At 34.7% G+C, this 107,815-nt stretch overlaps 6 protein-coding genes and 4 long non-coding RNA genes across 27 annotated transcripts; 4 read left to right on the forward strand and 6 right to left on the reverse strand.

The window, feature by feature from the left end:
• Positions 1-927: 927 nt before the first annotated feature.
• On the reverse strand, positions 928-17,006 carry LOC141446197 (uncharacterized). Of its 13 annotated transcripts, none has more exons than XR_012453570.1 (6): positions 6,484-8,036; positions 5,737-5,796; positions 5,382-5,478; positions 3,556-3,615; positions 3,397-3,456; positions 928-3,297 (listed from the first exon to the last, which is right to left on the reverse strand). XR_012453570.1 is itself a non-coding variant. In XM_074112694.1 (5 exons), exons 2-5 carry the CDS (start codon positions 5,785-5,787, stop codon positions 3,229-3,231), a joined length of 240 nt encoding a protein of 79 aa, XP_073968795.1. In that variant the 5' UTR covers positions 5,788-5,796; positions 9,263-9,398; the 3' UTR covers positions 928-3,228. The 13 variants fall into 13 exon arrangements, 8 of the variants coding, with proteins under 8 accessions (XP_073968795.1, XP_073968794.1, XP_073968790.1 ...); XR_012453568.1 differs by adding an exon at positions 5,578-5,637 and having other exon boundaries at positions 5,737-8,036; XR_012453572.1 differs by having other exon boundaries at positions 5,382-7,378; positions 7,469-8,036.
• On the forward strand, positions 9,540-10,164 carry LOC141446214 (uncharacterized). Its single transcript, XR_012453582.1, has 2 exons — positions 9,540-9,670; positions 9,856-10,164. It is a non-coding gene; the product is annotated as an uncharacterized lncRNA (long non-coding RNA).
• A 1,269-nt stretch (positions 17,007-18,275) lies between the features above and the next one.
• On the forward strand, positions 18,276-24,830 carry LOC141446211 (uncharacterized). 2 transcript variants are annotated; one of them, XR_012453580.1, is made up of 7 exons: positions 18,276-18,626; positions 18,695-18,770; positions 18,865-20,057; positions 20,129-20,316; positions 20,421-20,570; positions 21,780-21,963; positions 23,056-24,830. It is a non-coding gene; the product is annotated as an uncharacterized lncRNA (long non-coding RNA). The 2 variants fall into 2 exon arrangements; XR_012453579.1 differs by having other exon boundaries at positions 18,695-20,057.
• Positions 24,831-42,007: 17,177 nt separating this feature from the next.
• On the reverse strand, positions 42,008-44,292 carry LOC141446210 (uncharacterized). Its single transcript, XR_012453578.1, has 2 exons — positions 42,839-44,292; positions 42,008-42,654 (listed from the first exon to the last, which is right to left on the reverse strand). It is a non-coding gene; the product is annotated as an uncharacterized lncRNA (long non-coding RNA).
• Positions 44,293-47,074: 2,782 nt separating this feature from the next.
• LOC141446206 (uncharacterized) lies at positions 47,075-52,352 on the forward strand. Of its 2 annotated transcripts, none has more exons than XR_012453574.1 (5): positions 47,075-48,237; positions 48,325-48,540; positions 49,235-50,581; positions 51,762-51,980; positions 52,058-52,352. It is a non-coding gene; the product is annotated as an uncharacterized lncRNA (long non-coding RNA). The 2 variants fall into 2 exon arrangements; XR_012453573.1 differs by having other exon boundaries at positions 47,078-48,237; positions 48,325-48,528.
• A 2,522-nt stretch (positions 52,353-54,874) lies between these two features.
• LOC141446216 (histone H3) lies at positions 54,875-55,401 on the reverse strand. The gene has a single exon (XM_074112705.1). The coding sequence runs from the start codon at positions 55,334-55,336 to the stop codon at positions 54,926-54,928; it is 411 nt and encodes a 136-aa protein (XP_073968806.1). The 5' UTR covers positions 55,337-55,401; the 3' UTR covers positions 54,875-54,925.
• A 3,246-nt stretch (positions 55,402-58,647) lies between these two features.
• Positions 58,648-59,126, reverse strand: LOC141446217 (histone H2B). Its single transcript, XM_074112707.1, has one exon. The coding sequence runs from the start codon at positions 59,071-59,073 to the stop codon at positions 58,702-58,704; it is 372 nt and encodes a 123-aa protein (XP_073968808.1). The 5' UTR covers positions 59,074-59,126; the 3' UTR covers positions 58,648-58,701.
• A 4,576-nt stretch (positions 59,127-63,702) lies between these two features.
• Setx (probable helicase senataxin) lies at positions 63,703-80,873 on the reverse strand. The gene is made up of 16 exons (XM_074112708.1): positions 80,653-80,873; positions 80,451-80,564; positions 78,920-79,069; positions 78,251-78,709; positions 74,989-76,674; positions 74,117-74,396; positions 73,320-73,568; positions 71,990-72,319; positions 70,780-70,956; positions 70,560-70,693; positions 69,131-69,408; positions 68,895-69,045; positions 68,486-68,736; positions 67,335-67,478; positions 65,671-65,860; positions 63,703-63,882 (listed from the first exon to the last, which is right to left on the reverse strand). The coding sequence occupies exons 1-16, from the start codon at positions 80,731-80,733 to the stop codon at positions 63,760-63,762; spliced, it is 4,797 nt and encodes a 1,598-aa protein (XP_073968809.1). The 5' UTR covers positions 80,734-80,873; the 3' UTR covers positions 63,703-63,759.
• A 293-nt stretch (positions 80,874-81,166) lies between these two features.
• Positions 81,167-82,648, forward strand: Rpt2 (26S proteasome regulatory subunit Rpt2). Its single transcript, XM_074112710.1, has one exon. The coding sequence runs from the start codon at positions 81,258-81,260 to the stop codon at positions 82,578-82,580; it is 1,323 nt and encodes a 440-aa protein (XP_073968811.1). The 5' UTR covers positions 81,167-81,257; the 3' UTR covers positions 82,581-82,648.
• Positions 82,649-88,003: 5,355 nt separating this feature from the next.
• Ntan1 (N-terminal amidohydrolase 1) lies at positions 88,004-104,559 on the reverse strand. 4 transcript variants are annotated; one of them, XM_074112713.1, is made up of 8 exons: positions 104,415-104,530; positions 100,511-100,589; positions 94,782-94,998; positions 94,637-94,702; positions 93,096-93,278; positions 91,198-91,415; positions 90,779-90,940; positions 88,004-89,331 (listed from the first exon to the last, which is right to left on the reverse strand). In XM_074112713.1, the coding sequence occupies exons 3-8, from the start codon at positions 94,966-94,968 to the stop codon at positions 89,206-89,208; spliced, it is 942 nt and encodes a 313-aa protein (XP_073968814.1). In that variant the 5' UTR covers positions 94,969-94,998; positions 100,511-100,589; positions 104,415-104,530; the 3' UTR covers positions 88,004-89,205. The 4 variants fall into 4 exon arrangements, with proteins under 4 accessions (XP_073968814.1, XP_073968812.1, XP_073968813.1 ...); XM_074112711.1 differs by lacking the exon at positions 100,511-100,589 and having other exon boundaries at positions 104,415-104,556; XM_074112712.1 differs by lacking the exons at positions 100,511-100,589; positions 104,415-104,530 and adding an exon at positions 97,484-97,624.
• Between the last annotated feature and the right edge of the window lie 3,256 nt (positions 104,560-107,815).

Below are 107,815 nucleotides of genomic sequence, written 5' to 3' on the forward strand. Positions count from 1 at the left end.
AATGTATCAACGTCCAGGTTGTTTTTTATTCTTTAATTACATATATATATTTATTAGTATATTTAATTAAATGCAAAACCATTAAAAATGCATTTGAATGAAATTTGTCAAAACTGGCATCTTCCCCCATCATGTGGGGAAGATGCCAGTTGATGCAACAATATCTTATATATATTTTTCTTTTTTTTTTTAATGATTTAAGGCACATCAACATCTAAGGTTATTGGCGCCCGGAGCTTTTTTCAGTGCACTGCCGGCCTCCGGACAGTGTTCTCTCGTTACAGACAACACTGTCCATCACCGGACAGTGAGCTGTAAGAAGCTCCTAGGAAGAGAAAATCGTAAGGGTCAGCAGGTGGATTCGAACCCGGGACCTCCGCGTGGGAGTCCAGTATGCTAACCTCATAGCTAATCCCTTCCCTCTTAAGATATAAATTGAGAAATTGATATCATTGTGATGTGCATATATGTTATATCCTCTTTCTTACTCTCTGCCGCGCAATAATCTCCTCCTCTACCCCCAGTGTTGCTCTCTTCAACAAGAAAATTCCCTCACCATTCCCAACATTGCCCGTGGGAATGGAAGAACATTTCAATTTTCGAATTTTCCGCTCCAAATAAGGTCATAAATTTTCAATAGGGTTTGTATCCGGAGACTGTGTAGGGGTAACAAGTTGTTTCCGGGCATTATAAGGCAGCCATTCCATCGTTGTTTGGGCTGTATTTTTGGGATCGTTATCCTGTTGAAAGAAGTATGCGTTTCTGATCCTCAATTAACGAGCACTTTTGCTTAAATATGGCGGAGCATGTCCACGTACCTTTCAGCGTTAAAAGTACCATCGATGACGACAAGTTCTCCTACCCCCGCAGCACTCAAGCAATCCCATACCATCACACGGCCTCCTCCGTGCTGTGCAGTTTTTATTATGTTTTTTGTTTCAAGTTCCCTATTACGCCTTCTCCGAACAAACTTTCGTCAATCGGATCCAAAAATACTGAATTTGCTCTCATCAGAGTAGATGATATTTTCCCAAAATTCCAGCAGCTTATTGGCAAACTTCCGAGCGAAATCCAGTCTCTCCAACCTATTGATTTCACTAATCAATGGTTTCTTCTTCGTAGTTCTACCTTAGTAGCCCGCTGCATATAGGCGATTTCGGATGCCTGTGGCATAACAAGGATCCCTGAATTTGACGCGAGGCTTTCCAAGAGTAGGCGTGCACTTATCATGGGATTATTGGAAACTTTTCGCACCAGATTTTGCGCGTTCCTCTCAAAGAAACTTTTCTTGGCCTTCCAGAATAATATATAATTATTTATTTGGCTTCAAAATAACAATTTATAGCCAGAGTACAGCTGTTTTACAATGGTTCAGTTAAGCACACGAGAAAAAAGTAACAAAATTACAGATAGTTGATTAAAAATGTTTATATGAATACAATCTCCCCCAAACGAAACAAGTCAAATAGCTGTAAATTTATATATTTATTTATTCACTTTTATTTATTAATTATATCGTATTATTAAGATGCTTAAGGCAGACACAACTTCTATTCGACAACTACGGCTCAATTTCCCTTCTCAAGACTAAACAAACTTTCAAAAATAAACAAATAAGCCTAATCTTATCCAAACTGGTACAACTTAGTAGAATATTGATAAATTGATAAAAATTAAACAAATTTAGTTATAAAACTTTCATGGGAAAAAAGAAAGAATCAAGTATTTTATTAGAAGAGTGGATAAACTTACCGTTCTGATGTTTAATGCGCACAGCCGTCTTTTTGGTTTTTTACCACTTTCTGACAAATTTTGGTTGTCGTTGTTGTTGTTGTTGGTGGTGGTGGTGTTGCTATTATAAAGGTAGGGAATGAACTAAAACAAGATGTTAAACATAAAACACAATTTATTGGATCAGAGTAAAGAATAATTACAACTGAAAGCGATTTCCTTGTTAAAATAATGAAAGATAATATCCCAGTTGTCAGTCTGTGTCTTAGAGACATCTCTCTCAGCTAGCCACGCACCGCAGAAGTCTCTCTCCACACACGAAGTTCAGAAGTCACAGAACAGGCCAAAACTGGATGTCCGTCTCGCTGTAGGTCGTGCTCCCCACTCCACTATGCTAGGGGCCTTGTGTACAACCCTTAGCCACGGCCCCCTCCTCCTCGCGTTCTCTATTCCATTTCTTTTACACTGTTGATGTTGTTGCTCTTGATGTTTGCTGCTGTTTATTGATGTTGTTGGTGTTGTAGTGGCTGTTGTTATGTTATTGCTGCTGTCGATGTTGCTTTTGGCGCCTTTTTTTTTATTATGTTTAGTGGTTTGAGTAAACATCCAATGTATCTTGAATAAACGTTTTTATTTTTATTACTCATTTTCCAAACTGTTTTATATAGTTGCTAAGCATAGACAAGTTTTTTTATAAATTTACATAGAAATTAATAATTAATATTACACATGCCATATTGATCGCTGCGGTTTTTTTTTTTTTATTTGTTTTTAATCTGGTCACTTGTAAATGAAAAAATATACACATATAAATAGTGAAGAAGGGTGAATTTTACTGTCTAATATTAAAAATGTAATATTGTTAGGGGGGCGAAATGTGAATGACGTATTATTTTGTTTATAATATTGATGAAAAGCGGGTTGTGTAGTAAAGTAGAACTTGTCTTAAACTTTTTAATTATATCCTGGACGGTCGTATGAGATAATGTAAGTTCCCTCCCTTTGTGGCGATAACTAAACCCTTGCTGAAATAGCGCCATAATTTTTGATTCTCTTCCCATCTCAATCAACTGATAATAAGAACTAATATTTATCCTAATACGAGCTTCCTGAAATCAATTTGGACGCTAGCCTCCCTGTACCTAAAATATGTACATAATAAATAAAGCTTAAATTCATAACCATCAGCTGTATGAATACTTATTTTGCATACAATAAATTATTTTTCTACTTTTTAATCAATTCTTTATGTTTAAGAAAATGAGAGCATAAAATCCATTGTTACTATCTTCGATTTCAGTGCTGAACAAGTAGTCATCCCAAAAAACAAAACTTCAGTAGATAGAGGAAGAGCGCATGTTTGCAAGCAAGTTGTCAGGTTTTTGTGAAAACGTTTCTTCCATGGAAGCTTGGCCGGTTGGTTTGTGCGTTTAGCTTAACTTTTCCACAGTCTCTAACGTGTTCCTTATATAGTCCTCCATGGACTGATTACTTAATTTAGTTTGGTTTGCGTCTGTTTCTTTTACAATTATTGAATGGAAGTGCGCATCTTGTCATGTTTGCCAACTGAAAAAGTAAAGATTGTTGAAAAATCGTTTTAGTATATTCAGTTATATTATATTGCAGAATGAGTGAATGAAGTAATTAGTAAAGAAAATTCGATACCTTTGGTTTCTTCCTGGCACATTTGCATTTAGGTGTGGCGCATCTTGTCATGTTTGCCAACTGAAAAAGTAAAGATTGTTGAAAAATCGTTTTAGTATATTCAGTTATATTATATTGCAGAATGAGTGAATGAAGTAATCAGTAAAGAAAATTCGATACCTTTGGTTTCTTCCTGGCACATTTACAGAACGGTAGGGCGCATCTTGTCATGTTTGCCAACTGAAAAAGTAAAGATTGTTGAAAAAACGTTTTAGTATATTCAGTTATATTATATTGACGAATGAGTGAATGAAGTAATTAGAAAAGAAAATTCGATACCTTTGGTTTTGTTACGGTGCGGGTATACCCACATGGGATTTTGGGTTGAATTTGGAAAAAAATGGGAAAAGAGAGAAAATGAATGTATGAAGAAGATGAATTTCCGTTTCGAGGTAGAGAGTGTAGCAGAGCGACAAAAATAAAATATAAAAATTGTGGGGAACATTATGAACAGAAATACATATAAACAGTATAAGCACAGAATAATAGATGGATGAACAATAGAGTGTGGTGCAGGGCGTGTGGGGAAGTTAACAGGCCCGAGAGTGGAGTAGCAAGCCGGCTGCGAAGCAGAGAGGTACGAGACAACTCTTACGGTGTTCACCGGATTTTCTTTCCTGTCTGGAAAATTCTTTACTGCATTTTTGCCAGCCCAGTGTGCGTGGCGAATCACCTGAAAAGGGATCAAAACAGTAAAGACGGAAGTGGAGTTGTGATCGAGAAAACTACCAGAGAATCGCAGGGAAAACAGCACAACGAGTCTACCCATCACCAGATAAGTGAAAACTACAGCATTTACTTCTTATCGTCATACTTATATAGCTATATAAAACCTACGGTAAATAAAGGCCTTTTTAAACAGTTAATAGTTGCGGGTTGAACTGCGGGGACAGTTTTGAATTTTCTAATAATTTTTTTATAATTTTTTTTGTAAGTGTTAGGTTCATGTCGGTTATCTTTGGAAAAGAAAAAGAGGAAAAATAAGAGAGGGGACAAAAGTTTAGCGGGTATTTTAATAGCGGAATTTGGGTTCTTTTTTTTTTGGTTTAGAGGTTTATTTAATACGAGAGTATTTTATTTTTCCTTTTTTTTTTTTGTAAAATATATTGTATAATTTTCATTTATTATTTTATGATTAGGTTATTAGTTTATTTTCTTTTTATGTTACGAAGAGAAGTTCGTAGGAGTTTGGTTTTTGTTATTTTCCTGTATTAAAATAAAGGTGTGTAATTTGTCAGGAGAACGAGAGGCGTTTTTGTGCCAGTGCTCCCTCTCTTCCTTACAGGGGTGAAATCAAGGAAGACTGTATTTAGAGGAAAAGGTGGAGGCGAAAAGAGGAAAATAGAAAGGAAGTACCTGTTTGTAATTTGTCGTTCTGATATACTCTCGGAAGCCTCAAGGTAAGAGGAGTGCATTCCTTTCTTATTATTATTTTTCCACTTGTGAAGATTTGGTGGAAAGCAGGAGACATTCATTTTCTCTCAACCATTATTGCTGGACGGCGGGAGGAGGAGATTAGATAGTCGAGTAGAGTAATCTATGTTTCAAGGTGACGCAGTAGCCGAGCGGGCTAGAGGGTTAGTTCGCCACTAGGCGGTAGTGAATCACCGGTTCAATCCCCGCTGTGATAGAAATAATTTTTCACGGGGAATTAATTCTTTTTTATTTTTTTTTCCTTTTTTTTTAATTTACACATAGCCCTTTACTTACTATTTATTCATTTATTTATTTATGTATTGATTTAGTTATTGTTTTAGAGATATTTATTTCGTTTTTCATTTTCTGGTTTCTGGGGGCTTCCGTCACTTTCCCCCTTTAGCCTACTTCCTTAAGTGACGTGGCGCCCAACTGTTTAGCATCATTAATTATTATTATTTATTCAATTAATTATTATTAATCCCGATTTCCTTTTTTCCTACATTTACTTAGTATTGCTAGCGACCCACCCCCTTCTCCTTCTGAGCGTGGGCACAAATATATAGGTAACAGTTTGTTCCTGGCACATTTACAGAACGGTGGGGCGCATCTTGTCATGTTTGCCAACTGAAAAAGTAAAGATTGTTGAAAAATCGTTTTAGTATATTCAGTTATATTATATTGACGAATGAGTGAATGAAGTAATTAGTAAAGAAAATTCGATACCTTTGGTTTGTTCCTGGCACATTTACAGAACGGTAGGGCACATCTTGTCATGTTTGCCAACTGAAAAAGTAAAGATTGTTGAAAAATCGTTTTAGTATATTCAGTTATATTATATTGACGAATGAGTGAATGAAGTAATTAGTAAAGAAAATTCGATACCTTTGGTTTGTTCCTGGCACATTTACATTTAGGTAGGGCGCATCTTTTCATGTTTGCAAACTGAAAAAGTAAAGATTGTTGAAAAATCGTTTTAGAAAGGAATTTAGCCATTGAATGAATAAGAAGCAGCTGGTCAAACGATACCGTCGACGCAGAAACTTACAATAATTTGTGTGTATGTTTGTTATCTAGTGTTGAGAGATTGTGTGTACGTAGAAGTTGTACATTCAGCTAAGGAAGCCCTAGTCATTAACATGATCAAATAAAATTAATAATTAAAACTAAATAAATAACTCAAGTATAATATGTTGAAGTGATGAAAAGAAAAACATGAGCGTTTTGGACTAAAACGAGTAGTTTTTGAATGATATGTGTACGACATTTTGAAAATAATATTTCCATGTTTAAAATTGGAAATTAAATGTTTGTTGAATTGTTGCCATGGTGATTAATTTTGTTTTTTCTTTCTTGGCCTTATGCTTTGAATTATGAATTTTGTTTGGAAATCACTTACATATTTAATTAATTTTTTGACATATTTTCTCAATTAAACTTTTTTCTTTTATTTGGTGCCATAAAGAAATTTTACTTGAAAAAGTTATTGGTTATGGGTATTTATGAAGTTAGTGTATATTATATAATTGATATATTGATAAAAAATTAAACAAATTTAGTTGTAAAACTTTCATGGGATAAAAGAAAAAAAGAAAGAATCAAGTATTTTATTAAAAGAGTGGATAAACTTACCGTTCTGGTGATTAATGCGCCCAGCCTTCTTTTTGGTTTTTACCACTTTCTGACAAATTTTGGTTGTCGTCGTTGTTGTTGCTGCTACTGCTGTTTGATGTTGTTGCTGTTGTAGTGGCTGTTGTTATGTTATTGTTGATGTTGTTGAAATGTGAATGACGTATTATTTTGTTTATAATATTGATGAAAAGCGGGTTGTGTAGTAAAGTAGAACTTATCTTAAACTTTTTAATTATATCCTGGACGGTCGTATGAGATAATGTAAGTTCCCTCCCTTTGTGGCGATAACTAAACCCTTGCTGAAATAGCACCACAATTTTGTCTTTAATCATGGAAGTTGATTAGGCTGATTTTCGCCCCATCTCAATCAATTGATAATAAGAACTAGTATTTATCCTAATACGAGCTTCCTAATATCAATTTGGACGCTAGCCTCCCTGTACCTAAAATATGTACATAATAAATAAAGCTTAAATTCATAACCATCAGCTGTATGAATACTGATTTTGCATACAATAAATTATTTTTCTGCTTTTTAATCAATTCTTTATGTTTAAGAAAATGAGAGCATAAAATTCATTGTTACTATCTTCGATTTCAGTGCTGAAGAAATAGTCATCCTAGAAAACAAAAGTTCAGTAGATCAAGTAAGAAAAACTATACTTTTTTGACCCACTGTACATTTCATACATGTGTGCATTACCGAGAAATCCCCTCCTGTAATGTCTGTATGTGCCACATAAGTATTATCTAAAGATACTGTGATAGATGCGTTAAATGGTAAAGACTGGGACAGCCTATGTAAATATAGGATGAAAAAATAATTGCCAGTTTCAGTCGAGTAAAATTTATTTTGCCGAGCTTTCGACCTAGGGGGACTTGGTCATCTTCAGGGCTGTGGAACATATTTACAGTGTTTTAACAATGGTTCTATTGAAATGAATATGTATAATAAAACGAAATTTACAAAAAATTATTTACCTACTTTAGAAAGTAATACTATTACATTTCAGGGTTGGTGTATCTTCGGTCTTGGTCTGCTCATGGACTGAGTGTGGTCGGTCTGTGTGTAATATGTGTTAGGTTGTGTGGAAGTCAGTGTTGCCAATTGTCACAAGTATTTTTGTAGTAAGTTTGGCGTATATGTTGTTTCAAATTGTTCGTATCTGTTTTGAAATTTAAACTGTTTTCTGTCTTAGATACGTATATCATCCTTGTCCCTAGGTCGACAGCTCGGCAAAATAAATTTTACTCGACTGAAACTGCCAGTTATTTTTTCAATCCCATTGAAACTATGAATCAGTCACCAAAAAGAATGAACAACTGTTGTATACTAATGCGGCCGAGGGATGAAGTCCAGTATACAAGCTTTTCTTCTCACCGCTCGCAGGTACACGTGACTGGATGGCCCTGAAAAGGACCGTTCACAAAAAATATGTCGGGATTTGACTCGCCTATGGCGGGGGAGCCGTACAGTTGGGTGGCCCTGAAAAGAGCCGTTCACACTGTTGGTTTAAGTGACTGTGCCGCTCCGAGAATGGCTTGATCCCAGCGCGAGGCCACAGCAAAAGTGATGTGAGAGGCCCTGAAAAGGGCCGCTCGCTAATACCAGTCAACCGGCTTTGGGAGCCCCGGCAGTGTGGCCAGCACCCCGATAAACCCCGGTACCAATTGGCCTGGTCATCGCTCGTGTCTCACCCTGTGGCAGCGCTGCTGATTCGGCTTGCCTTCGTAGCTGGTGAACTAAGGCGGCTCGTGTGCTGGGCTTGGTCCTCGCTCGTGTCTCACTCTGTGGCAGCGCTGGCGATTCTGCTTGCCTTCGTAGCTGGTGAACTGGTATTAGCAAGCGGCCCTTTTCAGGGCCACTCACATCACTTTTGCTGTGGCCTCGCGCTGGGATCAAGCCATTCCCGGAGCGGCGCAGTCACTTCAACCAACAGTGTGAACGGCCCTTTTCAGGGCCACCCAACTGTACGGCTTCCCCGCTGGGGAGCGCCATAGGCGAGTCGAATCTCGACATATTTTTTGTGAACGGTCTTTTTCAGGGCCATCCAGTCACGTGTACCTGCGAACGGTGAGAAGATAAGCTTATACTGGACTTCATCTCTCGGCCGCATTAGTATACAACAACAACAACAACTATGTAAATATGTTAATGTAGCCAGTAGGTATAGAAATTTTTTAGTTTCTGTGTTCAATTATTAAGAAGTTAATGTAATTTTGTTCAATTAGGGTGTTACTATTATTTTTATTTTGAATAATGTTCTAATTTCTCTTTATTTATTGTATCATTCTCTCTTGATTAATTATTGTTTAAGTTTCATATTTGTGCAGCTTATCCTTTTCTTTATAGTTTTTATTTGTGTTATTGAGTTTAGTTCAATATAACAACTCCTGGCAGACGGTTTTTTATACCATGCCTAGAGCAAGCTTTCTTTTTCTTTCTTTTGTAAGTTTATTTTTTTATGTTTATATTTTGTTTGTAAATAAAGCTTTCTACTACTACTATTATCTAAAGATCATAATTATAATTTAATACTTATTCTTACCTTCATAGTGTGAGGACAATAGAATTCCCTAATTGTTATAAGTTAGGTGAATATTAACTTTATCAATTTTTGTATTTTTCTCTGTTAAATTACAATAGCTACGTCTATTTTGAAAATAAAGTATTTTTAAAAACACAGCTGATTAATTTAAAAATATAACTTATATATAAGCACACATGTTTACCTAAATTTATACAAATTCTCACATTTACATGTACAGTTTTACTTACCTACAAATTCAAAGTAACACATATTCCAATCTACACATTCTATCAGCATTCTATCTGAAAGTGTAGGAAATGGAATCGTCGAGCGATGGAGAGCCCAAAAAAAATCAAATTTTATATTAGAAGATTAGGACGTTTTTTCAAAATTTTATAACTGCTTATTGAGCAAGTAATTTGGCGATGACTGGAACTATTAGTTTAGGCGAGCGAAGGCAGCTACACCTCAGAAGCGGAAGACACGAGAGTTTTAGAGATGGTTAGTCTCTAGTGCCCTTAGTGCGTAAGCCCCACCACCTCGTCAAGGTTGGACACCAAGTGGGGGTCAAGGCCTGAAGGGCCAGGGCCATAAAGAGGGCAAAAAAAAGACATTACAACTACTGCAGCTGTCTGATTGGTTGGTTAATTTAGAAGGTATGTTAATCGATCAGTTTATAGTTTCATGAAGTGAAGTGTTTGGTTTATTTCAAATAAATGAAGAGAAAAAATACATTTAGTGAAAATTTGTTGGCGATATTGATCATTTAATAATGAATAAATAAAAGAGGCAGAAGAAAGTAACGCTTTGCTTGAAGTGTAATAATTGGATTAAATTTTAGTTAACAGCTGTGAAGGCGGCAATGAAGTAGATGACGCACAGAGAAGGGGTTATGCAGGCACAGTGCGTAGCGCAGTGGGGAGAACGACCTTCAGAAGGACACTGACAGTGAGTAAGGCCTGTGGCGCTAGACGTATGGTCAGAGCTATGGCGAACGCTGAACTTCCACTGTGCTTAGCCAGTTTCTGAACTCACAGACTGACGAATTGGAGGCAATGCGAGATTAAATTTTACTTTTGTAACCAGTAATTTCATTTCTGGTTGTTATTTTTCATTTATTTGTGTTTCAATAAATTATTTTGTTTGCTTATCACTTTGTTTTAATTCACCCTAACTCACTTAGCCTTACAATGACTATGCATTTTATGGTTAATAAATAAATGATGAGTTTACTTACCTCTGTTAGTGTCTTAGTTGTTTTTTATTGTTATTGGATGGAAGTGATTGGCTGGGAGTGGCTATCTGACAGAAAGTATTTGTTTACGTATTCAAGTGTGTTGCAGTGGTGTATAGGTATTAATTGATGTGAAATTATGAAAAATGAGTTGTGTGTGTGCTCTGTGGAATGTGTGTATGAGGAATACACTGATAATATTGTAATTTCCATGTAAACTGTCTGTAACAGGTAGAATGCAGGCAGGGTAGATTGAAATGTGTAAGTGTATCTGTAAATTTTCAAATGAGTATATGTGTATGAGTATGGATGTGAATTTGTAGAAATGTCGGTATACACTTGTGTGTATATGTATGTTTCCGTATATATCTGTGTGTACTGGTGGCTAGTGTTTGATGATAATGATAATGATGATGATGATGATGATGTTGATGATGTTCTTCTTGATGTTGATGATGATCTTGTTGTTGTTCTTGTTGTGTTGATGGGTGGTTGAATAGTTGTTTGTGTCGCATTGTCTGTTTGAGTCAGTGTAAGTGACTGTGCGTTAGTGACTGTTGTGATGTGCTGGAAAAAAAAGTCGAAAAGAGGAGATTGTTAATAATAATGAAATTTGAATAAGTAAAATTATTATTTTTAAGTATTTCAGTATAGTTTGTGCGCAACCTTTTTTTTTTTTTTTTTTTTTTTTTTTTTCATAAAATATGTAGAATTTGTAGATTGAAGATAGGATTATAGCAGCGCATAGCCAGCTGAGATTGATGGTTAACCATTGCACCAGGAATAGCATCATTCATTGATATGGGTGTGCCCATAATATAGATGACGGTTGGTTGGTTGCATCCCAGAGATAGAGAAGTGCAGCTGGAGCACTTGAAATATTTTTACTAACGAAAAAAATCTGAGCCAGCTGCCACACATTTTCTGTACAATAAAGTGATTGGTTATAAATAAAAATGATGATGATTAATTTTATTATTTTTTAATACTACAGATTACACTCTAAAGTAACAAATACGGGTTCAGTTTATGAGAAGAAATTGGAGCATAGATAGCCCAAGGTGGTAGATAAATGAAGTAAAGATTGGAAAATAGAAATTGGCTAGATAGCCTTTTTTTTTGGACTAGTAGATGTTATGGAAGGCGGCGTGTGCCTAACTGTATGACTATAGATTAATATAACTAAAGTAAGAAATAATGTTACATATACAGGGTGATCCATTTAAAACGCACCAATCGCTAATAACTTTTTGGGAAAGCGGAATTTCGAAAAAACCCACAAAGTAAACTATATGTATTTTTTGGTGTAGTTTTCAAATTTTCTATCCCCGATGCTATATCTTTATTTTTGGCGGAGTTACGGTTTCATAAGGACCACTGGTTTTGACAATGACTGTGAAAACTACATAAAAAAATTATGAAAAATTACGTTGACCCCGTTTTGATACCCCTAATATTTGTTGAGATATTTAAGATTAAAGTTACTATTTTATCAACTCGTGAACGGTTTTCAGTATTAATTTTCCACCAGAAATACACGTTTTGGGGAGGTCCTCTGACTACAAAAATGTTATTTGTGACTCAAAGAACAAAAATAATAATAATTAAAGATTTTAAAAATGTAGTGCAATGTAATGGTTATGGGTGAATCAGGATAAATTTGTTTTATCATCAAATAAAAGCAACCAACACATCATTTTAAAATTTATCTTGTATGCAAGACTTCATGACCTATGTTTGCGGTAAGAATATCTTGCCAGGGAAAGGTGGGAGTTGGTGTAGTGGTCAAGAGCGTGGTTTTGTTAGTGGGAGATCCCCAATTCGAATCCCTCGTATGACTACATTTTATTAAAAAAAGTATTATGAATAACTGCACACGCGGGATTCGAACTGGTGATCTCTCACTTACAAAGCCACGCTCTTCATCATTAGACCAACAATCTGGCAAGATATTCTTACCGTAATCACAGTTCAAGAAGTCTGGCATACAGAGTACATTAAAATGATGTGTTGGTTGCTTTTATTTGATGATAAAACAAATTTATCCCTGATTCACCCAAAACCATTACATTGCACTACATTTTTAAAATCTTTAATTATTATTATTTTTGTTCTTTGCGTCACAAATAACATTTTTTGCAGTCAGAGGACCTCCCAAAACGTGTATTTCTGGTGGAAAATTAATATTGAAAACCGTTCACGAGTTGATAAAATAGTAACTTTGATCTTAAATATCTCGACAAATATTAGGGGTATCAAAACGGGGTCAACGTCATATTTCACAATTTTTTATGTAGTTTTTACAATCATTGTCAAAACCAGTGGTCCTTATAAAACCTCAAATGTGTTTTAAGCCCTAACTCCGCCAAAAATGAAGATACAGCATAGGGGATGAAAAATTTGAAAACTAGACCCAAGAAAACATATAGTCTACTTCGTGGGTTTTTTCGAAATTCCGCTTTCCTAAAAAGTTATTAGCGATTGGTGCGTTTTAAATGGATCACCCTGTATATGATGTAGGAGTATTGAAGTGGGATGGACGGCTATGAAAATGTGTGGGAGTTCCTAGGTAGGAAGGTAGGTGGTAGGTAGGTACATAGTAAGGTAGGTATGTACATAGTAAGGTAGGTATGTACATAGTAAGGTAGGTATGTACGTACGTGGGAAGGTAGGTATGTACGTACGTGGGATGGTAGGCAGGTAGGTTCGTACGTAAGTAGGAAAGTATGAAGGTAGGTAGGAAGGTAGGTGGTAGGTAGGTACATAGGTAGGTAGGTATGTACGTACGTGGAAAGGTAGGTACGTACGCACACACGATCGAACGTAGGTAGGTAGGTTCGTACGTAAGTAGGAAAGTATGTAGGTAGGTAGGTTCGTACGTAAGTAGGAAAGTATGTAGGTAGGTAGGTTCGTACGTAAGTAGGAAAGTATGTAGGTAGGTAGGTTCGTACGGAAGTAGGAAAGTATGTAGGTAGGTAGGAAGGTAGGTAGGAAGGTAGGATGGTAGGTAGGTACGTAGGTAGGTAGGTAAGTACGTACGTGGGATGGTAGGTAGGTAGGTTCGTACGTAAGTAGGAAAGTATGTAGGTAGGTAGGAAGGTAGGTACGTAGGTAGGTATGTACGTACGTGGGAAGGTAGGTACGTACGTACGCACGTACGAACGTAGGTAGGTAGGTTCGTACGTAAGTAGGAAAGTATGTAGGTAGGTAGGTAGGAGAGAAAAATAAGAAGGAAAAGTTAGAAAATACGAGTGTAATATTTGGTTGCAGGGCGAGTTAACGAAATGATTGAATGAATTTGGCGGGTATGAATGTTGTTCGTGATGAATGAATGATGATTTTGAAAAGGAATGGTAGAGAAAAAGGTATTGTAGTAGTTGTGCTGTGAGAGACAAGTGTCTGAATTAGTATATTTAGTTATATTATTGTGCAGAATGAGTGAATGAAGTAATTAGTAAAGAAAATTCGATACCTTTGGTTTCTTCCTGCCACATTTACAGAATGGTAGGGCGCATCTCGTCATGTTTGCAAACTGAAAAAGTAAAGATTGTTGAAAAATCGTTTTAGAAAGGAATTTAGTCATTGAATGAATAAGAAGCAGCTGGTCAAACGATACCGTCGATGCAGAAACTTACAATAATTTGTGTGTATGTTTGTTATCTAGTGTTGAGAGATTGTGTGTACGTAGAAGTTGGTATAACTGGACATTCAGCTGAGGAAGCCCTAGTCATTAACATGATCAAATAAAATTAATAATTAAAACTAAATAAATAACTCAAGTACGAGTATAATATGTTGAAGTGATGAAAACAAAAACATGAGCGTTTTGGACTAAAACGAGTAGTTTTTGAATGATATGTGTATGTACATTTTGAAAATAATATTTCCATGTTTAAAATTGGAAATTAAATGTTTGTTGAATTGTTGCCATGGTAATTAATTATTTTTCCCTTTCTTGGCCTTATGCTTTGAATTATGAATTTTGTTTGGAAATCACTTACATATTTAATTAATTTTTTGACATATTTTCTCAATTAAACTTTTTTCTTTTATGTGGTGCCAATGTTGTGAAAAGAAATTTTACTAGAAAAAGTTATTGGTTATTTTTAAAAATTTAGTTGTAAAACTTTCATGGGATAAAAGAAAAAGAGAAAGAATAAAGTATTTTATTAATAGAGTGCATAAACTTACCATTCTGATGATAGATGCGCCCACCGTTCTTTTTTTTTTGTTGTTGTTGTTGCTGTTGTTGCTGTTTGATGTTGTTGCTGTTGTTATGTTGTTGATGTTGTTGTTGTTGTTGTTGTTGTTGTTGTTGCTGTTTGATGTTGTTGCTGTTGTTATGTTGTTGATGTTGTTGTTGTTTTTTTTCCTAATTAAGTTTGTTATTGGTCTGAAAATGTTGCTTAAATAGCGTGTAATTGTTTTTTTGTTATGGTTTTTCATTTTCTCGTTATTGATATAACTAAATTCTGATGAAAAGGTTGCTAAGCATAGACAAGTTTTTTATAAATTTATATTAATATTACACATGCCATATAGATATTGTCACTGCGTTTTTTTTTTTTATTTGTTTTTAATAAATATCTGGTCACTTCTAAATGCAAAAATATACACATATAAATAGTGAAGAAGGGTGAATTTTACTATCTAAAATGTAATATTGTTTGGGGGCCGAAATGTGAATGACGTTTTATTTTGTATATAATATTGAAGATAAGCTGGTTGTGTTGTAAATGAAGGAAGATGACAGCTGGCAGTTTTGTACATATTATCCTAGCTCATGTCCACAAGATGGCTATTGATTTAGTGAAAGGAACAAAAAATACATAAATAAAATTGATGAAATTTATGTAATAAATATTAAGCGTATTTGATGATGATAGTTTGTTTGAATGATATGAGAATGAATTAATGAAGTAAATGTGAAATAGAATGCTAAATGAAAGTAATTGAAACGAAAGAAATGTGAGAATGGAATTTGAATGAGGTAATTAAGTTCATTTGAATTTGAATGGTAAATAAAATTGATTTAATGATGGAGTATATTTTATTTTATTGTAACGGATTAATAATCCAATTTACAAAAACAACAATAATAATAATAACAACAATATATGACATAATATATTTTTGACGATCAATCCTTATAAGAGTAAGAATAAGATTAGAATATACGAGTATTGTAAAGTTTTTTGTCCTTTTACTAAAAACTTTACCTATAACTAATGACTGCCACTAGTTAATTTAATTTATGTGGGTTTGATAAATAATAAAACTCGCTAAACTTATAAGTAATAACCTGATTTATTAACACATTAACATTACTAACATTAACATTTACTAGCAACTACCGCTATTCATTACAACTACCATTTACGAGTACAACAGTCCCAACAGTTTACTGTTACTTACTCACTACGTAACGCCATCAAAACTGTTCCACGACTGACCACTGGTCTGCACTGCACCGAATTGCACTAGTCTCAGCTGCATTAACAAAGCTCTACTCACTAACTGACTAACCTGCCCAACTGGCTAACTCCGAAGCACTCCGCAACACTGACTCTCTCAAACTGTGTCTCCCAAAACTGTCTCTCAAAGACTGACTAATTCCAGCTGTGTCTGCCCCCCCTTTAACTGCGACTGCCCCACTCCAACTCCGTCTGCCTCACTCTTAATTCCGTCTGTCTCACTCCCACCTGCCACTCACTGGCTGGGAAAAACACATACTGCCACCACCCCAACTGGGGCCGCTCCCTTAGCTGGCTTTTACACAGCGGAGGACCGTTGCAGGCTACGGTCACTAAACTACTAGAACAATCTAGCCCCTTTCTTCTCCGGCTCAGGTAGAGACCGGCCCTTTTGTTCACACAGTGGCGGCCTGTTACCGACTTTGGTCGCTCAACTCCCAGAACAATCTAGGCCATTCTTCTCTCCTCAGGTCAACTTCGTTACAATATTTTGCCTGAACATATGTTCAACATACATTGGGCTCGTCATAATAAACTTTGGACTACAATAAATATTCACCTTATACAGTTCTAATAGTAAACAATATCAGTTCATTCAACTTTTGAAGTGAGTAACATTCCATCTACTGGTCAAGAAGTCGGCTAATCTTTAGAATAGCGCCCCAGAGGCGTGGCCTGTTTATTTTTAGGGGGTGGGAAGTACAGCGCACCTACCGGGGAAAATAAAAACTACTTCCCGCCAATGTGCGGATGGTGCGAATTTCGTAGCGCTTATGTTTGGCGCGCATGCGCAGTACACATACTGCATAGCAACTGCTTCCTGATTAATGTATTAATAGTTCCCGCGAGTGTTCTGTATGTGACCGGAGGTGCCGTTTTTTTGTAACTTTATGAGTATGAGCGTTTTAAATTTGCGGGTTTTTTTAAATTAAAGCATGATTGTGAGTAAGAATGGAGTTCGACAAGTATACCCTCCTCAGGAAAAGGACTCCACAGAATAAGGTAGTTTCTTTTTTGTTGTTCTGTGTAATTATTGTAATGAATGTTGTGACAAAAATTAAAAAATTGAGGGTGATTAGGTAGGTTAGGAGGGGGTATGGGAAAAAGAAAAAATCAGGGGGTGTGGGGGGCGAAGCCCCCCATTAAGAAATAAATAAAGAATTCGAAGTTATTCTGATTCGGTGCTACCATATAACCCGCTAGATTTAAGTGTGAATATAAAATAAATAAATAGTTTTATATTTATATTTGAATATGGCGGGTTCTATAGTAACAGCGAATCAGAATCACTTCGAATTAGGCCACGCCTCTGGGGAGCTATTGTAAAGATTTACCAAGAAGTCTTCTATTTTATAAAATGTATTATTCAATAAAAAGTCTTTAATAATTTTTTGAAATGCCTTCTGTTTTGTATTTCTCATTGATTGTGGAATTTGCTGCCATCAAGCTCGGCGCCTTGCTCGGATCTAAACAATCTCCTTCTAGGCAAATGTAGCCTTAAATTGTAGGAATGTTCATCACTTCTTAAAACATTTTTCTCACTGTTTTTTATATGCATTAATATTCGCATAAATAGATAACGACGGTAAGCGTTAATATTCCATTCTCCTTAAATAATGGTTAACAGCTGTCCATTTTTCTACTATGAAACATGATTCGTAAGGCCCTTTTTTCTACATTTTAAATATGATTTTTGCATCTGAGGCTGCTCCCCATAGTAACAGTGCATAACTCAGCTTGGACTAGGAACAAACCGAAATACGCTGTTTTCAGAACCTCCAGAGATACCACACATCTCTTAGCTTTTGTAAATAGGTAAATCAATCGTGCCAGCTTACCACTCAGCATCTGTAGTAAGTAACCTTTCCAGGAGAGATTTGAATGCCTAAAAACTTGAAAGGTGGGTCATTTTGTTCTTGAATTAGATTAAAAACCTTTGTTGTGGTTTTCCCTTTATTCAAAGATAATTGTTTTAGTATTAACCACTTTTCCAGAAACATCTGGCCATTAGAGGTACTTTTTCCGAACGTTATCATAAATTTTATCTTTTGTTATGAGTGTGGTGTCGTCCGCATAAAGCAAAAAGTTTCCTGAGGAGCACTCACCAACATCAAAGGAGCGGTCCCAAAACATAGCCTTGAGGAACTCCATACTTTAATTCCGATGTTTCTCCTAAATGTGACACATATTGCATTCTACCCATCAGGATATTGCTTAAAAAATTCCAACTGTCCTCCTTCTATGCCGTAGATCTGCAATTTATTTAACAATATTTCATGTGATACCATGTCAAAAGCTTTACTCAAATCACAAAACGTAACCTCCCATATTTCTTCATTTTCAAAGGCTTGAAATATTTCCTCAACTAAGGCGCACATCCTACCGGACAGTTTTAATAATACAATAGGGAATATCCTGCTTTAAAGGTGTAATTTTTTTTTTTTTTCATCAACCAACAATTATATAGGTTTTGAGGGAATATTTTAATCGCTTTAAATCATATTAATTATTTAATAATTAAAGGAATATTGGCCTAGGATATAACATATGATATATTGCATGTAATAAGTTATTGAAGTTTTTGTTTTGATTTTTTTTTTACGTTTAACAATGAAAGAAAATAATAATTAGTTTTTTTCTTCTATCTGTTTTTTTTAAATTTATATGAAATAAATTATTTGTGGGGCTTCTAGAAGGTGGTCGTCTATGGGGAAGAATTGTTTTTTTTCAGGGACTTTTCTAGTGTTTGGTGATAGTGAACCATCAAGATCATAATGGACACTTGGAGAATGAATGTTATTTACACAGACTGGCAGTAATGTCAGAAAGAGCGGTAGGTTTGTGAATAGCGCGGGATAAATTGGTTGGCTGGCTACACACTTGTGACACACACACACATGTGGAGTGAGTTGATATTAATTTAAATAAATGAATTAAAAAAAAGTAGTGTAGTAATCGCCTATTTTTTTCAGGCAGGCTTTTACCTCGCAACTAACTACCAACCAATTAGGTGTCGAGGACAGAGGCGATTAGTAAACATACTTTACTGTAAATTTCTTTTATTTAACCATTAAAATAAAATCCAAGGCATAGGAGTCCGAGAATCGAACCCACTAAACCACAATACATAATAACTTTACAGGTCTCGCCTCTAACCGCTCGGCTATCGTGGCGCCTCAATAAATGAGTGATTATACTGTTTGTAGTGACTGGACTGAAGTAATTTTTGTTTATTTTGAAAGTGAATTGAATGTATTAAATGTTTGATTTAGATTAGAAAATGGAATATATAATTAAAATAATTGTTATTATTTTGTGGATATAATGAATGGGAATATTGTAAATTTGGATTGATGAAAGAGTTAAAAAAAATTAAGAAAGGATTATTTACTTAATTAATGATGAATAAGCTACCAAATGAAATTACCAGCATTGGAAATGCCGACCGCCTGGCTATGGTTAGCAAGCGGTTCTTACATCGGGTCAAACGGGGAGCAGTAGGTATATGATAGTTGAATTTGATGGTTATTTTAGTTTTGATTGATGAATTAGATTTATGTTGATAGAAACTTCTTTTTTTGTGCATTAATGATGGATTGGTTAAGAAAAAAGATTGAAGAATTAAAAGAAAAGTGAAAAAGAATGAAGCAGTTGCATGAGTTGTACTAGCTAATGACCATGCCATGCCTTCTAGCGGGCTTCGTAAGTACTACTGCAAATTTTAACAGCTTACTATATTTATATAATAAATAAATAATAATATAATAGTGAATAGATTTTGATGAAAATTACGGTAAATACCATATTTCTAGAACATATGTATTTATTAATAATAACATAATAAATAGTATAGTATGTTAATGAATTTATTGTTAACAATCGTACTTTAAAGATAATATTAGCACTGGAAATAGTATGACTACTTGGAATTAGTTGGCAAGTAGGAAGAAAATTGCGTACTGTTGAAGAAGTTTTGTATACTTTTTTTTGTTTATATAAATTAATCATTTGAAATAAATTTGTTTGTGATAATAAGAATAGTTGAAATATGTATAAGTGATATTCGGGTTTATGATGTGTTTTTAGTAGTTTGGATTAGAATAATTGAAAGCAGTGCAGGCAGCATTTGAGGTATAATCATAATGAGGATTGTAATGTTTTCATTTTGTTAATGTAATGCATTCGATTAGTTGTTTGAACTTTGCTTTGATTTTGAATATATTTTATTTCTCTTTAATTGAATTGTGATTGAATTATTTTTGGTGAAAAATATTTGCTACATCTGTTTACATCACTGATAGTACATCATTTGAACTATCATCTGAACCATTAAATGTAAGTAAGAAAACTATTTGATTCTTTACTTCAATTGTAAAATGAAATTTGGTAATAGTGTTTTTTAATAGTTTTGTTTAGTTATTGAAGAAGTGAAATAGAAAGGTAGGATGAAAAAGGGGAAGATAAAATATAAAAATAATGGCTGTTTTAGTAGGAAAGGAACGATGGGAATGAATTGCAGGGGATTTTTCTGTTATTGCAGTTGAGAAAACAAATATTTATGGAAAAAGTGTATAGATTTGAAGGAAAAATTAAGGTGAGTGGAGTATCTGTAATAATTAATTGTTTTTATAATGATGATAGTTGATGAATACATTTTGTTTGAAAGTCCCCTGGTCTTTTTGACACTTGATTTTGTAGATGTTGGTGAAAAGCAAGTAGCAAAGAGGATATTCTTCAAGACGTTTTTGATATATTCATAATGTATTTATGAATTTGAAAATAATTTGTTATTTGTTGAGAGAATGAAAGTTAAAAGAGAGATAAAACAGATAGATCTTATATTAGAAGGTAATTTGTATGGCTTATTATTATTTGATATTGAAGTTTTTTGAAAGCGTATTAAGATTTGAGGTGTATACCACGAGAAGGGATGCAAAATGTTGGATTTTGTTTACGCAATATAGTTTTTACACAACCCGCTTATCATCAATATTTCTTATTATTATATACAGTAAAAGCTCCTTATTCGCGCTTCCTTCATTCGCGTTTTCACTATTCGCGGATTAAAAAAATGCGACCCAATTCCTATATTCGCGGAAGTACACTATGATAATAAAAGGATTCCAATAGGTATCCAACCCAATATCCTTTGTAAATGCCGTCAAATGGACTAATAAAAAAAGTAAAATAGATCTTATTACAACTTTGCCTAAAGTATGTTGTTAAATGATATCGCCGAGGACTTTGACATAAGCCGCCTTCGCCGCGATCGGTGATTTTGAGAATGTAAACGCACAGAATGAAAGCAATTGTTCGTGATCCAGCAATAGAAAAAATGGAAGTGGCGTTGTCATTATGGATCGAAGACCGCATCCAAAGAAAGGGTGCCCCTGAGTGGTCCAATGGTCCGGGAGAAGGCAAAGTATCTTTACGCTCATTTTAAAGAACCTGATGGTAGTTGTAGTGGCAAGTTCAAACTTTGACTGCAAACAAAAGCTTTTAAAAACTGCCAAGCAAGAGAAAATTACAAAATTCTTCAAACCATTGCCTAAGCCTTAAGATAATTAATCAAAATGTTCAAAAACTTCAATTAAATTGATTTTTTTATATATTTGTTTTTTTTTTATTTTGTCACCTAGGAACGTATCCCCTATAATCCCTTATAAATTACCATTCCGTATTCACGGTTTCTGTATTTGCGGCATATTTATGGAACATATACCCCGCGAATAAAGAGCTTTTACTGTACAAAATAATACGTCATTCACATTTCGGCCCCCCTCCAATATTGCACCTTTAATATTAGACAGTAAAATACACCCTTCTTCACTATTTACATGTGTATATTTTTTCATTTACAAGTGACTAGATATTTATTAAAAACAAAAAAAAAAAAAGAACGCAGCGATTAATATCTATATGGCATGTGTAATATTAATTATTAATTTCTTTGTAAATTTATAAAAAAACTTGTTTATGTTTAGCCACCTTTTCACATATAAAGCAGTTGTTTTTATATTGTAAAATGAGTAAAAGTAATAAAAATGTTTCATCAAGCAACAAAGGAACCAAATTTACCAGATGGAAAGGCAACATAATTATACAAACGAAAACCAAAATATTTCAAGAAATGGTTGAAAAAAAAACCCAAAAAGATGGCTGGCGCAGTATTCGCCAGAATTGCAGAAAGTACAAGCGCCTATTGTCAAGTAAAGGTCCCCATAGATATCATGCCAGAATGGTAAGTTTATGCACTCTATTAATAAAATACTTGATTCTTTTTTTTTTTTTTTTTTGTCTTTTACCCATTCTTAATAGCATCTGGTAATTTGTCCAACCATAGAGTGCGGAGCACTTTCTTCCGACATATTGTGTTACGGTGCGGGTATACCCCCATGGAATTTTGGGTTAAATTTGGGGTTAGAGAATGGAAAAGGAAAAAAGGGGTAAAAGGGGAGAAGAGAGAAAATGAATGCGTTTCCGTTTCGAGGTGGAGAGTGTAGCAGAGCGACAAAAATAAAAAAATAAAAATTGTGGGGAACATGGTAACAGAGATAAATATAAACAGTATAACCATGGAATAGTAGATAGATGAACAATAGAGTGTGGTGCAGGGCGTGTGGGGAAAGTTAACAGGCCCGAGAGAGGAGGAGCAAGCCGGCTGCGAAGCAAGGTGGTGCGACACAATTCTTACGGTGTTCACCGGATTTTCTTTCCTGTCTGGAAAATTCTTTACTACCTTTTTTGCCAGCCCAGTGTGCGTGGCGAATCACCTGAAGAGGGATCAAAGTAGTAAAGACGGAAGTGGAGTTGTAGTCGAGAAAACTACCAGAGAATCGCAGGGAAAATATCACGAGTCTACCCATCAACAGATAAGAGGAAATTACAGCATTTTCTTCTTTTCATCATATTTATATAGCTATATAAAACCTACGGTAAATAAAGGCCTTGTTAAACAGTCAATAGTTGCGGGTTGAACTGTGGGGACAGTTTTGAATTTTCTAAAAATTTTTTTTTTTTATGTCTGTATATAAGTGTTACATGTCGGTCGTCTTTGGAAAAGAAAAAAAGGAAAAATGAGAGAGGGGACAAAGGTTTAGCGGGTATTTTAGTGGCGGAATTCGGGTTCTTTTTTTTGGTTTAGAGTTTTATTTAAAACGAGAGTATTTTATTTTTCCTTTTTTTTTTGTAAGAGATATTGTATAATTTTCATTTATTATTTTATGATTAGTTTATTAGTTTATTTATTTCTTTTGGTGTTACGAAGATAAGTTCGTAGGATTTTGTTTTTTGTTATTTTCCTGTATTAAAATAAAGGTGTGTAATTTGTCAGGAGAACGAGAGGCGTTTTTGTACCAGTGCTCCCTCTCTTCCTTACAGGGGTGAAGTCAAGGAAGACCGTATTTAGAGGAAAAGGTGGAGGCGAAAAGAGGAAAATAGGAAGGAAGTACCTATGTTTGTAATTTGTCTTTCTGATACACTCTCGGAAGCCTCAAGGTAAGAGGAGTATATTCCTTTTTTTGTTATTTTTCTCCGGCCACTTATTGTGTGAAGATTTGGTGGAAAGCGGGAGACATTCATTTTCTCTCAACCGTTATTGCTGGACGGCGGGAGGAGGAGATTAGATAATAGAGTGGTCTACATTTCAAGGTGACGCGGTAGCCGAGCGGGCTAAGGCTGGAAACATAGTGGAGCGGCGAGCAAAGCGGCGATGATAGCTGCTTCAGATCAAAGAGAGCGACGAGCAGCGAGCAAAGATTCGCATGCACATAGTGACGAGTTTAGTCGCGTTCTCCTTTTGACAAAACAAGACGGAGGAACTATTTTTATATGGGAATTTTTCGTCGAAACTTTGGTATTTGCAGCAGCTTAGTAGTAGGAGCTGCAGTGTACATGACATAAATAAGTTTAGAAATGAACTTGGTGAATTTCATCACTTGTACCAACAACTTCGGGAGCATCCTGGCAAGTTTCATGCGTATTTTCGAATGTCTATATCAACATTTGATTACATACTAGCCCAGTGTAACCCCATTAATCAAATTCAAATTATATTGTTTTTGAATAATAAAACTCACAACAAAGGTTAGGCACAATATAGAAAAATTAACTAAATTATTAACTAAATACAAATCTGTGTAACCCCATTAATCCTAGCAGTTACTTTAAGATAAGAAAATCAAAATAAATAAAAACAAAATAGAAATATATACAGATAAAAAGAAATTAGTCAATTAAAAAAAAACACAATAATTTTATTAAATCACTTTATTATTACTAATAATTATTAAATCAGTCGTAATTTCTTCTTTTTATTTTATTTTATCATTTATAATGTAAATTATGTATTTTTGAAAATAGTTCTTAAATAAATTAATTATTAAATTACACGTTTGCAAAACATCGTACTGGATTTGACGATTCTGATAGTTATATTCTTATGGTAGGTGAATTCCTTTCATAATGCCGACGCTGTTTTGAGGCCTACTTTTTTGCTATTAATCACAGATTTCTGCGCATCAATTTTTAACATAACCCCAATTATTGTATACCGTTCGAAAGGTGATCGTATGTAGATGTTTTTCCTGAATAGTGCACGGTTTTTTCATATAAAATGTTTTTGAGAAAAATGAAGTCCAAGTTTTTGGAAAAAATTAGAAACTTGCTATTTCTTATGTTTGGGCCACAATTTGAAATACTTAATATTATTATTTTGAAATATAAATTAGCTTATTTAAAAGGAAATTTAACCTTCTTTCTAATGAGCTAATTGAAATTGCTGCAGCTATAATAGTTTGAGAAATATAGGCAACTGTTTGCTAAAAAGTAGTAACACCTTGAAAAAACATAAAATTAAAAATATCTATAAAACGGAGCCGAATCGGGCCATAGTTTATATGGAATTTTTTGTTGCAAATGATGCCCAGAATCGCCTCCCGAAGGTACCGTAGTCTTATGCTGAACACCCTGTATACAATAATATGTTTAAAACAATCTACATATTATGTATTTAATCAGATGTAAATTTATTATAATTATTATTAAGTGACTCTTGAGGGTGGAGCCTCCTACAATCCCATGAGAGTTTTACAACTAAATTTGTTTAAATTTGTATCAAAATATCAATTTTATAATATACACTAACTTCACAAAATACCCATAACAAATAATTATTTCAAGTCAAATTTCTTTATTCACAACATTGGCACCACATAAAAGAAAGAAGTTTAATTGAGAAAATGAGAAAATATGTCCAAAATTAATTAACTAATAATAATAATAATATTTATTTACAAAACTTTACATATGTACACAAATTTGAAATGATACAGAAATTGAGGTTTCAAGCTTAGCGCCTATATACACTCATCAAATTATATTTGGTTCAGATGTTTCCTTTACATATTTACATATTAAGGAAAAATTTTAAAAACCTTATCTTGATATGCAGGTAGTTTTTTTTTAATGATTTAAGGCGCGCCAACATCAAAGGTTGTTGGCGCCCGGAGCTTTTTTTCAGTGCACTGCCTGCCACCGGACAGTGTTCTCTCGTTACAGACAGGTAGTTGTTACAAAGTATGCTTTAGGCGTATATATTTATATTTTTTTTATAACCAAGAGAGTTTATATTGTAATTAACAATGGCTACTATGTGAGGGTACGGACTATTGTAACAAGTGGAGAGACAATAAACAGTAGTGGAGATGCCTAGGAACGTCAATTACTGCGCGTGCATCTAGTCCATGTTGTTGTTGTTGGCGGCTTTTTTTCTTATAAAGTTTGTGAGAGGTGTGTATATCATGTTGCTTAACCATCGTGTAAATGTTGTCTTTTTATTACTATTTTTCATTTTTTACGTAATCACTGATTTTCACCACTGATTATATCAGAAAAGGTTGCTAAGCATAGACAAGTTTTTTTTATAAATTCACATAGAAATTAATAATTGTAAATAATAAGAAAAATAAATTAGAGAAAACACAAAACTAAAACACTGAAACAATAATAATTATATACTTAATACTTGAGGGTTTGAATAAACACCAATCTAACATAAATATAGTTTATTCACATAATTCATAAGGCATAACAAACATAAAGCATAACATAAGATAAAGAGTGTCACAAACTAAACTGAGGAATGTCTCTTACTACCTGCAACCCTCTAGCCACCCCTAACGGTCATCCCTACTCATACACCCTCAACAGGGTTGCCACTCTAATACCAAGCATTTAAATCTACCTACAACTTGGCCAAATCTGACCGTGATCGCCCCCGATCAAATGAGTTACATTAATAAAATTACAATTTAATCAAAAGTACTAATTAATCATAGGAATAAACATAACTCACTTAAGTATACAAATACGTATAAGCTAATACATAAACAGAATCAAGTTAAACAAGTGCTTATTAATGCGCAATAAGAAATTAATACAATAAATAAATGATAATTAAAACAACCTAAAACTATCATAACAATAGGATGAAAAAATAACTGCCATTTCAGTCGAGTAAAATTTATTTTGCCGAGCTTTCGACCTAGGGACTAGGTCATCTTCAGGGCTGTGGAACATATTTACAGTTTGTTAACAATGATTCTATTGAAATGAATAAGTATAATAAAACGAAATTTACAAAAATTATTTATACCTAGTTTAGAAAGTAATACTATTACATTTCAGGGTTGGTGTGTCTTCTGTCTTGGTCTGCTCATGGACTGAGTGTGATCGGTCTATATGTAAAGCAAAAAGTAGCCTGTCTTTATTTCTGTTCAGCTTATAACAGTTTGCTTTTATGTGGCCTTACTTTTTGCAATGAAAACATTTGAATCTCATTTCCACTTACATTTCCACATTTTCTTTTAAATTCGTCCACGAGTTTTCCTTTCACATACTCCAAAGTTAACTGATCATCTGGCCTCGCATCCAGTGCCGTTACAAGTGTACTATACTCTTCTAGCAAGCCACTTAATAGCAATGCTGCCACGTGAAAATCTTTTATTTCTTCTCCTATAACCCTTAACTTTTCCACAGTCTCTAACGTGTTCCTAATATAGTCCTCCATGGACTGATTACTTAATTTAGTTTGGTTTGCGTCTCTTTCTGGCACAATTGTTGAATGGAAGTGCGCATCTTGTCATGTTTGCAAACTGAAAAAGTAAAGATTGTTGAAAAATCGTTTTAGAAAGGAATTTAGCCAATGAATGAATAAGAAGCAGCTGGTCAAACGATACCGTCCGCGCAGAAACTTACAATAATTTTTGTGTAAGTGGGGGGAAGATGCCACACTTGACACTTATTTCCGTTTTTTAGGAAACTGGGTTATCGAAAAAAAACACCAAATGTATCAACGTCCAGGTTGATTTTTATTCTTTAATTACATTAAAATTAATTAATTAATTAAAATTAATTACATATTAGATTAATTGCAAAACCATTAAAAATGCATTTGAATGAAATTTGTCAAAACTGGCATCTTCCCCCCATCATTACCATTCTGGAGATTAATGCGCACAGCCGTCTTTTTGTTGTTTTTTTTTTCCACTTCCTGAAATATTTTGGTTTTCGTTGTTGTTGTTGTTGGTGGTGGTGTTGTTGCTGATGTTCCCTTCTGCTACCCTTCGGGAAGTGGAGATTCTTCGCACAGTGAATTCTTCTCACCAGTAATTATGCGGCCAAATTCCGCCTGGATGATTTCTTTCCTTCCCAATTTTTTTGGATCCAACCAAAAAACGTACAGTAACCAATTCGTCTCGTTGTTGGTTTTTTTTCTAATTAAGTTTATTAGTGGTCTGTAAATGTTGCTTAAAAAGCGTGTAATTGTTTTTTTGTTATTGCTTTTCATTTTAACAAACTGATTATATCTCACACTGTTGTTGTTGTTGGTGGTGGTGGTGTTGCTGATGTTCCCTTCTGCTACCCTTCGGGAAGTGGAGATTCTTCGCACAGTGAATTCTTCTCACCAGTAATTATGCGGCCAAATTCCGCCTGGATGATTTCTTTCCTTCCCAATTTTTTTGGATCCAACCAAAAAACGTACAGTAACCAATTCGTCTCGTTGTTGGTTTTTTTTCTTATTAAGTTTATTAGTGGTCTGTAAATGTTGCTTAAAAAGCGTGTAATTGTTTTTTTGTTATTGCTTTTCATTTTAACAAACTGATTATATCTCACACTGTTGTTGTTGTTGGTGGTGGTGTTGTTGCTGATGTTCCCTTCTGCTACCCTTCGGGAAGTGGAGATTCTTCGCACAGTGAATTCTTCTCACCCGTAATTATGCGGCCAAATTCCGCCTGGATGATTTCTTTCCTTCCCAATTTTTTTGGATCCAACCAAAAAACGTACAGTAACCAATTCGTCTCGTTGTTGGTTTTTTTTCTTATTAAGTTTATTAGTGGTCTGTAAATGTTGCTTAAAAAGCGTGTAATTGTTTTTTTGTTATTGCTTTTCATTTTAACAAACTGATTATATCTCACACTGTTGTTGTTGTTGGTGGTGGTGTTGTTGCTGATGTTCCCTTCTGCTACCCTTCGGGAAGTGGAGATTCTTCGCACAGTGAATTCTTCTCACCCGTAATTATGCGGCCAAATTCCGCCTGGATGATTTCTTTCCTTCCCAATTTTTTTGGATCCAACCAAAAAACGTACAGTAACCAATTCGTCTCGTTGTTGGTTTTTTTTCTAATTAAGTTTATTAGTGGTCTGTAAATGTTGCTTAAAAAGCGTGTAATTGTTTTTTTGTTATTGCTTTTCATTTTAACAAACTGATTATATCTCACACTGTTGTTGTTGTTGGTGGTGGTGGTGTTGCTGATGTTCCCTTCTGCTACCCTTCGGGAAGTGGAGATTCTTCGCACAGTGAATTCTTCTCACCAGTAATTATGCGGCCAAATTCCGCCTGGATGATTTCTTTCCTTCCCAATTTTTTTGGATCCAACCAAAAAACGTACAGTAACCAATTCGTCTCGTTGTTGGTTTTTTTTCTTATTAAGTTTATTAGTGGTCTGTAAATGTTGCTTAAAAATCGTGTAATTGTTTTTTTGTTATTGCTTTTCATTTTAACAAACTGATTATATCTCACACTGTTGTTGTTGTTGGTGGTGGTGTTGTTGCTGATGTTCCCTTCTGCTACCCTTCGGGAAGTGGAGATTCTTCGCACAGTGAATTCTTCTCACCCGTAATTATGCGGCCAAATTCCGCCTGGATGATTTCTTTCCTTCCCAATTTTTTTGGATCCAACCAAAAAACGTACAGTAACCAATTCGTCTCGTTGTTGGTTTTTTTTCTTATTAAGTTTATTAGTGGTCTGTAAATGTTGCTTAAAAAGCGTGTAATTGTTTTTTTGTTATTGCTTTTCATTTTAACAAACTGATTATATCTCACACTGTTGTTGTTGTTGGTGGTGGTGTTGTTGCTGATGTTCCCTTCTGCTACCCTTCGGGAAGTGGAGATTCTTCGCACAGTGAATTCTTCTCACCCGTAATTATGCGGCCAAATTCCGCCTGGATGATTTCTTTCCTTCCCAATTTTTTTGGATCCAACCAAAAAACGTACAGTAACCAATTCGTCTCGTTGTTGGTTTTTTTTCTTATTAAGTTTATTAGTGGTCTGTAAATGTTGCTTAAAAAGCGTGTAATTGTTTTTTTGTTATTGCTTTTCATTTTAACAAACTGATTATATCTCACACTGTTGTTGTTGTTGGTGGTGGTGTTGTTGCTGATGTTCCCTTCTGCTACCCTTCGGGAAGTGGAGATTCTTCGCACAGTGAATTCTTCTCACCAGTAATTATGCGGCCAAATTCCGCCTGGATGATTTCTTTCCTTCCCAATTTTTTTGGATCCAACCAAAAAACGTACAGTAACCAATTCGTCTCGTTGTTGGTTTTTTTTCTAATTAAGTTTATTAGTGGTCTGTAAATGTTGCTTAAAAAGCGTGTAATTGTTTTTTTGTTATTGCTTTTCATTTTAACAAACTGATTATATCTCACACTGTTGTTGTTGTTGGTGGTGGTGTTGTTGCTGATGTTCCCTTCTGCTACCCTTCGGGAAGTGGAGATTCTTCGCACAGTGAATTCTTCTCACCAGTAATTATGCGGCCAAATTCCGCCTGGATGATTTCTTTCCTTCCCAATTTTTTTGGATCCAACCAAAAAACGTACAGTAACCAATTCGTCTCGTTGTTGGTTTTTTTTCTAATTAAGTTTATTAGTGGTCTGTAAATGTTGCTTAAAAAGCGTGTAATTGTTTTTTTGTTATTGCTTTTCATTTTAACAAACTGATTATATCTCACACTGTTGTTGTTGTTGGTGGTGGTGTTGTTGCTGATGTTCCCTTCTGCTACCCTTCGGGAAGTGGAGATTCTTCGCACAGTGAATTCTTCTCACCAGTAATTATGCGGCCAAATTCCGCCTGGATGATTTCTTTCCTTCCCAATTTTTTTGGATCCAACCAAAAAACGTACAGTAACCAATTCGTCTCGTTGTTGGTTTTTTTCTAATTAAGTTTATTAGTGGTCTGTAAATGTTGCTTAAAAAGCGTGTAATTGTTTTTTTGTTATTGCTTTTCATTTTAACAAACTGATTATATCTCACACTGTTGTTGTTGTTGGTGGTGGTGGTGTTGCTGATGTTCCCTTCTGCTACCCTTCGGGAAGTGGAGATTCTTCGCACAGTGAATTCTTCTCACCAGTAATTATGCGGCCAAATTCCGCCTGGATGATTTCTTTCCTTCCCAATTTTTTTGGATCCAACCAAAAAACGTACAGTAACCAATTCGTCTCGTTGTTGGTTTTTTTTCTAATTAAGTTTATTAGTGGTCTGTAAATGTTGCTTAAAAAGCGTGTAATTGTTTTTTTGTTATTGCTTTTCATTTTAACAAACTGATTATATCTCACACTGTTGTTGTTGTTGGTGGTGGTGGTGTTGCTGATGTTCCCTTCTGCTACCCTTCGGGAAGTGGAGATTCTTCGCACAGTGAATTCTTCTCACCAGTAATTATGCGGCCAAATTCCGCCTGGATGATTTCTTTCCTTCCCAATTTTTTTGGATCCAACCAAAAAACGTACAGTAACCAATTCGTCTCGTTGTTGGTTTTTTTTCTTATTAAGTTTATTAGTGGTCTGTAAATGTTGCTTAAAAAGCGTGTAATTGTTTTTTTGTTATTGCTTTTCATTTTAACAAACTGATTATATCTCACACTGTTGTTGTTGTTGGTGGTGGTGTTGTTGCTGATGTTCCCTTCTGCTACCCTTCGGGAAGTGGAGATTCTTCGCACAGTGAATTCTTCTCACCCGTAATTATGCGGCCAAATTCCGCCTGGATGATTTCTTTCCTTCCCAATTTTTTTGGATCCAACCAAAAAACGTACAGTAACCAATTCGTCTCGTTGTTGGTTTTTTTTCTAATTAAGTTTATTAGTGGTCTGTAAATGTTGCTTAAAAAGCGTGTAATTGTTTTTTTGTTATTGCTTTTCATTTTAACAAACTGATTATATCTCACACTGTTGTTGTTGTTGGTGGTGGTGGTGTTGCTGATGTTCCCTTCTGCTACCCTTCGGGAAGTGGAGATTCTTCGCACAGTGAATTCTTCTCACCAGTAATTATGCGGCCAAATTCCGCCTGGATGATTTCTTTCCTTCCCAATTTTTTTGGATCCAACCAAAAAACGTACAGTAACCAATTCGTCTCGTTGTTGGTTTTTTTTCTTATTAAGTTTATTAGTGGTCTGTAAATGTTGCTTAAAAATCGTGTAATTGTTTTTTTGTTATTGCTTTTCATTTTAACAAACTGATTATATCTCACACTGTTGTTGTTGTTGGTGGTGGTGTTGTTGCTGATGTTCCCTTCTGCTACCCTTCGGGAAGTGGAGATTCTTCGCACAGTGAATTCTTCTCACCCGTAATTATGCGGCCAAATTCCGCCTGGATGATTTCTTTCCTTCCCAATTTTTTTGGATCCAACCAAAAAACGTACAGTAACCAATTCGTCTCGTTGTTGGTTTTTTTTCTTATTAAGTTTATTAGTGGTCTGTAAATGTTGCTTAAAAAGCGTGTAATTGTTTTTTTGTTATTGCTTTTCATTTTAACAAACTGATTATATCTCACACTGTTGTTGTTGTTGGTGGTGGTGTTGTTGCTGATGTTCCCTTCTGCTACCCTTCGGGAAGTGGAGATTCTTCGCACAGTGAATTCTTCTCACCCGTAATTATGCGGCCAAATTCCGCCTGGATGATTTCTTTCCTTCCCAATTTTTTTGGATCCAACCAAAAAACGTACAGTAACCAATTCGTCTCGTTGTTGGTTTTTTTTCTTATTAAGTTTATTAGTGGTCTGTAAATGTTGCTTAAAAAGCGTGTAATTGTTTTTTTGTTATTGCTTTTCATTTTAACAAACTGATTATATCTCACACTGTTGTTGTTGTTGGTGGTGGTGTTGTTGCTGATGTTCCCTTCTGCTACCCTTCGGGAAGTGGAGATTCTTCGCACAGTGAATTCTTCTCACCAGTAATTATGCGGCCAAATTCCGCCTGGATGATTTCTTTCCTTCCCAATTTTTTTGGATCCAACCAAAAAACGTACAGTAACCAATTCGTCTCGTTGTTGGTTTTTTTTCTAATTAAGTTTATTAGTGGTCTGTAAATGTTGCTTAAAAAGCGTGTAATTGTTTTTTTGTTATTGCTTTTCATTTTAACAAACTGATTATATCTCACACTGTTGTTGTTGTTGGTGGTGGTGGTGTTGCTGATGTTCCCTTCTGCTACCCTTCGGGAAGTGGAGATTCTTCGCACAGTGAATTCTTCTCACCAGTAATTATGCGGCCAAATTCCGCCTGGATGATTTCTTTCCTTCCCAATTTTTTTGGATCCAACCAAAAAACGTACAGTAACCAATTCGTCTCGTTGTTGGTTTTTTTTCTAATTAAGTTTATTAGTGGTCTGTAAATGTTGCTTAAAAAGCGTGTAATTGTTTTTTTGTTATTGCTTTTCATTTTAACAAACTGATTATATCTCACACTGTTGTTGTTGTTGGTGGTGGTGGTGTTGCTGATGTTCCCTTCTGCTACCCTTCGGGAAGTGGAGATTCTTCGCACAGTGAATTCTTCTCACCAGTAATTATGCGGCCAAATTCCGCCTGGATGATTTCTTTCCTTCCCAATTTTTTTGGATCCAACCAAAAAACGTACAGTAACCAATTCGTCTCGTTGTTGGTTTTTTTCTAATTAAGTTTATTAGTGGTCTGTAAATGTTGCTTAAAAAGCGTGTAATTGTTTTTTTGTTATTGCTTTTCATTTTAACAAACTGATTATATCTCACACTGTTGTTGTTGTTGGTGGTGGTGTTGTTGCTGATGTTCCCTTCTGCTACCCTTCGGGAAGTGGAGATTCTTCGCACAGTGAATTCTTCTCACCCGTAATTATGCGGCCAAATTCCGCCTGGATGATTTCTTTCCTTCCCAATTTTTTTGGATCCAACCAAAAAACGTACAGTAACCAATTCGTCTCGTTGTTGGTTTTTTTTCTAATTAAGTTTATTAGTGGTCTGTAAATGTTGCTTAACCAGCGTGTAATTGTTTTTTTGTTATTGCTTTTCATTTTCTCGTACTGATTATTGATATAACTAAATTCTGATGAAAAGGTTGCTAAGCGTAGACAAGTTTTTTTATAAATTTATATTAATATTACACATGCCATATAGATATTGTCACTGCGTTTTTTTTTTTTTTTATTGTCTCTGACGAAATGGAACCTAATGTCGATATGCTTGCTTCGATTATGAAAAGTCGGGTTCTGAGCTAGCTTCAACGCACTCGCATTGTCCATATGCAGGTTGACATTAGCTACATCCTCATAGCCTGATTCCGTAAATACCCATAACCAATAACTATTTCAAGTCAAATTTCTTTATTCACAACATTGGCACCACATAAAAGAAAGAAGTTTAATTGAGAAAATATGTCCAAAATTAATTAACTAATAATAATAATATTTATTTACAAAACTGTACATATGTACACAAATTTGAAATGATACAGAAATTGAGGTATCGAGCTTAGCGCCTATATACACTCATCAAATTATATTTAGTTCAGATGTTTCCTTTATTTACATATTTACATATTAAGGAAAAATTTTAAAAACCTTATCTTTATATGCAGGTAGTTTTTTTTTAATGATTTAAGGCGCGCCAACATCAAAGGTTATTGGCGCCCGGACCTTTTTTTCAGTTCATTGCCTGCCACCGGACAGTGTTCTCTCGTTACAGACAGGTAGTTGTTACAAAGTATGCTTTAGGCGTATATATTTATATTTTTTTTATAACCAAGAGAGTTTATATTGTAATTAACAATGGCTACTATGTGAGGGTACGGACTATTGTAACAAGTGGAGAGACAATAAACAGTAGTGGAGATGCCTAGGAAGGTCAATTACTGCGCGTGCATGTAGTCCATGTTGTTGTTGTTGGCGGCTTTTTCTCTTATAAAGTTTGTGAGAGGTGTGTATATCATGTTGCTTAACCATCGTGTAAATGTTGTCTTTTTGTTACTATTTTTCATTTTTTACGTAATCACTGATTTTCACCACTGATTATATCAGAAAAGGTTGCTAAGCATAGACAAGTTTTTTTTATAAATTTACATAGAAATTAATAATTGTAAATAATAAGAAAAATAAATTAGACAAAACACAAAACTAAAACACTGAAACAATAATAATTATATACTTAATACTTGAGGGTTTGAATAAACACTAATCTAACATAAATATAGTTTATTCACATAATTCATAAGGCATAACAAACATAAAGCATAACATAAGATAAAGAGTGTCACAAACTAAACTGAGGAATGTCTCTTACTACCTGCAACCCTCTAGCCACCCCTAACGGTCATCCCTACTCATACACCCTCAACAGGGTTGCCACTCTAATACCAAGCATTTAAATCTACCTACAACTTGGCCAAATCTGACCGTGATCGCCCCCGATCAAATGAGTTACATTAATAAAATTACAATTTAATAAAAAGTACTAATTAATCATAGGAATAAACATAACTCACTTAAGTATACAAATACGTACAAGCTAATACATAAACAGAATCAAGTTAAACAAGTGCTTATTAATGCGCAATAAGAAATTAATACAATAAATAAATGATAATTAAAACAACCTAAAACTATCATAACAATAGGATGAAAAAATAACTGCCATTTCAGTCGAGTAAAATTTATTTTGCCGAGCTTTCGACCTAGGTACTAGGTCATCTTCAGGGCTGTGGAACATATTTACAGTTTGTTAACAATGATTCTATTGAAATGAATAAGTATAATAAAACGAAATTTACAAAAATTATTTATACCTAGTTTAGAAAGTAATACTATTACATTTCAGGGTTGGTGTGTCTTCTGTCTTGGTCTGCTCATGGACTGAGTGTGATCGGTCTATATGTAAAGCAAAAAGTAGCCTGTCTTTATTTCTGTTCAGCTTATAACAGTTTGCTTTTATGTGGCCTTACTTTTTGCAATGAAAACATTTGAATAATACAACTTTGTATTATTTGTCTTATTAAATTTTGACTTATTACATACCTTAAATGCTGCCTCATTTCCACATTTTCTTTTAAATTCGTCCACGAGTTTTCCTTTCACATACTCCAAAGTTAACTGATCATCTGGCCTCGCATCCAGTGCCGTTACAAGTGTACTATACTCTTCTAGCAAGCCACTTAATAGCAATGCTGCCACGTGAAAATCTTTTATTTCTTCTCCTATAACCCTTAACTTTTCCACAGTCTCTAACGTGTTCCTTATATAGTCCTCCATGGACTGATTACTTAATTTAGTTTGGTTTGCGTCTCTTTCCGGCACAATTACAGAATGGAAGTGCGCATCTTGTCATGTTTGCAAACTGAAAAAGTAAAGATTGTTGAAAAATCGTTTTAGAAAGGAATTTAGCCAATGAATGAATAAGAAGCAGCTGGTCAAACGATACCGTCCGCGCAGAAACTTACAATAATTTGTGTGTAAGTGGGGGGAAGATGCCACACTTGACACTTATTTCCGTTTTTTAGGAAACTGGGTTATCGAAAAAAAACACCAACTGTATCAACGTCCAGGTTGATTTTTATTCTTTAATTACATTAAAATTAATTACATATTAGATTAATTGCAAAACCATTAAAAATGCATTTGAATGAAATTTGTCAAAACTGGCATCTTCCCCCCATCATTACCATTCTGGAGATTAATGCGCACAGCCGTCTTTTTGTTGTTTTTTTTTCCACTTCCTGAAATATTTTGGTTTTCGTTGTTGTTGTTGGTGGTGGTGGTGTTGTTGCTGATGTTCCCTTCTGCTACCCTTCGGGAAGTGGAGATTCTTCGCACAGTGAATTCTTCTCACCCGTAATTATGCGGCCAAATTCCGCCTGGATGATTTCTTTCCTTCCCAATTTTTTTGGATCCAACCAAAAAACGTACAGTAACCAATTCGTCTCGTTGTTGATGTTGTTGTTGTTTTTTTTTCTTATTAATTTTGTGATTGGTGTGAATATGAGGTTTAAACAGCGTGTAAATGTTGTTTTTTTGTTACAGTTTTTCATTTTTATAACCACTTATAATTATAATCATAACAGAAAAGGTTGCTAAGCATAGACAAGTTTTTTTATAAATTTATATTAATATTACACATGCCATATAGATATTGTCACTGCGTTTTTTTTTTTTATTTGTTTGTTTTTAATAAATATCTGGTCCCTTCTAAATGCAAAAATATACACATATAAATAGTGATGAAGGGTGAATTTTACTATCTAAAATGTAATATTGTGAGGGGGGGCCGAAATGTGAATGACGTTTTATTTTGTATATAATATTGAAGATAAGCGGGTTGTGTTGTAAATGAAGGAAGATGACAGCTGGCAGATTGTACATGTTTCCTAGCTCATGTCACAAGATGGCTAGGCGCGTCAACATCTAAGGTCCTACATTCTTAATTGGCCTCAATTTAGGTCGTAGTCTTGGAGGTAAGCGGGTGCCCTTCTCCTTTGTTTATGAACATTTAAGGGTGATGATCTGCAGCTTTCATCCAGAACGTTGTCCACTTCTCCTTTTTTCCTCATCTATGTTTATTCGACTATCCTCATCATCTCTCTAATTTATGTCCTCATCATCTTGTCCCCGTATATTACGGGCTTCCCAAATTTTCATGTCACTAGCGTGAACTGAGGTAGCAAACCGTCGTCCCTCTTTATCCTCTAGGTCAGTTACTGTGTATGTGGTTGTGTCTTCGTGGGTACCCCAGGGTGCTCCATTGCTCTCCTAGATTAGATTAGATTAGACTAGGGCGTCCTCAAGACCTACGCCACTGCGACCCCTTTGGATCTATTGTGGCTCCCCTCACTTTAAAGCTCACCCTCCAGAACTGTCCTTTTAATGAGACTCTTAATGCTCTTGGGTAAAGCTCACAGGCCTTGGCTTTTCCTCCCTGAGAAGTAACATCCTTAGCCCCAGACAAGCCCCTCACACTGACACAATACGTGCAGTGCCGTTTCCTCCTCTTCCTGACAGAACCTACAAAGGCTATCATTTGCCAGGCCCATGCGATGAATGTGTTTTCTGAGCCTGCAGTGGCCAGTTAATAGGCCTACAATGATCCTTACAGCCCCCCACGGCCTTGACGGATTAATTCTGCAGTCAGCCTCGGCGAATAGCCATTAATGAACTCTTTCGCCTGTCTCTGCCCAGTGGTGGCAAGCCACCTCTCCTGAGCCCTACTCTGCACCCATAAGTTAATGGTTGCAGTCTTCAACACACTTCGGAACCCCAACGAAGTGTCCCGCAGGGCCTTCCCGGGCCAATAGATCTGCCGCTTCGTTTCCCTTATGTCCTGAATGTCCAGGTACCCAAACCAGAAAGACCTTATTTTGGTCACTATTGCTCTCCTAACAAACACCAGATCGCCTATCTCAAAAGAAGTTTCTTCGCGTGCCCTCATGTCAAATGACTCATATATTCCTGGCCATCAACCACTTTACTTCTAATATCATCCTGTAATCGTTCGGGTGGGTTGTACTCGGTCTTCAGGAACTCTCCCAAGCCTGAATCAATACTGGGTAATCGTGGATGGAAACCGTACAAGGCTTCAAAAGGTGATTTTCCGGTAGCTTCTGATATTACGTAACGTTGAGGGCCATCCTCACATTCTTCCATTCTATTGTCCCAATCTGTACCATCTTCCTTTAATGATCTAATCACGGTTTTATTCACTCTTTCCACCATCCCGTTGGCCCTTGTGTGTCTCACAGAAATCAGGTTGTATTTTATGCCATAACCTTGGCAGTACTCCTCGAATTGTTGACTGGTGATAGCTATTCCTCTGTCTGATACGATCATGTCCTTATTCCTGTAGGTATCCCTTTTTCCATCACTAGCTGCTTCAGGTATTTCAACGTAGTCGTGGTTGAAAATTCACGAAACGAGTGAGATTATCAGTGACGACCAGAAGGTGCTGGTTGCCTTTCCCACTCTTCACGAAGGATACCAGGTGGTCCGCATGTAAGATAGCGAACGGCCTTTTCCCGGGTGCGATAGGGTGAAGTTTTCCTCTTTTCTTTCCGGATGGTATCTTATTCAAAATGCATTGGATGCAGAAGTGGAAGTGGCTCTTAATATATCTCCTCATGGCTGGAAACCAGTAGAATTGTTTGCTGTTTGCTAGCGAGCGTTCTAGCCCAAAGTGCCCCATCAGATCATGGGGTTTTCACTGCCAAAGTTTTCTTGAAGCTATTGGGGACCATTAGAAGTTTTCTACCCTTGAATGTTTTATAAAGTATTCCATTAGATCCAGGGGTCTCAAACTCAGTTTACCCGGGGGGGCCACTGGAGGTAGAGTCTGGGTGTGGTTGGGCCGCATCAGGTTTTCCACAAAGAAAAGCTCTTACTAAAACATTCCAATGTTATCAAATTTTTTCATCTTATTTTGTATTTCAAATAAAAATAATTTAACAAATTCATAAGAAAAAATAAATCAATCAGCAATTTAAAAAAAAAAATAATTATACAGCAGATATAGAAGACTGAAGAAACTACATATAGTCGCTGACTAGAGAAATGTAATTGTTATTGTTCAGATTCAAATGTCTGTATTAACAGTTCTTTAACATTTAACTCTCTGAACATGAATGGAACATTGAACACAAACAGTTTTGAACATAAACGTGGCTTCTTCTGCCTACTTCTTGCTGCTAGACATCTGGCAGCGCTTACTCTTGCATAGCCGAGCCACGTTTGGCTTAAAGGAGGAAGCAGTTGAGACCCTCAGTCTCAGTAGGGCTTGAAGATGCTCATCAGTAAGCCTGGACCTGTACTTGGACTTATTGAAGTTCAAAGAAGGTAGAGAAGAGCTTTTCGCTCAAGTATGTGCTCCCAAAAAGATAAATGGTCCGCTTAAACATTCGGGAAAGCTCAGGGAAGCTGGTGGGGGGGGGGCAATTCTTTCAAAAATTGCCAGGAGCTTGTCGGCTTTTCCTCTCACCTCCATGAACTTGGCTTTGAGTTCAGAGTTACACTGCAGGTCAATGAGCTCCATTTGAAGCACAGGAGGGGCAACTTGCACATCAAAAATTTGAAATGTGCCTCTGTTCGTCTTGAAGCCTGCAATTCTGCGTTAAAATTCCTTCTTTAGCTTCCACATACTCCTCAACACTGAATGGTGTGCCTGCATCCATGAGTGCCTTGCATGCTGGGAAATGGCAAAGGTTTGTCTGAGAAAGCTGGTCTTTCCATAACATAAGTTTTGTAGAGAATGCTCTCACGTTGTCATAGGCAGTACTGGACAAGTTGCCCCTGGCCTTGTAATCTTAAGCTCATGTGTGATATCAACAAAAAAAAGCTGTAGTCCATGAGCTATTTTGGATCACTTAGCACAGGAACAGCAACCCCCATCTTTCTCCGTGAAGGCTTTCACATCCGCTCCACGCACAACACTGAAAAGTGCCATTCGTATCAAACTCGGGCCGCACAAACATTAAACTTTGATATTGAGGTGGGAGGCCGCGAGCTTGAGACCCCTGCATTAGATAGATTCACGTTTTCCGCTTGTTGATGCACACCCGCGGGTCTGTCTTCGGGTCTCTTTTCCAAAGATATTCCTTAACCTTTGCAGTTTTTCGTCCGTCAATTGCCATAATATCACCTCTTCATTAGACTCATTTCTTATCATTGTGCAGAAAGTTTCTTCTTCTCTAATAACGGTTTCTACAAGATTGGTACTAGCTGGTGGTAGATTACCTCATTCTCATTTACCGAAACAGCTGACTTTGTTGATACGGGCGAATCAATATGAATGTTTTTGAAAGGATCCTCTTCTCGGTAACCAATTTTTACCATCCACATTGCAATAAGCCGCATTGGTCTAGCAAACTCCGACCAATTATCACTTCTGGCCTTGTCTGGAACAATTAATAACTTCACTTCCGTGCCCAACACTCCGTCTACGCTAAGTACAGCATTCGTCCATTCATCTACCTTTAAAGATTCGTGTGACTTCCTCCAAAACCAATTAATTAGCTCTGTCTTGCCTGGAATTCTTCTCAAGCCAAAACGTATTGCTACTGAGTCTCTAATAGTGCAATCTGATGCCCCAGTATCTACAAGACAATGAGTAAAGAAATCTCCATTAATTTGAACCTGTTCTATATATGTTTCAGACAAGTTAGAATTAGGTGCCCTGAGCAATCACATTAATCTGACTATCCTTAGTGTAGTCCTTAGCAACATGTTTTGTGTCCCCCACACTTCTGACACTTTCTTTCACTTGATGAATTTGGGTAAGTGTCCCTGTTTGCCACAAGCGTAACATCTAGGCCTAAAATTTTCTCGTGGGCTAGATTTTCCTGAGTTTTCTGTGCGTCGGAAAAATTCTGTTTTCTTACTACTGATACTCTTAGTTTTACCTTCATTAGTATCCTGTTCACTACTACTTGATGAATCTTTATTTTTCGATTCTCTACTCTGAGTGCCCCAATTCTTTCTAATTCTCTGCAAACAGGCTTCGTTAACTCTTATCATATTCCTCAATAGAGACCCTTAATTCGTCTTCGTCGTGATGTGTGATGGTCACTAAGATGTTTAGACCACAGTCCTTCAATAACTTGTAACTTGATCTCTGTAAAGGGTAATTACACAATCTTTACCTTTTCCTGCAGGTAATCTTCAGTATCTTATTGTTTTCCCTGAGCTCTATTGGCTATTTCTCTCAATTTAGTTCCCATATCAATCTCACCTACATAAGTTCTCATTAAATTTACTTTGAAAATCATTCCAGGTTCGAACACTATTTGATTGAAACCAATCTTTAGCCGGTCCGGCCATACTTGCTCTAGCCGACTCCAATTTAAAACTCGTCAGGCCAAGCGTGCAGTTTAAGCAACGCTAGTCAAGGCCTCTAACCGTGATTCAGCCTCATGACGTGGAACTTTGCCATTAAACTTTGTAATATTATTCTTAAAGTCTGGAATTATTTTGAATTCTTTTGTTTTGTTCATGCTTTAAACTTCTAATCAACGTTTCATTTTGCGCTAGCATTCTTAAAAGAATAGAATTCTCACCAACCTTTACTTCTGCTAACGCTTGATTTAGTGGGGTTTCGATATCGTGTTTTTCTTCATCACCCGAGTCTGAAAAAAACATTTTAAACTATAACAAATCTGTCTAGCTATCTCTTTCACTAAACCTCCAATATCTAATCTAAGAAACATGCAATCAGCGATTAACTCACTTTCTTCAAATCCCACTAATAATTTCACTAACTTTACTGTTAAAACATTTCAGATCCTGGCTCTAAACTTAAACCTTTCAAATTTCCTTAATCTCTTTCTGTTTGCTCTATCACCTTCTCGCGACTTAAAATTAATTTATGTACAATTTTGATAGTTTTTGTAGGCGCTTCTGAAATAGTTTTCTTTAACCAAGCAATCTTTTCCATTGCCATGCAATTAAAATAAAACAATTTCTTCAACACAAAAATAAAATTTATTAAAAAACTTACAGTAAATTGTCCAAAAGATACAAACATCAGGGAATAAAAATAACCACAATTCAATCCCAAATTTCTTGGTAGTTGATAACTTGAACCTCTTTATGTTTTCTTCAATAATCTTCTAAAAACTTAATTCTACTAAGAGACGCAAGTCTTTCAATCCTTCTCAAACAATTTGTCTTATATATCTAGATCCAACTTCTGAAATTTGTTGTTCACCTACCTTTTAGGGACAAAAAAACACAAGATAACTCAAAGTAAAATTTACGAACGAATCTCTTTATTTCACAATTATTTGATGGTCTGATAACATGAAATACATAACATGCTTAACAATTATTATGTTCAGGCACATAGTTGTTTTAAATAAGCACACAACTAATAAAAGAAAAATAGCGTTCTCGCAGTATCAATATATCAACAATCGCCAGTGCAAAACTATATAATAAATGAACAACCATTAACCATAACCATAAGACAACCTTTTTCCCTCGTCAAAACTCGTGCATTCTATATAAGCAGTGTTGCCACATGAGTTTATAAATAAGGTGCACAGATATTGTGCCAGAATGGTAAGTTTATGCACTCTTTTAATAAAATACTTGATTCTTTCTTTTTTAACTAAATTTGTTTAATTTTCATCAATATATCAATTATATAATATACACTAATTTCCACAAACAAAGGGACAAAATTTACACAATGGGTTGGCAACATTATACTCGTTTGCAAACCACAGTGGAAGTTCAGCGATCGCCATAGCTCTGACCACACGTCTAGCGCCACAGGCCTTACTCACTGTCAGTGTCCTTCTGAAGGTCGTTCTCCCCACTGCGCTACGCACTGTGCCTGCATACCCCTTCTCTGTGCGTCATCTACTTCATTGCCGCCTTCACAGCTGTTAACTAAAATTTAATCCAATTATTATACTTCAAGCAAAGCGTTACATTCTTCTGCCTCTTTTATTTATTCATTATTAATCATCAATACCGCCAACAAATTTTCACTAAATGTATTTTTTCTCTTTATTTATTTGAAATAAACCAAACACTTCACTTCATCAAACAATAAACTGATCGATTAACATACCTTCTAAATTAACCAACCAATCAGACAGCTGCAGAAGTTGTCATGGTGTCTTTTGTTTGCCCTCTTTATGGCCCTGGCTCTTCCGGCCTTGACCCCAAGGTGTCCAACCTTGTCTCGAGGTGGTGGGGCTTACGCACTAAGGGCACTAGATTTTAAACCTCTCTAAAACTCTCGTGTCTTCCGTTTCTGGGAGTTAAATGGTTGTGTGTGCGGTGTAGCGAATTAGTGTAAGTGAATGTGCGTCAGTGTCTGTTGTTGTGATGTGCTGGTTTTCTGTCTGGAAAAAAAGAAGCAGAAAAGAGGAGATTGTTAATAATAATGAAATTTGAATAAGTAAAATTATTATTTTTTCATTGCTGCTATGCCCTGGGATACTAACTGGTAAACATTAAACATCACATCAAAACAAATGGAACTGGCTTTCCACTGTAGATTGGAATATGTATGTGTTTCTTTGAATTTTTAAGTAAGTAAAACTGTATTATGTAAATGTGAGAATTTGTTTAAATTTAGGTAAACATGTGTGCTTATATAAGTTATATTTTTAAATTAAACAGCTGTGTTTTTAAAAATACTTTATTTTCAAAATAGACGTAGCTATTGTATTTTATCAGAGAAAAATACAAAAATTGATAAAGTTAATATTTATCTAACTTATAACAATTAGGGAACCCTATTGTCCTTTCACTATGAAGGTACGAATAAGAATTAAATTATAATTATGATCTTTAGATAATAATATGTGGCACATACAGACATTACAGGAGGGGATTTCTCGTTGGCATTGCAAGAATTCCATGCAGCTGCTTAATCAGTGAAATAAAAGTTAACATTTAAATATAACAAACTATAACTTATATTTTGTTTGTGTATAAATGTGTGTGTATTGGTGTCTAGTGTATGATGATAATGTTGATGGGTGTTGTTGTGTTGATGAGTGTTTGAATGGTTTTGGGTGTAAAGTCTAGATGAATTTGTGTAAGTGAAATATTTATATTTATCTATAGTTGTGATGTGCTGGTTTTTTTCTGCTTCTTTTTCATTGATAAGCATGAAGAAGTAAATTTTCGAAAACGAAGAAATTATGGAGTGTGATAAAACTTTGTGCATGCAGTGGTGTTGGGGATTTGGGTGTTTTGCTGGGGGTTAATTGGCGGTTGTGAAGGGTGACAGTGTAATCGAGTGGCGGGTGGAAACTAGCTCTCGAAGGACAACCCTATAAAAAAAATAATAAATATGCAGTGGTGTTGGGGATTTGGGTGTTTTGCTGGGGGTTAATTGGCGGTTGTGAAGGGTGACAGTGTAATCGAGTGGCGGGTGGGAGCTAGCTTTCGTGGGGCCGCCCTATAAAAAAAATAGGTAAATCTTAAGAATAGCTCCCCGGAGGTGTGGCCTAATTCGAAGTGATTCTGATTCGCTGTTACTATAGAACCCGCCATATTCAAATATAAATATAAAACTATTTCTTTATTTTATATTTACCCTTAAATCTAGCGGGTTATATGGTAACAGCGAATCAGAATCACTTCGAATTATTTATTTAGGATTGATATTTCTATTTAAACACCCCCTGATTTTTTCTTAATAGGGGGCTTCGCCCCCCATACCCCCCTCCTAACCTACCTAATCACCCACAATTTTTTAATTTCACAAGATTCATTACAATAATTACACAGAACAACACAAAAGAAACTTACCTTATTCTGTGGAGTCCTTTTCCTGAGGAGGGTATACTTGTCGAACTCCCTCCAGAAAATCGAACAAAATTTTATAACATTCATTACTCCATCCTCACTCACACTACAATCATGCTTTAATTTAAAAAAAAAACTGCAAATTTAAAACGCTCATGCTCATAAAGTTACAAAAAAAAGGCACCTCAGGTCACAAACAGGGCACTCGCGGGAACTATTAATACATTAAACAGGAAGCAGTTACTATGCAGTAAGTGTACTGCGCATGCGCGCGAAACATAAGAGTTACGAAATTCGCACAATCCGAAACAGTTCATTGGCGGGAAGTAGTTTAAAATCTCACCGGTAGGTGCGCTGTACTTCCCACCCCCTAAAAATAAACAGGCCACACCTCCGGGGAGCTATTCTTTAGATTAGCCAAAAAATAATAAATAAATATGCTGTGGTGTTGGGGATTTGGGTGTTTTGCTGGGGGTTAATTGGGGGTTGTAAAGGGTGACAGTGTAATCGAGTGGCGGGTGGAAACTAGCTCTCGAAGGACAACCCTATAAAAAAAAAAAAAAAATAAATATGCAGTGGTGTTGGGGATTTGGGTGTTTTGCTGGGGGTTAATTGGGGGTTGTAAAAGGTGATAGTGTATTCGAGGGGTGGGTGGAAACTAGCTCTCGAAGGACCGCCCTATAAAAAAAATAATAAATATGCAGTGGTGTTGGGGATTTGGGTGTTTTGCTGGGGGTTAATTGGCGGTTGTAAAGGGTGATAGTGTATTCGAGGGGTGGGTGGAAACTAGCTCTCGAAGGACCGCCCTATAAAAAAAATAAATAAATAAATAATCAGTGGTGTTGGGGATTTGGGTGTTTTGCTGGGGGTTAATTGGGGGTTGTGAAGGGTGACAGTGTAATCGAGTGGCGGGTGGGAGCTAGCTTTCGAGGGGCCACCCTATAAAAAAAAAAAAAAAAAATAAATATGCAGTGGTGTTGGGGATTTGGGTGTTTTGCTGGGGGTTAATTGGGGGTTGTGAAGGGTGACAGTGTAATCGAGTGGCGGGTGGGAGCTAGCTTTCGAGGGGCCACCCTATAAAAAAAATAAATAAATATGCAGTGGTGTTGGGGATTTGGGTGTTTTTGCTGGGGGTTAATTGGGGGTTGTAAAGGGTGATAGTGTATTCGGGGGGTGGGTGGAAACTAGCTCTCGAAGGACCGCCCTATAAAAGAAATAATAAATATGCAGTGGTGTTGGGGATTTGGGTGTTTTGCTGGGGGTTAATTGGGGGTTGTAAAGGGTGATAGTGTATTCGAGGGGTGGGTGGAAACTAGCTCTCGAAGGACCGCCCTATAAAAAAAATAAATAAATATGCAGTGATGTTGGGGATTTGGGTGTTTTGCTGGGGGTTAATTGGGGGTTGTAAAGGGTGATAGTGTATTCGAGGGGCGGGTGGGAGCTAGCTTTCGAGGGGCCACCCTATAAAAAAAATAAATAAATAAATATGCAGTGGTGTTGGGGATTTGGGTGTTTTGCTGGGGGTTAATTGGCGGTTGTGAAGGGTGACAGTGTAATCGAGTGGCGAGTGGGAGCTGGCTTTCGAGAGGCCGCCCTATAAAAAAAATAAAAAAATATGCAGTGGTGTTGGGGATTTGGGTGTTTTGCTGGGGGTTAATTGGCGGTTGTGAAGGGTGACAGTGTAATCGAGTGGCGGGTGGGAGCTGGCTTTCGAGAGGCCGCCCTAAAAAAAAAATAAAAAAATATGCAGTGGTGTTGGGGATTTGGGTGTTTTGCTGGGGGTTAATTGGCGGTTGTGAAGGGTGACAGTGTAATCGAGTGGCGGGTGGAAACTAGCTCTCGAAGGACAACCCTATAAAAAAAAAAAATTAAATAAATATGCAGTGGTGCTATACTTAAATTAATTTATACAAATTACGAACATAATCTTGGTATCAGAGATATAGATTCATTTAAAGAATTGCAAAAAAATAATAGCGGCGAGTAAAAAAGTAGTTATCATCGATAACGGTGGAGGTTATTAAAGACAGTCATACCGTATATCGACCGGGTTTGTCGATTCCTGGTTGCTGCTGCCTAATCTTAAAAGAACGAGGAGTACAAGGGTCGTTTGAAAAGTCCGTGCAAAGTCAGAGAGATAGCACCACTGGCGCGTATCGAGGTTATGTTTAGTTAGTAGCATCTCTTGGAAGAACACACACCAAGTTTCAGCCAGATCGGTCTATTTCTTTGTGTTTGGCATTCGTTTGAATCGAGGAAGTCGAGTGATTTTCAAAAAATGGACGAAAAAGAATTTCGTGTGTTGATTAAACACTACTTTATGAAAGGCAAAACGCTTCAGGAGACTAAAGAGAAGCTTGATAAACATTATGTTGACTCTGCACCTTCGATTAGAACAGTTTATAAGTGGTTTCAAAATTTTCGGAGTGGCCATATAGGCACAAGTGACGCTGAACGATCTGGACGCCCTGTTGAGTTTACTACTCCAGAAATCATTGATAAAATCCATGATATGGTGATGGATGACAGAAGAGTGAAGGTGCGTGAGATTGCTAGTGCTGTGGGCATCTCGAATGAACGGGTACATAATATTTTGCATCAACATTTGGACATGACAAAGCTATCCGCAAGATGGGTGCCGCGATTGCTCACGCTTGACCAAAAACGAAATCGTGTGAAGTGTTGCAAGGACGGTTTGCAGCTGTTCCAGAAGAATCCGCAGGACTTTAAGCGTCGTTTCGTCACTGTAGATGAAACATGGATACATCACTACACTTCTGAGACCAAAAAACAATCTAAACAATGGGTTACCAAGGGGGAATCTGCGCCAAAATAAGGCGAAGACCGTTCTTTCGGCCGGAAAGATTATGGCGACTGTCTTTTGGGATTCGCAAGGAATAATCCTCATGGACTATCTGGAAAAGGGTAAAACTAATACAGGTGCATATTATTCATCGTTATTGGACCGTTTGAAAACCGAGCTCCAAGTAAAACGCCCACGATTGGCCCACAAAAAAGTCCTTTTCCATCACGACAACGCACCAGCTCACACCTCAGCAGTTGTGGTCGCAAAATTAATGGAAATAGGGTTCCAACTCGTTTCACATCCCCCCTATTCTCCAGACTTAGCTCCCTCAGACTACTATTTGTTCCCCAATATGAAGAAATGGCTGGCGGAAAAAAGATTTTATTCAAACGAGGAGGTGATTGCAGAAACGAATGGCTATTTTTCAGACTTGGACAAATCCTATTATTAGGAAGGGATCAACAAACTAGAGCAGCGTTGGACGAAGTGTATAAGCCTAAAAGGAGACTATGTTGAAAAATAAAAAAGGTTTACCCCAAAAAATTAAGTAGTTTTTATTTTTGCACGGACTTTTCAAACGACCCTCGTATATTGTCAGATTGATGGAGAATCTGCTGAAGGGTACTTTTAGAAGATCAAATTATGTAATTTCTAATGAAGGCTACGCTTGTGGAGAAGAGAAAACTTGGGCTGCTTTAGATCATAATTTGGCATACAAATGTTGATCTGAAAGGTGTACAACAACATAACCATATTGTGGTGAACTGAAAGAGTTATTTCCTGAAAATGGAACAAACTATAAAGAATGGACCTGTTTATGTGGAACTAAGGAAATGTTTGTGACTTTATTGTGTTTACCACTGGTGTAGAACCGAGTATTGATTTCATCAAAGATACAGGTATTTTATTATTAACATCTACATTATTCTGTTGAGTTATAAGTGTTTTTTTCCCCCTAAAGATTAAAGGAGAAATATTTTTTTCAGAAAATTGGAAAACTTAAGCACCGTCTTCCAGATAATGATCAATAAGTCTGCTTCTAACCCTCTACAAAAAATTATTAAATAACCTTAGTTACCAACTATAGACTGAAACTGATGCATCTATTGACCTGTCTTGGAGGGGACAAATTCTACCTACTCACCAATTTGGGAATAGAGATTCAAACTTAACGAGACACCAACTACAAGGTATAATGTTTGGTTAGTTAGTTTCGTTGATTTTAAAATGTAAAAACATGCATGTTTATACTTTAAAAAAACATGTGTGCTAATGACTGGAACTAGATTAAGAAACAGTTACTGGAAATCGTTTCCTTGGCCCTGAACAAATGAGAGACTTCCCTTAGATATCCACTGTGAAGCTGTAATAGTCGCCATAAGTCTAGCCTTGCCGCCTCTCGTTAATCATCAATTTATAATCTCATTTCTTTATTTCGGGTTGGATGCTGGTATTTAAAGTTCCATCTTCAATTCCAATTAATCAGCAGTCCATTGCGTAACTCTGCGCTCTCTAACGCATGGGAATCCTCCGATAAATCTGCTCTCCCTCGATATGATTACGATTTTTTAAAAAAAGAAAAACACAGACATAAATGATGAGGACGTATCTTTTCAATGCTTTAAGCATTATTTGATAAAAGAGTCACTGTTTTACTCATTGCTGATTGAAAAATTGACTGCGTAAATTTCTCTAAAAATAAAACTTAACACAAACCCAACAAACCACTTTCACTTCAATCCTGGCCAAACTAGCATGCGAAACAAGAGAATTAACTTAAATCTTTATTTATGACCTAAAAAAGAAGTTATCGCCTTTCTCTTCACAAACAAACCCCCCCTAAGATTTGACACTTTTTGTTCTCGAAACTTACGCAGACTTTTTTATCTTTTCCAGATGTCCTCCCTACTTGAAGGCTGTAGATGACTTGGTTTTTCCAGATATAAGCACACTTATTAGATTGCGATTTAATCAGAATTATTCGCCGCATCATCTAACCAGGATTGGTGTAGAAACAATGCACAAGTATTCGCACAGTACTTAGCTGGAAGAGTAGCAGACGCCGCCAACCACCTAATTCTGGAATGTGCTAATAACTCTAAAAGAAGAGAACGATTGTGGAAGGCTGTTAGAACAGAGCGACTGGATCTCCCTTTACCTGCCAATCTGAACACACTATACTTTCGGGTTGGATGCTGGTATTTAAAGTTCCATCTTCAATTCCAATTAATCAGCAGTCCATTGCGTAACTCTGCGCTCTCTAACGCATGGGAGTCCTCCGATAAATCTGCTCTCCCTCGATATGATTACGATTTTTTTTTAAAATGGCAGCATTTACACAGAACTCTTTGAGTTCATAAAAAAACAAAACAGGATAACTTTGTAAGTAATCAAAATACTTGAAAGACGCTCGCCATGGTCATGTACAGGATTTATAGAGTGAAACAACTAAGAAAACAAAACCCAAAAAGAAAACTCACAATAATTTAAACAGTGGATGCAAAGAAGAGACAACAACGTATGCATTTATAAGAATAGAATAATTGATTTTATGCTATATGGAAGATTTTGGATGTACTCGTATTAACAAGCAAAGATATTTCTTCGAACCTCCAATACTTAAATGGCTGATTTGCTAAGTTCAAGAGGCCAAAAACAAGGCGGGAACAAAACTGAAATAAACTGCTTTCACAAGTAGAAGACGGGGACTAAAGTTACTAAGTATAACGAGATAGTCAGATCTTTCAAAATTAACGACAGTAACGCTCAAGGAAAGGACGCTAACGAATTCCTGAAATCCCTCTAGGTATTTTTATATCTAGACTCACATGGATTGACTGAACTCAATAACATTAAAAGTAAACTGTCCTACGGGAGCAATGAATCCTGATAGAGAATTTCTTTAAAAGTCCCCTAGTTCTACTAAGTGGCTCTCAAGCAAACTAGAGATTCTATCTTCTTTTAAGAGATGGCGCCAAAGTAACTTCGTTTTACAATATGTACTTTCTATTGTACAATACATATATTCAGAAAGAAGAAATTTGCGAGATCAACAAACACAGTATGATGGAGTCTAAAAAGGTTTCTGGAAATTCCATCAGCAGCTGATGTGCGAATGTTTTTCCATGTATTTGCGATATACTTGCTACAGCTAAGTTTATTTATACTTAGAACCCTCATCTTTCGTCAGTTACTTTCATTTCCGAAAAGTTCACTGAAGAAGACTTTAGGGGTGCTTCAAAGGTAAGTGCTTATACATTTTTATCATTTTAATAATTTTTTTTTGTATAATTTATTAAGTTATCTACAATGTGTATATTAGGGTGTTTCAAAAAATGATGACTTTTAAATTTTAAAGTTCATTTAAAAACAAAAAGTTTCGTCCATATTAGAGCAAAATCGAAATTAATATTTAGAGGTCGCTACCATTGATCAAAAAATTTTTGTTTTGCTTTTTTTATAAAAAATCCTCATTAAATGTTTAGTATCTTTTAAAATTATTAGCAAAACATGTAATTGTACAAAGTTTATTTAAATATAATTTGCTATAAAGACAGAGGCAATTGGAATCATTTTGAGGGCCATTTTATTTTCAAAGTTGTGAATAATTAAAGAAGCTGTATTTTTGAAAAAAAAAATGTACATTTTTGAAAAATTTCAATTAATTAACGTTAAAATCACTTCATTTTTTATGTGTTTCGTACAGAATTTAAAAAACAAATTATTTTGGTTACTGAAACGTCTAAATTAGGGAATATTTTGCATTTATTGTTATAATTTGAAATTAATTCACTATCAGTCAATCAATTACTATCAAGTCGCGGGGCCACTGGCGATTCAGTCTGCGAGGAGGATTGTCAGAGGAGGCGAAAGACAGTACAAGAAGATTAGTGCTAGTAGAGAGAGCAGTATGGAATTTTTGATACTTAGTCTTGGCGAGTTGGTCTATAAAGGGAATGTTGAGGTCGGTGTGAAGAGTGAGGTTAGTCACCGTAGAAAGTAGCGTCAGCTATCTGTCGGCAGTAGTTTCGACTGAAATGTCTCTGTACAGTCCGTATGTTTGGCTGAACCCCACAGCTCTAGTCCTGTAAGTCCACATAGGTTTGAGGATAGTGTTGTATATTAAACGTTTCGAGTTCAATGGGTAATTTTGGAGCACCGTCCAAGTAGTCTGTAAAGCAGCTTCGCACGTTTTGCTTCATTGCTTGTCTTTTAAGTCTGGTGTGTGGGTTCCACGCGAGTCGTATCATTTTAATAATAATAATAAATTTGTAATTAGTTTCTGATAGACCTAAAACTAACATACATATTGTTGGTACGTATGTAAAATTATGAACTTCCTAGAAAATACACAATATGGCAAATTTTTTGTCAGAAGCCGATAATATAAATCTAAAATTTCTTTCTTTTTCCATTAAAAAAGCTGAAGTAGAACTTGCTAGTGATGACGGGATAAAAGTAGATTGGAAATTCGAGAGCAGGCTAAAAGTTGTTTACGCTGCAGGCGATGCCATGTACCTGTACTTGGGATTTAGCTAATCACTGGTTACAAATACACTTGGTGGACTCAAGCTCACCAGATGGGTACCTACGCTTGCTAAAGCTATGCATTGCTCAGTCAAGAATGAAGAATTTTGGGCAGGTATTGTGTGTGCTTTTATCCTTTGAATTATATTAAAAATCATTAATATTAATATTGCTTCGAATTATTTATTTTAGGATTTCTGTTTTGAACTGTTCACCCATGTTACATCTTTCTTTGGAATGAAAGTGGTACTATTGGGACTATTTAATGGACAACACTCATGAAATATTATTACGAGCAACCAAAGGGCAAGAATATAAGAATAAAGAATGGCCGAATGCAAGGTGCACAGACTTGGAACAGATGTGTGAAAATTTGCTACTTAACCATTTGGATCTAACTGATACAGCTGACGATTTACTTGATCGAAATTCAGATATTGATGAATATTGTAAGAATAAAAAACAAATAAATTTGTCTTTTGAATTCCTTTGGTCTTTTACTTGATTTAATTTGTAAAGTTATTAATGCTCTAGTTGCGATAACACGCTTAGACTACCCATCTTCCTTTAGGTAATTGTCCTTGTTAGAATTCCTGACCACAGGAAAAAAAAAAGTGGAATTAGACATTTTAATCGGGCATACCAATGTTGAGGGTATTCGTAACTCCCAAAAAACTCTGGTAGAGGATATACCCTCGTAACTAAACACACATCACAGGCCGATTTGAAGACAGAATGGTGAGAGATCAACTCGATCAAATTACATCTTCGGCAGATGTTGCTTTTAAGCATTGTCTTTCGTATAATTACGTTTTTGAATGTCATATTTCTTATAAATTCTGACACGTTAAAGCCCAGCAACTTGTTCAGTTTGTTTAAACCATCTTCTTTGCCAAATCTCAAGATAACCTGACCTGAAATCAAAGAAGCGATGATTCTAGAATCTAATTAAATACTCTAGACTATTTATTTTAGCAGTTCAGTTTGTTTAAACCATCTTCTTTGCCAAATCTTAAGCTAACCTGACCTGAAATCAAAGAAGCGATGATTCTAGAATCCAATTAAATAGCAGGTAAGTTTACAGAATCAGAAATCGTGATTACTTTTTTTTATGGAAGCTTTTAAAACGTTCAACTGGCCTTCAAGAAGCAGAATAGAGCTTTGTTAGCGCGATCTTGGTGCTTATTAACCTCACTATTCACTGAAAGATTCGTCAGTTTGCAGCGCTTAATTTTAGAATGTAATTTATTGTCAAGAAGCCTTTTTGGATTGTTACAGTTTTAAGACAATTTATATCAGCTTTAGCATTAAAACTTTTTTTTTTTATAAATCTGACTATTTTGAGTGAGATTCACTTACGGTTTTGATATTCAAGATGTGTTAGTTTTCTTTCTGGACCAATTCCTCGTTAATTTGAATCCCCAATCTTTAACTTAGTGCCTGGGCACTTTTATCTACACTGGCGAAGTACAAGTACAAATGTGTACTGGTCCAAGTGATGGTCTATCTATGTAAAACAGACAAAATATTGTCACTACCTGTAATGAAACCCTACTGCTACCTGTATTGAATCAGCTAGTTCTATCTAATAAATGTTCATTATGAATGATTACTGTATCGGTTATTTTCTGTTAAATTAAAATAATTTATATTTTGATACTTTAGAAATTATTATTTGTTTACTTTATTTTATGTAAATCAACATAGAATGCATACAGTATGTTACGTACTGTACAATACAGTATCTAAAGTAAAGCTTAGCACATTGTGTTAAGAAATATTACAAAATAAATAAAGAAATGAATAATAACATAATGATTTTAGAATTATTGACAGTCTTCTAAAAAATCTTGGAACTTATTTTATCCTCCAAGCGTCAGTATTTTAAGCTTGCCAGGTTTTGTATTTTGGTGTTGATTGATTTTACAAGTTGGAATATGTCAGTAAACTCCTACATATACATATAATAGCTTCAAGTCAGTTGAAAATTGTATTTCAGTGTAACATCTTAAGTAACTTCAGTATTAATTATTTTCAGTTTAATTTGCCTTAATTTTTTGGGGCGGGGCGGAATCACTTTTTTTAAAAAAAATAGGGATTTGAATCAACTCGTTCCACCATCAGATTCGTTCTAGTGGACCGAGTCCACTCAAATGGCTCATCACTTCTAAACTTGTAACTCGCTATTGTTAAAGTTACTTTAACTAGCTGTGCGATGTTTGGTAATGAAGATGTACATATTTCCTACAATTAAAATAAGAATTCGTAGGAAATCTATGCCTTAATTATTCTTAAAATTAGTAAACTATCATTACTTCATTTAGTTAAAGAATATGTAGGTTAAGTAAGTGACAAATAACAACAAATTAAGAATTAATTGTTAAACAGATTTTTAATTCAATTGATAATTTCTTAAAAAAATGTTTTCAAATTATGTCTAACGCCGTTAAAACTACCGAAAATAATTGTTCTAAACAAATAAAAAGAAATAAATTACATAAACAAAATACATTCAAATTTTACTGAACTAACTATCGATTGAATATTATTTTCGAATGGTAGATGCATAAAATATTAAACATGTTTCAAGTTTTTTTTTGGAAAACTCAATTATTCAAATTTGGGTTTTAAGAAATTTTTGTTTGTATTCGACAGTCGCCAAACTGTATATAGCTTAAATGTTGAGTTATTATTAAATTTTATTTCTTTGTAACTGGGTGATTGCCCGTTTTGTAAATAAATAAATAGATGGTGGTGCTTTGGAAAATGCTTAAAGTTGTGGTTCGTTCTTTAGGTTTCTACAAAAATCAATTTTGAAATATTTGGGAAAATGACACAAAATTGAAGTGTTAAGGCTTGGCTTAGTATAAAATTCTGTATTATAGACCTGTATTGCGAAGAAGCGAGCCTTGCTTGCAGACAGACACGTAGTCTAAAGCCTGACTTTAACTAACACAAACGATATACTCAACATCCACTGTTTAGCTATTATAAATTAAGTGATATAGATTGGTGGCCCTGAAAAGGGCCGTTGATAAGAAAATTATTTTACTGCTCAACTTAAGCACGTTCTCCTCTGATACGACGAGCCAACTGAATGTCCTTAGGCATAATGGTCACACGTTTAGCGTGAATTGCGCACAAATTGGTATCTTCAAATAGACCAACCAAGTACGCTTCGCTAGCTTCTTGTAAAGCCATCACAGCAGAACTTTGGAATCTTAAGTCGGTCTTGAAATCTTGAGCGATTTCTCTAACCAGCCTTTGAAATGGCAGTTTACGGATCAGTAGTTCGGTGCTTTTTTGATATCTTCTGATTTCTCTCAGAGCTACAGTGCCTGGCCTGTAACGATGAGGTTTTTTAACTCCGCCCGTAGCTGGTGCACTCTTCCTGGCTGCTTTGGTAGCCAACTGCTTCCTTGGAGCTTTGCCTCCAGTAGATTTCCTAGCTGTTTGCTTGGTTCTCGCCATTTTTCTCCAGTGCTGCCACAGTTACTATTCGATCAGAGAGTTTATGATTACTTTGGGCTCAACTGGGGTTATTTTATACTAGAGCTACTACCCCCTCCACAATGTATTAGGTAGTACCACAGAGGACCCCCACCATTAACAGCTGCAACTCCATGTCTGCCATATGCTGAGATAGAATTCAGAAATGGGAAATACTGATATTGCCAACCTAATTTTAATTTAAAATATAATAGAGGGAAATTAAACGACTTTCTCCGACTGAAGTTGAACGTAGTTCAATTTAATTGAAGCTATTTGTAATAAAAAGTAGATAACTTCATTTGATACTTTTTGAATACATTTTTTGTTAAACTCAAAATGGAAAGTTGATGTTTGATAAATGCCATAAATTTTTCAAACATTTACATTTATAATTTTACATATTTTGCTATATATTGTATTTTATTGTGCATATTAATTAATTATTTTATGGAGAAAATAACTATAGTCCCAATTTCTGCTTCAGGGAACTAATAAATCGCTAACTGAAGTACAAATGCTTTTAGAAAAAATTAATATTTCTATTTTAATTTCATTAACAAAGAGCTAGCGTTAATACGTTTTTATAAAATAAATTAATCATAAGTACGGTAACGCAAATGTTCTATTATAAATAATCAGTTCTACGTTCTGTCTGAACTACCACAAGCAATTTCCCTTTCTTATTTTACTGAAGCCTTCATTTTATTTGCACACTGCACATGCGTCATCTAACGATAACCAAACGAATCAAGGTCGAGGTTCCTTATTATTCGTTCATTTTATTCATGTCCAGGAAAAAATAAAATTAAATAAAATTTACGCTAGTAAGAGAAAATCAATTGCTTAATGAGAATTTTTTGTATTTCAGTTTACATAATATAGTTTTGATCTGAGATATGTAGTTTAACGAAGCCAAATCAATATTTACCGATGCATGACGAAATTAGGAAAATTAAAAAGAGAACATACATGAAATGAACTGGTTCAAGCATAAATTATTTTTAAAAATGTTATATTGCACTTGGTATACAATATTCGTACAATATGACAAGGCAGATACATTTGTATTTACTTCAATTAGGTAACCTAACCTAACGAAATTAACGTCGGCAGTTTTGGCTTAAGTTAACAATATGTAATGAACTCCTGTTGTTGTTAAATGTTATTGGTTTTAGAATTGATATATTTTTGAAGTTTTGCAGTACTGAGAACATTATCATATTTTGTTTTTTAATTTATTACCACAGATAATAAATAGAAATGGGCGATCTAATTTGAAAATTTATTTATTTTTGATTCATTACCACAATAGCAAGTACGTGGTCTAAATCAAAATACCTCCTTCATTTTTACCTCCAATAGCTTTTTCAACTTATAATTAATTACTATATTATTTTTAAATTTTGTATGTTGACCATATTTTAATTTAGTAATAATAACCTAAGTTGTTTCTTGATCTAATAAAAGTAGAATTAAGCCAAAATAAACTTTGAGATGTAAATTTGTAAAACATACCTTGTGTAGGCCAATAAGTGCTTGCTTACCTTATTGTGTTCCCAAGGCGAACAGTGTGCGGTTACAATTTTATCTGAAATTACCTCACGCTAGAATACAGTGGCTACAAAAAGTATTTGCACACCTACGATTTTTGTTATTTCCAAAAGGCAAATGAAATAAATTATATCGTACTGTCTTATATTTTTTTGTTAGTCATTTTAGATACATATTTTATAGAAAAAATTATTTAATTATATTTATGTTTGCCAAAAAAAATTAAAAACTACATTTTAAAACACAAAAAGTATTTGCACACCAAACAATATTCTTGTTTGTTTAATTAATAAATCCGTTCAAAGGTTGATTTAAAATTTTAAATTAGAAATAATTATGTTTTGGTTCCAATTCAGTTGTTAGCAAGATTAACATGGCAAAAACAGCAGAAATTTCAAACACAATTCGCTTTAAGGTAATTAAATTGCGGAATAACAAAAAAAGTTATCGGCAAATCGCTAGTATCTTAAATATGAACATGTCCACGGTGCGATACATCATTAAAAGGTACGAAGATAGGGGAACTATTGAAAATAAACGAAGAACCGGTAGACCTAAAGTGTTAAATGAAAGACAAAGAAGAGGCATTGTTCGTCAGGTAAAGGCCAATCCATTCACAAGTGCGGGCGAGTTGGCGAATATGGTCGCGACAACATCTCAGCGAGTGAGTGAAAGCACTATAAGGAATGTTTTGCACTTGACAAATTATTACGGTAGAACTGCTAGGAAAAAGCCATTCATTAGTGAGAAGAATAGAAAAAAAAGACTAGAGTTCGCAAAGAAATATTCAGGCAAGTCAATAGAATTTTGGGAGAATGTGCTCTTCACTGACGAAAGTAAATATAACATTTTTGGAAGTGATGGCCGGCAATATGTTTGGCGAAAGGTAAATGAGGAATTTAAAAATCAAAATATAATTCCGACAGTGAAACATGGGGGAGGCAACGTGATGGTTTGGGGCTGTGTTTCTGCAAAAGGTGTGGGTAAACTTGTGTTTATTGAAAAAAATATGAATGCTCGAATGTATGTAGATATTCTGCGCCAAAATTTGGGCCAAAGTGTTCGTAAGTTGGGTATGGAAAATTCATTTTTATTCCAACACGACAATGATCCGAAACACACAGCGAGAGTTACAGAGGAGTGGATGCTCTATAATGTGCCAAGGAGACTTCACACACCTCCTCAATCTCCAGATGTGAACATCATTGAACATATTTGGCAAATGCTACACGTTAGAATACGAAAACATACAATTTCTAATAAAGATTCACTGAAAAAGGCTTTACTAGAGGAATGGGATAAAATAAGCCTTGATGATATTAAACCATTAATTTGTTCGATGCCTAACAGACTCAAGGCTATAATAGAAGCCCAGGGATTAAATACTAAATATTAAAATTAATTTTTTTATTAAATTTTATATAGAATCAAGATGTGTGCAAATACTTTTTGTGTTTTAAAATGTAGTTTTTAATTTTTTTTGGCAAACATAAATATAATTAAATAATTTTTTCTATAAAATATGTATCAAAAATGACTAATAAAAAGATATAAGACAGTACGATATAATTTATTTCATTTGCCTTTTGGAAATAACAAAAATCGTAGGTGTGCAAATACTTTTTGTAGCCACAGTAGGTTAGGTTTTCTCTGTTAAGGCTGCATCATGTACCCTTATCCTATCTAAGGAAGTAGTGCTAGTCAGACGTCCAAGTTTATAGTAATAAGTGATTTACTCATTTGGTGGCCCTGAGAAGGGCCGTTGAAATGATTAGTATCCAAAGCAAGGAAATCTACTTGGAGCTAGTATATTTGGTGACTGCCTTAGTACCTTCTGAAACAGCATGCTTAGCTAACTCTCCTGGTAATAGCAACCTGACGGCCGTTTGAATTTCCCTAGAAGTGATAGTCGATCGCTTGTTGTAGTGAGACAGCCGGCTAGCTTCGGCGGCAATACGTTCAAAGATATCGTTCACAAAACTGTTCATGATGCTCATAGCCTTTGACGAGACCCCAGTGTCAGGATGGACTTGCTTCAGCACCTTGTAAATATAGATTGCATAGCTCTCCTTCCTCCTACGTTTCTTCTTCTTGTCGCTCTTGGCAATATTCTTCTGCGCCTTGCCAGCCTTTTTCATCGCTTTTCCTGTTGTCTTGGGTGGCATGTTGAGCTTCGATTCACTTCGGTGGTTGCTATAGAACTGTATGAGAGGACACAATTGTGAACGTCTATTTATACCAATTTGTTGGTATGAAGCGAACCAATAGCCGTTCAGTATTTCGTATGGTGCAATGCGGTTGTGTATGTGTGTGTGTGTGTGTGTATACACTCTATCCCCACCACATTGCACTCTTCTCAAGGTGCTTTCAGAGCGGTCGTTAACACCACATCCACGTCATCATTCCTGGCAAACAACGTATTAATAGTTAACATGCAGACATCAGACTAAAGGGTCTCATTATATTATTTATTTATTTATTTATTCCTAGTTTTTCAATTTACATACGTCAACCATTAAAATATTCAGTTTCCTTACAAATTGTACAATTTAACATAACCATTGAACTTAGTCGACATTCGATACATATGATATTTATAAATAATTTTAAAGATAATAATCATTATTTTTTTATTTACAAAACTTTACATAGTTTTACACAAAAATAAAGGATACAGAAATTGAGGTTTCAAGCTTAGCGCCTATATACACTCAACAGATAAATATTAGTACAGATTAAAAGGGAACATATTTACATATTAAGGAATTTCTAAATAATAAAATGTTAAAATACTACTATTGAAATAATAAACTATAAAAATAAAATTTTAATCTAATGGGGCCTCAAAATTAATTATTTTCCATTTTGTTTGTTTCTAGGTTAAGAAAAGTATTGGTTATCGTGTTAAATTTTCTGAATCGATTTTACAACGAAAATCTTAATTTTTAGTTCCAAATTGTGATTTTTGAAAAATCTATTTTTTTTGTTGACAAATTTATGTAAAACATTTTACTGTAGAACTGAACAATTATTGGAAAGCCTAACTCGCCCCCCCCTTTAGAAAGTGTAGAACATTTCCACAAATGAATTGACTTGGAGTTACTTTTTATTTTTTTTTCATATGTTTGGCGTAATTATTTTGTTTCTGGGCTGGACAATCCTCAGCTCGTGTCCCAAGCATCCGCTACCTTCCCTTCTACGACGTCTAATCGATAGTTGAACGTCAAGTCTTACCTGAAAGTATGCAATTACTACACTCCATAATTTTTTATTTGCTACGCGTTTTTAGTTTGTATGAATACAAGAAAAACATAGATGAACTTGTAAGTAATTTTGTATTTTTATAGTGGACAGGTCTTCCAAGGCTTTGTAAATGCAAATTTATAGCAATAAATAAATTTTCTTCTTCTCTCGATACTCTTTTGGCTTTTACCAAAGTAGCTGCTCTTTTGTGCCACTTCTACACGAAGAGAGCAAAAAAAATAAGAGCTAGAAGTAGTCTATCTGAAGACATCAAGTATAGAGACAATCGCCACAATACAATCATACTTTCTGTAATAAGGATGTGAGACAATTAAAAAAAATTAAATCTTTTATAAAATATATTTATTTTTGTACATAATTAACATGAATAATTTATTTACAATTTGGAAGTAAAGATTCATAAAAAATTATATCTTTCTACATATTACACATTAGTACATATTACTGTCAATATATACATCGGAAAATATAAACGATAATATCGATCAGGAATGTTGAGGCTTAAGATCGAATCCTCAAAACAAAGCCAGCTTTAAAAAAAAAAAAGAGTGGAGATTCTTAAAGTACACTTACACGCTAAATAAATGATTAGTTTTTTTTAAATAGATACAGATCTCTGAACGATACATCAATAATATATTTAAAATATTAACATCAGGTGAGAACATTTCCATGATATTCTCTTAGGTAATCTCAGTTTTTTGGGGGATACCAAGATCACGTTTAGGTATTTTTGAAGATTTATTGAAAAATCTGGACCTCTTTGGAACGGCAATTTTCCATTACTAAACAAAATACTAAAATTTGAATCCACAGAGAAACGATTAGCTAAGTGGTTAGCGTAGCTTGCGGAGATCCTGAATTAGAATTGCAGCTGAGCAGTTGATTTTCTACATAGGCTGCCCCACAGTTCAATGGTGGGACAATCTTGGGCTGTAACGAGAGAATACTGTTCGGAGAGATTTTGCAGTGCACTGAAAGAAAAGGCGTTAATGATCTAACATGTAGGATGTGTGCCTTAAATTAGTAAAAATAATGAGCACCACCAGCTGTTGCATTTCAACATTTACGAAATCGAAAGAACACTACCTATACACCAACCCTGGGGAATTTCTAGTAATGAATTTCATCAATACGGCACAGAATTCTTAATATTCACAGATCTCAAACCACTTTCATACAATCTAAGCTAGAACAAGGAAATCCTGTATTAAAAGCGGAAGCCCTAATCAATTTCTTAAGTTACGCTCTTACAAAACAGCAAAAACTGATCTTATAAAGGGAAAGAACAATTCTATAGCTGTCCTGGTAACCTACAGGAGAGGGACTGCTATCTCTTGCAAAGATCGAGAAGATAGGTAGTGGTATGTTCAGTTAGATTCAGTAGACAGCCCAGTGCCAAAAAAAATAATGGAGCTTAAGGATTTAAGACGGAACTATAGTTTGTATACAAAACATCTTTGAAAAATATCAAGTTTTACTACAACCGGATGGCCGGGAACACAAGAATATCGTAGACGAGTTAGTAAATAACTTTCTTTGAATAGAAACATGAACATTACTCATGAAGAGGCATTTTAACTATAGAACGGGATGCTTATCAAATAAATTTCCTGTAGCCATCAATCATAATAATAATAAACGAAATTATAAACCGATTCTTTAAAAGAAAATGTGGCCTCCAAACAAACAGTTTTGGCAGAATCAATTGAAGGAAGAAGATATTAGGTTAGTTGTAATTGATGCAAGTACGAAATGTTTGGAGATTATATACCCTAGAAGAGATGTACTGCGGTAAGAACAGTTGTGACAATTTTTAAATAAATATTTTCGTGAAATTTTACTTCCGGTGAGCTAAGTGACAGAAAAACGGGGGGGGGGCACAGGTTTTTTTGGTTCACCGTATATTTTTACCAAGTAACAGAACTGGGCTGTCCTAAAAATGTTTACAAGAAGTTTTGCGGTCTTCTTTGAAGATGAAGGAATGCTTTTTTAATTGTCCTTGGGAGGAAGCCCTTCGTAAGTATCTTTGATATTGACAAAGCAAATCAGTCACACGCCACAAAGTTTCACATTTTTAAGAATAACATCCAAGAACTCCAGAGAACATGAAGGAATGTTTTTTTCTCTCTCTCTTAATCCATCAGAATTGTTCCTAGGGAGGAAGCCTTCGCTCCCTTCGCAGTATCTTGTGACATTCTAAAAACCTGGACATTCGTAGAAATATATCGTCAAAGCACAATCAGTCACACGCCACAAAGTTTCGCATTTTCAAGAACAACATCCAAGAGAACTCCAAACTGGATGTCTATCGTATCTAAAGGGCTACACAAAAGGAAGACAGGTGAAGAAGCCTTCCGCCCTCTATTATGTAAGTATACAAAAGGGTAAGAAGCCTTCCGCCCTGTATTATGTAAGTAAGTATACAAAGGGTGAAGAAGCCTTCCGCCCTGTATTATGTAAGTATATAAAGGGTGAAGAAGCCTTCACACCCTGTATTATGTAAGTATACAAAGGGTGAAGAAGCCTTCCGCCCTGTATTATGTAAGTATACAAATATTTATGTATCAATAGTAAATAAATAATGTTTGTACAAAGCTTCTTAATAATATTTATACATTACAAACATAAATTTCCTCTTTAGCTAAATAAAATTTAATATTTTTAAAAACAAAAAAGTTAACTTAATCAAAAAAAAAAACTTACAAAATTGTTAGGAACGTTTTTTTTTTTTTAATGGCTTACAAAACATAAAATTTCTTACTTTTGAAGAAGTACGATCTATTTGACCCGAGACACTCCATGAAAGACTTAAAGAGTTTGGTGACGGGGTAAGTACTAAGCAATGACCAAAACCCACCCCTTGTTAGGAGGTCTTAGAGTCTTAGCCGAGAAAATCTTCAGAAGTTGGATGTCCAAATCCTCAACTGGTGGACACACTTCACTAAGAGCGAGCTTAAAACTTATTTGATTGAGAGCTTAAGCATAATATGTTCTAGCTTTTTTTTTCTTTTTTTTTGCGGGAAGACTTATCTTTTTTGGATACTGGCATTTTTACTATAATAATATACAACTAATGTATTGTGCATAAACATCAGGTAGCATCATTTTCTGTGTGATGATGAGGCATCATCTGCAGTTGCATCACTCTCCTTGCTGATGCTTCTAACTGCAGGAATTTACCAAGTTTTATATCACTAAATTACTTTATATCCTATTTAGCCATTATAAATCAGAAATATTCGTTTTTTTTTCTATCTCTCTCTCTTTTTTTCTTTTAATTGTATCACAAATTAATTTTCAGAATATATAATAGATTAAATATAATATTAATACATAATATGAAAAAGTATGTATCAATTTATAAGGCTCTATTTGTTTGTTTTACTTAATTTTTTTTTTTTTTTTGACTGACTAGAAAACCGGTTTAACATAATTAAAACAAAGATTACACATTAGACGATAGGACGATCAGCGTGCTGCTATTATTTCATCGCCAAATATATCTATGACATCTTTTCAATAATAAATTCCTATTTACAATATTGTAAATATTATTAATTTTTTATCTTTAAAAAAGAAAAAACTTATTTATTCTTTTTAGCTTGCGGTTTTAACAAATCAACTAGATTTGTGCAAGATTTGGGAATATCTCGAATTAGGCCTCGTTGTTTAGCGTTCAGCCACAATGATTTCCAAGTCTTGTCCGTCTAAAAAAGATAAAAACTATATTAGTGATATTTCAAATAATAATAATTATAATAAATTGACTGCTTTCAAGTTATCATCATAACAAAGGGGTGAGTACTAAGCAATGACAAAAAACCCACCCCTTGTTAGGAGGTCTTAGAGTCTTAGCCGAGAAAATCTTCAGAAGTTGGATGTCCAAATCCTCAACTGGTGGACACACTTCACTAAGAGCGAGCTTAAAACTTATTTGAGTGAGAGCTTAAGCATACTATGTTCTCTACCCAGGCAGAGACCCCACTTTCCTGATTATAGATTCCTTAAACTTGCTGAACCAACTGATTAGGAATGGTAAGTCAGTATATCTGATATGGGTGAGAGGCCATTACGGGCTGGTCGGCAATGAGAAGGCTGACGCTGCGGCGAAAGAAGCCACTCGATTGCGGGAGCCTACCATTAACTCACTATCTCCCTCAGACATAAAAAGCTATTACAAGAGAATAAGTTATAAAAAAAATGGGAAGAAAGTTACTCCATATCAAAAAATCTAAAGGGTAAATTCTATTCATCCATTCAACCTTCCATTCCGGTCAAACCGTGGTTCAATCAATTTCACAGAAGGTAGAGGATTTTACAGCACCATCTACAGGCTAAGATTTAATCATAATTATTCACCACACCATTTGGCGAGTATCGGAATTCACATAAATTCTACATGTCCTTGTGATTCCGAGTCAATAGCTGATGCCAATCATATAATCTTAGCCTGTGACAAATATACCAACGGCAGGGATCAGCTGTGGAAGGCAGTACTGAAGACAGACTGCCCTCTACCAGCTGATTTACACACTATACTGACGCACCAGACGGACAACATCTACCGAGAACTATACAACTACATCCGAACAAACAAAATAACAATATAAAAGAAATAAATTATATCCCCTCGTAACATCTTTCAAGGTGTATGTTTCAACACATACTAAATCCGACTGTTCAACTTTAAATTAATCGCAAGTACACGTTACCAATGGCTAATTTGCGTTGCACAATAAGGCCAAAAAAAAAAAAAAACAAAGGGGTGAGCTTACAAAGCTGATAACATAATGAACAAATATTAATTTGTTATTTGACATTAGTGCTGGGTTCTTTGAAATCCTGTAAAATAGTGAAATTTACATAAAAAATACATGTGGGTATAAGAATCCTTATTTAGACAATATACTGGAAATCTTCAGCATCTTAACATATAGATAAATAACAATAATTATAATGATATTTTGAAGAAATTACGTAATGTTATGTCAGAGAATAATTCAAACACAAAAGTACAAAAGAGACTACAATAGTGCATGTTTAAGCCCTACAATAATATTGATCTTACTCTTAATCCTTCCGATAGTAAATTTACAAATATTGTTTGCTTTGATATCATCTAAGCACAAAAAGTTTTTCAAAAAAGGACTAAGTTAGAAACCTGCTCCTCTTGAAAATAAAATAGTAAAAAATTTATTTCTCAGCCAATCTAAAATTTTACATTCTTTATAGAAATGATATTTCAAATGTAATGGTGCACTTGATAATAGAACTGGAAAGCTCTCGTGAAATAATTCTCGCATACGTTTTGCAGTTCTAGGTGGATAATAGATAGTTCTAGGAGACTAATTCTAGGAGATATTGATATAAATTCATAATAAAGTCATTACAATAATAACATAGCTATCCGTCTTGGATTCCCACGGGGAGATCTAGCTGGTCTCCTCGTGCGAATCCAATACTGGCCAATAATAACAATAAAAAAAACACCTCACCTGTAAAGAGCTAAAATTTGCAACAACGATAAGGCACTTGCGGGCTCTAGTTAGCGCTACATTCACCCTCAGTCTGTCGTTCAGAAATCCAACACCCTCAGTTCGTACACATGAAAATATGATCACATCCTTCTCTTGGCCTTGGTACGAGTCCACAGTGTTCACTTTGGTATATTTCATTTCTTCATTCCTGAAATATATAATATTAACACAATAATAAAGCGAATGTTTTCGATGTTGATACTTCTCGTTTCGAGGTTCCCCCAGTGTACGACAAGAGTGGATTTTACAAATTACTCGGTAATGTGGGTGTAAGTTCTACATTACCAAAAAAAGAGCTATAATAATAATAGTGATGGTTTTGATTTTCGACAAATTATTATTAGATTATCATATGGAAATTATTGAGGTGTGGTCAATAAATATTGAAAAATTATTGTTCATCACAACAGTTATGTTGCTGTAGCTCATCATTGAATATCACAAATTTTAGAAATACCCTGAAGAAGGTAATATATTTACCGAAACGTTGGTATAAAGCAAAAAAGTTGTTTTCAATATTTATTGACACCACTTCAATAATTTCCCTATGATATAATAAATAATAATAACAATAATTAAAACTGTCCGGTAGGACTGTTGTATAAGGGTAACGTTGAAAAACACCCAACTTTGACAATTTTTTTTTTTCTTTTTCTATAGAAGATAAAATTCCTAAATTTTACGAGGGCAAATCCTCGTTTATAATAATAATAATAAATAATAATAGACCCTTAGATTTTCTCTTCCTAGGAGCTTCTTACAGCTCACTGTCCGGTGATGGACAGTGTTGTCTGTAACGAGAGAACACTGTCCGGAGGCCGGCAGTGCACTGGAAAAAGCTCCAGACGCTAATAACCTCAGCTGTTGATGCGCAAAAAAAAAAATAAAAAAAAATAAAAAAAAATAAATAATAATAATAATAATAATAGTAAGGGAAGGGATTAGTCATGCGGTTAGCGTTTTGGATTCCCACGCGGAGGTCCCGGGTTCGAATACAGCTACTGACTCTTAGATTTTTCTCTTCTTAGGAGAAATGAAAAGGAAATCGGCTACCCGGAAGTTGATGTTTAAGCTCAAGATTAAATAGATCTAAAACTTTTGTTTGTAATTTTTGCTTTTTTTTTCTCCAAATAAATTCGATTAAGGCTTACTTATAGTTTATGAGGTAGTTAGGAATACTATATTTTCTGTAATGTTCGATCCTATTTCTTAAGGTACTGTAAAGACGGGTAAAAAGCGTTGTTTCAATTTAATGTATGGTTAAAAACTGTATAATGCTGGTAAGAATTAAGTATTACTAATATGTTCGGAGTTTCGAAGAAAATTCTAGTGATTTCGAACCATAAAAGGAAGAGGAAATCGTCTGAGTTAAGACCGATTTTTTTTTTCTTTTGTAGCACAAATTCATCACTTTTGCTGATTGTTTACAGGAAAATGGAGACTTCCGTTATGGTTATTAAGTTTTTCCTTCCCCTCTCCTTGGCGAAGCTAATGACGCCTTACAACTAATTTATTTATTATTTATTTTTTCTCCCAGAAATGTTGAGTGATCATTTATTCCTCTAAAAGTACGAGTAAACCAAGAAATAAGGAAATAATTGTGAAATTGATGGATCACGTACAAGTTATTAATGGCCCTCTCCAAGATCTGCTTCTGACGCTGGTATGGTACGATCACTCCAATTGTTAGTCCCTTGAATTCAGCAGATTTATTTAATTCCATTAATAATTTCACCACTAGTTCAGATTCTTGAGTATTGGATTCGCTAAAAATAAAAAATAAAACGTAATTCTGATTAAATTAAATTAAAACTTAATTTAAAATTAAAAAGTTTCTCGTAATTTTATAAAACTATAATCATTGAGACCAAAGGAGCACAGAAGGAACTGGTAGGGAAAGCTCTCAACCTTTTTAGAAGGGGAGGTTTCATCTACTAGACTTAAAGGGGAAGGCACAATAAGCCTCTGGTGGCTGCGGTGCCACATGGGCCCCGTTCCGCTGTTCAAAAAATCTAAAAATCTATAAAACTACAGCATCTAAGTCCAGGAAGCGCGGACATCGTAAAAATAATTTAGGCTTGGCAGGCTCAAGATGGGCCGGGCCATGTGGCAAGGATGGACCGGCTTCTACAGGTAAAAATGTGCATAGGGTCCAGGAGAGTGGGCAGGCCTAAATTAAGATGGAATGATGGGGTAGGGCGTGGATGCCAGAGAGCTGCTAGGTGTGAGGAATTGGAAGGATGCTGCAATGGTTAGGGGAGGACAGGCGGAAGTGGATCGAGAAGGCCAAGGATCCAGTAACGGGCTGTAGCGCCAATAGTAATAATTTTATGTTTTCATATTATTTATTTAAAACTAATTCAAGGTTATACTTTGTTTAAAAAAAATTAAACCATTGATAAAACTTATACTCTGGATCCATTAAATGGTAAGTCGTTTTAAGATGTTGGCCAACTACTGTAGAAATTCATAGACCTTAGAACTAGATCAATGCATTATTTTGTTTTTGTAAAACTGTCCTGTAGGACAATTGTATAAGGGTTGATCGTCAAAAAAGTGCACGAAAAAGCTGTAACGTTGAGGAACACCCAACTTTGACAATATTTTGTTTCTCTTTAAACGATAAACGATAAAATTCCCAATTTTTTTTCTTAAATATAGGGCAAATCCTCCTTTTTATTTGATGCAATAATAGATACACTTCAGTTGTCTAAATTTTTAAATCAAACAAGTTTATTTTTATTCATTTAATATATTTATATAGACAACTTACCCATCAGGATTCTGTCTGTAATTGTGACTCATCACACAGTACGGCAGAAATGGTAAATGAACGTTCAAAAAGTCTGGAGTAATCAAATTACCATTATAAAACTCCATATTTGGAAACAAAGCTATTTCCGGATGCATCCTGTACTGAACATTTAAACTATAGAAAGGTCGTTCTGCGATATTGCCATTGTTTTCCCATTCTCGCCAAATTCTATGAAATACTGACCGCCCTAGATTGTACTTTTTCCCCGTCTGTAAAAAAAAAACAAAGAAGATATATAAATAAACCAAAGAAGAAGAACAATAACATTCAAGTTAAGTTTTTCTTTTAGATCATACAGCTTATATGCGTGAAAAAGACTTCTGTAACAAATTCACAAAAAAAAACAAAACAATGGTATCTCCCTTACCTCAGACAATATCGTCGGGGCAAGTTGTAGTGGATCTCCAACGAGTACGATTCCGGTAATGTTGTGGAGCAAGGGGAGCAGCACTTCCTGTTCTATGCCTTGAGTGGCCTCGTCCACAATGCAATAACTAAATCTGATTGACTGATGAACACTAAATAATAAATTAAAAGAATGAATCTCAATCGTAATGTCTGGTAATCAACTGAGATTTTTGGATTTATAAGAGAGAAACAAACCCCATAGCTTCAATTAGTTTGCGAGCATAACAAGAAGATAAAGTTGTGGCAATAATTTCAGCACCTTGAATCACTTTAGTTTCAGCTTCCCGTATCAATTTTGCACGTGCATGATTTGAATTGATGTTGCCACCTTGATCGTTCATTAAACTCTCGAGATTACGTTTTTTCTCTTGATTTGTGGCTAATTCTATTGTAAATCTTTTTCTAGAGTTTTCATCTCGTGCGCATTCAATGGCATAACTTAATGATGTTTCCTCGGCAGCCAACAGCCTTAGCTAGAAAAAGAAATCCAGTTCAAATGAATAATTTGATACATCATTATTGGAAATTAGTAGAAAGGAAACGGAGTTAAAATAAAAAATCTCCAGTTAAAACAGTGGAAAATTTCTCCAGTTGCCATGAATGATATCTTAACCGGTTAAGCGTGTTCGACGTGGTACACTCGTGAAAAATATAAAATTGCCATTAACGATAAAAACTCGAAATTTTAATAAAATACAATAAGAATATTGTTTGGTGGGATTTTTCCTTTATCTTAGCAATAGAACTGCCAAGTATTTTATACGGAGGGGGGTGGAGGGAGTCAACCAAATGATAAGTGGTTGGTACATGTTTGGTCTCCGCATTAGAGATTGGGAATTACGCGCACAAATAGAAGCTCTCAACCCCTTGTGCAATGCCCGTTTTTACCTTAGATACAAGGTTCAGGACCTCAGTACGAGCATGATTTCATTTTGCACAGAATTCAAAAAGCTCTTTTTTCTTCCTTGTAAAAGCTCTTGCGTCCCTAGTTAATAACTAGGAGCAATGCATACGTGAAGACGGTGCAAGATTTTTGAATGAACACAGAATATTCCGGTAATCTCAATCCCCCCCAGAGATTGCAGAAAAAAATGCTTGCAGTGACTATTATGACGTTGTAAACTTTAGGATTGTTTTGCCCTGCCCTTGACGTGTATACAACAGTCATTGTCTGATTTTAATTCAGCACACTGTGGGAGTGTTTCTAAAAACTAAATTCCACGCTTAACTAGTTAAGTGATTTGGCTAAACGGTCAGTGATATCCAGTTCAAACAGAAACCTAGACATTTTAAGACAAACATTTTCCCATTCCAATAGTCTGCCTGGTTAGTGTTACTGATGTGATATAAACCAGTCAGAGAATAAATTATAAAACTTTTTATAAATAAATTGTCTTAAATAATTGTTGACACAGCTTTGACAACGACTTGATTTCATTACATTTTGATTACGTCCGGACAATGGGTATATGTTATTAATAAATTAGGAAAATCAGGACAGCCAAATAAAAAAAAAAAACGGCCTCAAGGGACCTCAAAATTGAAATTACTGGTCAAAAATTAAATTCAAAACTACGGAGAGTAAAAAAAAAAAAAGTTCAAAGAAAGCAAATCGATTAATTACATCGATCTTAACGTTTTCAGCATCCAAGGTATTTCCAACTTCTTTTGCAGCTAATGTTTGTGATGCGATCTCTCTTACACGTCTGTGAATAGTCTCTGGTGGTCCAACTCTTATGAGTTTGAATCGTTGATTACCTATCACAAGGAAATGATCCAATTTTTAACGCATATATATACGAAGATAACGAGAATATTTTACCATAATTTGATATTTCACTTACTTGGTAAGGATTTTCTAATTTCCATTAGTCTCAGTACTAATGAATCTATGGCTGCATTCGACGGAGCACACAGCAATATCTTCTCTTTTAAAGGCAGTTTACAATTGCTCTTCTTGGAAGTTATGTGCGAATATATCTGCAGCACAAGGTTAGCAATAACACGAGTCTTTCCAGTACCTGTTGGCCAATTTTAAGTTATTTAATTAAAATATTAAATGACTGGTCAATTACGCAATTACATAAAACATTGCTAGCGGTAACTGTAATTGCTATTCTACAAAACAGCGTAAATTTACTTCTGGGGTATACCAGATATGGCTATTAAATAACGAGACTATTGCTATAAAACATTTTATTTTCAAATTTATACATATTTAGTTATTATCACCTTCAATATACACCCCTCCCTATCCCTACAACGCTCCATGCAGGATTTACCATTGTTCAGAAACAGTGCTGGAAGTCTTTTTCTGTGAGCTCTTCTGCATGACGCGTGCCGCTTTTTCTTTCACAGCTTCAACGGACCGAGAAATCGTGTTTCTTTTAATGCAGAACTGACTTTGGGGAAACAGACAAAAATCATATGGGGCCAGGTCAGGCGAATAAGGCGGATGGCCTAAAACTGGGATGTTATACTTGGCTAGAAACGTCTTGACAGACAATGCAGCGTTTTGATGGAGAACCCCGTGACTTGTTCTTCCACAAATCGAGTCTTTTTTTTTCCTTACTCTTTCACAGAGTTGAGCAAGCACCTCAGTGGTAGTAATGTTGATGAATTATAATCGATATTTTCATCCGTTTTGGACGTGAAAGGGCGCGACACGGGCGGTCATCATCTCCGACGTCTTCTCGGCCATCTTGGAAACGCTTGAACCACACAAAAAACTCGCGCACGTGATTAACATTCATCACCATACACCTCTTACACAAACGACGGTTCCGGTCGGGCAGATTTCTCTACAAACACGCTGAGACGCTGCAATCGAAAGAGAAGGCTTTACGCTGCACAGCTGGCGGTCGTTAGGATTTGGTGCATTCATAGTTCTTCTGTAGCAGCATCAGTCTCGTTATTTAATAGCCACACCTCGTACTATAGCTAATATGTACATCCCACAAAAGCCAGACCATGCATGTACCACAATTTTGAACAATAACTTCTAAGAATGAATAAAATTCATTCAATTTATAGCAAAACAATAAATGAACATACCTGGTGGCCCGTGGATCAATGAAATGGAAGGCTTCCCCGATAGTAGATCTTTCGAAACTTCAAGTATAACATCGATCTGTGATTGATTCAATGGAAAGTTACTAACAATCTGTTTTGAAATTTTTCTATGTGTTTTTGGTTTAACTATACTTTTAGGATTTAATATCTGATTAGCTAAAAGTGATTTAGGTAATCGATTCAAGGAATCGAAAATTCTTAAATTTTTATAAAGATTTCTTAAGATACGTAATTTTAATAAAGAACCTTCAGTTACAGGCTTATTTGGACTATCACAGAACGAAAGTTGGCCATAAAGACATGTTGTTGGTTCTGAAATATAATAAAAAAAAAAACAAACTACATTAAGTATGAACGGAACTACCACATTTAAAAAATTACAAAATAAATGAAACAATAGTTTTTTATCCGTTACTTGCTTGGCTTTGCTCCTAACTAAAGAAAATATTCATTATTATTTAATCTAACGATGACAAAGAAATAAACGATTTTTCTAGTGCCTCAATTCGTTATTATTTACCAAGGCTTTTTTCTTTTCCATTTTAAATATTTGTATACTAATTGAATAATACAAGTAGTTACAAAAAAAAATCAAATTCAAGAGTATCCGTAGCTGGTTTGCCAAGGGGTAAGACGTCCCCAATTCAGACTGAAATAACTACTATCAAGGAAGTTGCAAGAGTGATCTTATCAAAGGCTTTGTTCAAGACTCAACATAAAAGAGAACCTGATACCAGCTGGAAAAATAATCCCTCAGGTAGGTAATGGGAAAAATTTCAATCTCGCGAATTTCCAACTGATCTCCGGATAAGATTTCGAAGCACCACCAGAAAATTGAGTGACATCTTCTGCGGCTTATCAGCTAGGTAATATCAAAATTCTTAACCAATAGCATGTAATAATTTGAATTTGCACACCAAAACAAGGCTAAAGCGTTTCTATTCAAGCCCATCGGCAAATACTACCTTCCAAGGAGTTACACTTTCGTATCTTATATATTTAAACTAATAATATTAATAATATAAGAAAGGGATTAGGATTAGTTCAGTGGTTAGCCTATACTGGATTCCAACGCAATGATCTTGTGTTCGAATCCATCTGCTAACTCTTAGATTTTTTTTCTTCCTAGAAGCTTCTTACAGCTCACTGTACGGTGATAGTGTTTGTTGTCTGTAACGAACGAACAGTGTACGGTAATTCACTGCTAAAAAGCTCTGGGTGCCAATAATCTCAAAACGTTATAAGCGCCTTTTACTAAAAAATTAACAAATTAATAATGGAACACTATCAAAATAAAAAAAAATTTACTTACCAAACTTTGAGTAAGTATTATCTGCAGTTTGACCTTTCTCTTTCATATTATTATTTTGAATGTTAATCACAACAAATTTGGCAAAATGATCGTTACTGTGATGATAAGGTACAGATTTCATTTCCGACGAGACGAAAGTGAACGTGGTAAAACGTTTTTTATTTTCACCAGGTACATCTACCTGCATTATACCTAAATCACCTTCATCGGGTGCTAATCCTCGGCGACAATCTTCTCGATGGCCAACAACTGCAGCAAATAGAAATAGATAGGTACAATATTAATATTTAATAATAAAAATTGTACATAAAATAAAATAAAATAAAGTAAATGCACATTAGAATAAACAAAGCATAAAACTTTACCACTTTCTCTTACTATTAGGTTGGATTCACAAGCCTTGATAACATCATTGATTTTATAGCAAACATGTTTTTTCTGTTTTATCCTTCTAATTCTAATTTGAATTCTTCAGTTGATGGAGATTATTTTAAGTTCACTAATAAAGATTTTTTCACTACTATATTTGCTTACTACGTGAGGAAGGTTCCAATAGTGTGTTTTTTTATTAAGGTTAGGATGTTTGTTATTAAGAATATTTTTGAGAAAATAGACAAATAATTTTTATGAAAAAATATGTAATATCTTTTATGCATAATAATTAATTGCATAAGTTATTGTTTTTTTTTTTTAATTCATAAACAATTTTAGGCAATCTCAAACGAATCTTTGAAAATACTCTTTATTAACCAGCAATTAACCTCATCACTAGAACAATAAGAAATTATTATACTTACATACACAATCTACGGATATAATCCTTCGTCCATCCACATTGTTATCCACACCTAAACATGGAGGATTCTTGATCACATTCCTTACCACCCCGTTAAACGTTCTTATTGGCATATAGCTTTTATCTTGTAAAGCTAGATCATGGTAAAGTTCACACCATAGCTCTGTCATCAGCAGGGGATACATTGTCTTCCAATAGTCCATATAACTTATATAGCTATCTTTAACATTTAAATATGGTAATTTAACCACTGGCGGGTCTCCTTCAATCTTTTTACATTCCTGCAGCAAAAAAAAAGGAGAAAGTTTGGTATTCGGGGAAGAAAATGGAAAAGTCATAAGCAAGTAAGTCTGATACGACTTTTTCTAAAATCAGTTATCAACAAAGTTATAATCCGATCTTTAAAATTAGGAAAATGAATATAACAAAAAATAGTTTCAATAATCATGGTTTGATGAACGATAGATTTGAAAGAAGCGTATCACCACCTCTGACTAGTACAGATTAGGACTCTGGCCCTAAGGCACTAAGACATAAATCTTATGCCTTATTTCTAAAGAATATGGAAATGTTGACGTTTGAGGACATATCACTTCATTGTTTTTCAAAGGAATCACCTGATCCATTGAAACTAATCATTACGAAGGAAATGGAGGAGGTTCTGTAATTAATGATTTGATAAGTTTTTGAAAGGAACAGGTTCCACAGATTTGTTTGCTGTAATTCAATATGATAACAGTCTGGACCGACATATTTCGGCATTTTCTCCACAAAACTTAAGAAGAAACCACAAAGTTACTGTTTCCCAATAACTGGGAAACCCATTCAAGCCTAAATGTATGACTTTGTAACTAAGCATAAATTGGCGTTTACCTCTAACCAAGTGACATTCCATTTGCATATATCGTAGAGCACATAATTAGTCTTGAGTGATCCTCTCCAACTGTAATCCATTAGTGGCGTTTGTGGAGGAATCTCCCTTCTAACGCGGTTCTCCTTATCGGAAACTTTTCTAGTAAAATTCCCTTCACATATATAGGTTCTTATCTCTACTAGATCAGTCTTGAATTGCACTGTCGGCTTTCTTTTTACAGGAATACTGTTATCATTAGTTGTCGAGTTCAAACTGCACTCATTAAAATTTTTTATAATATTTTGTTCCCACATTTTTAATTTTTTAATTTTGTCTGCAAGTGGTGTCTGTACTTGGTTAAGTTGCTCATTAGTATTACTGGCCGCTGTGCTATCTTGTAAAGAGTTCGCCCTCTCTTCCACGGATCTAACCAACTTGTTAGAGTCTGACCTAGTTAATCTTTTTTGGGAATCTATTTTCGCTTCTTTCACATCTTTTAGCTTAGCCAGGACACACTTTTCCGGCAACTTTACCAAAGTGACGGAAACTGGTTTTGTTCGGTTGGAAACCCGGACGGTATCGTTTAAAATGGGTTTGTTGGTTTCATCGGGATTCTTTGCAATTATGGAAGTTTCAGTATTTATTGAAAGAGACTTTAATTTCTGTCCATTTTGCTGTTCATTATCTTCAAGTGCTCCTTTTGCTTTTTCTTTTGCTCTTAAGGCGATCATTTTCAGTTTCTCGTTTCTCTCTTTTCTCAACTTTTCTAAATCCGAACGTCGACGGAAAGTAGATTCTGTTTCCTTCTCTCTCGCCTTTGTCCCTTTCTTTTTCGACTCCATTTTCTCACGAATAGTCTTCGCATTGAGTTTTGATTTGTTCAATGGTCTTCTTACTTTGTCCCCAGCTACAGTATTGTTCGCAACATCTGCAGTTACAGATTTCGTTATTTTCAAACCTAATATTATACTGTCTGCAGATTTATTGTTTCTCTCTATTTCCACACCCTTTACTTGTTTATCGTCCTTTTCAGTGTAAATCATTTTGTTTTCTTTTTCTATTGAAATTCGATTATTAGTTTTTGCTTTTTCCTCTTTAGCTTTTAAACAAGATTTCTCGAGAAGAGATTTTGTATCTTTAGGCAGTGATGTATCTTGTTCCTTTGAACTTTTCTTTTGTCGAGGCTTTCTCTTAGATAAATGCTTTACTTCTCTAATTTTAGTTGGAAATTCAGAATCAGTCATTTTCAATGTATCATCCTTAGTTAAAGTCTTCTCACAATCAATAGTTTCCTGTTTTTTCTGGAGATCATCAGAAGAAATGTGTACAGCAGATGAAGAACCATCTTCAATGAAAACATCATTGCAATCATCTATACCTTCTCGTATTGAGTTAGCTTTCATTATAAAACTATTTTTATCGGCCGATTGTGATGTACTAGAATTCGTTTCCAATGATTTTGTAGATTCTAATAAAGAAATCTCCTGTGAACAATGTATAAAATGTTCTTCAAACATGCCAAAATTAGAATCTTCAATTGGTCGATCTTCATCGTCGTACTCGTTCATACGAACTTCATAATTTTCAGTAACTTCATTTTTTATTTTTAACTGATCGTACGGGGCCATTAGTGAGGAGGATTCTACATGCTGTGAAAACAATTGTGAGGCTTGTTCATCGTCTTCACTATCGCTCAGCAAAATAACCTGAAATCATAAAACAAGGTTACAACTCAATCTCTGCTATAAATTAAAATTAAAATTATACTTTTCATGAAAAGTTGGAACCGAATCAACTCTTAACCTGACCTACTGTGATAATGGAGAGAAAATAATAGAAAAATATGAAAGAAAGAGTGAATATAGTTCACTGGATCCCATGTGGAGATCCCGGACATGAATTTTCTTTTCCCAGAAGCCTCTTACAGTTTACTGTCTGGAACAATGTTTTCTTTAATGAGAATACACTGCCCAGAAGCCCAGATCTCTTCGTTCGCAGTGCAGAATATATGTATATAAAGGGTGAACCATTAAGTAATGTCCATAGGCCTACTGTGTGCAGTACATCTAAAGTGGAGTTCAATGACGTATTGGCCAACTTCATATTTTCCACTGTTCTTGAGTGACGTCACTTTAATTTTTTTTTTCTAAAATAATTACTTTTTTTTGCAATAAAAATGTTATTACTCAGACAGTTTTAGCCTGAATTCGATTCTTGTGACACGGTTAGAAAGACAAGATAAATTTTCTAATAATTGACACCATTTTCAAGCATAAATTATTCTTCAAACAGCCTCAATCTTCCACCGATTATAAAAATAGCACTTGTTTAAAATATTTCCTAACATTTCAGTGAGATCAGAAGTAAATTTTTAAAGTGCAGTTTGTAACCTTTGACTTCCTTATTTTAAGACAATCTACTTTAAAAATTGACTACTGGTCCATCTAAAAGAGTTTTCAATGAATTAAACAACTTGATAAACTTGATAAACTAGCACTGAGTGCTCGTGAATACGTTTTCTTGTAAAAACAAACGTAATTTCTCATATGAAGATAAAAGGAATCCTGGAAAATGATATATCGTTAGAAAGCCCATTAAACAAGGAAACTTTTATAAAAAGAGCCAGCACCTAGGTCTGATAATGATCACATAAAGGGCTAATAAGTTTTCTTAAAAATTTCGATTACTTTTATTTTTCCAGCATTCAGAGGAAGATTGAGGCTGTTTGGAAAAGGACTTATGCTTCGAAATGGTATAAATTTTTAGAAAATCTATCTCTCTTTCTAACCGCGTCATCAGAATCGAATTCGGACTAAAATTTTCAGAGTAATAAACATTTTTATTTACTTTTTAGCAAAAAAGTAATGATTTTAGACAAAACAAATTTAAAGTGACGTCACTCAAGAACAGTGGAAAATATGAAGTTGGCCAATACGTCATTGAACTCCACTTTAGATGTACGTACTACATACAGTAGGCCTATGGACATTACTTACTAGTTCACCCTGTATATTAAGTAATGTAATGTACTTGGACAAACTGACAATCATAGACAATCGATTGACAATAACTCGAAATTCTTTAGAGGACAGGATAGGTCCCAAGTTCAGATTGGAAATAGCACATAAAATAAAAAAAATCGTCATACAAACATATAGTAATTTCAGATACCAATAAAACTGGCTTAATAAAAGTGTGTCCAGCAAACACTGTTGCAGTGTCCAGCAATATTGTTGCAGAGTTGATTAAACTACAGAAAATTCTTACAGAAAAATGCTGTACCTCATCATTCAGAGAGAAACTTGGCTGTTCTGCTGGTTCTTCCTCAACAGTACATTTACTTAATTTCCTCTCATCGGGAGCTTCTATTTTATCTTTATTTTCTTTAGTAATTTGATTACTGTCGGCCAATGTCACCATTTCCACATCGCACTCAGGTACCACTGTTGTTGTCAGTCCAACATTAGGAACATCATTTTCTGAATCACTTTCCAGGTTAATTGAGATTATGCTACGACCATTTTTGGACAAAACTTCTCCATTTTGCTTTTCCGTAGAGGCTACCTGGCACAAATCAGGAACAGGAGATTCACTATCTGTACCACTAATAACAATACATTCTATTTCACTATTCCTTGGCTTTTTAGCTGCAGGATCAAGAGAAGAATCATTTGAATCTTTTCTTTTCAGACTTTTTAACATAGCCTCCGCTTCTGACATTGGCAAATTGGCTTCCTCATTCTGTAAACAAAAATTAAAAAAAAACATATGGAACATCTCATTTTTATTGTGTATGTATTATTACCATGTAAACATGTATTTTTATTTATTTTTAATAATTGTGGCAAGATGAGAGTACTTTGTGGAAGTCTACCTTTGGAATAGTTGCCTACTTCAAGAACAACAAATTAGCATATCTAAGAGTAAAATAATAATATATTTCTCACTCACATTATTGTCTTTGATAATAACTAATTTGAAAATGTAATCAGTAATAGGGCCATCAGAATCGGCTCCCAATCCAATCATATCTCCTTCGTTGAGCGCACATGTTCGCAGAGATGGTATTTTATCATTTTTTACAAAAGTGCCATTAAAACTCTGAAACATTAATATTAACTTATTTTCAAATTAATAAATAAAATTTAATCTTAAAAAAAGTTATACATGGGCTGTAACATATGTATCGTAGGAGATGACAAAAATAACATGATGAATTATAGAACCTTAAACTGTCTTAAACTAGATAATAGATGGTGCCTCCTTGGTGACGCGAGTCAATCTGCGATAGCAAATCTCGAGAGATTTCCCTTCAGAAGTGGTTCACGTTATGCGTAAGGTCTATTTGTACACCTACCAATACCCACTTAATTTGTAAGAGACAAAAGATACGCCTCTTAACTTAAGAAACTGACGTGTGGTCTCTTATCTAACGAGTTTTCTTAAAAAGACGCTTTAAATCTGAGGTCATTAGAGCTTTCTTCAGTGATCTATCACTGAAAGTGCTTTCTTGACACAGAAAACATTATCCAACAACGGGCAGTAAGCTCCTAGGTAGAGAAAATCTAAGGACCAGCAGCTGAATTCGAAAACGCGATCTCCGCTCGGGAATCAAATAGCTAGACGCATATTAAGACACCTGCGGCAAGAACTGATTGATTCGAACTTGCCACACGCCTCGCTTGGAATGGAGTACATTGTCAAAAGCTTCAACGATCGCATAAGACAATTCTAAAATATTATTGATAACTTTTGGCGACATTTAATATTGTGAGAAAAGGTCTTCCAGTTAACTTGCAAGAAATATTGGCGCAGTGAGGGCATTTACATCTAGAATCAAGCGATGAGTATCTTTTAAAGCCGGGATTAACTCTCTACAACCAAATTAGATGCCTTAGGCAGCTATAGTATTTATTTATCATTATTACTACATTCCAAATGGGTTTGTACCTTAGCTAAAACATTCAGCAAAGTACTTATTCAAGTATTCAATGACAAATCGAGTATTTATAGCATTTTTGTACTCCAAGGCTAGGAGGACTGTAAAACTCTAATTAGAATTCACGTCAATAAAGGATACTTTATTAAATAATTCTAAAACAATGATACTTTTATTATTAGAAATAGCCTATCAGAGGGGAGATCAAGTTAAATGACAGCTACAGGGTGTAAGCGTTTGAGACTAATACGTTTACAATTACTGAGTTAATTTAAGCAACTATTCGGGCAGATTCTAAATTAGATGTAGAGGACGGAGGTGACTAACAAACATACTTCATCCTTCCTTTTATAATCCATTAACTAAAATCTAGTAGAGGAATCGAAACCAGTACCACAATACATAATAGATTTGCGGGGATCGCCTCTACTCGCTCGGCTATCGTAAGGCCTAAACAAACAACTATTAGATATAAACTAACTTAACTGCAAAGAATTTTAAAAATATCGTCTATTTAAAGCTTTGGACTAGTTATTTATTTACCTGTAAATCTCTAATGAGAACATGCCCACCCACCAAATCGATGATACAATGTTCTCTGGAGACTTGTAGGGAAGAACATCGGATATCTTGTGTGTTTGCCCTGCCTATTTTATTCTATAAAATAAAATAGTAGCATTATGTGTTTGCTCAAAGTTGTAAAAAAAAAAATAGCCTATTTTCATTCGAGTTGAAAGATCCTTACCAAACCCTCCCTGAGTTCATAATACCGCTTTTCTACACCATTGATCATCCTAACCAGATAATAACCCGGTTTGACAGTCATGTTAATAATTTTTGGCCAAAAATAAAATTCACGTTAATACATTTAATATCTCATCATTTAAAAAATGAACTATCGCTGTTAGTTGAAACGGTCAACTGTCTACAAATACTGAATGATTCCCGGCCATTTTTGTTTATCACATGTTTGTTTATTTTATGAACTGATCTGAAGAAATTTATTTTACCAACACAAAACCCGTTATTTTTTTATTTCCATATTTTTACCATTCAATGAGCTCTTCTTTTGAAATCATTTAACTCAATATACATATTAATGGATAAATACAAACTTTTAATTATTCAATTAAAAAAACATAATTAATAATTTAAAATTGATTATAAAATAGCACATATATTGATTGAATTTATTGTCGAGATTTGAATTAATATTTTTAAAAAGTTGAATATAATGAGATCTTAGATTTAATATTAACATCACAGAGTGACTAGCTCTTTTAGGTTATACTGAAGGTAACATTTGTAGTGGAAGTAAACAGTGATTAAAGTTTAACATTTTATATTGGAATGGGCCAGAATCAGTCAGCAGGAGGCGGTTCTGGGGGAGACAAAAAGGATGATAAGGATAAGAAGAAGAAATATGAACCTCCAATACCGACACGGGTAGGTAAGAAAAAGAAGAGGACTAAAGGACCAGATGCAGCTACAAAACTACCACAGGTCACCCCGCATACTAAGTGCAGGCTGAAACTGTTAAAGTTAGAACGTATAAAGGATTATTTACTAATGGAAGAGGAATTTATTCGCAATCAAGAGAGATTGAAACCTCAAGAAGAGAAAAACGAAGAAGAAAGATCTAAAGTTGACGATCTTAGAGGAACTCCAATGTCAGTGGGCAATCTTGAAGAAATCATCGACGATAATCATGCAATCGTGTCAACATCTGTGGGAAGTGAACATTATGTGAGTATATTGTCTTTTGTTGATAAAGATCAATTAGAGCCTGGATGTTCCGTATTGCTGAATCATAAAGTGCATGCAGTTGTTGGTGTTCTGTCTGACGACACAGATCCAATGGTAACCGTCATGAAACTTGAGAAAGCACCTCAAGAAACGTATGCCGATATTGGTGGCTTAGATACTCAAATTCAAGAAATTAAGGAATCAGTTGAGCTGCCCTTAACACATCCTGAATATTATGAAGAAATGGGTATTAAGCCACCAAAAGGTGTGATCCTTTACGGTCCTCCAGGCACTGGCAAGACACTACTAGCGAAAGCTGTTGCGAATCAAACCTCTGCAACATTTCTACGAGTTGTTGGCTCTGAGTTGATACAAAAGTATCTTGGTGATGGTCCGAAATTAGTGAGAGAATTATTTAGAGTCGCCGAAGAGCATGCACCCTCCATAGTTTTTATCGATGAAATTGATGCAGTTGGTACCAAGAGATATGATTCAAATTCTGGCGGAGAAAGAGAAATACAACGTACTATGCTTGAATTGTTGAATCAGTTAGATGGATTCGATTCAAGAGGCGATGTTAAAGTAGTTATGGCAACAAATCGTATAGAAACTCTAGATCCCGCACTTATTAGGCCTGGACGAATAGATCGTAAAATAGAATTTCCATTGCCGGATGAGAAAACAAAAAAACGAATCTTTAATATACATACCTCTCGTATGACGTTGGCAGATGACGTAAACTTATCCGAATTAATAATGGCTAAAGATGATTTATCCGGAGCGGATATCAAAGCCATTTGTACTGAGGCAGGTTTGATGGCCTTGAGAGAAAGGAGAATGAAAGTTAATAATGAAGATTTCAAGAAATCTAAAGAATCTGTTTTGTACAGAAAGAAAGAAGGCACTCCTGAAGGACTTTATCTTTAAATTAGTTATGGTGAATGTATTTATAACAAACTTATAATAATAAAATACTAAAACCTTTTTTTGATAAACTGTTGTATTTTTTAACCTTCAATCCTTTATTTTATTTAAGCGTTTCACTTTTTTAAAACTTTCAATTGCTAATAAGCACTGGAATAGCCAATCCTTGAAGTCAACTTCAAATATAACTTCGTCAATTTAAGGCATCTACTTACAACTTTGTTAAATGGTAATGGAGTCAAATTTTGTTATAAAATAATTGTAAAACTTGTTTGCAAAAGCTATTCAAACTTCATAGTCTTTTAACCTGTTAACCTAATAACCTGTTATTTCAAAAAATAAACACGATAAAATTACTTTTTACTTAGCTGGCCCTCTTTAAAAAATATTGTATCTGCATACTGTGGCACAATTATAAGCTTTGAACTCATTTAAAGAAGTTTATGCCCAAAATTGCGCTTACATATTCCTGTGCTAGTTATTTTATTCTCAACTTTAAAAGACGCAGATTTTCTTACATCATTGTTACAGCTGCTTAGAACATCTTAAATGAAAATGTGGGTTACGCACGTCTTGCTGGATAAAAATCTTTTCAATACATGCTAAGTGAAAAAAAAAAGAATCGTAATTTTACTCAAGACAAAAAACACATTCAAGTGTTTTGTTTTGTAGTGCTATAATGTGATTTTTATTGTCTTATCTTCATCTATATAGTCGGCATTTTCTGTTACAGAGTGCGCACAGAATCTGTATTATTGAACCTTTTTATTTTGTTTTCTACAACTTTCAAGTCTTCTTAACAGATCTATTTCAATAAACAGTTGGTACTTTACATACATACCTATAGTATATTTGTTTAACTTAAAAATTTTGTGTCAAATGTTAATATCTGCCCCTCTGGTGGGGTAGCTTTGAACACAATATAAAATAGAAAGAAATGATATTACTTTACTCTGAATCTACCTTCTATCAGTTATTTCTCTCTCACTACTACGTTACTTTTTTTAAAAAAAACCACTGAAATCTAGTTCCAAAATCAAGAATGACCCAGTTCGGGATGTTGTTGCACCCGAAGTGTTTGATGGGTTTAGGAAGTTTGAACGAAATATTCGGTATGTTGCGCTTCTTAATGTAGTAGGTTCGGACCACTTAACCCTTCTCTGCGAATAAATCCAAAACAAAGTCCACAAACTTGCAGTGGTCGGTAGGGCGGCACATTTTAACTGAGTGATATTGAAATGTGCCCCCTCTCCTTCCATAAAAGAAAAAATATAATATCCAACACTTTTTGCAAGCAAATAGAATTTTGTAAATACTTCGATTTCAAAAATACGAATTCCAAAATGTTAATATGGTGACTAACAATACTTACACCTTGTCCACTACAAATCTTCACAATACACTTCCCAAAGCTGCAACAAAAAATTTTACTTCCACCTTACAAAATATATAACATTCCTCAATTCTGGACTTTACAAAACAATGAAAACGGAAGGGGAAACTCTGTCAATTATTATACAACAGGTCTACCACAATATATATATGGAGAAAATTACCAATCATAAATGCTTTTAAATATTTGGCGAGAAATTAAAACTGTTCAAAGGTGTCCCCCTCTCCCCAGGGGAAAGATACAATTTCGTCATGGTACCTTTGTTTTATGTTATCTCTAATCAAACCAAATATAAAAACACTAAAATGTTTAATGGGCACCAATAATTACTGTTTTCAATTTTTTGGCTGCTCAAATTAGCAGCTCTACACAGAATCAATTCCTGTAAACACTTAACTTGACTTAAGTCGTAACGCTTAAATATGCAGTAAAAATAAACAGCTGTTTTGAATAGTATTAATGGTACGCAAACAAGAAAAGAGTAAAGCAACGTAATTTTGTATTTCTCATTGTGTATTTTCTCTGGTAATATAATTAACATAAACCATTAGAAAAAAAAGAAGTATTTTTAACAATATAATATCAAAAATATAACAAAAAAGAAAGAAGTGTGTTGTAACTTAATAAAAAATAACCTCACAAGCACGTACAATAATATTAAAATAATAATAATAAAAAGTTCTGGTAAATGTCAGATCACCATCCTTATTGATTACAATAATAAAATATATTTCTTAATTCTGGCCAATATATTATCTTATTTTACATACATATATATTTATCTTGCCCATCCAATAATTAACTAGCCTTCGATAATTATATTGTAGAGAGCAAGTCATTAGACCCTAGAAAGGCTTTTATCATTTTATATAAAAATTAAAACATAAAATAAAACAAAACGTTTTTTTTTTTAGTTTTCTTTATTAAATTTAAATATATATTTGTTTATCACAGAGCAACTTTCATTTTAATTTTAATATTTTTTTTTTTTTAAATAACAGCACAATTGTGAACGTCAGTATCTTTCTTAAAGTAGTGAGCACCAAAATTGCCTAACTTGTATTCTTTATTTAACAGCTGGATGCATCTGTTCTATTTTTTATTAGTTTTTGTTGCGCTTTCTATTATTAATTAATGGAATGTAAAAAACTGATACAAATACTAAGCCCAGTACAACATATTTAATTACAAATTTTTAAAAAAAACTTTTTAAGTGAAAGATTTAAAACCTTTTGTTTACTAAAAGATTCGTTTTCTGCAACAGCTTTAACAACGGACATGTCAATTCACAGGACTTCCTGTGAATATCTTTGTGGCGGCTGGGAGATACTACGATACCGATAAACACAGTTTCGTAGTGCGAAAAGTACAACAGAAGGAAGTTTTGTCAAAGTGGGACACCCATGGCGTATCATCGAACTCTTAAGGAGACGTCTCCCTTAGTAGAGCCTCTGCTTGTGAGCAATTAAGCTTACTTTAAGTTATTAGTTTAACTTTTAGTAAAAACGGCAGATTTTTTTTAGAAAATCCTTATGGGCCGAGGAGACCCAAATATTCTATACTAGTATCTTTATAATGGTGAAAATATCATGCCAGTTAAGTATAATGATGACCTAAGTTCATTTTATGACGAGTCATAAAGCAACAGCTTTACAAGCTTACGTCATCCTAATCATGACACTCGCAAAGACTAGACAAAGAACAAGTACTCCAAGAAAAAGATGCGAAATTATTTCAATTACGCAAAAGAAAACTGGGTAAAAAGTGAGCCCAAAGTAGCCCTAAGGACTAGGAGGATCGCAGCAGAATACAGACAGTTGCAAAAATAACAATAATTCATGGGCGCTAATGGCCATAGACGTCGATGCGCCGGCAAAAAAAAAAAAAAAAAAAAAAAAAAAAAATTCATAGGGAAGGGATTAACTATGAGGTTAGCATGCTGGACTCCCACGCGGAGGTCCCGGGTTCGAATCCAGCAGCTGACCCTTAGATTTTCTCTTCCTAGGAGCTTCTTACAGCTCACTGTCCGGTGATGGACAGTGTTGTCTGTAATGAGAGAACAGAGAAATCAGCTCAGCTGCTGATGCGACAAAAATAAAAAAAATAATTCATTTTAAGATTTTAAAAGGAGAGTAAATAATTTTTAAATCTAGATTTGATTTAAGTATCACTCTTGGTTTTAAATGTACCCCTTACTATCTTGTCAAGTACGTATTATGTGTTTTTATATAATATATACATATATTATATAAAAAAAGCAATCCTATATCTAATAAATATTGTATTTATTAGATTAAAATAAACACAAAAGAAAAGAATTCTCTAAATTTCCTCCTCAAAAGTAGAACATAGCTTATAAAAATGGCACTACTTCTTTAAAATTATTTTTGATTTGATATTTGCAACGCAAGTTACAATGACACTGGAATCCATGGCACCTTCTTAAAAAATTAATTTGTGCAAAAAAGTCGTCACAATTTTTTTTTTTTAGAATTCAATTAAAATCTTGTGTAAAAGGTTTATTTTTTTTACACTTTTTTTTAAAAAAAATTTAGATTCATAATAAATCCAAATATGAACACACTTTTCGCTGAATTCACCTTATATTAAGGTTATTTCCTAGAAACATAACCTATCTAGGTTATAACCTAGAAATTAACTTTAATGTGACATTATAAGAGAACAACATGGCCGACAAAATAATTTGGGCTCTTTTCAAAAATAATATAAATTACGACTACGTGGAATTTACAAAATATGAGATTTTGTTTATCATTAAAAAAAAAAAAAATCAGACTATTTAATTATTTATTTTTTAATAAATGAATTTAAAAAAATAAAAATGTAATTTTTAAACCTCAAAAGTAAATATATAACCTTTATTTGAAGGTTCTACCAGGAAAATTTATTGATTTGTTTATTAAGTGACCCTTAAATTAGTACTATCGTTAGACGGATGAACTAGACGGTAGGAATGTCAGCCATGTCCAAAATTATATATATCATCACTATTAACATATTATAAAATATAAATAAATGCCCCACCATTTTGATAATGTAACAAAACGTAAATTATAATCATAAATGTACGCATGGAAATATCAAATTTTTTAAAAAAAAACCTACAAATTAATTGCACTGATAAAATACATTGAATACAAAAAGGCAGATCTAACTCCGAGGCTTTATAACCCCAAAAATACAATAAAATTAATATTTTGTCAATCTTATTTAACAATAATAACTTTTTCTTAAATAGGTTAAGGCAGAAGGCTTATGCAAGAAAAATGAAATGTTTATACTATTATCCCAAGTATTTGCTGGATTATATTTTGAAATATTTGTCCTTCATTTTATCCTTCCACAGAATTTAGTTTCCATCCATGTCCGTACAAAAAAAAAACATTTAACAAATGAATAAAAATGAATTTATGCACATTAGCATGAATATAAAATTTATTTGGTAATTTTTTTTTTTTTTTTTTAATGATTTAAGGCGCGTCAACATCTAAGGTTATTGGCGCCCAATTTGGTAATAATAAAGATAATAATTGAGCTACCATGATGCGTCTTTCCCCCAAAAAATATTTTTCTACCAGCTCTGACTTAACAAAAAAAAATTAATAATAAAGTTCAACCTGTTAAAAAACAGTTATAGAAGAAGATTATTAAAATAACTTCACTAATTCTATTAGCGAAGCTACTACAATCAAATAAGAGAGTACTGCGTGGGGATAACCTCAGCGCAAAACCTACCTAAAAATTATTTCAATTCAGGATAATTTCTGATATCTCCAAAAACAGAGTTTATAAAAAAATCTCCGAAAATCTGGGCTCCTTGGTGAGAAGCTGTTCTCAAAATTCATTCCATTTATAGTTTAGATAGAACCTAGGTAATCCCATGGCAGTTCCTCAATTTTCTTAATTTTTAAGAAAATAGCAGGACACTTTTTTGGGAGGATTTTTTGCTGGCAAATTAATGTGATTATTAACCAACAATGCCTACATTCTGCAGGAGAACCAGCCATTCCTCTTTCTTTTCTTTTTTTTTTTTTAGGATCCTAAGGTGGTAAGAAGAATTATGATCACCCATGGAGTCGATGAGCGAAAAAAACTACTTTACAGGCATACTGGACGACAGCAATCTGCAGCCCCCTTATAATGCTTAGATCCTGCTTTGCCTGTTTAAAGTCTTTGTCAGAAACCAGAATTCTTGCAGAATTCTTTTCTCTATCGACAGAACCATCCGTGGAGATATCTAACCTATCTACGCCAGTTATCTATTTTGAATCACATAATCCAGAAATGTCACACTTCATTTTTCACACTGAATAATTTTTTTAGGTTAGGGTGATGGACAAGTTTCTTACTCGTGCTTCTTAGATAAAGTATTACGGCAGAACAACGAAACGCTCACTTTGACATCGTATTCCAAGCAAAGTCGGCGTACGATCTAGAGAACAGCTTCTCAAACTGCTTCTCCTATGGGAGTAGCCCAAGCAAAAAAAAAAAAAAAAAAAATTTGGGCTACTGTCGAAGAACGGATCAGGTAATCGCTTCCCTCCCATATATCACGTATTTTTCCGGCACATCTACCACAATCAAACTTTTTGTCATCATCATAGGTCTACTACACATTCCGGGTTAATATTTGATTCATAGTTTCAATATTTAGCACCATGTCGCTCTTTAATATCTCGTAATTATTAGGAAATCAGTTCCTGGTAGAAATATCAGTAAACTTACATGAGCGTTGAGTGTAAAATCATTTTTATTCATAACAACCACCATCTTAAGATCGAAATTTCTTTTAACACAGGCTTCAATTATTTTAGATTTAAAAAAAAAATCTACGCTCTAACCAAAAAAAAAAAACAAAGTAAAATCTCAAATCCGATCAAACTACAGTCTTAAAATAATTATCGTATTGGTAAGTTGTTAATAATCAAAAAATAAACAAGTTTCAACAGACTCAACCGTCTAATGGATACAATATAAGAGTTTACAATATAAGGCACCAAAACCTAAGTGCTACTTACTACATCTGTTACAAGTAGCACTCAAAATTACTTAGAGATCTCTCACTTCAATTACAGGCCACTTTAAATTAAAAATATTAATTTTATATTGGTGGGGGGCCAACTCCTTTCTACAACAACAAAAAATCTCTAAATTATGTTCTTTTTTTCTTTTTTTTTCAATTTTTGTCAGGCAGTTTTTTTTTTGTGTTCAAAATTAATATCTGAATGGAATCCAAACACCAGTAACCTCATCTCGTTTATAATAATGCGGTCGATTGTCTCGGAAGACGGTCACAGCTGGAAATGGATGTTCCTGGATGTACTTCAAGGATGCTCTCACCTGTGTTTTGTTTTAAATTTTGTTTTAATGACATTAGTAAAACATTAATCATCAATAACATTTGGTCTGTTTCATCAGAATCATCTCACTAATGGTTTTGTTAGATTTAATTGAGAATGTAGGTTGGTTACCTTTAAGACCAAAGGTAATAATAACCTAAGATGTATGACCTAAACTTTTTAGGAATGGCAAACAGATTACTATAATTGAAACAAGAGTACATTTTAAAGACCATAATGCCTGAATTATGTAAACGACCATGGTTCAAAGGTCAGGCCAATAAGTGAAATAAATTGTTGAGACAATAAGTAACTTGAGCTCTTCACAGCTTAAAGCTGAGTGCAAAGAAGAATACCTTAAACATATAATACTTAATAATACAAGTTTACGATAAGTGAGCATTATCATCACCAGCAACATTTATGTACATCAATGGGGGTACTTCAATCAGTTAAGTACAAAGATCGGCGAAAGGTCACGAAGGAGGAAAAATCGGGTAGTACTACTATTAGACAATAGATGGACGATAAGTAGAGGGAGGCGAGCTAGATTTTAGATTGTATTATTCTTAATAGTAAAGGTTCACAGATTAAATAAAATTTGCTCGCTAAATAATGAAAACCGATTAAAAAAAAAAAACCGTTTCAAGGGAAGCTTTAGACATTATTTATTTTAAAAATTTAAAACAAATTAGTTTTCAAGTTTAGAGATTTAATAGTAATTATCTTCACTAATAAAAACAGGGATGACCATAATTTGGAAGAACTTTACTTAGTGGCGTCATAACTCCTTTCATCGGCCCGGAGCCTGTCCTGGGGATCACCAGGGGTTCGGTTTGTGCGGCTCTCAGAGATCTGGGATCTGGGGGGGGGGAGCACAAAAAGAACTGGGTGATGTGTCCTGGAGGGGTCAAACACAGCAAGACTATTGATTGCCACGGCTGTGTCTATGCAAAGAACCAAAGAGACCCTGTGCTTGGGTAGAAATCAGATTACTCTGACCGCAGGCCTATTCACAGGGGCATGGGTAGGTTCAGGAAGCATCTGCGCAAGGTGGGGTTTATTAGCTCGGAACCGTTGTGAGCAGATTTATGTCAGGAAGAGGAGGAAACGGCCTCTAACCTGCTGTTCGATTGCGTTGCGATCGAGCGTTCGCGCTATGAAAGTTTTGAAACGCTGAGGCCGCAGGAGATAGTAGCGCAAAAAGAATTAGTAGGGAAAGTCCTTTAACCTCTTTAGAAGGGGAGGGTTCGCTAAGAAGAGGTTGGTACAATAAGTCTTTTGTGGCTGCGGTGCCACGGGGCGTAGGTCCCGTCCCATCTATTATTCTATTCTAGTAGCATCATAACCTACCTTCAAATCATAATATTCTTATCGGGGGACGGGCCAGATATATTTTTAATTAAAATTCATTTACAAAAATATATATATTTATTAAAGAACCTAACCTTTACGACAAAATGTGGTGGTTCCACCTGAGGAGAAGTGCTAAGATGTTGTAGAATGAAGTCGTCAGGCTGGTCCAGCCAAAGGTCGACCCCGCGTAGTGGATGATAGTTGAACGGACCTATCCTCAGCAAACCTAATCCGCAGTCGTAAACATCCAGTATCTGTGTAACATCATTACAAACTTTAAAATGGGGTATAAGCTGGTGGAGGGGGAAACAGAAACAAAGTTTGGAGTGATGAGGCCCCCCTCATATACATAAACTGAATGTGGATGAAATTTAGTAAGCATTATTTAGTATAAAAATATTTCATAAATTAAACAAAATTTGAATAAATAAGCCAGGTTTACCAACTATTATTTTTAAAAAAAGCAAATAAAATAAATAAATCAAAAGAAAACCAAAAAAGGGCACATTACTTGTTGTACCTGCTGGCCGCCAGTGAAATGCCTAGCGGACCTCAGCGCTTGTTCCGGTCCTTTGTCTGGAAATGTAGCCGGAAACACCTCTCCAGTTTTCACGTTCACACCAGCTCCGTACACTATTGGCCAGTGAATGCCACCTCTCACCGTTGTGTTCAAATCTCCCAGACATACGTTTGTCAATTCTACTTCTACTGGCTGTTTATGAAATGCATCTAAACAATTTATAATTCAATATTCATTCACTAGCCCATACTGCATCTTTAATAAATATTATCTAAGACATGTGAAAGGACTATTAATAAGTATGACTTATTACTGGGACGATCAGGTGGGAGACGCAACCAAGGGAAAGTCCACTTTGCAGGAAAATTTTTGAGATTATCTCTTTCTGCCTCTCTTAGAAAACTTTTTGTCTTCTTCTTGAAGCTACAGTTTCGATTATTAACCAGGTTGCTCGAAAAACGTTGACTTCCGTTTAACCAGTTAAGCGTGTTCGACGTGTATACTCGTTGTGAAAAATATAAAATTGCCATTAACGATACAAACTCGAAATTTTAATAAAATACAATAAAAATATTATTTGGTGAACTGCCAAGTATTTTATACGGAGTTGGTGGTGGGAGTCAGCCAAATGATAAGTGGTTGGTACATGTTTGGTCTCCGCATTAGAGATTGGGAATTACGCGCACAAATAGATGCTCTCAACCCCCTGTGCAATGCCCGTCTTTACCTTTTAGATAGAGATTCAGACCTCAGTACGAGCATGATTTCATTTTGCACAGAATTCAAAAAGCTCTTTTCTTTCTTGTAAAAGCTCTTGGCGTCGCTAGTTAACTAGGAGCAATGCATACGTGAAGACGGTGCAAGATTTTGAATGAGCACAGCAATGCTCTGTCTGTAATCTCAAGTCCCCAAAGATTGCAGAAAAAGTCGCTATTGTAAACTTTTGGTTGTTTTGCCCAGCGTTCGACGTCATGTATACGTCATGTGTATACGTATTGTCTGATTTTAATTCTGCACACTGTGTGTGGGGTTTTTTAAAATTAAATTCCACCGCTTAACTGGTTAAATTACTTTTTGTGTTTCAGACAATTGGGAAGTATGAGGTAATTACATCGAAGTCATGAAACTGTGCATTTGATTGGTACTCAAGCCACCGATTAGACTTGAAAAGAGCTATCGTACAATTTAATTTCGATAGAAAATAGGATTTCATTATTTTTTTTCCCCTCCAAAAGCAATGCCCAATCCACTAAAGTGCGCTAGTGGACCAAGATTGATTCTAAACTTTTGCCAAACTAAAATTAGAGCTTTTTTGTGCTCACACGTTAATTCTCTTAAGCTTGAGTTGTGGGTATAAAAGACAGAGATAAATAATTGGCAGTTTTATACCATAAATAAAAAAACCTAAGTGATAACATTATCGAGAAGTCCGGTGTCGATATTAGAAGTCTCCAAAGCGCTTTAAGGAGTATTAAAAAAACTAACAGGTATGTTTCCAGTGTGCTAATCTACAGGCTCGGAAAAACACAGGTTCGGAAAACACACCAATACTCGAATAGAGGTTAAGCTGGTGAAAAAGAAAGATTTTTGGCTCGGCCAAGAATCGAAGATAAAAAAAAAAAATCAAATTGGGATGACTAAAGAAGGTACGAATCTGTTTGGGAAGAGGCAATCAATACCACAAGGTGCTATAGACTAAGAAGGTTTGAATATTTATGCCAGATATTAGGCTTTTCCATCTATAATAATAAAAGAAATTACAGGAATATCCTGGTTGACAGAGGCGATGGAGCTGGCTCCACATTAATATGGGAGCCGTAATAGGAGATTTTGAAACTATTCGAACTTCCTGTATTTAACACAAGAAAACGGAAAATACAAATACATACGCAAAATGTTATAAAATAATTCTTCAGAATAATTATGTGGGTCCGAGTAGCCGCCAATGAGCTGCAGCTGGAGTCGTCCTTCAGGATAGCCGAGCGCCAATTCCTGTACCCTGGAGACCATAGTCATAATGCCTTCTTCGGTGCCCGCACCGTCACAGTGGGCCAAACCAACCGCTCCACTGCCTGTAATAAAATTATAATAATAATAACAAATCTTCAACGAGTTGCTTTCATTTTTCTTCATTGTTTTTGGTCAAAATACATCAATCTTAGGAAGAACAAATTCTAGGTATTCAAATTAGATCACAACATCGCTTTCGGTATCATTAGTTTTGGGCCAATCCGCAACAAGGAGCGCTTTTTCTTGATTTTTTTTTTTTCTTTTCAAAAACATTTGCTCAGGAAAACTGATTCTGGGTGGTTTCTCAGAAAACTGTAATGATGACTTCCTGTCAATTTCTTTTCCCCCAGGCCCCAGCCAAATTTGGAATTTTTGTTACTAAAAATTAATTCTTATTTGAATTTAATGATGATAAGTCTATAAATTAGACTAAAATACGAGTACTGCTCTGAAGTTGGCTTAACTACCCATCCTTTGTCAAAAAAAGTCTCCTTAACAGAATTACTATCTAGTTTAGTCTATAATTTAATTTCTATTTTCTAACCTATTTTGTATTTATTTCAATGTATGGAATTTGAAAAATAATATTCAAATTTTGTAATGAATGGATGGATGATATGTGTTGTAATGAATGGATGGATGATATGTGTTGTAATGGATGGATAGATGACTTTTGTTGCAATGGATGGGTAGGGGGAGACACTCTACCACTAATATGGACCTCCATTATAATCTTGCCTAAGCCTGGCAGTTTACGTTTTTGAGGTATTGCGTTAAAATGTTGAAAAATCCTCCCAAAAAAGGCAATCAGCTAAAGAACGTTTTCACGTTTAAGGAAGCTAATGAAAATGTATTACTTCCGGTGGAAGTTTAACACACGATCACAGTAATTCCTTCTAGCTAAATGCGGCAATGACCAGGTGACTACTGTTCAGATAGCGTCTCTTGAACTGGATACAAAATTCTTATTATTAAATATGGTAATTCCCCGTCTTAACAAGAACACTCGGTGATCAACCGTTATCAGCTAGAAGAAATGCATGGAGTAGAAACGAGGCAGTTCATAGATAAAGTTATGATCTAATTAGCTCTATCTGTTTAAAAAATATATATATATCAGTTAAGAAGAAACACTATTCGTTTTTTTGTCCAATAGTTTGTTTTTTGTCAGCATTTGAAGGAGACATATTGTTGGGGAAGAGATAAACTTCATTATCTCAACGCTCGGCGATAATGTCGTCCCATAACTAGCCAAAAGCAATAAACTCTGACCACAATCTATACTTACTGGAGTTCATTAATTTCTTAAAATATAATATCTCATGGATGAAATCATTAATTTATGGAAGGAAAACTGAGCGTTCTCTGTTCGCCATAACTATCTTTATGATACAAACCTTAAAATAATAATATTTCGAACCTGTATGCCTGAGAACGACCACTATGCATGTGGTAGCATCATCCGTGCCAATAATGTTCACATTTTCTGGAAAAGAAAAAGAAAAATTAGTCCATAAATGAGACCCGAGGATTACAGTACAAGATGAACATTAAGTTTAACTAACTGTCATGCGGTACTGTAATGGCCATTTCTCGCTGCTGGACGTACAACAGTCCGACGGGGCCGACCACCTTGGACGGCACGGCCAGAAAGGCGGCAGCCGCTTCGCGGAACTGTGGGTGCGTGTGGTGCAGAGTCCTGGTGTCCGGGAGCGGCTCTTCCAGCCGACAGCCGCCTACAGTCACCACCATGGCGCCTCACTGCTGCCCTGTCCAGCGTTCCTGTAACACCAACATCTCACACTTTGGGACGCTCTCGCTTCTTTCTTGTTTCGTTATACATCGCTTTACAAAACTTTCAATACATTTCTTGTTTGTTATGTTTTTTTCCCATGATTGCTTACTTCGAAAACTATTCCTGACAACATTCGTAGCCAGAAGTCATAGTATAGTTGACGACAATGGCAACAGAAATCCTTCACTAAGTCCATTTCCTGTTGAACTGGTCGATGTACAATTACTAATCGAAGTACAAACACTCCTACCACCAAGACAATCGAAAAGTGGTACTGAAGTAGCCCATCGAGATTTCCATACATCCTGAAGACCCTGGTCCATCACCCTTTTCGCTCATGAAACCTCCCAGAGCCCCCTGATTACTTTTCCATCTGACACTACTTCCCCCCTCCCTATAATACGCAGAAAATGAAAATGTTCTTTTCTTTTATCTCTCTCTCTCTAAAAACGTCACGCTGTTTATCACATCACTTCTAAAGAAACTGTTTTAAAATAACCTGTGATCTCTTGGAGTGGAGAGAGCCTTCTATCGTACTAAAACCTAACACCAGCGGAAGTATTAGGAGCGTTGCCAGTTTGTATTTTATTAAACAAGAAAACTCCCAAGTTGAAACTACACGCGACAATCAAGCCAACCAAAACTGCCGGATAGATGCGATAGCACCAGAGTAAGCCGCAGATGTGAAAACAAATTAGGTCAACTAAGTATGTAGGTTAGAGGTGGGCCCGAACTGACAAACAAACAGAGTGTAGATCGTGAACTTTCTCCTAGAAGATCGCCGCAACCACTACATCCTCTCGCCGACAAGTCTCAGGTCAACACTCGTACAATGCCAGATAGATCACTAGTTAGCTCAATATTTATTAAAATGAGATTTGCGAAAAATGTTTACTACATGTATCAGCGCTTAAGAAGATCGTGTTTGATCTTCGAATTAGAAAAGTTTACGGAACAGATGTTTGCGGAGTACTTATTAGTCCAAAAAAAGTACTTTTTAGAAATTGGTTTGAGGAAAACCGAAATCGAACAATTTGAAATACCATCACTTTTCTATTTTCCCTAAAAAATACTTCCACGTTTTCTTCTAACTATGCACTTGCATTTCATCTACATTTTTTTTTTATTTACTTAATAAGAAAATCAGTTTTGTACAATAATTACACTTTGGAATGGGCTGATATACTTCCATCTTGAAATGTTCTTACTTTTAATAAAAACCTAGAAAGGTGCCAATGAAACAATAGAATGGCTCTCTGTAATAACTAGTTTTCTTTCCAAGGAGCTTTGTACAACTCACTGCCCCGGTGATGCCCAATATTGTCTGTAACAAGAGAACACTTCCCGGAGACCGGTAGTGGTCTGAAAAAAAAAAAACTCCGGCCGCCAATGAACTCAGATCTTGGCAAGCCATGAATAGAAAAAGAACTAATTTGAATACCAGCTCACATTTAAGTTTTATTAATATTAAACCGGTAATTAAAAAACTCAATAATTCACTGAAATAGTGAAAAAAACTAAAATAACATTTTTGAAACTGTTTTTTAAAAAAAATTATTAATTATTAGTGAACACTAACACAGCTTTTTCTTGCTCATGTTTACGTACACACCTTTCAATTATACTAAAAATTAATTGATATCGATATTATAATTGATCACCTTAAAAGAATCGCTTTACGGAAAAATCGTATGAACTACGAAAATCTGTTCAGTACTACTGGTAACAATTTCTTTTTCCAAATTTGGAATTTTTGATACATTTTAATCCTTATTTTAATCGGTGCTAAGTGCAAATATTACTCTTAATTTTCTTTTAAGAAAAAAGTCGAACTACATCCTTTTTTTTTCTCAATTAATCGATATCTCCAGAAAAAAAAATTATTTCAAATGAAAGAGCACTATTTTGGACTCAGCGGTCCATAAAAATCAGCTGGTAACTTATAAAAGAAAAAATTTTGTCATGATAGTATCAGTCATTATTACATTCAAAGTTTTATAGTCCAATTCCATCTTAATATCAAAAATCAAACAGAAAATATTAACTTTTGCAAATTTTCATTTTCATTATTTTTTTTATTTATTAATTTTTTTTTTTTTAGTTACGCTAACCATTTACTCCACAATTGAAACAGACGGAAACCCACATAAAGGTATCGTACTCAGTGGAACTCAACGTAAGCATTTCCTTTAAAGACTCAAAACGTGAATGTTTTTATGAAATAAAAAAAATAATAAAATAAAATTGAAAAAAATAAAATCCTCCATGACGTAGCCTTTATCAATATGATATATTATCAAATCCATGATCAAATTGATGCAATATTATTGTTTTTCCAATAATCAATACAGAATCACAGAACTAGCAATATTTTTTTTGTTGTATTCCTAAATGTCAATGGGCAATCTTTTAAGTTGAAATTTCTATAAATTGTTTACACTTAAATTTACTAAAATTGTACGAAAAACTTACCTTTAAATTACGGGCAGATGTAAACTGGGTAATTCAACAAGAGATTGAATAAAAAAACTTTGGTAAAACTGGTTGTAAAGTAAATATACTTGACAAGAAACTGTAATAGATTATGACTGCTAGGAGATTCAAAATTTAATAGTACTCCGAATTTTAGTGTTGTACACCACCGTCTGCTCTAATGGTGGTGGTAGAGCGACAGTGCTGGGCCAAACGAGTCGTTCTGAAACTAACACTAGGCGCTGGCTTCTGGCGGTGAATAACCGAACTAAAGCACCTGCTCTGTCACATAAAAACCTAAATAAAGAACTGCTATGATGGTGCAGGTTATTTAAATTACTTGATTTGTGCAATAACCAATATTTATCTTATTCAAAAAGAAAAAAAAACTTTCTCCTATTCATTCAGAGATAAAGTGAATTTGAGAGCATCAGTTTGGTAATAAGTTTTTTTTGTGAAGGTAATCCCTAAGTCATGAACACGCAAATATAAAATCTGCCTTGCATCTCACGACTGAATCTGTCAAATCATTGCTTATAGATATCTAAATGGCACCGATAACGCCTAACATAAATTTCAAGCACCACCATTAAATAAGGAATTATTTTATAAAACATGTGAAAATAATTTGAAATTTGACTGAAATTTAACAGTATTCAAGGACAAGGTATGTAGGTGAAATGCGAGCACTTAAAATTTAAGTAATTAGAAGCTCAGTTAGAGAAAGTAAAAAATAGTAAAAAGCTAGGAAAAAAAGCATTGTTCTGTGACCAACTAAAGCGACAAACAAATGGTAATTTGAATTGCAATAGTTAATACCATGGTACCGGTCAATGACTAATAATGGTGATCAATTCGATCCAAAAATGAAGCCATAACGTTAGCAGGTTGTATAACAAATTAGTTTACATATGGTATGCATATTTAAGAGCTAGACATCTCCTTGGTAGCGGATGGGTAAGCACTAACGGCAGCCAGATTCCACAGAAAATGAATCCAGCCAATTCAATCCAGACGGGAGAAGTTACTGCTTACTGTATCTAAAGATTTTCTTTCCTTTAAAATGGACTATGGAGGTAGTAAGGACTACGTATATTTAGAGTTAGATTTATAAATCTACGTAGGAGGATCGATGGAGAAGGCTATTTCAGCATCCGGCATTGGGCTAGATACATTCGTGAAGAGCTGGCAACTGTTTCGAGGGACATCCTTTTACTTAGTAGAGTTTTTTTGGGATTAAGAGGTAGTTAGTTACTTAGGGGTAGCATGCAAGGTTTACAAGTCCTTCTCTGTTGATCAAGGCAAACCAAGAGCGCCAGACCAAGGCCATTTGCCGATCGCGACTTACTTCTACTTCTTATTGTGAGGCGTAACTGAAGCCGCTGAGAAATCTGTGACAGGATGAGAGGGAACGTTGTTTCTTATACAGTACAACCTCGATTAGCCGGGCTGACCTCCGGCTGTACCCACCCCGGAAAACTGAAATCCCGATTAAATCGAATACACAGTATAATCCATAAAAATAACCGTGAAGTTGAAAATCAACCATTTACGACACGTAAATCCCATGGTCTTTTGTAAGACCGTGGTAAATCCCAAGAAATTCAGTACTAATTGCCCCATATTTTGGGTTTTTACATGCAAACATACATACATAATGACCCTTCAAGAAAATCAGGTATAAAAGAGTTACTGCCACGCCAACAATTATGTTACATCGGAAGACAAAACATTTTCGTGTCGCTACCGGAAAATTAACTTTTGTTTCGCGGCGCCGATCCAGGTGTTCTTATGATGACTCAACGTGATCTCGGTTAATCGAGGTTGTACTGCACCTTGTCTAATTACTCCCCTAGTTTTCGAGATCTCAGTATTTGAAAACAAGAGGAGATAATACACACTAAAACGCCTGCTGGAAAACCCTATGCTTCCCTAGATTTCCCTTACTAGAACTAAAAGAGAATTCTTAGAATAGAACTCTTCTATTCACAGGGTGGAGTTCAAAAAAAACTCCTCGAGCTCCTATGAGAGTCTGTATCAGGAAGATGAGGAACCTCTAATTCGTCTTCATGGTAATCGCTAGGTAGCGTTAAGTAATTTTTTTTTTTTTTTGGAACTCAGCGATCAGAGTAGATCATAACGCAAAAACGACGAGAGGATAAGTCTCTTGATCTTACCAATAAAAGAAGCTTATAGTTCTTTAAATGTCAGGGAATGGTTCTTTCCCTGCCTCTTTGGTAAATCACCCAATTGGTTTTTAGCAAATATATTGGAGTGTGTTAGGCGCCACGGTAGCCGAGCGGTTAAGATACTAGACCCGCAACGCTAAGATGTATTGTTGGTTTAGTGGGTTCGATTCCCGGCCTCTAGACCTTGGATTTTATTTAAAATTTTAATATGAGAAATTTACAGTAAAGTATGTTTGCTAGTTGCCTCCCTCCACGACACCTAATTGGCTAGTTGGACGTTAAGCCCCGCCTGAAAATATAGGCAATTACTACTACTTACTATTGGAGTGTGTTTATTTAAAATAATTTGAATTTAGTTTCATTTATTTGTTGAAACAAAATTAAAAAACGTTTTATCATGAAAATATCTCCTTTTTCCTAGAAAGTTATTGCAAAACTTTTTTTAAGCATTTATTAAAATATTTGTATGTACTAAAGACTAATTCTGAGTTTTGTTAAGCGAATTTAATTTTAATTCAGTTAAGCGATAGTTCTACTGTCTGCAACATTAGTAGATTAACTTAACAAAACCAGGGTGGCCACTATATGCACACATAAACTAGACCGAGATTTTGCCTCGATACAGTACGGGGCTGCTGCTAACTCATTTAATTATCTCTATGATGGCCAGGGCCTGTATGATAACTACAGAATGTTCTGTGGACCATGCAACCCAAGAGATAAGAATGGTCCAACAACCTAACTTCAGTTATTATAATTAATTTGTTTTGTAGGTGGCCAGCCTTAATATATATGTACTTGTAAGTATGCAGAAAGATTAGTGAAATTTATTTGTTACCCTTTTTCGAACGGTCATATTCTTTTTTGTCCTGAATATAGTCATCAATGGAATGCATTTTTTTTTTTAATTGGATAGTCTTCATTAAAACATGAAACAAAAAAAGTTTTAGTCTCTCTTGAGATCGTACTAATGCATCACAATAAAAGTATTGTGGCGTGAGAACAGTTGAAACAAAGAGGATGTGCGATGACTGGCAAAGGCGCATCACAAGTGCGATCTAGACACAGGTGTGTGTCCGGCCTGAAGTGCACCTGAGGCAGGTAAACAGCAGCTGAAATGGCCACCCTTCCTACTCACACACACACACTAATATATGTTCTTATCTGTGTGCATTCGTCTTTTATTTATTATTTTATATTCAATATAAATATTTATACTAAATACATTCGTATTATCCAGAAATGAAGGACAAGCAGAGTAAACGTGTGAAAAACTAAATACCACAACAGTAAAAATTGCAAGTTCAAAAGAAAATGAAATTACCCGAAACTGCGCTGGCGTTGAATTCAGGACACCATTCTTATTTGGAACTGCAAATTTCCTTGAAGCCCCAAAGTTTGTTGTCCCCTTTCCCCGGGGGAACCCCATGGACAACTAGATTTATCAGGGAGGAACGAGTACACATTTTTTCTTTTTTCTTTGGAAAAGGGAAACGTATAGTGAAATCTACAAAATATACGATATATTTGGAGAGAGTACACCGCGTGGTAATGTAGTGGCATCACTGACTACCGAGACTCACGCGTCCGCCCAGTCTCTACAAAAACCGGTTCACATAATACTTCCTTCCTTTATTCTCATCAACTCCAATTTCGAATAACCGTACTCACTAAAAAAAACAAAAAAAAAAAAGCTAATATTGGTTCTAAACGCTGACCGGAAATCTTCTAGTTGTCACTCTGCGTCTGCCTTGCGTTGGTACTCTTTTTTCTACAAAGAGAGACCGTGCGTGGCTTCTTGCGCGTTTATTTATTGCCACCATGATTATAAAATTGTTGCTTGGAGAAATCCAATTCGACAATGCTGCCAATAAGCATTGTAAGCCTTATACTCTCGAAAAAGTAGAGAAAGAAAAGGATACCTGCCGGTCCTGCGAGTGATGGAACGATCACGATTCATTTGAGAATAAAGATATACTCCATTATAGATCAGCATAGAAACAAAGCTCAAGCAAGTCACCGGTAGGATGATAGGATAGTGGCCATGATCATCCTTACAGATGTTCGGCCATCCGTACAGATGTACAAAAATGAACACCTTCTTCTAAAGTTAGGCGCCACGCTAAGCCGAGCGGTTAAGAGGCGAGACCTGTAAAGCTAATGTGCATTTGTGGTACTGGGTTCGATTCCCCGGTCTTAGGCCTTGGATATTATTTAATGGTTAATAAAAAGAAATTTATAGTACAGTATGTTTGCTAGTCGTCTCCGTACTCGGCACCTAATTTGGTAGTTGGACGTAAAGCCCGCCTGAGAAAAAATAGGCAATTACTTTACTTAACTTTTTTCTTCTAAAGTTTAAGTGAATTCCATGAACCTTGCTCAGGATTTGATTATCTTAGGCTAATTAAATTGGTTCCCCCGCAGCGATACACAACTATTACTCTAACTAAATCATAACTCACTTGGGAAGGTAATGGCCTTGTTTCAACAACTAACTTAAGCTAGAGACACGCTTATTCTAGGTTAAACTGAATGATTAAAGGTTTTAGAAATTGGATAATATATTAGTAGAGAATGATAAAATTTATCAATTTTATATTTTAACTCAAAATACTCTCAGTAAAAAAACAAAAATGTCAACATTGTAAAAACAATGTTGAGTCTCAATATCTCGTTTCGTAATGTTCAGAAATCAATCGAAAGCACACACGAGTCACTTGCCGTTTGGTTAATATATTAACCAATTAATTAATAAAAATTAATAATAATAAGTATAAGTTACAATTTACATTTTTAGTAAGAAGAAGTCCAGTGTGTAAAGTTTTTTTCGTATTCAAAGGACTTCAAGAAATGTATATATTATATTTTCTGTAAACACCTGTGTTCAAAAATACGATACTATTACAATGCATATTACCAGAATTGGTACAAATAACAATAATTATTACATAAGAATGAAGAAATAACGCAGTGTTCTGTCCTCTTTGCCTGCCGACGTAGGAGTGGAATAAATGCTTGCTAATTCAGCCACATCTATTCGGAGACCACGTCCTATCAATTTAGTGTGATATAGTTTGTGTGTTGTTAAATGTGTGTGATTAGTATGGACAAGGTTACCTTGACTATTCAACTTCAAGTTGAAAAAAAGACAACCATTTTGATATCGTAAAGCAGCCGAAAGTTATAGATAAATATCTATTTCTAATCATTTTAACTTTTTCTTTACTTCGTAAGAAGTAAATAATTAAAATCGTACAGTATTTTATATTTTGAATTTTCATACAGGAAATAACAGCTCTGAGGAGTATTCTGAGCGTGTCTTTCCGGAACACTACCACGGAAGTAGTATACATCCATCGTAACCCCCCCAAAAAACGGAAACTCTTTCACAAACAAAAATATAATAACTACCTGTCAACGAACACCACAAAATAAACCCAATGACTTTACAAAATTTTTTTTTTGAAATATTTTTCAAGAACTAAGTAGTGACTTATTTTTAGCTCTTCCTTAAAGACGAAAAATCGTATATAGGCTCTTATAAACCCTCATAGACTACTCTCTTAGTGTAGTTTTGTATTTTAATTTATTTATTTTTGTGATAATCTCGAAACTGGCTATGATCAAGTCAGCAAGTCAGGGAATACGATCTTACACAGGAGAATGGAAATCAAATTATCTATTCTCAGCATCTAAGGATGGATGAAACTCCTAAATGATCAAGGAACAATTAAAAAAAAAAACATTCATTCATCTCTGCTATAACGGATAAAAGAATCAACGAAAATATACATATTTGCCCACATTTGGGTAAAACCTTTCCCCTAGCAACCAATATGTTTGTTCGGTTGCCAAGATAATCAAGAGATGGAAGGTTACTTTTTCTGTTTTATTTGAATACAATGTCTCAGCTCTTAATTCAATGGTAAGCATTTATAAGAATTAATAATATCAAACGTTTATCTTAAAATATTAAAAGAAAAAAAAAGGAGGATAAATTAGATAATTGGTTATGAAAAATTGCCTATATTTAATCGAATGAAAAGACAAAGTAAAACATCATAATAATATAAAAAGAGAAATTATTATTTTAAGGTTATACAAAAAAAAAATGATGAAATATTAAATACCAGTTTTTTGTCTATGAGTAGGTAAGACCGTGTAGCGGGAATACGATCTTACAACTGGAGAAGCGGTTGGGAGCCTTACCAGTTTGAGGTCAAAGCACGCAGCATCATAACGCGAGAGTTAACTCTCCAGTTTCACCCATGCGCCAAAGGCATTTATGCATTTAAACTACCTTATTAACATATAATTAACCCAATCTAAGCATTAAAAGTAATTATAAGGAAACTATCTCATAAATGTAATTTTAAAATAAGTGCAAGATTTTGTTTTCCGTTAAATAAACTTTAAATAAAGCGTCGAATGTCAAATATTATTCTAGTTTTTTTAATACAAAAAAAAAAGAAAAAGGTAAAAAAATGAAGCTTCCTTTTACAACTCTAATGAACAAAACAGGTTAAAGAAGTCAACATTTGTAATTCAAATCATGAACGTAAACTAACTTGTAGTTTTGTTCCCCGTGCAATAAGAATAGAATATTACGTTATTATTTTCTCACAGATGAAGAAGAAAAGGGAAAATAAAGAATACAAGGTGATAAATAAATAATAAAGAAGGTAATATGTTAAATAGTTCCGATACCAGATGCTATTTAAATATGAATATTATTAACATACCTTCACCAATCGCCAGAATATTTTTAGCCTTTATATATAGTAATTAACCAAATCGTGGTCGATGATAGGTTGACAATTTGAAGAGAATTTGATTATTAAAACTAGACGAAAAATTAGAGAAAGGGTTGTAACATAACAAACACATGAGGTCAGCTGGTACACTACAATGCAAGAAGTGCGCCTGTAGCTCTCCTAGCGGACAATAGTGGCTCAATTCTGTTCCTACCTTCGCCAACCAACCAACCGACCGCAGTCGAGTCTATCTACTGAAGATTAATTTATAATTACGCTATTTGAAATGAAGGGTATAACCACTGCAGATAGCATGCTTCCAAAAAACAGTGTTCAATTCGCTAATTTGGGTATAGAAATTGTAATGGAATCTCCGAAAAATTGGTGTTAAGTCATCGTGAACTGAATGAAATATTACTAAAGATCTTTTAATAAAATCCATGAGGAGACATTTACCATTTTTCTGCAGTTGATATTTGTAGAATATCCTTAAATTTAAAACATTCTCCACAGGATGACACATCTATTTTCAGATCAGCAGTACCTTTTTTAAAAGCTAAGAGTTGTGGATCAATTATTTAAGTTCGGTATGACAAGGTAGGCTTTTCTATATGGTTCATTTCAATGTAGTACACACATTCATTATCTGTACGGGGTTAATGAGAATTAAATGCTCATTTAAAATTGCAAGTTTGAAGCTAATCGCTTCAAACTGCGATTTACTGAACAACCTCTATCGATAATTGCTGCAGATTGAACATACTATCTGAGATCCACTAGCTATCAGTGCATTACACTTTATCGCGTAAAACATATTCAAAGATAGAACAGGGACACTACTTTGGAATTCGCTCAAAAACTGTCATTTTATTGTATTTACAATACTTTTTTTTTACATGTACATATAAATATTTGTCAGAATTTAGCGATAAAAATAAGAGTTTAAAAATAATCGATACGCCTGAAGTTTGAATATAAGAAAAACGTTTGACTGCTCGTAGTAAATATTTTATGGTACTTAACCGTTCATCGTGTTGATACAAGTCATAAAAAAGTAGGTCTTGCGGTTGCCTTTAAGAAAAATTATCGTGAATGTCTTCAAAACATATTCAATTCTTAATAATTTGAAAAAAAAAAACCTACATCAAGTTGAAATGACTCAGCAGAAGAAACCATTTTAGATATCTAAAAAATATCGATTTTTTTTGTCGATAAAGAAAAGTAAAGGTAAAACATCGTTACATATGTATAATTAAAATAAAAGCAATGTTTTTTATTTATTTATCTTTTTTGTAGGCACGCTTTACGATTAACTATCGATGATTTGTCTTGGATGAAGGGGAATAGGTAACAACTTACGATAGATTTTTTTTGTTATACCATTAAGTAAAATATATTGAAGCCAGGACTGGAAATCGAACCTAATAAGTTCCAATACATATTAGCTTTGCAGGCTGCGTCTGTAACCTCTCGAACACAATTCACTTTGTTAGTTTTTCGGTTGCCATGACTACCAAGGCACATGCAAATAAACTAGAAAATTATTCGTATTTTTGCAAATAGCAATTATTCAACAATCCTATGGACATAATATATAACCAGTTTAAAAAATATATATATATAAGGAAAATAAATAAATTGGCTTTATTTATTAAAAATACATATATTATTGTTAAATATTGCTTCAACAATTGAGTATAATTTTCTTTTTTATTGTAAATCCATTTATTGAATAGAAAAAATTATTATTTTATTATTTGTGAGTATTTTACATTCAAAATTTATAATAAAAAGAATATATTATTTTTTGGAATGACTTATTTTTTTTTTTAAATCTGCAAAAAATGTTTTTTATTTAATATATAAGTAATATACACAGTTTTTAAAATTTTCTATGGCGGGGGGAAAAAAAAAATTTAACTTAATATTAAGTTCGAAACATGGCACACATACTCGGCTCCATTATGTTTCCCGTATTCATTCTACAGGAAGTTGATGAGAGCAAAATGTTTTAAACAAACATTTAATTTACATATAAATATATAAATGCACAAAATATATATATATAAATTTATTTATTATTTAATACCTAAAAAACACAGTTCCTAAAAAGAATTTTATTGCTACAAGTTCATGACAACGGATGTGTCACACAAAAAAACATCTTTGAAAAATTTAAAAATTATTTTGTGATGTTTTATTTCATTGAATTCCTTTCAATAGGTCAAATTCGACCAAATTTTTTTTTATTAAGTATTTGTGATTATGTTAAATTTTTCGATATCGAATTCTCCGCAGGAAATGATTTGTTTTGTGTTCCCCCTAAGTTTCAAATAGAAAAAAAAAATATATTATTTCAAATAGGAAGGTAGAAGAATGTTTGAAAATTTATTGTATTTCATTTTGGCTCCTTCAAGAGACGTGATGTAAAAAACGTAAAGGGTCGAAATTCTTAAGCCGGAAGAATACTTAATTCGCCCCCTCTCTCTCTTTTTTTTTTTTAGAATTTCTTAAAAATGGCTGCAATGATCTTCTTTAAACTTTGTAACATTTAATGAACATATTTTGTAGTACCTATATTTTAATTTGAAAGATGTTTCCAAAAGAAATCGCAATGGCCGTGTTAACAACGCTGTTTAGGCGAAGGCAGCCGAGAATGTACGAAGCCTTGAAGGTGAAGCTTTTACGATAAGCTGTGCAAGTCTCTTGGGAGCGATTTCATATTATTCAACAATCAACAATACCCGTTACACCATTATTTCTTCGTGGAATTTACTAGAAGAAAACGTTTTCTTCTTTTTTTCAGGGTCAGAGAAATTTTCTTTTATAAATAGTTTGTTTTACTTTACAAGTATCATTAAAGTCAGTAAAAACTGTACCACCTCTAAAGAAGTCCCACTTTAAGACATTGACGATAAAAGATTTTTCAAAAAAGCCTTCTTTCACCAGTTGTTGCCAAAAAAAAAGAAAGTATTTTCTCCTAATAATTTACAAAATATTTTTACAATAACTTTATTTTTATTTTTTGGTTTGGATGGTTGATTGGGGACCAATTATTCCTAATGAATATAATCCAGTGTGACTGTTTTCATTAATGCTTACAACTATATTGACAAAGAAAAACACTAAACATTACTGCCCAAGACTCAAGAAACTATTTTATAAATAAATACAAAAACAAACTCGAAAAGTTTGTTCCTATTAACGTAAAGATTTTGGTAAACTTTACCATACATACAAGCTTACGCACACACTGTAATGATCAGCTGTTTAATTTTTTGTAGTTCCTAATTATTATTTTGCCAATTAATAATCAAGTATTGGTCACAGAAGAATGTCGTAATTATGATGACTTTACAACGAACTAAGAGTAGTGCTTTACGAAGGAC

This window comes from Rhodnius prolixus, unplaced genomic scaffold (genome assembly GCF_049639745.1).
Source record: "Rhodnius prolixus isolate KJV_2025 unplaced genomic scaffold, Rpr scaffold_1, whole genome shotgun sequence".
NCBI lineage: Eukaryota > Metazoa > Arthropoda > Insecta > Hemiptera > Reduviidae > Rhodnius > Rhodnius prolixus.

Coding starts and splice junctions, on each gene's coding strand:
- Setx (XM_074112708.1), bottom strand. CDS start 80,733: ATGACTGTCAAACCGGGTTATTATCTGGTTAGGATGATCAATGGTGTA. Junction 80,565..80,652: donor ATGAACTCAGGGAGGGTTTG/GTAAGGATCTTT, acceptor TTTATTTTATAG/AATAAAATAGGCAGGGCAAA. Junction 69,409..70,559: donor CTGAAAACGTTAAGATCGAT/GTAATTAATCGA, acceptor TTCTTTTTCTAG/CTAAGGCTGTTGGCTGCCGA.
- Rpt2 (XM_074112710.1), top strand. CDS start 81,258: ATGGGCCAGAATCAGTCAGCAGGAGGCGGTTCTGGGGGAGACAAAAAG.
- LOC141446197 (XM_074112687.1), bottom strand. CDS start 14,694: ATGAAAAACCATAACAAAAAAACAATTACACGCTATTTAAGCAACATT. Junction 13,781..14,439: donor GCGCATCTATCATCAGAATG/GTAAGTTTATGC, acceptor TTACTTTTTCAG/TTTGCAAACATGACGAGATG. Junction 11,173..13,720: donor GTGGCAGGAAGAAACCAAAG/GTATCGAATTTT, acceptor TTTATTGTACAG/AAAATGTGTGGCAGCTGGCT.
- LOC141446216 (XM_074112705.1), bottom strand. CDS start 55,336: ATGGCGAGAACCAAGCAAACAGCTAGGAAATCTACTGGAGGCAAAGCT.
- Ntan1 (XM_074112711.1), bottom strand. CDS start 94,968: ATGGTGGTGACTGTAGGCGGCTGTCGGCTGGAAGAGCCGCTCCCGGAC. Junction 91,416..93,095: donor ATTATTTTATAACATTTTGC/GTATGTATTTGT, acceptor TAAATTGTTTAG/ATGCATTTCATAAACAGCCA. Junction 90,941..91,197: donor GCGGCCAGCAGGTACAACAA/GTAATGTGCCCT, acceptor GATGTTACACAG/ATACTGGATGTTTACGACTG.
- LOC141446217 (XM_074112707.1), bottom strand. CDS start 59,073: ATGCCACCCAAGACAACAGGAAAAGCGATGAAAAAGGCTGGCAAGGCG.